Source organism: Molothrus aeneus, chromosome 6 (genome assembly GCF_037042795.1).
Source record: "Molothrus aeneus isolate 106 chromosome 6, BPBGC_Maene_1.0, whole genome shotgun sequence".
In the NCBI taxonomy this organism is placed as follows: domain Eukaryota; kingdom Metazoa; phylum Chordata; class Aves; order Passeriformes; family Icteridae; genus Molothrus; species Molothrus aeneus.
Window position 1 is genome coordinate 59,622,749 of NC_089651.1, and position 120,496 is coordinate 59,743,244.

Sequence of the window (120,496 nt, forward strand, 5' to 3'; positions counted from 1 at the left end):
CCCACCCACGTTATCCCCACGCAGGGATCCCCAGGGATCACCCACCCAGGCTCCTTCACACGGGGATCCCACCACCCCCAAGCTCCCCCATGCTGCAATCCCTCACCTGTTCCTGAGGATCGCCTACTGAGACTTCCACCAGGCAGGGATCCCCAGGGATCACCCACCCTGAGTTCCCCCAGACTGAGATGCCCAGGGATCTCCCCACCATACCCCACCCATGGACGGACCTGCCGGAGGCAGGGATCCTCCCATGCAGGTTTCCCACACGCCGGGAACACATCCACGCAAACCCCACCCGAGGTGGGAATCACCTCCCGCACTCAGGTCTCCCCAGGGATCTCCCCGCCCGTGTGCGGGGCCATTCTCCGCAGAGCTGCCCGATGCAGGGGCCCCACTGCCCGGGCTCACCGGGCACACGGATCGCCCGTCCAGCCCCCCAGTTCCAGCCAGTTCCCACCATTCCCTCTCCACCCCCTTTCCCGGAGCTCGCACAGGTGTGGGATCCCAGGGGCCCAAGGCAAGCAGACAGAGCACACCCCAAAGCCTCCTGGAGGACATGAAAGAGACCAGACACCTCCTCACGACCAGGAATAGGGCTTGTCCTTCAATTTCCCTTAAATGTCTTAAAAATGCCCGGCAGCCCTGCCTGCAGCACAGACATACCAGGGGCTTATTCAGTGACATCCCAGCAAGCTGTGGAGTCTGCAGGGAGGGAGATTAACTGGATTTTTTCAGCTCTGACTTCTTAGAGCCCCAAGTTCTTCTTCCTTTTGACGTGGATCCTTCCCAAAGTGCTCCCAGGGCAGATTGCTTTCTGCTGCCGGGGCTCAGCGGCTGACCACGGCTCTGTGGGTACCCACGGGGATGGAAACTGTTGTTCTCTCAGTTCCTTGGGGACAGCGAAACAGCCCAAGAAGCCACCGAGGGCACCCATCCAGCTCCATCGCTGGGGGACTGACATTAACCCTCAGCTTCCCGGAATCCCAAACACGTTGGGGAAAACACAAGAAAATGCAGAGGTTTTGGCTCAGCAGCACGGCTGAGCCAGCGGTGCCTGCGGGGAAGTTCTGGTGCTGCTCAGGTATCCCCAGGCTCGGGGTGCAGCCGGCAGAAGGGATGCTGGCATCACCCCAGGGCTTTGCACCCTCCCATCATTTCTTCTGACCTCTGGCAATGCCTGCTTTGACTTCCAGGCCGTTTGTTTATTTGGCCCACAGCACCTCTGAGCAATCACCCGCTATCAAAGAAGGATTCGCACGGAGCTGCGGGGAGAGCTCAGCGTTCCCCTCCTGGCCAGCCATGCGTGGCACTCAGCTGCAATCCCGCCGCATTCCCAAACTCTCCGGAGCAGACAAAGGCAGCGGCATGAGGTGGATGCTGACTGAGGGAAGCTGTGCCTTTGCCTGGGAGGTGGAGCGGGCCCGGAGGGGTGGCCACGGGGGTGTGGAGGCGGCCGGACACTTGGAATGTGTGACCGGCCATCAGCTGGCCAGGCTGCGTTTTGCTGCTTCATCCCGGAGCTTCCCTGGCTCAGCACATCCCGGCCGGTCACTCTGCTGCCGAGAGCAGCACACGATCCAGCCAAAGGCAGCATCCCCACCCTGAGCTTCCAAGGTGAAAATTTAAGGCCAAATCTTCCTAATATTAACCATTCCCGGAGCGGTGGCAGGGCTCGGCAGCAGCAGATTCTGCAGATGTTCAATTGCTTTTGTCCACAGTGGAGTTTTCCAGCTGGCATTAGAAGCAAACCATGGCCTCCCAGGAATGGGATTTGCTGCCTCATGGTGAGTAAGGGTCCTGCCAACAGATAAAGATTGGAGCCACGAGCCTGGGAAGGGCATTGGAGGGACAGAGCTGCAATGAAAGAGCAGAGAGTGCAAATCCAGCTGCTGCAGCTACAGAAGGGACAGGCAGCGATCTCTGCACTCTGTGACAGTGACAGGACCTGAGGGAACGGCTGGAGCTGTGCCAGGGGAGGTTTAGGTGGAAATCAGGAAAGGTCCTTGCCCCAGAGGGTGCTGGCTCTGCCCAGGCTCCCCAGGGAATGGGCACAGCCCTGAGGCTGCCAGAGCTCCAGGAGGGTTTGGACAGTGCTCCATGGGATGCACAGAGTGGGATTGTTGGGGTGTCTGTGCAGGGCCAGCAGCCGGACTCATGATCCTTGTGTGTCCCTTCTAACTCAGGATATTCTCTGATTCCATGATTCAGAACTTTCTCCTCTTCCTCCTTCCAGGATTCAGAGTTGATTTCCTTGCTGGGTGGTCACTACTTGCTCTGAAGGATTTCAGCTGAGAATATTCCACTTCCTACCAGCTCAGAAGTCTCTGGTCCTTCACATCTTACAGATTTGCCACAACACCACAGCATAAAGGACCTGAAAATGCTTTAAAATTCCATGTCAGATACCATTACCCAAAACATAAGGCAATAAACTATCTCAGTTGTGTGGATTGGGAAACCTGGTGGAAAACCTCACCAGAGAGCCACCCCTGTGCCAAGCAGCCAGGCAGGCAAATGCTGCTGAATGTCCTGACTGCAGGGAGGAAATAATGCAAATTTTTAAAAAGCCACTGAAATCCCACTCACATTAGGCAGCCACTCATGGGCAAAAAGAAAAGGTTTCAAAATTCTGCAGGAGCCTCAAGTCATTAGTTTTGTCAGGAATTTTGCTTTCTCAGATCACAGGGAAAAAGGCCTCAGATCTGTGGGTTCAGAGGAAGCCCAAGAGAAAGGCAAGCTATGCACTGAGCAGGGCTGTAAGTCATGGGGGCTGATTATTGTTAATTTAGCATTTTATATAAGAATGTGAGAGATCCTTATCAAAGCCTGAAACAAACGCCCTGCATGTTTCAACACCTCACTGGATCCAGCTAGGAAAAAAAAAAGACCAAATGCTGGATTTTTCTCTCTCTCTTTATTTGCATTAAATTTTTTTATACTATTTATAAGTATGAATCCCTGCAATTGACAGGAAGTGGAAATTAATAGATTATATGCACACGTGCCAAAAAACATTTCAATTGCTGCTAAAGAAAGTCACAAAAATGACTACAATTTTCTTCTCAGAGTAGTCAACTAGGAGTAACTCCATGGTGGAAACTTGAGCTATATGGAAAAAGATGTTTGATCCAATTCATCTGTAAGGGAATAAAAATAAATCTGTCCTAAGCAGCATCTGTCAGCAGAAATGACAGTGGAAATTCTTGCAAGAAGAGTAAAAGCTCATAATGAAAAAACAACAATCTAAACCGTGACATTGTATGTGAGCAGGATGAAAATCCATCAGGCTATTAGCAGCCTCCACATAATCCCCACACTACCACAATGTAGATATGCTGTTAATTAAATTGAGATGGTCACATTTTATACTGCTGGAAATCCAGCTAATTAAGTGAATTGTTCAAAACTGTTCAGAGTTCACTGGAAAAAAATATTTATTTATAAACTGCAGTCACCTTCCATTTCTGGATTTCATCATTGTAACAGAGCACTGAAAAGCCCAAAATTTGGTTTAAAACTGTACTGCTCAATTTTATCACATTCAAAATATGAGCAGCACAATTAGAGAGACACAGACAGCTGAGTGCCCATCTCAGTGACTGACATCTTCAGAGTGATCACACTGAAATCATGATTTCTGCCAGTTTCCCTTGAGGCTCTTCAGTCCCCACCTCCCAGCACAGGCCTGACACCAGCCCCTCCCAGTTTTTACATTTGCAAAATAAAGCAGAAATCTCAATGGGAAAATCCCTCTCCTGCTCTCCCCAGGCTGCTGTTCCTGCACCAGACACCCAAACCAGACCTGTCCCCCCTGGAATGCTGTGATTTACACCCAGCTGTGGTTTACACCCAGCTCAGCAGCAGGAATTGCTGCCTGATGCTGTCAGTGCTGCATCCCACCCAGCTGTCCCAACTGCAGAGCTCCTGGCTGTGCCACAGCCTCCCCAAAATCCCCCAGGACAGAGCCCTCCCAACCATCCTGTGTACTCACACATGCCAGCAGAACAAAACAAGCACCTAAATCTCTGCAAGATCAGGGCCTGCCATGACTGTCAATAATCCCTACTCAATTTCAAGTCAATTATTATTCCTACACCTGCATCATATGGCTTTAATTATCTTTTTCTTTTTCTTTTTCCCCAAAAAAAGTTCGATTTTGACCAAAAAGCAGCAGCTTTAACTGGAAGCACTCACTGTAAAGGAAAACCTATTTGCTGTGACTGCAGCAGGTCATCAGGTCTGGGCCACAGAGGTGGAATTTAATTTCTAATCTGGAGATCTCAAGCCTTTGGTATCAGATAGAGCTAAAGGGATCACAGGGAAGCTGGACAGAAAAGCAGCTTTCCAAGCAGCACAATAATAACCATGCTTTGAATTCCCATTAGAATGCCATTTCAAAGCAAGCTCCAAATTGTCTTCTTTCTTGGTGGCATCCTAGCAGCAGATCATTTTTAAGAGTGGACAATTAATGGTTATTGTTAAGTAAAGCAATGCAGAAATGTCACAGAAAACACCTTGTCTCCTGTAAAACACTCCCTGTGTGGTGGAGCAGTGACAGTCCAAATCCTTTTCTCCCATTCATCATTCACAGCACCTGCTCATTATTTATACTGTTCTACATTAATCTAGGGCAGGTTTTAAATTAATACTCTTCTTCATCAATACCTATGGAATGAAGATGTTTTCCTTTGCAACACCAACACAATGTGTCTCTCCTCAACACCTGAAATGTAGCAGGATGGACAGCAAACAGAATATGAAGTGAGAGATGGGGAGTGTGGTATTTTCAGGGTCCCCAAGATGAAGGAGGAATTGAGAATCTGACTCCATGTTCTTAGAAGGCTAATTTATTATTTTATGTACTTATATTAAAGAATGCTATACTAAAACTATACTAAAGAATAGAGAAAGGATATTTACAGAAGGCTTAACAAGACACTAATAAAAAACCTGTGACTCTCGCCAGAGTCCTGACACAGGTGGACTGTGATTGATCATTAAATAAAAACAATTCACATGTTGGATAAGCAATCTCCAACCACATTCCAAAGCAGCAAAACACAGGAGAGAAAAATGAGATAATATTGTTTTTCCTTTTTCCCTCTTCTCAGCTTCCCAGGAGAAGAAATCCTGGCGAAGGGATTTTTCAGAAAATATGACAGTGACAGGGGAGAAAAAAAAGAAATGCAGAGTCAGACAGAGCTCATGCTCTGAGGGCTCCTTCAGCCTGAGGATCAGGTGTCCCAGGGCTGGAGCAGCTTGCAAGGCTGGCTCAGCATGGTCTCCTCTGCAGCCAGGGAAGGACACGGCCGGAGCTCTGCGAGGCATCGCGGGAGCAGCGTGGGTCAGGTGTGACAAACCTCTGAGGAAACGTGCAGCAAACACCCTGCCAGCCTGGCTGGAGAAATCAGAGAGCACAGGAGCCATCCCAGCTGCTCTTGCCACCACAGAGTAGGTCAATATGGAGGGATTTTGTCTGAGGTTTCACAGGGGATGTGTCTGCCTGCTTGGAACAATGAGTGTCACACCAAGGTCCCCAGTTTGCCATCCCTGGTGGTCACACACACCTGTGTCCCAAGGGTGGCTAGAGACTTGGAAACGTTCACAAACCCATCCTGTTCACAATCACATCATGTTCTCTCTGGTGCCCCAGGAGATCCAGAAATTCCCAATGTTGCAAACTCACCCTGCATCCCTCTGCAAGTTCCTATTTTAGCTCATACCTAAAATGAGCAAATATTCTTTTCTTCACCTATATATCTAATTTTTTTACACAGTAATAAGCCTATCCCTAGTGAACCTACAGTTGCCCACATTGTGCCTAGACTTGTAAGGTATCTAAGGGTTTCTGTCATACTGTTCATAAGACCTGGGGGGCAGAAAGGGTTAAGAACCAGCTCAGATTCTCTAGGGAAAACAGAAAGGCACCAGAAAAGCCAATTCAACTGATTTTACCCAAAGGGACAAAAGAAGGTTTAGTAGGTCCTTTATAAAATGTCAGAGAGAAAAGCTTTATTTTCCCACAGGGAAAAACATACCCATTAACAAATTAGGTGAAAGCTGAGTGAGATGTAAAAGGTCTGAAATTCCTCAATGCCTTTAAACTGTCTGTCTTCACACACTTCATTTATTTTGGACAGCAGCACTGCCCATGCCAATTTGGGAGCAAAGGGAACTGTGAAAATACCTGTGGATGAATGTGTTCTTAATGTTAATAAGCAAATCTTAATTGATCTGAGCAACACTATTTGGGTTTTAGAGAACAACTAACTCCCAAACTTGAGCCCATCTGGGTTCCTCATTTTCCTCAGAGCATCACTGAGCAAACCTTCACAACTCTACCTGAGTGGAAACAGATTTCAGGGGAGCCACTCTTATATTTTTGAGTTGGGTAAATGCCCATTGAAGGGGGGCCAAAGCAATCACAGCATTTAATTATTCCTGACAAGTCACGGGGGAAAAAAAAAGAGGAAAAAAATAGCACCTCTGTAATGAAGGGCACTGTGACAAGTGAGCTTCCTCCACAGCCTGCAGATACCAAAAATATATAAAAATATTCCCTATAGTATCTTGGAAAGTATGGAGAAAATTAACTCCTATTCCACTTCCAGAGGCTGACCATAAAAGCCAAATGCTGTTGGAGGGAAACTGCAAAGACAGCAAGGAGGAGGGAGGAAGAGCCAAATGGAGTGATGAAGCTGTACAAAAGGGATCTCAGGCTGGGCTCCTGCTTGGCTGGGATGAGCACGGGAATGAGATGAAGTGCAGGAGCCCTGATGAGGCAGCAGAGCTGGGCACAGACTCCTCCATCACAGCTGAACTAACAGCATTCATCAGCAGAGCACGGGTGAGGGGCTGGAGTGACAGAAACAGGACGGTGTTAACAGTTAATTATGTGTGTTAAAAGTACAGAACCATCAAGGCAAGGGGATTGGAGCTTCTGCTGACATCTGGCAGCGTTTTGGGGAAGCTTTGTTTCTCCTGAGGTCCTCATTGATTCAGGAGCAGTGATTTGCTGACGTTAATTGGAGGAAGAGGTAATGAGAACTGACTAATCACCGAGCTGCGTGCCCTGCAGACTCATTCCAGTGTCAGTCATCCTATCTTGCTGATCACTCAGCCAAAACTCAGTTTTAGGGGGAATTCAGTGATTGGTCAGCACCCTTCTTTGACTCATTGTGTTTGCATTTGGTTGTACAATAAGCTGATAAGAGCTGTGGTGGTGTCACAGCTCAGCTGACACAGCAGTGAAGGCATCACAGCACATGCTCCAATTCCTGGAGAGCTTGCACTGAAGGTCTGGACATGTGAATGTCACTGCTGGTGTCTCCAATGTGACTGTGACCCCTGCAAAGTGAATTAGCAGAGCTCTGCCAGCGTCTGCTGCGTGCACACCTCTCCTTTTCTCTGCAAACACACAGGGCTGCTGTTACTATATTGTTTTTCCAGATAAGGCTTAAAGGATCAGTATTTAATTGCAGCAGTGAGTTCAAGGTATGAGACACAGTGTTTGCATTAGAGAGATTTGTCACAAAACTTGGAGGGAAACAGCTGCACTCAGATGATCCATCACACACTCACCTCATTTAAATGCAATTCAATTTAGCCAGACCCCTTGGCACAAAAGTGGGAAAGATGACTTTACAAAAAGCACAGCAGAATACTTCTGACCCCAGGTGTCAGCTGGATTTGTGTGTGACATTCACAGAGGAGCTGTCCAAGAAAGCCTGCAGCCATTCATTGCTAGGCTGCAATTAAGGTGGCAGCCAATGTTTAAAACCCTCCTCATCCTATTCTCCCCTTTTCTGGCCACATTTTAAATACAACACAGAATGAAAAATAAAAATAGACTGCTGTGCCCTGCCCCACATGAGGCTGGGCCAGGATGAGTGGATTTCTATGCAAACACACAGAATGCCTTCCTTTAATCAGTTTGTTGCCTGACACAGATAGGAAAATTAAATGAAGTTAACTGTACAGTTTTCAAGTCACCATTCAGCCTTTCAGTTGAGACAGATGACTTCTACTTACAGTGCTTCTTCCTCTGGCATTCAGTGGAAAATTTGGCAATCCTCTCTGGGTCTGGTTCTCAGCAATTCTCTGACATGGGGGCAGTTAGTGTCTCCATTGCACATAATAGAGCTGTAGAAGCCAGGGAAAAAATGGCTCTTTTCTAGCCAGTTTACCCCTTTCCCATCTGACAAAAGTGATTTTCTTCCCTGATCCAAAAGCCAAAACACCCTGGTCTCCACCAGAGAGTGTGGCAGGCACAGCACACAAATGCTGAGTCCCCTAATGTTTGCAAAAAGCATCAAATTCCCCCATTCCTGCCCTTCTCAGGGAGCAAGAGAGCCCCAGTGTGAGCAGGGCAAAGAGGCAGCCTTACCTTTGTGTGATTGGGGCTGCATCACTGATCCAGGGAGGGGCACACAGCACTGGGGGGTAAATGGGAATTTACAGCCCTTCCCATCAGCCAGCAAACCTGGGAAACGACCCTGGATTCTGGCTCAACTCCCAGCCATTGCAACCTCACTTCTGCCACAGGGTTACTCCTGACTTACACAGGTAAAGTTAGACCCAGATATCAACTCTAATGGACCTGATTCTGCTCATGTTTACACCAGCACAACCTGATGATGATGATAAATAATTCACAATTAAAAGCCAGATTACTCATTATTACTCAGTGAGTAGTCATGGCAACTTCTTTCCTTCCCCAGCAATAAATCCAGTATCTGCTGATAGTGCCAGGGATTGATCAGGTCTGGAATGAGAATTATGGGACAGATAGTATGAGGGTGATGGTCACACTTGTCAGAGCAAAGGCTCTCCAGCATCCCTCTCTGATGACTGCAGACATTTCTCAAGAGCTTTTCCATATCCATGCAGATCCTTTGCTCCCACTGACGTGACTGCAGCTCACCTGCTCCTCTCCCTGACCCTCTCCAAGTGCCCCCTCAGCACCTCACTCTATTTACATCCCTGCCACCATGGGAATCAAGGCACAGGGACCAAAACAAGGCTAAACCACACAAGAAGAAACAACTTCTACAAGACTTGGATCCTGCTGTTGACAGAAGAGTGCTGGCTCCTGGACTAATTACAAAGTGCTGAATTTGGAGACACCTTGTGCATAATATATTGATTTTTTTTTTTCCTTGGAACATGGTCCAGCTCTCAGTTGCTCTTCTACGTGCTCCAAAGGCAGAGCTTAAATGCTGCAGGCAGAGAGGGCACCAGGAGATGGAAGCTACACCTGAGGCAAGCTCCACTCTTCTGAGACAATTACAGCCATAAAAGTTTAGCATAAAGCTCAGGAGAGCAGCAAGCACAACACTGTCAGTCACAAGCTTTTAATTCTGAAACTGGCTCCTAAAAAAGATAAGATAAAGCCAAACCAGATTAACCAACTTCAAAGCAAGCAGCAAGGCATTCAGGGCATGCTAGAATAGAATGCAGCTGTGCAGAGCACCGATGAATTAAACAGGTAGAGGTTCCTTAATGACTTGTTCCTTGTCCCTTCCAGGCTTTTGGAAGTCTCCTGTGATTAGTCCCATCCCCTAACGAGATGCCAGCATCCAGGTGATGCAGCAGTGCCTGCTACAGAAATGCTGATCGAGGTGAGCTAGCAGGAGCTCTGTGGAACAGCCTCCCCCAGTTAGTTATCCAAGGGAGAGTGATATCCAATGACTCTTATAAAGGACACACAAAGCACTTATTGTTGAGCTAATCGTCAACTTTCTGAGTCAAATTAACCAATTTGCTAATTAAGGCTCATGACAATTCCTCATGACAGTCACTCTGCAGTGCAGTGATTCATCAGCCGGTCACCAAACCGGGGAGGGGCTCCTCCAGCGGCTCCTGCCCTCACTCAGCCGGATCGGGATGGCTGCTGCTTCCCAGAGGAGTTTAAAAGGTGGGGGGAAAACGAATGGGAGGAAAAGAAGAGAGGGAGAGGGGAAAAAAGGTGGAACCCCAGGCAGTTTGAGAGAGAAATATTTTTGGTTTTTAAATATGCATGGGAAAAGAGTTGCCTTTTCTAACATTATTTGAATTTGGATGATGTGAAATTAAGCATGTAGGTCTCATGAGTTCTAAGTGGTACATTTTGCATTAACATCTGTCCAGCCCATGGCAGGGGTCAGTCTGCTGCTGAAGAAGGAAGGAGCAGAGAGGGAATGGTGCCTCTGCTGACTGAGAAGGAGAGACACAGAAGCTGGGAGTAGTCCAGGGATTCAGCTCGCTGGAATGCTGCTCTCTGGACCTCCCACCCCCCGGGCCCTCGCTCCGTGGGGCTCCCAGCATTGCACACCCCTCATGGAGCCTCCCTGGAAGAGGACATGAGCACAGAGCCCTCCTGAGGCCCAGCCATACCTGCTCTCGTTTGGGCAATGGCCAGAAGACCCTTCCCTACAGCAAAGCAACCCTGAAAGCTTGAATGGCACACACAGTGTGACTCTTGGATCCTCAGAGGCTCTCTCAGCTTTCTAAACACCTTCCCTTCTTCAAATGGGTAAATAATCTTTCACTCATTTAACCTGAGACGCCAACCTCCATGACTCACCCAAAATCTCAGCACTTCCTTGTGCCCCTGCCATTTGTCCTTATTCAAGGCAAGAAAGGACACCAGTATCAAGAGATTTGTATTTTATGATCCTCTCTGATGTAGCCTCACTCACTTGAACACCATAATTTGACCTTCTGTATCTCAGGTTCACAAAATGCAGACAAATCAATTCCCAGGGGCTCCAGGATGAACACATCTCCTCTCCAGGGGGTTCTGCAATGAAGGATTAATTAGCTGAGGAAATTCACAGCACTGCAGCTGCAATGCCACAGGCAGGGCCACACCAGGGGAGCCCCAGGAGCACCTCCAGCTTCCCAACCTGAGCACAGCAATAGTGTCACACACTGGGGGAGCCCCAACCTCCTGGCCCCCTGAGATGTCACTGCAAGGACAACACTCAGCACAATCCCTGTGCTCAGTTTAATGATTTCTGAGGGCAGGACAGGCCCACAGGGCTCTCAGGGAGCAGGGCTGGCACTGCAGAGCCCCCCAGCACTCAGTGCCCCATCCTGTTGTGCCCACAAAGGCAGCTGAGACCATGGAGCTGTCTGCAAGCACCCCAATCACCTGCCAGCCCTAAATGGGACATTTCAGATTTAACCATCCTGAGCTGACCTGAGCTAGCTCCACCAGCCTCCCTAATTCAAAGTACAACCTCCCTGAGTGCTTTCCTTGCTTTGCTGCCTGATTTGCCTCCAGGACAGGCTGTGTGATGTAAACCAACCTGCTTGAGGCTGGATTTTTCTGGAGCTGGGAGGATTTGGCACCTTTTATTACTCACTTGTGAATCCCAGAAATACCACAAACAAGCCCAGCAGGCTGCCTGAGGAGGGAAGGATGCTCATCAGCCATGTGTGCTCTGTTCCTTGGATAAAGGGCATTAATCTAAGCCTCTGCACCACTGGGGCACTGAGAAGAGCCTGGCAGCACCTCCCAAGGACCTGCTGCATGGCTGAGTTTGACATCTTCTTCCAAAGGGTTTCTTCAGCTCAGCTTGCTGTTTGTAAGCAAATCTCACAGCAAAATCCTGTCTGGCAGAGCAACAGGTGCAGTGATCATGACATCAACCAGCCCTGGCAGGAACAGGGACGTGTTCCCAGCTGTGCCTCCACAGAAATCCATCCATCCATCCATCCATCCATCCATCCATCCATCCATCCATCCATCCATCCATCCATCCATCACCACACAGCAGCAGGACAGGACAGAAGGAACAAGTCAGACAGCAACTGCTGGCATCGACTCAAGTGGCACCCAAGCCAAACTGTGTCACCAGTGTGAGCCTCCCACAGCATCCAGCAGCCATGAGCTCCTTCCTGGGAATGTGCTGCCTCACACCAGGACATGGGAAAAGGGAATGGCCCCAAATCATCACTCACAGAGGGCAGAAGTACACTCCAGAGGGGAAATGCCTGCACGGGGAGGACAGTGAATGTAAAAAGTAAAGGCTTCTCCCTGCCCCCCCCCAAGCAGTGTTAACCCAACTGAGAATAAACCATTTCATCACAATGCCTTCAGTTTGAAGTTTACACTTTTGGCTGGGGGGGGGCTCCTCTCAAAGGACCAGATGTGCCTCATTGCACTCAATGAGACAGGTGGGAGAAATTAAGGGGCACAGGACACTTGCTAAAAAGCATCATCTGAGAAGGTCTAAACTGCATTTACTACTAACTACGAGGCCTAATTCCATTTTTCTTCAACCCTGCAGAGGAAAGCAGGCTCAGAGGCACGGGTTGTGTTTTTAGGCTCCTGTAAAGCACACAGGAAGAGCACCCTGATTTCTCTAATCCTGCAGGATGGGGCAAAGCCTCTCAGACAGCCGTGCAGGCAGACCAGAGGCTCCAAGGCTGCTTGATGAGGGTAAAGCTCCCAGCTGTGATGGGCTCTGCTCCCTGACAAGCCACAGGTGCTGTCCCTGGGGGTTAAAAGCAGGACAGGAGCAGGGCTGGGGGCTTTGTGTCAGTGGCTGTGCCCATGGAGGGCGAATCGCCGCTGGAGCGGTACCTGGAGAGCTGCAGCGGGCAGGTAAGGGAGGAAGGAAAAAGTCAAGCGAAGAGGGGAAAAAAAGAAAATAAAACTGAACAAAAATTCAACTGCGTTGGCCGGGAATCGAACCCGGGTCAACTGCTTGGAAGGCAGCTATGCTCACCACTATACCACCAACGCTGCGCTGAAACCAGTCTCGCAACTGTGCCAGAAGTCGGTTATTGCCGCATTCCTGCTGGGTGAGCCCGAAATTCCATAGTCCCGGGGGGATTCCTCCCTATCCCAGGGGATCCCCGCTGTCCCGGAGCTGCCGGGAGCATAGAGGAGCTCTCTGGAGCAGGAGGTCGCCTTCAGTCCTTGCTAAGAGGGATGATGCTGCCTGCGAGGGTCAGGTGCTGCTGTGGGTGGGCACTGAGAGGGCAGCAGGCTCCCGTCTCCTCGTTCTGGTGAGTAAATGTCTGCAGAAATTCATTATTTCGGTGTCTGGAATGGTCGTCCTCTACCCACTGTAAACAACGTGTCTCATCATTCCTTTTTCTGCTCCCCCAGCCAGCCCAGTTAGATGTGCTCTTCAGGGGGTTGAGGAAGGATTCCAAAGAAACGCTTGAATAAAAATGCTGTTTTGTTTAAGGAGCCTTGTGCAAATGCATAAATTCCTAATTTTCAACAGGAAAAGCTGTTGTAAAACAGTGTAATTCACAGCAAAAGCCAAGTGTTTAGTTGGTTTAGTTAGACTCGTCCTGATCTCAGGTGGTTGTAGGAACAACTGGGAGAGGGCTGGATTCCACAGCTGAGCATCCTCCTTACTCAGGGAACAAAGCTTCTTTACATCCTGTTGTAAACTACTTTTCAGCTCGGAAAACAGTCTTAGCGTGGGCTGTTTAAATCCAGAGACCATCCTGTGGCAGTGGGTAAAGCCCTCTGAATGTGCCTTCACAAAGTATATAATGTGGTAATGTATAATACAGCTTTTACAAGTGCTGGTGAGCTTTTTCTATTTCACATTTGCTGGTACCCTTGATAATAGCAGATGTGTGATATCACTGCAGGGAGGGGAAAAAAAAAATCTAAGCCTGTTGCTTAAGGCAGCTGGGTTTGATTTGTGTCTACCTGAGTTGCAGGATTTCTGCAGTGGAAGTGAAAAAGCCTTTTCCCCTCAAGCTGCCCCAAACTGAGGGATTTCAGGATCTGTCAGTGAAATCTCCTCCCTGGAGCTGCTGGGAGATGGCCAAAGCTATGCACTTGGTGGGGCCTTGGTGAAGTTAATTAACCCAGAGTCTATAGCAATAACTCTTGGCAGCCAGCCCAATGCAAACATGGTCTTGTGCCCCTTTTGCAGCCTCTGAGCATCTGTCTGACAAGAAGGAAATATTCCCCAGCACTTAACCCTGTCAGGGCTTTTCCTCAGGCCTCTTAGGTGCAAACCTGATCAGAAAGGAAGATTTGCTTTCTGTTTCTACCTGCTCTATGCAATTGACTCTACTTTTTGAAAACTTCACAGCTGTGTGATACTTGCAGCCTCATGTACCACTCATTTCTTCATCAGCTTCTTTAAGATATGTCACAAACTGGCTTTGGTTGTTTGTTTGTGGGTGGTTTTTTTACTGTTATGTTCATTCCTTGATGCCCATCAGTATAATGTGAGTAGTCTCACAGGGAGCTTTTTGTATAATTTTCTCTACATTGTGGTTCCTACAAAACTTTCCTAATGAGCTCCTGTACAGCTAATCCTTAGTCCACTGGAATTCTTGCTGAGATTGTGACTTCCTTCCTTTGCTGCTGACTTGAAAAATATCTATTTAAAATAGATGTATTTTTGTGATTCCTTAATATTTTATTTTACATATTTTACCCTTTTTTCTAAAGGGTAAAGGAGTACATACATTTATCCCTCCCCCACCAGATCTTCTGTGGGGCTCTGCATTTAGAAGTCAGTTTTAGAAGCGGTTTAATTGTGGGTGCTGGCAATGCTCTCCTGATTGCATCTGTATTCAGGCTAGTGAGGGTTCTCTGGGAGGATTTGTCACTTTGTCAGAGCTCTCCAAGTGTCTGCAGGCAGATATAATGCAAAGTAGGAGCAGAGCTGTCCCCATGTGCATGGCTGGGTTGCCAAGTGAGCTGCCTAGAAGAGAGCAGCACTAGCTCAGGGCTGGGAAGCATTGATCTGGAAATCCTGCTCCTGCTGGAGGTCAGGCACTTGCTGCCAACTCCAGGGCCTCAGCCTCATGCACCACTCCCTGTTCTGATTTGTGCTTGGACTTTTCAAGTCCTTCTGGCTCTTGAACCTAAAAATGCCTGATTAAACACAAAACCTCTTGTATGGATTCTTTAGTCCAAGCTGTCACCTGCTGTGGATGTTGGCAGAAATCACCTTCAGAAAGAGGGTTATGAACCAATGGAGAGGGAATGAATCCTGTCCTGAAACTCTTGCCTCGTTGACATGATGATGCTTTTCAAACAGCTTTTAATTATAAATAGTTGATAAAGAAGAACATCAGTATCAAAGAGCTTACTTGCAGGTGTGTTGTGTGCTTGGTTCTGCTGACTGTGGTGAGGCTTTTTTTAGTCCCATCTTCTCATCTATAGCTTCCCTCAGGCTGGTGGCCTCCAGGAGCTGAGGAATTAATTTGCTGCTGGTTCTGTGAGCTGCTGCCCTCTGTTGCACAAAGCAAAGCTGACACTGTCCCCTGCTAGCAGGGAGAGGAAATGGAATAATATACAGAATGGGAGATAAAGACAGCCAGAAAATGCTGTCTGTCTTCCTTGGAAAAACTCATGAGAGTGATAGTGTGGTTGTGTGCATGGCTGAGGTGTGACAGTGGCTGTGGAGGGTGAAGTGCCACTGTTGTACCTGCATTTTTCAATTTGTGCTCTCCCAGGAGTTCTCTAGAGTGATGAGACCATGAACCGTGGTGCAAATGCATTAGACAAGCTACCTGGATTTTTATACACTCACAGACAAGCAAAGGACACACTTTCAACCTTAAAAGTAGTCTTTTCAATAATTTTCCCCAATATATATTTTAGCAAATCCCTCATTGAAGATTAATCTTAATTTACTCTCCCTGTTACAGTAACTGTTTTAATACAAGACCCTTAATGGCACTTTTTCTTAATTCAAGGATGACTTCTCCACTAGTCCTCATCTGTTCACTCCTATGAGTCCTTATGATTTAGAACTTCCAATTCAAGCATCTTCCCAGTTAAGTCAGTCCAAGGAGCTCCACACAGACGTCTCCTCCGTGGACCTCAGCTTTCTCCCAGATGTCACCCAAGATAACAAAGAACAAAACCTCTCTGAGGATGGTCAGGAAACCCAAAAAGAGCTTGATGGGTCACTCTCAAGTAAGGAGGAGAGTGGTGTTTTCATGGATGAGAGCAGCTTGTCACATCCAGGTGCAGCTCAGCCACCTCCTGAAACTCCTGGCGTGTGTCCTCCCCTGACTCCGATGACTCCGATCACCCCAGCGACATCTGCTTCAGAAAGTTCTGGAATAGTCCCCCAGCTGCAGTAAGTTATGTGTTATTTATGTAGCACACACACCATAGTCAGAGTTTGGCTTAAACTGCAAGGTGCTGCTCTGACTTTTCACTTGGAGAATGTAGCAAGCGTGGCTTGGCCTTAAACAAGCCAAAAACTACAGGAGTGGATTTCTGTAGTAGTTGTTTTTTTCTCCTCTTGAAGGGGAGAGGTGGAGAAAATGAAATGACAATGTTGGATAAAAATATGAAGATACTTGAAAAAGATCTCCTCCAGGAAGGAGAATGTGAAGGATGACAGCAGACTCCAAGGGTTTAAAGATGTCACTCTGCTTTTTCAAAGGAGAAACAGAACTGAGCGTGAGAAGCTCTGGCCTCACTAAAAGATGCTGTCCTGTCTAGGATAGAGCAACTCTGGAATAATTTATACCTATAGAAAAAAACCCATCCCTGACCACCTTAGGTGCTGTAGTAACTCTAAATAGTCAGTAATGGTTCAATCCCAAGCTTCAGTGAAAGGCTTCAGTGATGCAATTTTTGACACACAAACTTATAATTCAGAGACTAATAACTTCACACTTTGTTCTATCTCAAAGTGCGGTTTTGGATTGAATTACTTGAGTTTTGCCAGAAGTAGCTTAATGCTTGAGTGGGGAAGAGAGAGGCAGGAAATCAGATGATGGCAATTACTAATTGGAATGTGACTGTACTGCTGGGGGGTGGCTCTGCAGTGGCTGGATTTTGCAATGAGAAAATTCCTCCTTCATTCCACAGGAATATTGTGTCAACTGTAAACTTGGCTTGTAAACTGGATCTGAAGAACATAGCTCTGCATGCCAGAAATGCAGAGTATAACCCAAAGGTAAATCTTGGACTCAAAGCTTTACCCTCACTTCCCTTTCCCAGTGGTCCTGTAACTGTGCTCTTAACTCTCCTGCTCCTAGGTGTGTGAGAAATAACTTCAGGATGGGAAAGAAACACTTTAAAAGCAAATATGTGTTGTGACAAGCTTAGAAAGTGATAATTTTTGTAAGACTGAACAGAAATAGAGCTTAATTCCTGTCAGGTTTTCCTTTGAATTTGTAGAGGTTTGCTGCTGTGATCATGAGAATCAGGGAACCACGAACAACAGCCCTCATCTTCAGTTCAGGAAAAATGGTCTGCACAGGAGCAAAAAGGTATTTTTCTGGTTTTTCCCTTCCCTGTAAAGGCCTGGGTCTTGCAGCTATGCACACATTCTGATGGAGAGTGTCTGAAAAGTCTTGCTTAAAAAATCTAGCAAGGGACTAATTGTAAGAAAACTGAAGCACTGATACTGAAAATCTTGCTTTCTTCATGATGGCACCTTATCAATTTCTGAACTGTGTCCTTCTGTCCCTGAATTTAGATTGAGCTGAGCAGACATCAGCAGAAAAGCTGCTGAAATTCCCAGAAATTGTTAAGGGACTATTTGCATTTTTCACTGATTTTTTAAAATGTTTAGGACATAACTTGTGTCTGTCAAGTCTCTCTTCAGTGTCTGTGTTCACCAGTCAACACATCTGCCTCTAGAGGAAATGGGAATTGGGGAAAGCAAAAGTTTATTTCTGTACTCTGAAGCTTTTTCCCCTGAAGTTCAGCAGAGACTGCCTTGGTTTTTATGTCCCAAACCAGTCAATTAGAATTAATTAACTCATGCTTAAGAGACCTCTTCTCCAGCCCCTACACCACCCCAGGTAGGTGAATTGTAGTGGTGCCTGCAGTCTAACTCCTGGATCAGCTCTGAGCTGTTTTGAGGAACTGAGAAACCTCTCAAAAGGGGAACTGCTGAGTGATGAAACATCTCCAGTGGGTTCAACCAGACCACAGGAAGGTGAATGAACAAGTGCCTTACTCCTTTTAGCTCCCTGCAGCAGTTCTGGGGATGGAGCCTTGCTATTTTGAGTCCAGGATCTCTTTCTCAGGAGTGCAGATTAGCACAGTGGTGGCTATAAACTGAATTCCACCTCAAGAGCAGAGGAAAGCACAAATAAAAGTTGTTTTTTTCCCCTTTGCTCTTCCTTCAGTGAAAAGCCCACCCCTGGAAGTGTTCCAGGCCAGGTTGGACAGGGTTTGGAGCACCCTGGAATAGTGAAGGTGTCCCTGCCCATGGCAGGGGGTAGAACAAGATGGGCTTTAGGGTCTCTTCCAGCCCCAGCCATTGTGGGATTCTGTGATTTGAGGGCTGTTTGGAGATTCCAATAAAGCTTTCTTCCCTCAGTGAAGAGCAGTCGAGGCTGGCAGCCAGGAAATACGCACGGGTGGTGCAGAAACTCGGCTTCCCTGCCAAGTTCTTGGAGTTCAAGATCCAGAATATGGTGGGGAGCTGTGATGTGAGGTTCCCCATCCGCCTGGAGAGCCTGGTTCTCACCCACCAGCAGTTCAGCAGGTAGGAGGAGATCAGGTACAGCCCTGTGCACCTGGCAGCAGGGCCTGAGGCCACTTCAGCCTGCTCTGTGCCTTTGCTCTGATGCCTTGGGAAGGCTCACCTAGAACAGAGACTGGACAGAGCTAAAGAATAAAGTTGGGATTTATTAGGAGGCCTCAATGGATCCACCTTGGGCAGCACAAGAGCCCAGCCAGGGCTACACCCAAGATGGTCATAAAATGGATGACCAGTCACAGGGTCTCACACTTTTATCAGTTCTGCTCCATTTGCATCTTGCAGTTCATTGTCCCATTCCAGCTTTAGCCCCTGCAGTCCCACCCTGCTTGTTTTTCTCTCTCCAGCCCACGGGGTTTGTGCTCTTGGGGCTGAGATTTGGATCATTTGTCCTTGGTGCCCAGCTGGAGCAGGAATTGTTTTGTCTCCCTGCTCTGTGCACAGAGCTCAGCATCCCCTGATGTGAAGCCCAGACCCACCCACTAAAGCAGCACAGAACCTGAAAAATAGAAAAGCTCAAGCCTGAGGCATCAGCTCCACTGTGGATTTTAATACTAAGGTGGCCTCTTAACTCCCAGCAAGGCAAATTCTTGTCTGCAGGGATAAGGTTTCCAACCTTCAGGCATGAAGCCAAACTGCAGTTGCAAAATACAGAATTGCAGGTATACTGTGTTTTTCTGGGATATTGTTTTGGTTCTGTTTGGATGTTCTTTAGCCAAGGATTGAAAGTAAACCTGTAGCTGAGTGAGGGCATGTTGTACCTGTGAGATCAGCTTGTTCAAAACTAGATATTGTCATCAGGAAAGGATGATTTCAGCACTGACAAAGCCAAAATTCAGTCATCTTTTATTAGCACTGCATCTAATAGTTTGCATTTCATTTAGGAACTAGATATATATTAAATATTTACATTGGCTGTTATCTTGTCTTAGTTGCACAGAATGCTCCCTGATAGGGGTTCTTTGCAGACTAGGAAGGATTTACTGTGAGGGTGGTGAGGCCCTGGCACAGGGCGCCCAGAGCAGCTGGGGCTGCCCCTGGATCCCTGGCAGTGCCCAAGGCCAGGCTGGACCAGGGCTTGGAGCAGCCTGGGACAGTGGAAAGTGCCCCTGCCCATGGCAGGGGGTGGAATGAGGTGATTCTTAAGCCAGGCCATTCCATGATTTGAGGACTGTATGAAGATTACAATAAAGGTTCCAAGGCTATGACAAATCAGAAGTGGCTCACAAGTGTTTGTCAGCAGGAAGATCCCCCACCAGCTCCAGCTGGGCTTAACAGGTTTCTCTTCAAGATGTCCAAAACCTGACCTGAACCTTTCTCAGGGCAGCTAGATAAAATCAGTGTGGTTACTTACCCTATTGCTGCTGTAATTAAAGAGCACTTTATTCATACACCACTGAAACAGCTTTTGCATTTTACTAATCTCACCTGCTTGCTTTGAACAGCTATGAACCTGAACTATTCCCTGGCCTGGTTTATAGGATGGTCAAACCAAGGATAGTGCTGCTTATCTTTGTGTCTGGGAAAGTTGTACTCACTGGTAAGTGCTGCCTCTCTGTGTCTCTACCCACTGCTTCACTTTCTGAGAGAGTATTTAAATTAAACATTAACTAAAAATCAGTATCTTCCTGCAGTAAAGCCACTCAGGGATCTTTCTAATGGCTGCTGCAACTTTATCTGTGTTTTCTGCAGATAACATCAGCATTGTTGCACTAGAATCTTGTATTGTTTCATATATAGAGTCTCAGATTTCCATGTTAAGTATTTTTTTATTCAAAGCCTGATGCCACATGCCAATGCAGATGATGCCAACAGGATGCTGCCATGCCAGCAACTACTCAGGCACTTAAATAGGAACCTCACAATAAGCAATTTAAAATTGCTTGGACAGGAAACAAACTTCTTAAAACACTTCACTGACAACATTTAGTAGGGATTATCAGAGGAAAGGGTGGAGATCTTAGAGCTTGTTCCAGACTGTTTGGCAAAAAAATTGTGAGACAAAAGCCTTGCTGAGTCAGTGTGCTCAGCAGATACCTGTACCTCAGATCCCAGGTGACTTTTTCAAAAAAGGTGAATTCCTGAGCTCCTGGCACATCCTTTTTGTGAAGCTCATGAAAATGCTTCTATTCAGATGTACTGAAAGGTGAATGGTGCTTGTTCCCAAAAGCTCTGAGTATGGTATTCATGTTCACAACACAGCTTTGGGAGTGGGGAAGGCAAGAACAGTGCCTCCCTTAGCCAGAGATTCTCACAACCATAAATCAGGAATGAGCTCAGCCAGCTGAAGGATGGGGCACTCAGGACAAAGCTCAAATGCTTCCCCCTCCAATGTCCACAATTTTCTTAGGTCTAGTGAAATTGTACTGATCAGTAAAATCATACTGGTCTGTTCCCTTCCACTGATGCTTGCATTTTTTGGGGTACACTAATTGTAAGGGCCTTGCTGCACACTCAGTCCTTTGCTGTGAGTCCTGGGCCCAGCTGTCATGACAAAACTGAAATTGCTGAGATGTGAAGAGGGTTTTTCTCCCTAATCAAGAAAGAAACTTTATTTTTGAAAGTAAAAGTTGTGGTAAGGCAGATGAATTATTTGTGTCCAAGTGAGGACATGAGTAAAGGTTTACACATCCAACCTAAGTAGGGCATAATTCCACTTTTAGTTCATTTCAATGCAGTTTTCTTCTGGCTGATGTTTGTTGGACCAGCATGAGTAGTGTTGCTGGCAGGCAATGTTCCTGCCTACTGCAATGCAGTTTGTGTGCAAAACTTGGTATTAAAGATTTGTTACCAGTACCACAGAAAAGGATTTGAAATCAAAGGTGTCTTAACACACCGCTTAAAATTAAAATTGCTTCTCAGAGCTGGAGAAGGAGAGTTCTCAAACTGTGGAACCAACTCCCAGTATGAAATAAATAGGAACTTGTTTCTACCTTTCCACTCACCTCATGAACAGGCAGAGCTGTTATTCTTACGCAGATAACACCATGGTGGTGCTCAGTTGCTTTTTTTTCCCTTCTTCAAAGCCAATATTTTGCACCTGTCAAGAGCAGAAAATTGCTGTTTTGGTTCCACAGATTAAACAAAACTAGTCTTAAAGCTAAGCAAGCTAGGAAATGCTCTTTGAGGTGGCAGATAGAAATTCTGTCCTTAACAGTAAGGTGCTTTCAATCTCCTGGGTTTCTTCATGGTTTGTAATCTTACTGGGTTTAAATTGCATTTAGTTTAAGTTCAGCTCTCTTAATTCATGGTCTTTTTTATCTTAAATGTCCATTTAGGAGCAAAAGACCGTTCTGAAATCTATGAGGCATTTGAGAACATCTACCCCATTCTAAGAGGTTTCAAGAAACCATCGTGACACGGCTCCCAAAGCAATCCAGAATAACACCTGGGCTTGTGTTGCTGTGCTTGGAGCAGAACCAAGGGCATTCCTGGACACATCTGTGGATTATTAAACAAATTATTCATTTCTGAATACCACATATGCTGATGCCTTTCTATGGCCTGTGCAATGTTCTTTTCTTTCAGATTATCTGTCTGTAATCTACCTGAGTTTTGACAACTTCTGTCAAGTTAAAACACTTGATAAATGAATGCACTTTTAATAGAATGTATGTTAAGGTGTCACTTAAAAATATTTTGTAATAGAAGCCATGTGTCTCTTTCCCTGTTGAGGAGGTGAATCCACACTGCACTTCAAATTGGTTTAATCAGAATCCTCAGCTCTAAGTGTCCTGAATTGCTCCTGTAGTGTTGTAGTTTCATGTTTAAGCTTAACATACATTATTGTCTGTGACATGGCTTACAAAATCTTGTATGAGTTGATTTTGGTGTTTAGAACACAAGTGCTGGAATCACTCTGATCCCACTGGCTTGGTAAACTCTTGTGTGTGAGGGTACAGGATTTTCTTTCACAGAGAAGATATTCCAGGTCCTGACTGCTGGGATATACCTAGAAAATCTGTGGGTGGAGGGGTGTAATTAATTAAATTTTCTAATTTGACATGGGACAAGTTAGATTTTTAACCAAATGGTACCCACTTGTATGACTCCCTCAGATGATGGGAGTTTGGTGCAGACAGAAGCATGTTGGTTTGGAACTTTGTTAAAAATGGATTTGAGGAAAATACAAAAAGTCTTGGATGCTCATGACTTACTTACCTGCGTTATTTAACTAGAATTCAGCCAGTGGCAGTAATTTGGTAATTTTGGAGCAAAACCAATGAGGTTTCCCGTACTTGGCTTGAAGTCAAGCCTTTCTTTACAGAAGGTGTCCTGCACAAAGTGGTGCAGGGAGCAGGAACAGTGCAAAGCCGTCCCATGGCTGCTCTGGAAAGCCCCTGGAAGCAAGCCAGAGCAGTTCTGCCGTGCCCTTCCCTCCTGGAGGTGTTGGTACCTGTCTGCAAACGCCACTAGAGGCTGCTCTTAGATGACTTAAGTGTAACCCAGAACAAAATCCTCCTTGCTGGAAATACTCGGCTCAACTCTCAACAGGGTCTTGCTGGGCTGAGTTTTGCTGCCACAAAAGTTTATTTCTGATTCGGTGAGGGCGTGGCTTCATCTTCTGTATCTGTTATGTGTCTCTCACAAGTGGTTTTCTATCTATCTCTCTGCAAACTTTGAAAAACGTTGTGCACTTCCTCATGATAAGCTGGTCTTAGCTGTTATCAGTTTCTCTGTCAAACTGTGGATTTCCACACTCAAATCTATTTTAAACACAGGCTTACTTTTCTGTTTGCTTTTTAACATTGGAGACTTTCCACAGCCATGGGCTGGACTTTTATTTGCACTCTAGCTGTAGAAGCAGCTGATGAGCTTCAGTGAGAATAATCTTTTGTAAGTGAAAACACCCTGGTTTTATTGAGGTGTTGGGGGGAAAAAAAGTTTACCTAAGATGAGCCCTCTTCAAGAAATCACATTTTTGCTTAAGAGCTTGCCACATGATTTCAGTGGTAAAATTAGTGTTCTCTAGAAGCACAGATAAAGCTGTAGAGATAAGAAATGGGCTCTGTGCCTTTTCACTGAGCTACTGATTAAGTTAATATTTGCTATGGTAACTCTTGTCTTAAAAACAACAGTCTTGGTATCTTGGTTCTACCTCCACAGTGCTGTTCCTGCTTAGTGTTTGATAACACTGGGAAGGGGGGAAATAAAGGCTGGGAATTGCTCTTAAAAGAAAAAAAAAAAAAAAAAAAGGTAATGTGTTGTTGAATGTGTTGTTGCAGTTGTGTTTCTTTTGGGAAGGGGCATATGGGGATATTGCTTCAGTTATTCTGGCTTCTGTGGACTCTGTCTCCTCTAATTGCCTACAGACAGAAGAGGAAATGACTTCAAACTGAGCGTAGGTTCATATTAGGAAATATTAGTTAGCAGGAAAAACTTCTTTACTCAGAAAAGAGGTGGTGAGGCCCTGGCACAGGGTGCCCAGAGGAGCTGTGGCTGCTCCTGGGTCCCCGAAGTGCCCAAGGCCAGGTTGGACAGGGCTTGCACACTCTGGGAAGGTGGAAGGTCCTTTCGAGGTCAGGAGCTTGGAACTGGATGATTTTTAAGGTCCTTCTCCTCAACCCTCCTTCATCCTCTGTCTTTACCTCCTCATCGTCGCTCCACCATGGAGGCTGGGTTGAGGCAACCTCCCTCAGTCGGATTTCAGGATGTGCATCGTTATTTGCAGCTTGGACAAAGCGATCTGGATATTACTGTAAATACACGGCCGTGCTTTCGCTGGGAGCCGCAGTCCCCACAGCACTGCCTGGTTATGCTACGGCTACCGGCGGTGAAGCCCCACGAACCGGAATACAACACCCCCATCGCTCTGGGACTATCCCAGCGGTGCTCCCTTTCCTCCTGCAGAAGGAAAAGGGCGCAGCTTCTATGAAAAATTAAGATTGTCCCGCGCCCTCCCCCGCCCCAGCCCGCCGCCTCAGCGCCCCTTCCCACAATGCCCTGCCCGGCAACAGCGTCCCACGTGACCCGCGGCCCCAACATGGCGGCTCCCAGCGGCCGCCGGCCGCAGCCCGCGGGGCCGGGCGGGGGCAGCGCCGCCGGGCCCGGGGCTCTGCGGGGCGCCGAGGAGGACGCCGAGGGTCTCTACGTGGCGGTGGAGCGGTGCCCGCTCTGCAACACCACGCGCCGCCGCCTCACCTGCGCCAAGTGCGTGCAGAGCGGCGACTTCGTCTTCTTCGACGGGCGCGACTCCGAGAGGTACCGGCGGCGCTGAGGGGAGCGGGGCGGGCTCTCCCTGCCCTGCTGCGGTCGCTGTGCCTCAGGGCCGGGCATGGGGACCGGGTTGTGCCCCTTCCCCGCTGTCCTGGGGCTCGGGGGGCTCGGGGTGTGGGTGGGGAACGCTCTGGGGGCCGCCGGGCCCACCCTGAGACTGGGGATGGACACAGCAGGACCCTCGGTACGAGCCTTGAAATCATAATAGTTTTAATAATAATAATAATAATAATTAAGGAGTGACCCCGAGTTTCACTCGGTCAGGTGCAGATGCGTCCGTGGCGATGTAGTCACAGAAGCTCCAGTTCAGGGCACAGATACCCGTGCAGTGTTGTTTCATACGATTTACCTCTTTTTGTCAACACTCCTTGAAACAGTAGTTTTCTAAATCGTTAAGCGAAGTTAGGAAGGGGTATAAGAAAGAAAAATAAATATTTTCTTGTGTGTATACCCATAAATGTGGACAAAAAAAGTATCCACTTCATGGTGTGCCACGCTGCTCCTTCTGGAGCGCTGGCTCTCCCTGCATGAGTGCTGTGCCCATAAACAAATTTCCTCATGGAATGACTCAGGTGGCTCCTCCAGCGCTGCCGTCCAGCCCAGATTCTTCAAAAGTCCCCAGGGCCATGTCTGGAAGGGCTCTGATTCTTGGCTGGCACCGTGTTCCTGGTCCCTCGTTAGCAGCTGTTGGGAGCGATTCCTGGGGCTATTTTGGGAAGTGTGTGGGGTGGCCGTGTCCTCGCTCCAAAGGCTCCTTGTGTCCCCAGGAACAAGGGGACAGTGGTGCCTTTCACCCACCAACATCCACGGGAGTGGGGAAATGCTGTCAGCCAGTGTGAGTCAGCTTGCAGAACTCAGACTTTAGTCTGTCACTAAAGTCTGTCTGTCTGTTCCCTTTTTTAATGTAAAAAAAGCTGTGTTGGAGAACCACAAACTAGATTTAGCCTGTCTAAAATAGGTGGAAAACGTGTAGTTGTGTGAGACTGCTTGGGGTTTTCTGCAGATTCTATTAAAAGGTTGGATATGGAGCTTGGAATATAAACCAAGTTTGGTTTTTTTCCTGTCTCTTTTGCAGCCTTAAGTTTTTGGCTAAACATCAGGTTTAATTATAGAAATTCAACTGTAGCCTTTGTTAGAGTTGAAGCCCTGTTGTTTTGTATTAACCAAGGCTTAAGAAGTCTCTGCCCATCAGGAAAATGAAGTCATAAAGAAGCAGCTTTAGCCAAAGTACCAGAAGCAGCAGTGTAAGAGAAAACCCTCTTTATCTTCTCACATGAGACAGGATCAGCTTTTCTGTCTGACAGTTGTCACTGCATCTTCCTGAGAAGCTTTCACTGCCCCACTTGTCTGTGGCTGGAAAGGCTCCTGTGTATTTACCTTGTGTTTTTTAACTGCAAGGATTAAATCTCTTCTTATTTTTTGTTTTTTTGGTCTTTTTTCCCCGCTTCTCTGCCTGGACATCACAGTTCCATCTCTAGGGTCACTGCTGCTGTATTAACCTGGGGCCTCCCTACACACTCCATTTCCCCAGGCTTTGTTTCTCCTGCTGCTCAGAACTTTTCCATCAATTAATTGCAGTAGTGCAATTCATTAAAAATGGCAAATTTATTTTAATGAATTAAAGGAGTAGCACATCTGTATGAATAACACAATTTCCCCAATGGCTGCAGGAACTCTGTGTAGGGACAAAAGCTTGAGTTTTGAGGATAATGGGATTATGTTTAAACCGTGCCTGAAACATTTTGTTTGCATCCTCTAATTAATATTTGGAATTACTGATTTAAGAGTGGGGAAGGGGTCAGTTTTCTTTGTTTGCTCTTTGTGGGTGTCTCTGAATTTCTTGTGATGTGAGCCCTGGGAGAGGGGGAGATGTTTGAAACGGTGAGCAGGGCAGAGCCATGCAGGGACAGGTGCAGTTCACTGGGTGCCTTTCAGCTGCTGTTTACAGCCAGCGTTGTTTATTTATTTATTTTATGCCTTCTAGTAGTGCCTGGGTTAATTTTAGATCAGCCACTGCTGGAGGAGTGTCATGGCAAGGGCTTTGCTGAGTGGCTTAGTGTGAGAAATTCAGAATGTGGAAGTGTTTAGGGGCACTTGGGCCTCCCATTTGTCTTTTTGAAGTGTTACAGATGGGGGAAAAGGATCATTATCTTCCTGGCTAAATAGAAGGAAACCAAGCATTACTCCTTGTATCCAACAGTGGTTTATTTTTAGAATATTCTTGTGAATTTTCCTTATATGAAGACAAACAATTTCATGTTCTAATTATTTCAGATTTCACGGGACTATTTTGTGAGCTAACTTTTAGAAGAGCTGCAGTAAAATTGGAAGTTTTTCTTCTGTCTGGCAAAAATCACACCCCATATCTGTGAGGGGGAGAGACTGAGGAGCTGTTAAGATTAATTACTTAAGGAGAGCTACAATTAAGGATGAGTAGTCCAGAAGTCCTCCAGTAGAACAGTCACTGCCATCCTTCCTTTCATGACTAATGTGTTGTGTGTTCAAAAGCCAAGCTGGCATCTCGATGTTGGTCTCAGCTCAGAGGTTCTTCTTCCTCCTGGGAGTGTCCTCCAGCCTGTGGTGTGCATAAATTCTCAGAGTGTGTTTCCCAGACTGCTGAATTGCTTTGCTTTGTGTATCTGCAGATGGCAAAAGCCAAAGACAATGTAATTGTGATGTCTGAGCCTGGCTAATTTCTCCAGGCTATGGGTTCTGGTTAGCAATAGTGATTTTTTTCAGCAGTTATAGTGAATATTTTGCCCTCAGCTCCTTCAGCATTAATCAACTCCTGTAGATTAATATGTAGATTCATGTAGGAAGCCCCTCTCTCTGGTTGCTTCTCTCTAATCATGAACATGTGGAAATAAGCCAGGCAACCACAGAAAATCTCACCTTAATGTGATAAGACTTGAGGAAAGAGAAACATTTCACGGGTAATTCAAGATGTTCTCTCCTCTCAGTTTACATTTGATGGGAGTTCCTATAATAATTCATCCCAAGTTTTGCTTTTTTGCCAAATGGAAAGGCTGAAGATACATAAAGAAGAAGGAGTTGCAGGATGCAGTGCAGTAGAACTCAGAGCTATATAAAGCAGTGGAAATGTTTGCTCAGGAGGAAGCTGCTGGAGGGTTTGCTAGGAGCTGTTTGACATCGCTGCGAAGCGCGTGGTGAGCTGCAATTTCTGCGGGCTTCCACAAACACTTCTGCCTTCCCTCCACAGCCAGAACTTCATTTATTCCTCTGTTCTGTGACAGATCATTCAGCTTTTTGCTGGTGTGATGGACAGGAACTGGGTGATTCTGTTCAGTCAGGGTCTGTGCCCACGAATCCAGCTCAGGAACCCAGAATTGCCAGGTGACCCCAGCCTGGGTGGCTGCTGGGTGAGCTCTGTGTTTCTGGGCCAGGGGATTTTTGGTGGCAGCCAAAGGTGGGGGTGCAGTAGGTGTGCTCTGCTCTGTGGTAAACAGGAGGCTCATGCAGGGCCTTTTGTCATTTCCAGGGTGACTCCTGAGGTGAGGACACACAGGAAGAGGGGATGAGCTGGGCTGAGCAGCTGGGCTCCAGTTGCACCACATTCCTCCAGCTCACGTGTGGCCTCTGGCTTTTGTGCCAAGCACCTGCATTTGGTTTTGGTTTGTTTTGGAAGGAAAACAGATTCTTTTGCTTGACTGCAAAAGCAGCAGCCAGTGGTTTTGTTGTTCTAATGCTAATGTCATCTGGGAGGGTGGTTACACAGGCTCTGAATCCAAAGGTAGTCACCAAGCTTTCAGCACTTGAAGGAAAAAAGTGAAGCATTTTGAAGTTTTACCTGAAATCAAATCCACAGAGAAACAGAGAAGGAAATCCAAGATGTCATCCTGTCAAGGCTTAGTGTACTGTTCTTTCTAAATAAAGCATAAATGTCCATGAAATGAAAGTAAAATCATAAAATCTCGCATGGTTTGGGTTGGAAGGGACCTTAAGGACCATCTAGTTCCAACCCCTGCCATGGGAACCTTCATGCTCCATCCTGCCTGGCCTTGAACACTTCCAGGGATGGAGCATCTACAAATACCATAGCTCTGTTAGGATGAAATCATCAATTCTCTGAGAAAAATAGAATGAACTGGGGAGCAATAAGGGGGGCAGAATGTGGCTTCTGTATACTCAAAGGGTGAAAACACAGGATGATGAATCCTGCAAAAATTTCTTTCTGATCAGTTCCCATATCCTAGAGTCCAGTGAAGCAGAGCTGAAGCAGACATTTGGGTCATGGGCTATGTGAAATAGTACTATTAATTTCTCCAGTGACTGAAGGTCTTTTAAAGTACTCCATGTTTTTTGTAACACACAAAACACTGCTCTTGCTAAGCTATAAATCTAGAAATAGCAGTAATTTGCTATTTGTTTGATAGTTCAACACTCTGATGTTTCTCCAGCTTACAGGCTCTGTTGCAATTCCAGTGAGACTCATGCTCTAGAATTCTGCAAGAGTTTTACACATTTAGCCATTAACTTCCCCAGATCAAGACAGATAGCTGAGGTTTGGAGAATCCCCAAGGTTCACTTTTATTATCTTTTTCAGACAACTTACAGTGCTGTAATTGTGCAAAATATCAATAAAAGAATTTAATCTCTTCCAGGTTTTCAGACAAGAAAGAAAGGCTGATGCATCTTAAAACCAAACAGAGAGAATTCCAAAAACAGTAAGTTGTACTTATTAAATTGATATAAAAGCTAAGAGATCTCATAAAAGGAAACAGTCTCTTTTAACACACTGTTGCTGCAGACAGATGAAGTCCAGATAGTCATAAAACTTTCAATCATGTTTTTTCCTCTAGTGTTTTGAAGGCCATGGAAGGGAAAGAAATAACTGATCAGCTGGTGAGTTGCTCCAAATGTCCCATGGTTTTTAAACTCTCTGAATTCCTAGATCTCATAGTTTAAAGTTACAGTGTACCTTGAGGGCATTGTGCTGCTTTCCCAAAGAGCCTGTTGTAAGCAAAACTGAAATGGGCTCTGCCAGCAGAGTGTTCCAAGCTGTCTGAATTTCTCATCTCTCACTAGATATTTGTTCAGTAACTTACTTTACCAATTGACTTTATAGCTAAGCCCTCGTTTTGTTTGTGGCATTCTTCTGTGCACAAAACACTGTATGAAATATTTAGTTGTTTGATCCATTCAAGAGCATCCTGCTACTTTTTGCACTAAAGCTGCTGGCTTTGCTGTTAATCATTAGTTCAGCATGTTTGAAGTCACTTGTGCCCTAGAGTTGCTGAATGTTCTTTTTCAGAGATGGAAAATAATGTCTTGCAAGATGAGGATTGAGCAGCTGAAACAGACCATTTGCAAAGAAAATGATGAAATGACAAGACGTGAGTAATGCCTGTGCTTTTGTGATGTGGAAAAACTCCCCGTGCCTTAGAGTGAAAAATCAATCGAGGTGAATTTGAACGTCAGGTTGTTTTTTTTTTAAATGGTGAATTTCCAAACAGTTGCTTCCTAAATCAACTTGAAGGCAAATCACTGAGTGGATTTTGGCCTTTTTATGCTTGGGTTTTAATTAGCAAACAGCAGACATTATTCAGCTGGATGGAGATGGTTTTGCAGCAGCTTTAAGAGCAAATGCTTAGCAGCCTGTGACTCTGGCTGTGTCCCTAGAGATGGCTGTATTCAGTGTAGTGTTTCTGATCACTTCCTCTTGATAAGGAGCAGCAAACAGCTCTGCAGCTGTCACAGATTTCCTGAAACTGCCGAATTTTAACCCACACCTGTCTGAAAATCCGAAAATCCTACTTGAGCAAGAGTCACTGAAATTAAGGTGTAGGCTCCATTCAGAAACTTCAGTTTTTGAAACCCATCAGATTGTTTTACACTAAATTTGCAGGGTCATTTTTCAGAAGAGAATATGCAGCTCTCCTTACAATCTACATGCAAGGGAAGTAGAGGAAGCATATTCAGAAGCATATTGATTGAATCTGGGATATTTTTATGGCTTGAAATTCAAGAGGAGCCATACAGAGAGTGGAAGCAGAGGCAGAGCCTGAGAAGAGTCATAAAGGATTAGCACGGGCTTGGGATGAAAAATCAAAAAGGCTGAGATGCAAAATTATTTTCAATTAAAAAGGAGGATGGATAGTAACAATAATAAATGGATGATAAAGAAAAGGTGAGGGAGCAGAAAAGTGTGTTAGTCAACAGGAAATAGCAATAACACTGCAGAGAAGTCTGAGGCATTCATTCAGTGCTGCCTTTGCTTCATCTTCCTGCAAAGAAAATGGGATCAGCTGCTTAGCCAGGTTAAATTTGACATCATGAGAGGACTCAGTTGCAGACTAAGGAAGGAAACAGATAACTACACATTAGTTTGTTTTATGGAAGCCAGGGAACAAGCTGAGGTGGTCTGTGGAGCACTTGGGAGCCTGAGTGAGGAAGCTGAGAGCAGTACCTGCCTTCAAAGGGTGCAGCAAGGCAGAACCCCAGAGCGATGGCACAGGAATCCTGTCACACACCTAGGGGGGCTCTGCTGGTAACTGCCAGGCAAGGTGGGTAAAAACAGCCATCACTTGGTTATGGTATTCCTGTCAAATCCATGTTCTGTTATTTATGTCATGATATTCATGCCCAATCAGCCCCTCATCTGGGGATCAGGTGCTGCAGTGGAGGATGAAGCAGAAGCTGCACGTAACTTGGATTTGGGCACTGCCTGAAACTGTCTTGTGAGCAAACAAAATTTGCTCTGGGTGTAACCCCTGCAAGGTCATCACAGAAGGTTGGAAAAGCTTCATTCAAAGAGTGGTGGCACTGGTCAAGCTGAGGAGGTGAGGCAGGTGGAGCTCAGCAGGAGCCGGTTCCTGGCCCAGTTCCTGGCAGTATTTCCCATAATAGCTCAGTAGAACAGAGGGTGGAATGGAGGAAGCCAGGCTGGATGGTGAGATGACTTCTGTGGAGACCAGGACCAAGTTGAAAATCATGCAGATAAATAGACAGCATCATCCTGAAAGAACAAAATCAAGGTACACATTGTTATAAAGAGAAACATAAACCCAGAATGGGGGATGGTGGTGAGATTTGGCAGGAAGGGATCTGGGGAATTGCAAATTAAATAAAAATTATCAATCTTGTGCTGCTCCAGAAAGGTTCAGGCCTCTTTCTGGGTTAACTAATATAAGTGCTGTATTTAAGATGGAAGCAGTTATCCTGCTGTGCCAGGTGTTGTTGTTGCTTCAGTGGAAACCTGGTGTCCAATTTAAACAATTTAAGAAAGATACAAATAATCAGAGGAAAGTCTGAGCATTGGAAATTGAATAGAACAGCTAAGAAAATTCATGTTTGGTTTAGAGAGGAGGAAGTTGAAGAAAAACAAGCTTTTCAGTGGGTAGAAGATTATTGTTATGGAGATTAGATTATGACTTTTTGTCTTTTGCCTGTGAAGAAAGGAGAAGAGGAAATCAATGTGACTTTAAGGAATTAGTCACCTCTTCTCAAAATGCTCTGCTCTGGAGGTGGCAGAGTTAGGACCAACCAGGGAGTGGAGTTCTCCATTTTCCCACTGTTCTGTGGAATTTATTATCTGCAGCTTTTGCAACTTCTCTTGACTCACAGTGAATTTGATTAGATGTAACCTAAAAACTGAGCTGACTATTGCCCAACTAACCTATTGTTAGCTCAGTTGCTTTTGGAGAGAGACCAGGAATGAATTCCAGCTGTGAGTAGCCAACAGATCAGGATCCAACTTGGTCACTTTTGGTCCACATTAAAAAGAGTGGAAAGGTTGTTTCTCTGCTCTTGGATGTGGCATAGTTTAATTTTCTGAAATAAAAACCATTTCTAGAACACTGGGTTCCTGCTTTTGGAGTTGACTCTCCTGGAGACCTCAATAATTGGTGGTGCTTAAAATAATGTTTTAAAATCTGTGTTTGCCTTCTTTCCATGCAGAACAGTTCAAGGAGACAGGCTTGCAAATCCCTGGCAGAGCTCTCTGGGCAGAGATCAGTGTGCCTGGGCTTGCATTTATCAGGCAGTGCAGGTGTGTGGGACACAGTGGTGTCCTGAAATACTCCTAGGGACAGATTTTTAATCACCTCATAAACTGGGTCATAAAGCAGAGGTGCTGTGCAGAGGGCAGGACAGTTGTCTGTGCACTGGGACTGCTGAAGAGGAAATTTCAGTGCAGTGTCTCCCTATTCCCAAATAATTGCTGTTGGACCTGCAGGGAAGGGAGTTCCCTCTGAAAAAGTAGCCTTTCAAGTCAAACATGAATGTGAAAATGGAACAGCTGGACCTTTTCCTCCTCAGCCTCTCTCCTGTTCTTTTTGCAAAGGGAGAGTTTGGGAATATGACTGCAAGTGTTAATTGATTTTCTGTTGATGTTACAGGGCTGCTTAAAGGAAGGGGAGTTATAGCTGACACATTAGGGATTCTGGCATTGCCCAGAATAAAGTGGATTTTTCTACTGCTCCTCTAACAGGGGTCACTTATTTATATTATATAAACCTGAGGATCATTAGTTCTTATCTTCATGGAGGAGCTTTTCTCACCTCCTTTAATTTGGGACTTTGCATCTCCCACATACCAGATCTTCCTTCCTACCAGACACACCATGGATTGCAGCAGATCAGATGACTGGAAATAATTCCTGATGTTCAGAGAGAGCAGCCTCTGTGTCTGCAGGGGCAGGCACACCTCAAACTAGGGCACAGGGAGAGTTTTAAACATGTACTTGGGGAGAGCACAAGAAATCTTGCCCTGTGTTTTTAAGAGACAGAGGTGGCTGACTCTCATTACTGCAGCTACTTATTTTATATCTGAATGAGCAGATTTTAGGATCATCAAGGTTGCAAAAGACCTTTAGGATCATCAGGCCCCACCTTGGATGCTTCAAGGTGCTCTTGCAGGGTATTTTTCCAAACCTCACACACGTGGAGTGAATCCAGGCAGTTGCAGCACTTCAGCCCATGAGCACAATTCCCATTTGTGAGTGGAAAGGGAGATAGCAAATGTTCCCTGTGGGAACAAGGAGCCTGCACTGTTGGGATCCAAGTGCTGTGAGAGCACATCCATGAGAGAATCCCAAATAACCCACACTAGCAGCAGCACAGGTGCCAGGACTGGTGAATGAAGATGCTATCTGCACTTGATTTTGGCTGCAAGCAGGGCAGGGCTTTTTTGGCCAGCACAATGCAAACGTGTACAGTCAGGCTATTTCTGTCAGGATGATTAGCTCAGGAGTTTAATTAAACTGGGAAATCTTGGCTTTTGTGCTCCAAATCCAGAAATAGCTGGGTAAAAGATAGGGAAAGAATAATCCCAGTTGCAGTCCCTTTGGAGATCTTCAGAGGAGATTAAAAAGTTGTACCACTGAGCAGCTGGAAGAAGTTAATAGTTTAGCAGGGTTTTCTGTTTGAAGCTGCCAGAGATCTTGTTTTCCATAAATATTAATAAAGCTTTTCTCAAGCTTTTCCTGCAAGCACTTCCCAGCTCCTTTTCCAAGGGATAACATCTGCTGCTGTTCTCACAGACACAGAGGGGCTGCTGAGGATTAAAGAGGAGAACCAGAAGCATTATCGCAGGGCTCAGAGGCACCAGGAGAAGAAGGAGAAAATCCAGAAGCACAACAGGAAACTGGGAGACCTGGTGGAGAAAAAAACCTACGACCTGAAAACGCAGTACGAGCACCTGGCCAACCTGCGGCGCGCGCACATCCTGGAGCTGACCTCGGTCATCTTCCCCATGGAGGAGGTGAAGACAAGCATGAGGTATGGCAGCCTTGTCCTTTTGGGATCCTTTTGCTTGGTTTTAGGCACCCAGAAGGGAGCTGTGTCAGTCTCAGGTAGGTAGTCTGGCTCCCTTGGGATCTGTGAGGAGGAGGAGTTGTGTTCTCACCCACAGATGGAGGTCTGGGATGGAAGAATCTGAATCTGGAGGTGCTTGCATTTCCCCAAAATTTATATTTTAAATTTCCCTAAAATATATACTCCCCATCCCTGGAAGTGTTCAGGGCCAGGCTGGACAGGGCTTGGAGCAGCCTGGTCTAGTCTAGTTGAAGGTATCCCTGCCCATGGCAAGGGTAGAATGAGATGAGGTGTCCCTTCCAACCCAAACCTTTCTAGGATTCTACAAAAACAGGTAATTAAAAATCCCAGAGCAAATGAAAGTAGTTTTGGGAATGAGGAGTTTTGCAGAAGTGGTTTACAAGGTCCTTTCCAATCCATACCATCCCCAGAACATCTGAATCTGGAGGTGCTTGCATCTCCCCACTGAGAGATATGAGCTGAATGTTCAGTGTTAAACTTCCTTAAAATATGGATTCCCCATCCATGGAAGTGTTCAGGGCCAGGCTGGACAGGGCTTGGAGCAGCCTGGGATAGTGGAAGGTGTCCCTGCCCATGGTAGGAGTGGAATGAGATGGTCTGTAAGGCCCCTTCCAACCCAAACCTTTCTAGGATTCTACAAAAACAGGTAATTAAAAATCCCAGAGCAAATGAAAGTAGTTTTGGGAATGAGGAGTTTTGCAGAAGTGGTCTGTAAGGTCCTTTCCAACCCAAACCATTCCTGGATTCTACAAAACCAGCCCATTAAAAACCCCACAGAGAACAAATGAAAGTAGTTTTGGGACTGAGGACTTTTACAGGAGCATTCCTCCAAGCACTTTGCCCTGGGTGAAACGCGGCTCAGTGCCTGCCAAGTGTGTGTTTGATTCCATTGCCACCCACTTCTCTCCAACCCCTGTGGGGCCTGCAGGGACCCAGCAGACGTGTCCTCAGAGAGTGACAATGCCATGACCTCCAGCACTGTGAGCAAGCTGGCAGAGGCACGGAGAACCACGTACCTGTCCGGGAGGTGGGTGTGTGACGACCACAACGGGGACACCAGCATCAGCATCACGGGGCCCTGGATCATCCTCCCCAACAACGGGGACTACTCTGCTTACTACAACTGGGTGGAGGAGAAGAAGACTACACAGGGACCTGGTAAGGGGCAAGGCGTGGTTTTAGGCAGCTGGGACACTTTGGGTGCCAGCAGAAGGCACTGAGGAGCATAAACTGGTCCGTTTGTTCTCAGCCTGAGCCAGAAATAAATGCCAGAATAGGGGTTTTAGGAGAAGATTCCCTGCCCAGTTGAAACTAGGTGGTCTTTAAGGTCCCTTCCAACTCAAAGCATTCTGTGATTTTATGACCAGTCTGCTGAAATCTTCTTTTGCATGAAATTCTCACTGGGATGCACAGCACAGTGAAATAGAGAAAGTTAATTATTCACAGTTTTGACACAGTTCACATGTCATCATCTTAACAGGAATTCCAAGAATTACTATTTTCTTCCAGCTTCTGACAGATTTCACTGGAAATGATTGCTAGATTCAGGCTGTTCTCCTTGCTTAGAAATGACATATTCCAGAGTAGACTCCAGGAACATATTAACCCACCCACCAAGACTTCATTTAAAACCAAGATTTCATGTTGTTTTTATTTCTTTCAGATATGGAACATAATAACCCTGCTCATACCATCAGTGCTGCATTGTGCTATGCAACTCAGCTCGTTAACACTTTGTCTCTCATACTTGATGTAAATCTTCCCAAGAAGCTCTGCAACAGGCAAGTAAAAATACAGCAGGGGAATCAGTGACCTCAGTTTGAGCAAAAAAAGTCATGAATTGGAGCAGCTTTTGACAACATGGGTGGCTTGTGGATTTTTGTGCTGTTTGAGGGGAGGGCTAGCAGGATTTTAGACCACAGTTAACAGTCCCTCCCTCCTTTTTTACTTCCTGAGAGGGAGACCAGGCATCAGAGTTGAAACTAACACCTCTCTAATTGACATGTTCAGCATCCTCAAATGAGAGATGAAATATGGCAGTGCACAAATGGCACTTTTCATTTCACTGGACCCCACTGTGCTTCACAAAATCCCAGCCCAGTCCAGCAGCTCTTGATCAGCTCTGCTGCCTCCTGTGCTGTGGGACAAGTGCTGTAACATGGCATGGCAGCAGTGTCATTCCCATGGGATAAAAAACCTAGGAGTAAACCCCATATAGGATGCAGAGCACTGGTAGAATTTTGGTGTCTGTGTGGAGCAGCTGGGATCTGCACAGAAGGAGCTGCAGACCTGCTCAGACTCCCAGGGGTTCCAGATGTGCTGCTGAGATTCTTTTAAGTGTTTTAAAACAGTGGTTGTCAAAGTGAGGACACAAAAGTTGTGCAGAGTTTCAGCTTTTTCCCACCCTGTGGCTGAGGGCTTGGAACCAGATGATCTGAAAGTCTCTTCCAACCCAAACCATTCTGTGATTCTCTGATTCTTGTTTGGGTGTTCAGCCCTCACAGAAGGAAAAGGTTGGGAACAGGAAATGATGCAAGACTTTAAAGGAGATCTGAAACAGTTTGGCTCAGGTGGATCTGGGTTCCCTACAGTTCACACCACCTGTCCTGTGGAAAATGGTGAGGCCAGGGCAAGCAGAGCTTGTTGACAAAATGCTCACAGTCCTGCTAGGTTTAAAATTAATCTCCTCAGCACTCTGGAGCTGGCTGCAGACTTTGAACAAGTGCTCGCTGCGAGGATTTCTGCTCCAGGATTTGTTAGGAAGCCAGGGCATGGAATGCTGATGTCTCCAGTAAATGTATTTTCACAGCATTTTGTTTTTCTGTGTGGTTTTGTGTGTGTGGTGTTTTAACAGTGAATTCTGTGGAGAGAATCTCAGCAGACACAGGTTCACACGGGCAGTGAAGAAGCTGAATGCTAATATCCTCCACCTCTGCTTCTCTCAGGTAGGGGGGTGCACATTTCATATCTTTAAATAGCTTTTCAAATATCACCTGTGCCTGCTGGTTTCCTTCAGGACCTGATCATGTTTTATTTTTTTCCCTTCCCCATGTCAGCATGTAAATTTAGATCTGTTGCACCCCCTGCATACCCTCAGGAACCTCATGTACCTGGTCAGCCCAGACACCGAGAACTTGGGCAGGTAAGAAAAGCAAAATGTGAACTCTCCTCTGGCTGAATCCCTTTGGAATTGATGCCTTTGCCTTGTTACTTGTGAGGGAAATTCTCTTCTGCTGTGCCTATAGATCAGTCCTCAGCACAGAAATCAGGGTAGGTCCAGGAGGAGGAAAGACTGGACAGAAAAAGAGGCTCCTGAGTAGGGAATTAAATTTACAGCTGTGTGTTTGCTCCTGCCTATGGCAGGCTCAGCTGGAGGCTTTGCAACTGATGATGGACTCATTTCCCCTCCAGCCAGGAGCAGGAACTCCTTCCCTCCAGGGAACAGCAGCACAAATGCCAGGCAGCTTTGCCATGCTCCAAGCGTGACCCTGCCCACGCCTTGCCAACATGCAAATACCTGAGAGCATCCAGAAACACAAACCCTGAACAGAATCCCAGGCAAACCTTTCCCAGAATACTTCCAGTCAATGAACTGCCTAGACCAAAGCTGACCCTTTAAACAATACTCATTTATATGTAAATTAAGATTAAAGACAACTGTTCCCTTAGCTTAGAACGTGATGAAAAGAACATCAGTTCTGGCATGCACACCCCAGGTTTAATAATTTATTTCTTTTTTTTTACAAGTTAAATATAAGAAAGCAAACAACACCGATTTCCCCATTGGGATAACCCAGACACAAGTCACTTGTGCCCAAGACAGTCTGCAAATATTTGTTTGATGTGCCTGATGTTTTATTCCCCCCTTAAACACAGTGAGTGATGTTCTGAAATCTGCTTTTCTGCTTTGTTCTCTTGTACGGATCTGGTTTTATTCAAAAACCTGCAGTGCCACTAAGAGGAGCTGCCTGTTCCCACTTCCTTGTGTTCTCTGCATCTATCCCTACTGAGCCAGCCCACAGACATGGGGAGCCACATCTTTGTGGAAGATTTTGGACAAAAAAAATCTGTGCTTGCTGCCTGAAATAGAGTGCTGGAAATAGCCAGAGGATGGAGAGCTGTGTCCTCAAAGGAAAGCAGCTGCTCTGAAGGGTGCAGGGCTGCAGTGGGCACCTGTGCAGGTGTCCCAGAGCTCCCCATGCATCAGCTGGGTGCAGAGAGTAAAAGAAAGGGTTACAGGAGAGCTGGGTAAGATACCCACCAGGCTGCTGAGTGGCTTTACAGACACCACTGGGAGCAGAGAGTCTGAGCTGGTTGAAATGAGGCACATGCACTTAGCAGAGACATTAATTACCCACAGTAATGAAGGTGGGGGTTCTGTTTCCTTCTGTCATCCTCTCAAGGCTGGATGAGGTTCTGGGATGGATGCTGTCATCAGGCAGGAGTTGCTGGGCTCAGGACAGGGAGAAGGGTGGGACTCAGTGGCCTTTGTTAGAGAGAGGAGGTCACTTGAGATGATCTAATGGTCCCTTCTGGCCTCAGCCCTGATGACTCCTTCTTGTGTTGCCTTGTTAAGCAGAAGGCTTTGCCAGGAGGCAGAGCTCCCATTGCTTTCCAGATTATGAAGGAGGAGTGTTTGCCTTTCATTTCTCAGCTGGCTGCAAAGTTTGCAACAACCAGCTCTCTTTGTTTTCCTTTAGATACCTAAGCCTGTGGTTGCCTGACAATCTCCTTTATATGCTGCTGCTTTCATATGCTTATAATTTTACCAAGCTTTAATTATCTGGATTAATATTTCCCATGACAAATCACTGCTTAAGGCTCCTTCTCCCACTAAGGCTGGATAAACTCTTGCCTGTGTTAAATGGTCACTGTGTTTAATGGTGGGACTCAGTGATCTTGGGGGTCTTTTCCAACCTAAATGATTCCATGATTCCATCAAATTCCTGCTCGTGTTCACAGGGCAGTTTTATGGCTTGGAGTCAGCTCTGTCAGGGACTCTGCTTGCTGTGGGGAATCTTCCTTTTTCCATGGAATCCAGGCAGCCCAAAGCAGTGGGATGGGCAGGATGCAATCGCCTCTCCCACCAGGCAGTGGCAGCAGGGAACTCTGAGTCACAGCACAGCTGGGACCCTGCAGGAGTGGGGATCCAACCCATGGCCCTGCTCAGGAGAGGCTGAGGGAGCTGGGGCTGAAACGCTTCAGAGGGGACCCGATCCTTGTCTGTCCCTGCCTGCAGGGAGGGCTCAGAGACAAACCAGGCTCTGCTCCAGGGGCCCAGCAATGGCACCAGAGCAACGAGCAGGAGCTGAGGCCCACGAGTTCCACCTGAACGTGAGGAAGAACTTCTCTGTGCAGTGACTGAGCCCTGAGCAGAGACCAGAGAGGGTGTGGAGCCTCCCTCACTGGGGATATTTCAGAGCCATCTGGGCACAATCCTGTGCCCTGTGCTCTGGGATGATGAGATTGGACCAGATGAGCCACTGTGGTGACTTCCAGCCTGAGCTACTCTGTGATTCTGTGTTTGGAGTGCCTCCAGGGGAGACCCCTCAGCCTCTCTGGGCAGCCTGTTCCAGTGTCTGGCCAACCTCAGAGTGAGAAAGAGCTTGAGGTGTTCTTGGGGCAGAGTGGGAAGTCTCCACTGATGAGACTCTGAAGTCTCTCTGGTTGTGCCAGACCTGGAGTTGCAGGTTCAGCCTGACAGAGCTGAGCTCTCTTGGTGTTGGAAATTAAAGCTGCTCCTCATCAAGGCAGGATTCCCCCAGTGGAGCCCTGAGTTATCACCAGTAGCTTTCTCTGCTCTGTGTTCCTCTGTCCCTGCCAGAGCAGAACTGCTCTCCCTCCCACCGTTCCCTGGCCCTTCCTGGGCCAGGCGTTTGTGTTACATCCAAGGGGGTGACACCAAGCTCCCTCTGCCAGCTGATAGCGACAGGGCACTTCATTTCTGCTGTGCCTGGCAGAGCAGGCTGCTGTGGGTGGGAGAACAGAGGCACTGATGGGGTCCCCCCCACAGGTCCGGCCCCTTTGAAATCAGCGCCGACCTGGAGGACTCCATGGAGTTTGTGGAGCCGAGCGCGGCGGGCGAGACGGACGAGAGCGGCGACGAGCGCGTGAGCGACGAGGAGACGGACCTGGGCACGGACTGGGAGAACCTGCCCAGCCCCAGGTTCTGTGACATCCCCTCTCAGCAGGTGGAGATGCTGCAGAGCCAGAGCACCCAGGTGTCCCAGCCCATCGCCAGCAGCAGCGCGGGCGGGATGATCTCGTCGGCCGCCGCCTCGGTCACCTCGTGGCTCAAGGCCTACACCGGGCACCGCTAGCGGGCTGTGCCAGGAACCCCTCCCTGACTGGGCTGTGATCAACCTTTACCTATTCTGTTAAGTAGTGCCTGGAACAAAGGAAAGGTCAGACTTCGTTTTGTAAACCGGAGAAAACCTTTTTATTTCCCCAAGACGACTGCGAGAGCCCCGTTTTGTAAATGAGCTCCGTGCTCCCGACGGATCCTGCCAGGGCACTTCGTGTCTCGGTTCTGTCTGCATCGAGGATTGGCAAAGGACCCAGCCACCTCCAGCTCTACTTTCTGAAGAAGAAACAGATTTTGGAGTGTTTGGATCAGGAAGGCTGCTCAGGGTGCGGTCTGGACAGTGGTGCAAATGCAGTTCCCACTTTCTTAACTCCTTACAGGGTTTTCCTTTGTGTGTGTGTGTGTTTTAAATCTGTCTTGCATAATGCAAAAATGCGCATTTCTAAATTTTTTTCATTCAGGACATGAAAATTATGCATTTTTAACATATTTTCTAATCTCTGTTGCCATATTTTTAATACAAATGATCAGCATGGACGGGGAATTCACACAGCAAATTGCTCTTGGTTTAGATTTGGTTGTGAATCTTTACCCAGTTTTGCCATAGAAAACTGGCTTGTTTCATGCTGTTTCCACTGGTAGGTGTAGAAGTTTTGTGTTGTGCTGAGGCACACAAGCTCTGTACTCTTAATACCATGCACCAAAGAAACACTGGACATTCTCTTGCTAGACCCACATTGGATGCTGATACAGAATTGCATTGTTGCAATAATATCCATCGGTTACCACACCATGTTGCCACTTTTTAGCATTAGAAAAACCCCATTTCAAGCCAGTTTGGTGAAGTCACGTGCTCTCCACACTACATGTGTTTTTAACCCTATTTTATTGTATGTTCGTGGTGGGGTTTGTTGTTTACTGACTGCCAAGAAGTTGGTTTGGTTCCCCTGGCACAGCTGGCTCGTGGAACCCCAGGAGGTGAGTGCTGAAAGGTGACTTGGTCAGCAAGGGCTCCTCCTCTTCCTCTGCCCTGCAGGAGGGGACACCCACGGGTGGTTTGCTCAGCAGAGCTTCCAACGTTTACATTTAGAGCTGGGACAGTTCCTCCACAGGGCCAGCCAAGGAAGAGCCTCCTGCCCTCCCTCCACGAGGGAGGATTTCTGCCACTGCCCCTCAGCTCCTGGGGACACAGCTCCTGACGAGGACGTGGTGACAGAGGCCACATCCCTGCCTGCTCCCAGCTCCAGGGCTGGCTTTCCCAGCCACCTCACAGGGTGTTTTGTGGTGCATTTCTGTCTCCCTCTCCAGGCTGGCCAGTGCTGCCTCTGTCCCCACGCAGGAGGGGTGGGAAGCCAGGTGTGGCAGTGACACCCACGTGCCACCCACCCCTCCATGGCAGCTGCTTCTCTTTAGCCCTGAGCTGGGCATCTGTTGTCAGTAGTTTCTCCTCATTTTTCCTTTTCTCTTATTTTTTTTTTTTAAACCAAAGACCCTTAACTCCGCACGTTGTCAGACAACGCCAGCCTCGCTCCTGCCGCTGCTCTGCTCCAAGAGTTGGGTTTGTTTCAGGAGAACAGCCCAGGCCCCTGGGCTGCTGCAGCTGATGGGGGCCATGGCCCCTGCCCCGCTGCCAGGCTGGGCTCTGGGCTCTCTTGGCTCACAGCACTTTAGCACGCACAGCTCTGAGCAACCAGCACACGCCAGTATTGGAAACTGGGCTCACAGCCCAGCCCCTTCTGCTTCCCTGTGTATTTTGCACTGGACCCCACCATCTAAATCCCTTTTTTGTTGTTGTTTTTTAATAGGCATTTCAGTCCCTTTTTCATTGCTGCCTTTGTGCTTTGAGCCCCAGAAGGTCAGGCCATGACTCAGCTTCGTGCACTGTCACTGAACTTAGGGAAAGAAAATCCAACACAATAACTTTTCTAAGCCATATTCTTCCTATCCATGTTTTCCAAAATAATTTATTTGCAACCGTGTCATATTCTGAGAGTGCACAAGGGCACCGTGGGGGTGTTCAAATGTGTTGGGGTGGGGCTTTTCATGGAACCTTTTTTTGTAACAGAACACAAGGTTGTGGTGGTTTTTTTAAAAGTGTTTTGCACATGTGTAGCTGAGGAAGAATTGTGTGTGTCCAAACCTTGAGTGCAATCACCAGGATTCGTTTCCCAGGTTATTTGGGGGGGTGAGGGAGGGAGGGAGGGAGGGCAGGAATATCCATAATTATAAATATTTGAAGGCAGCCAGCTGAGAGTTTACAAAACTTTTTGTGTAGCATGAACATGGGAATTTCAGTTCTGGCCAGGACTTCTGGTGGTGAGCAGTGACCTGGGGTGGCCAATTTGGGCTGCCAAGGAAGAGCCTGATTGCAGGGCCCAGCCCTGTGCTGAAAATCAGGTGCCTGTGCAGGGTCTCAGGTGGAACACCCAGGGTGGCTTTTTCACCTGGGGAAACTCACGGCCCCCCTCTCACAACTTCCAGACTTAAGATGTAACTAAACACAAATGGTTTGGGTTTTTTGGGGTTTTTTTTGGTTTTGTTTTTTTTTTTTTTTCTTCTAAATTTTATTGTATTATTGCAATAAATCTTTAACAGTAATTTTTTTAAAGTTGTATATTTATGACTGTTACTTCTGTGTGGTTTGTTTTTCACCGTGCTGGGCAAAGTACACAAGAATTTCCAGCCTTGGAAGCATCACAGGGACCAGACCTGTTACAGTGCAATCAGTCATACAGAGGTGGAATAAGCAATACCCATTCTAAAAAAATACTCTTACATAAAATAACTGCATCTCCATGGGAGCAGGGGGTGGAGTCCTGCACAGCACACACACACACCCACACCCCTCTATGTACATGTAAACCTCTTGGGTGAGCCTGGCTGGGGCAGCTCCTGTGCTGGGGATGTTTCTGCAGGTGGTGGATTCTTCCTGCAAGCAAAGCTCCTCGTTACAGGCTCATTTCAGGATGCAGGAAGGTGCCCATCCATCTTTTGAGGGATGGAGTTGTTCAAGTGAAGCAGTGTCAGAGTGCCAGGGATGGGAAAGGGCCCAGGGATGCCCACGGGCTCTGGTGGTTCACAGGCTGCTGTGGACAGACAGTGGAGGTCAAACAACCCCTCCCACTGCATTTCTTGGGATTATGGGATGGGGAGGACCCATGGCCCTGTGATTGCTGGCTGCTGGGCAGGTCATGGCCTTGCTCACAGCACAGGCAGCTCATGGCCAGGGCAAAGCCAGGTCTGGCCCTGAGCTCAGCTCCTGCAGACAATGCTCAAACCAATTCTGCTTAGGCAGCACCAGCAGCTTTTGTCCTCTGCCCACTCTGGTTTGTGGCAGGAGAGCAGCTGAAAATGGCCTCACCTGTCCCTACACCAGCACTGCCTGGACCAGCCAAAGGCAGGTGGGAAGGGGAAACAGCCCCAGGTGAGGCTTCAGCACCATTTCCACCGTGCAAGAGTGGGAGTTCAGCCTCAGGTTGGATCTGTCAGTGCAGTTTTGTGCAGCTGTGAAATCACAGAATGGTTTGGGTTGGAAGGGACCTTAAAGATCCCCCAAGAAGGGACCTTGTTCCACCCCCTGCCATGGCAGGGACACCTCCCACTGTCCCAGGCTGCTCCAAGCCCTGTCCAGCCTGGCCTTGGGCACTGCCAGGGATCCAGGGGCAGCCACAGCTGCTCTGGGCACCCTGTGCCAGGGCCTCAGCACCTTGACAAGAAAGAATTTTTTTCCCAATCTCCCATCCATCCCTGCCCTCTGGCACTGGGAGCCATTCCCTGTGTCCTGTCCCTCCATGCCTTGTCCCCAGTCCCTCTCCAGCTCTCCTGGAGCCCCTTCAGGCCCTGCCAGGGGCTCTGAGCTCTCCCTGGAGCCTTCTCCTCTCCAGGGGAACACCCCCAGCTCTCCCAGCCTGGCTCAGAGCAGAGGAGCTCCAGCCCTGGAGCTTTTCCATGGCCTTCCCAACAGCTCCAGGGGCTGCACGGGGCAGAGGCTGCAGGACCTGGGTCCAACCCAAGGAACTGAGCTCTGCTGCAGCACCCCAGGGTTTCTCCACAGGGAACAGGGCCCAGCAAAGGGAAAAGCTGCTTCAGAAACAGCCAGGATGGAGCAAGAGCCCAACCACAAGGCTCAGCCACAGGCAGCTTTCACAGTGCTGTCCATGCCAGGAGAGCCCCAGAGCTTGGTGAAAACTGGAAGCTTATGGACAATGGAAATGTTATTACAACTTCTTTGCAGGCCTATCTGGAAATTCAGTCCAGACACTCCAAATGCTCCCAGGCAGGGAAGTCAAGCACATGGTGCAGTCCTTCATCCTCAGTTCTAAACACTGAACTTTGTAAATCCAACACTGGATTTTATTTTTTTTTAATTGCTTCCAATTAACCCCAAACCCTAACATTCATCAGACCTTGGCTTCTCTCTGAACCATCCCTTAAGGAAACAGAAATCTGCATTTTACAATGTTACAGGAGAAAAAAAAAAAAAGCCTGCAGGCAGCTCAGCATGGCAACACTCAGAACCAACTCATTTCTGGATGTAAAAGCTTGCTCTGTGAAACAATTTTTAACAGCAATGCTGTGCAGGAGGGACAGTTCCAGCAGACAATGATATAAATGATGCATAAACCAGCCCATGCTCCCCAGCCAGCCTGGGGGCAGGGCAGGGATGGGGTAGGGGAGGCAGCAAGTTGTCCTCTGGCTTTACCTGCTCCAAGAACAAAATAGCCTCATGATATTATTTTATCCTCAGTTTTCCCCTTGTTCAACAAAGGTGACCAAAATCTCACACCCTGCTCCAAATAAAATGACCTCACTGGCCCCTTATCTAATTACAAAATATTTTCCTCTGCCACTCCATTCCAGCCTTGCAGGGACTTTCCTTGTTGCTGTCAGCCTCGAGTTTTCCAGAGTCTTGGGTGGGGGAGCAGGAAAGCAGCTTCTTTCCCTTTTCCCCTCATCAGAATTGAGCTGAAGGCTTTTGATGCCGATGGCTTTGGCAAAACAACAGCCTGGGGGTTGCTTGTGCTGCTGGTCCAGGTGCAGCTGAGGGAGCAGAGGGGAGTTTGGGTGAAGCCTGAGCCCCGTTAGGAGATGAAGTCAGGGGTTAAGGAGGGATCCTGCTCTTCCTCTCCCTCCTCCCAGCCGGTTACAAGGTGGCCACACCCTTCTTTTAGATTCCTAATTTCATTCCTCCCTGTTGTCATCATGTCTGCAGTGCAGGGAGGCTGCAGAGCAGCTCGGGGAGGGGTGGATGACACCCGGTGGGTGGCAGGAGCAGGTGAAGGCAAAATATAAACCCAGCACATCCTTTAAACTTCCCTGAAAAGCCTCAGCTCACCAAACCCACATTTCAGGCTGTCAGGGCTTGATTTTCCTTCTCCCACTGTTAAAGGAAAGAACAAAAGCCTTCAAAGCCTTTTGTCCTCCTCATGCTCCAAACCAGGTGAGTCACTCCCTGTGAGCCCAGGGCAGGTGGAGGTGGCTGGCTCAGCCTGGCCCCACAGCCAGCAGCTTTCCACAGCAAAGGACAGAGAACAGGATGAGCCAGGGGCAGGGCCACCCCATCCCTGCCCTTTCCAGCAGCTCCTTGGGGGTTGCAGAGCAGAGGTGACCCCATGGGATGGTGGCACCGGCTCTTCTTGCACCAGGTCAGAGATTTGGAATGGTGAGAGCCAGGAGTCCACCTGTGCCCTGAGAAGGGGCAGAGGAACAGCAGCAGCACCAAGAGGGGCACAGGAGGGATGTGGCCAGGGCAAAGGCAGGGCTGCCACGCTCTGCTGGGCTCCTGGAGCGCGGCCGCTGCTCCCCTGGCTGAGCTGCTCCCCTGGCCAGGGTCCATTCCCAGGCTTCCAAACCATCCACCCTGCGAGGGCTGCAGCAGGAGGCTGAGGTCTGGCTCACAGCACTGCAGGACAGGAAAGGATCCAGGGGAACTCTGCCATGGATGCCACACACTGTGCTCCCGTTCTCAGCGGGAGGAATCGCCGCTCATCCGACACAGAGCTCTGCAGCTCCCCTGGAAAGCACCAACCCACGGCAGAGGGAGAGGCCAGGGCTGCAGCAGGGCAGGCAAAGCACTGCAAGGAGTCTTCTTGCAAGGAGAAAATTCCATCCAGAGCTGATAGGAAAGCTTCCAGCACATCACAGAGCCAAGGCAACTCCACACTCATCCTGCTGGACCCACACTCCATCCTCGAGCATCCAGGGAACAGGAAAGGTGCCCACACAAGAGCCAAGGAGCAGGAGGACCAGAGAGTGCACCTAGCACCAGAATTCCCAAGGAAAGAAGCCTCTGCTGCAGGCAGAAGGAAAAGCTGGAATCTCTGATTGTTACAGCAGGGAGTTCTCCAAGTACTAGAGATTTGGGGGGGTTTTGTTCCTTTGTTAGTAGGAGGAGAGGTTTCCTAGAGAAAGCACATTGCACGTCTGAACTACAGCACAGCACCAAGTTTCTGCCACGTGTTTTACAGCATTTTTTATTTTGGGGCAAAAGTCTTACAAGAGAAAGTCTGGTAAGGCAGATCTAGAATGCACATTTTATTCATGTAAAAAAAAAAACCCAACCAGACAACATGGGTAAGGTAGACAAGAACTTTTTTTATATTCTGACTATACAATAATATTCCTCTCTTTTCTTTTTTTAATCCACTGCCACGCTACTATAATGGATCTGTTCTATCGTCTAAGTTTCAGGTTGTCCAGTTAAGTTGTCTGCAGCTTCTTTAAACAAGTTGACCTTTACCTATTTAGAGTTTCTTCTCAGAAACATTCATATATTATACAGGATATACAGATTTTGAAACAAGACACTTAAAAACACACACACCTATAGCCGCAACACTGGGATAGCTGCATTGTAGGGGTTACCTTGTTCAGCCAGCTGTAGACTCTGTATGTACAATTAGTTTTTATAGTGTTATTTACAGAGATGGACTAAAAGCTCTCTTTTAATCTAAAAGGTAAAGGCTCTTGTGTTTGAGTATGTGCAGTTTCATAGCCCTGTGGAGAAAAACAAAAAAATCACGACAATTATATACACTGTAAACAGCACAAGGCATGAGAATCTCCTCCTCCTCCTCTCCCAAACAATCTCAATCTTGCAGGAAAGTGTTTGTGCACTAATATTCCTCTTCCACCTCTGCTCCAGCCCCTCGGGTTTTCTTGTGGATGGCGCGGTTAAAGCTGTGGCAGGCAGGGACCCAGTGATTGTCATGGAGACCCAGCTTACAGCCAGGGATGCCCTTCTGGGAGCGGTGACAGCACATCCAGTAGCCAGGCCCGTAGGGCAGAGCCTGGCAGTAGGGCTTGGGGTGCCACCTGCACAGGGACACGTCCCCCTTGACGTATTTCTTCTTGCACTGCTTGCAGGGGTCCTCCCGGTAGCGAGGGTCGCGCACCCAGCGCGAGTCGGCCGGCCTGATGTTGTAGTACTCAATGATGAACTTGAAGTAGTAGCAAGTGCATTTTAGGGCAACCAGGCTCCTGGTGGGAAGCAAGCCAAAGATCTTCACGATGATGTGGTGAGGCAAGAAGGCCATGTACTGCTGAGGCTCCAAAAGCTGCTGGATTTTAAACCTGGTCTCCAGAAAGTCATGTGAAACCTGCCGCTTTAGGCAGGAGGCATCAAGTACTTGCAAAGCCCCTTCTGTGGCAGGGACAGAAGGGGCCGATGGCTCTGTAGGGACACTGCTTCTGACACACGATCTACCAGATGCCAGAGCATCCTCATCCTCGTTTTGGGCTACTTCCCCCGGCTTCTCCTGCGGACTCTCCCGCCGTGGCTGTTGCTCGTGAGCAGCAGGCTGCTCACCCTGGAGGAAAAACAGCCTCCCTGGCAGTGAATCCTCACCAGAACCGGAGAGCTTCTCCTTCCTGCACCCTTCCTCTGTCTTGGTGACCGATATACTGATGCACAAGGGCTCCTTCCTAGCAGGATGCTTTGGGAAAATTACAGGCTCTTTCGCCGTACAATCAACAGTCGCGTTCTTGCTCTGCAGGGGATCCGGCGGCAGCCTGGCAGCAGCGGCGGGACACGGGGCCAGCAGAGCCCCGGGGGGCTCAATCCGTGTTTCAGCGTCACTCCTGCCAGCTGTCATGGCCAACACCGCCCGGGCAAGTCCCGCATTCACATTCCCCACGCGGGTATCCAGCCCCGAAGGAAACGGCTGCTGGGCAGAGGCAGCGCCATCCCACAGCTCGGTGTCACCCAGAGGGCCGCAGCGACCTCCGTACCCGGCCTCTGCCACCCCTGCCTGCCCCGTGCCGTCCCCCCGGGGCGGGACCCCCTTCCCCACGTCCCCCACGTCCCCCTCGGCCTGGGTGCCGCTGGCCAGGAGCACCCTGCCCACGTTCCTGCGGAAGCTGTTGTTGCGGGAGAGGCTCCCGGCCTCGCTCTGCCGCCTCAGGCACTCGGACTCCAGCCTGGCCACCATGTCCAGCACGCGCACGGGCTCGCCCTGCGGCTCCGCCTCGCCCGCCCCGCCCGGGGACAAGGGCTCGGGGCTGGGCAGGGTGGCCCTGGGCTGGGAGCTCAGCCTGGTGGCCGTGCAGGTCTTGGCACAGTCCACCAGCAGGGCGCTGGCCCGCTGCTCCAGGAAAGCCACCATCTCTATGACAGACAGCGAGCGGCCCGGGAAGGCGCCCTCGGTGCCGTCGCCGCCCGAGTGCACCGAGCAGTGCTCGATGCCGCAGGCAAACGGCTCCGGCTGGGAGCACCTGGAGTTGGCCTCCCTCATTCTTTCCAGTTGGATTTTGGCTTTTTTAAGATCCACCGATTTTTTCCTGCGTTTGGCCGTTCTCCCATCGATGTCCCACGTGCTCTTGATTTTCATGGAGCCCGTGCGGGTGCCGCTGCTGCTGCTGCACTGCTGGGCTGCGAAGAAGGCGATTTTCTCCTTGGTGTTGCCAGGTTTCACCACAGCCCACACATCCAGAGGTCCTTCCCCTTCTTCTCCCTGGTGGATGGTGGCAGACAGGGAGTTCTTCTTGTCCCTTGCACTCGGAGCGTCCGCCGGGCCTTTCCCGTTCATATTGCACATAGTATTTGGATAAATAAACCCCAGAAGCTTTTGAGATGGAGCCACCAGGGAGGGTTTTGGGAAAACGCTCAGTTTGGTGCAGTTGGTGAATTTTTCTCCTTGTGCTGGTCCCTGGTGGCCTCGAAGGGAATCCTGGCTTATTTCTGGGGATCGCTCTTTCTTCTGTAACTTGAGATATGGCTTTAAGTGCATACCAGAAACCCTGGAAAAACAGAGAGGGAAGAAGTTATAGTTGCAAAATATGCCTGTCTGGAATTAGAGAAGGTGGCCCAGAGCAGGCACCAGCCCACACCTCAAGAGGAACCACATGAGAAAGGAAAGGAGCCACCAAGGCTGCAATATCCACCCTTGAAGAACTTCCTGCAGTAGGAGAGAACTTCCCATTAGAGAAATCTGTTTCCAGGCAGTTGCAAGGAGAAACCCTACAGTTTAAGTTGTATCAGTTGTGAAAACATAGCTAGTGGTTCATTCTTGAGCTAGAGCCATCCTTCTGCCTTGTTCATTCCTTGATCCAAGGCAAGGCACACACGGGTCACAGGCTTTATCTGGACATCAGCTACCACACACGCTCTTTTCCGTAGATAAAATGTGGTTAAAGCTCAAAAGAGAAATTAGCAAGAGTAATTATATTAATCAGAGATCCCAAGGGATATCTAATCTCCTCCTATCACCCAAAATCACACAGTGGTTTGGGCTGGAAAAGACCTTAAAGCTCATTTTGTTCTACTTCCTTCCATGGGCAGGACACCTTTCACTGTCTCAGGTTGCTCCAAGTCCCATCCAACCCATCCAGGGATGAAGCAGCCACAGCTTCTCTGGGCAATGAAACCTTTCTTTCAGCATATTGATAATGGCAAATTTGGTGACTTTGCCATAAGGGTCCTTATGTTATACATCAATGCCCCCCCAAAGTGACAGCAGCATGACATCCAGCTGAGGACACCCCCTCTCAAGGATGGGATTTTACACTCAGGAATTCCAGAGCTGTGAAGAACCCCCTGGATGCTGCTGACAGCATCCAAGACTCCTCCGTCCTGTCACACCTCCACAGTCACCTTCCCTTCAAACTCAGGAACAGCAGAGCCAGGGGAACTGCACACAGGATGCAACCACCAGGAGACTCCAGGCTCTTCTCCCGGGAGCATCTCACAAGCACGTTACAGAACCAACTACAGGTTATGTTTCCATGGTAATCTTTGAGGTGTTGCACTCCAAGGCCTCCACTTCAGGGATGATCTGTGCTCAGAAGTCAAGAGCAGCAGGTTCAAAGCCAGGTTCATCATGAGCTGGCACAGACACAGGCACTGAACATGTTCCCCTTGAGAGCCAACACCAAGAGAGTTGTTTAAGTGTGGCAACTTTGTAGGTTTCTAGCCTAAAACCAACTTTTAACTAAAAACCTCAATTTGTTGGTCTATAAAGTCCAACAAATGTATAAGTGATGTTGCCCAAGCAGGGGAAGCCTCCAGGACTAGAAGCAGCTGAAGACTGCTTTCTCTGGTTCCTCCTTCTGGCTCCAGTGACAACAAGGGAGGGCAGGCACAGAGATTTTGGGCAGGTACACCAAGAGGAAGGGCTCAGTTCACCTTTCTACACCTCTTTGGTCCAAGCAGGGCTTTGAAGGCCAGGAAGCAGCTGCTGGAAAGGCAGATGTAGGTTCCTTCTCTCTGGATGTTTTAGGGAGATCATCACCTGGCTCTTGCAACCAGACAATGCCAAAACCACCTGCATTTCACCCAGAGACTGTGGGGTAAGAGCTCCCAGTGCTGCAGACACACCCACCCACCCCTGGGTTAATTCTCTGCCTGTGTGCCAATTCCAGCTCCTTGGAACTGGGTCACCTCCCAGTTTAGTCTCCTCTGCAAAATGCAACTGAGCTACTTTGTTTGCCTCCTCAGTCGGATGCTAAAAACTAAAATAATCTCATAAAAATAGAACTTCAGGGCGTTGAAATAGATGCATGGAGAGAAAAATGGGAAAATGAGGCTGCTGGAGTTTGCTTTGGCCTCATTTTTCACAGGGGCTGCCTCACTCTGGTTGTACTTCACAGTGAAGCAGGGTCAGGCCACTGAGGTGACCTGGCCAAAGCCCAGCCCAGAAGAGCAGCAGGTGAAGCACTGCAGCAAAGTGCTGCAGAGAGCAGTGCCTGCAGCCTTCCCCTCCCTTCCCTTCCAGAAGGACATTTCCCAGACTAGGGAGGGAAAGGCTCCAGTGGCTGCTCGCCACCGTACCCTGGGGAGAAGAGGTGAATACAATTAAAACACGACTTTGCATGCTGAAATCTCCTGAGCCAGGAGCAGAAGATCAAATTTCATTCACGAGTTTTGTGCCAAGGTGTTTGAAAGATGAGCTGAGCTTGTTTTTAAAAGGCTTTCTTCAAGCAGTTTTCAGGAATCCAGCAGGACAATCAGCTCAACACCCTTCATTAAGAGAAGCTGCAAATGGAGGTGAGAGCAGGAATTATGTGAATAAAACCAGAACCAAACTGGTTACCCCAACAGGCTCAGGGGACATGTTCAGCCAGCAGAGTTGGTTCAGCTGCTCCCAGCTATTTCTGCTCCATGGAGAAAGACAAAGAGTAAAGTTCTGCCTCACCTACTACAGATTTCTTGTTTAAGGTTATATTTCCTATGTTTCAGTTAGTCCCTGGCTAAGCCAACAATACCATTTAAGGTTGAAAAGTTATAATTTACATAACAAAATTATGCCTTAGTCAGAAGTTTTACTGCCAGAATAATTGCCTCATTTGAATTCAGCATTCAGTTCATTGCACATGTTTTAATGGATCTGGATTTAAAGAAAACCTTCATCTAATAACTTCAGACAGCTATAAAGAGCTCTGCAAACTCCATGAGACCAGCTGCCACCTGCCTCAGAGTTTTCCAGCAGCAGGGAAGAGAACTTTCATTTCAAAAGCCATTTTAGCAATGAGCCTTACCTGAAAGTGTCACTTGGAAAAAACGAGCCCCCACCTCACATGCCCTTTGCTGTGGACATTGAGAATGAACTTTCAGGCAATCACAGCCTCTTCCCTGCACATCAGCAGCACATTTCATCTCTAGCTCCTACAATTAGAACAAGGCTTCCCAGCAGAAATTGCTTTGAAGATGAACCAGAGCCCAGTCCCCACCCACAGACTCCCCCGTTTCTCAGTGCTGGCAAGCACAGAGCTGTGGCAGCTGCAGGTAAGCTTTTAAATATTTAAAACCACCAAAAATAGTTGTTAAAAGGTGAAGTCACATATTCCCTATGACACTTCATTCCAGAATAATTCTGTTTGCTTTCCTCCACCCTTTAAGTTATCAAGCTCTCTAATTTTATCTTTAGAGACAACGACTCTTCAGAAGTCCACGGGAGCAAACATAAAAGGTTTTCAATCCCAAATGTGTGGTTTTAAATTGCTGATAAGAGAGAATTCTGCCAGGAATGATCAGCACTGAAACAACGAGCAGTGCTGCCTTTACACTGTTATTCCATCCTTAAGCTGATGAAATAAAGGGGCCAGTTTTTCTATTTCTAATCAGCCATGTCTGAAAAACAGGATACTTGCACTGCTGGAATGAGACTGCTGTTTTTGTAAGTCCTAACTACAGCTTGTTTCCACTGCAGTTTTATCAAGCTGGTTACTACACATTGTTGATACAGAAATCTATTCCTTTATATGAGCTCAGATACTCACACACCCCTCCTCTCCTCACCCGAGGGAAGACCCACAGCCCACTGGTGGTTCCCCATCCCTGGAAGTGTCCAAATCCAGGCTGGATGAGGCTTGGAGCAACCTGGTCTAGTGGGAAATGTCCCTGCCCATGGCAATGGGTTGGAATGAGATGGGGTTTAAGGTCTTTTCCAATCCAAATCATTCCATGATTCTATTTGCCAAGCTGGCCAGACCCTTCCAGCATCCTTTTGTGTTTATGTATGTTCTAAATCACAGCAGCCTAAAACAATAATACATTTGCTTTAGTGGAAACTCCAGAGTTGGAGGCAAAACTGTTAGAAAAGACTCAGTTTTCACAACTCCTTTCTAAGGCCCACAGAGAACCTTAATTCCCCTTGCAGCTCCCAGCTCAGGGGCTCTGATGATGCCCTGTGAAGCCAAAAGATTTCCTCTGGCCAGCAAGAACAGCCAGGACAAAAAAGCCTGATCTTTACAAACAGCATATTCACACTGCAAGTTTTCTGGGCAAAGCACTGGAAGGTTTTATTAGGGGGAAAATTTCCATCAAAACCCCCAAGTTTCCTATGGATTTCTCCTTGTAAACACCAACTCCAGTTGAAAAAAGCTCCTCACGTTGCTGACTGCACACTCAGTGCCAACTACAACTCTGAAAAACCCCTCAGGACATACTAACACAAGGCAGAAGCCAAAAAAAAAATAAAAGGAAAAAAATCAACAACAATAAAAACCCCACACCTCTGGCAAAGCATTCCTCTTCCCTGGCATCCCAGCTCTCTGTCCATGGAGTTTTCCTCCTCCATAAAGGACACTGACAATTAGCAAGGACTGAGCACTGAGTGGGAGTTAACCACAGTCAACCACTTGTTATTTCTGGAAGGGCCTGGTGGGTCCTTTGGGCTCCATCTCCAGTACCATTTCCATCCCCTTTGCACTGCCAGGGCAAGGCAAAGCAGACAGAGAGCTGCTTCAAAGGCATTCCAGGGATTCTGCTGGGGAAAGTCCCACCATGGAAGGCTCTCTGCACTCATGGAGTTTGTTCTGGAGCATGGCAAGGGTCCAAGCTCACAGAAAGGAGGGCTGGGAAGCTCCAGAGCAGGGGTGGGTTTGACTCTGGCAGCTGTGGAAGCATCTGATTTCCTGAAAACCCACTCCCCTTGGAGCAGCAACTGCTCCTGACCCAGCTCCCAACACCTCCAAAATGCCTCTTGCAGCAAAGGGAGAGCCAGCAAGGATTAGAGAGGGATTTGAAGGCAAACAGAAGGCATGTGGCTGCTGAAGGAGAGCTCTCTGCTCCAGTGGCCAGCCTGGGGCAAGTGGGAGAATGCCAGAACCATGGGGCAGAGCTGGCCCAGCAGAGCTGAGGAGCCAAATGCACTGTAAGAACCCAACTCCTAAAGCTGGGTCCCTGCCCAGCTGCTTCACCTGCATCAGGTGCTCAGATAAGCTGATTTTGGGGGAGACAACACCCAAACACAGCTGCAGCCAGCACAGCCAGCAAATCCACCCCACAAAGCCCAGCATCTGCAGCACACAGAGGTTCTGGGTGACAGAATGCACCCCCAAGCCCAACACAGACCACTCCACTTTGAGGGCTCCCACCCATCAATGTTTTGAACTTGTTTTACACTAAACACACACCCACCCTTCAGTAAAGCACAGTGGCCTTGGCTACTTCCTACATTTTGTACAGGAAGAAGTGCCACAGCTTTGCCAGGCCTTTGAATAAAAGCACTCACCATGAAGGGAGAGACGCAGCAGCCATTCTGTGCTGAGCCTCAGGAAGCTCAAAGCCCTGCTTCCCAACCACACCAGACATGGCAAAGCAAAAGGGAATAAAATAAACTGAAAGATTTGGAATTCGAGGTTATCAGCTGCTCCAGAAATGTGCAGCTCAGATCTGATGGGATGGCACAGGTGGCTGTGGTGGGACAGGATGAGGGGAAATCAGAGGGACAGCAAAACAAAAACTGCTGCTTTTATAGGGCTTCTGCTGAAAGGTAAGTGCCAGGTGTCCTTCTGGAAGTGTTTTACATTTATTAATTTGTTTCCTGATTTATAGAGTGCAAGAGGACCTTTCTTCATATCACAGAGCAAGAAATTCCTTGTGTTAACCAAGCACCACAGAGTGATGCTATTTATAGCCTTCATTGTTGTGCATATGCAATGAGAACACATCAAAGGTTGCAGAAATTAACCTTGGACCACACGATCGTAACAGACTCAGCATTCAAAATAAAAACAAGCAAAAGTAGAGTTGAAGGCAGGTTGCCCTTTTGAAACTCAAGACTGAAAGAAAGTGGTTGATGAATTCAGCTGTGCTGGGGAGGATTTCACTGCACACTGCATTCTCCAGGAGTCAGGAGGTGTTTTCGTTATTAAGAACACATCCCAAACTAAAGATTCAAAGCAACTCCAACTGGATGTGATCCTTTTTTGTGAAAGATAGCACAAGCAGACACAGGTTTCAGGTCACATCACTTGGAAACTTCTGTCTTAGAGACCAAAAAGTCCAGGAATAAACATGAGAACTGGTGCAGTGTTAAGTCACTGCAGAGATATTTAACAACAAAGAAATATGAAAGGTTTTTTTTCAGTTTGTGAGAGAAAAGAGAAACAGGGTTGCAAGCAAGGGCAGGGCAGAGATCAAGAGTACAAGACAAAATCCCAAATTTGACTTTGCACCATTTTTAAAGAGGAGAGGTAAGGGTGATGATGAGGGCAAAAGCCCAGGCGTTAATCTGAACGAGAGCATTGGCAGGAGGAGGATTAGAGAGCTTCATAAAAATTGTGAGGATTGGCTCATCCCAGTGTTAGAATCCAAACCAGATAGGCTCATGCACTGCAGGCCAAGAAACAGGATTTATAAACCTCTTGAAAGGCAACAATGGGAGATAATAAACATGTGGCACATTGGAGGGGGCACTGCAGGGGAGAAAGAGAAGGAGAATGATCACAGCCTCTCCAGGGCTCCTATTCTGACTCCAATATAAAGGTGCTTTGCAAGCAAAGAGGATTAATGTGACACAGAGAAAAAGGGGGAAGAGGGAATAGTTGGATATGCCAGACTAACCTCAAGGTTCTCAAAAAAAAGCCATCTTTTTAGAGCAATCTACTATATCTCCCTCACATGGACTTCAGAGAGCACAAAGAGATTTACTGGTTAAGAGAGATTGGCAGAGGAATGGGAAAACAGACAAAGGAGCTGGCTTAGCAGGAGACAGCCCCAGGTGATGCTGAATAAGAAAATACCAGCCTGGAAACCAAAGACATGCCTCAAGAATCAGCCCTGGGAACATCTGACTTTGTCAAAAATGACCTCAGCACTAATTCTGCACCCACAGAAACAGAGGCAGTTCCAAAACAGCAGAGACACAAAGCTCCAAGTAACAGAAACTGAGGAGGGTTTTGAAATGCAGGCAGTGATGCATCAGCAGGAGGAACACTAACAAGTGTTGTTAGTAACTGAGGTGAACTGGCCACCACAGAGACATCCATGAAGGTGATGAAGAAGCCCTCCAGGCAGAGCAGCCCCAGAGCACAGCACACACTTTTAGCCAGGACTGAGAATATTCTGTGAGGGGCATCACACTGAGAACAGCAGCAACTGCTACTCAGGAAGCTACTAAAGAACACTTGGGTCACTTAGCAAAACCACAGGTGAGGGTTACAACCCCCTCTTACAGAATGCAGAAGAAGAGTTAAACCACTGAAAATGAGCAGCAGTCCTTAGGCAGAAGGCAAATAAAGGAACAGAAACTCAAATGAGTCTATAAACTGTCATGAATGTTCAGCCTGGGAATGAAAAGAAGGTTCCTAATTGCACAGCAAGATCTGTCATCTTCAGTAATGGCTTGATCTACAGGAGGAGAGAAGAAAAGATGCAAGAAAAGATGTAAATGTTTTTAGGCTGGACTAAGTTCACAAAAGGGATTATGAGATCCTGCTTGGGAAAGCAAGGAGCTGGGTGACCCAGGAAGTCTTTTCCAGCACTAAATTACCATGAGACTAACATAGCAAGTATATGCTGTCTACACAACCACAAAGAACAAAGGTTAAAAGTTTGCTTTAAACCCACACAGCCTTTGGAAACCAAAAAACTGGCGCTCTTCCTCCAGACTGAGGAAGTTTAAGAGCCTTGGTTTCAGAAAAAGAATTACAAAAAAAAAACCACATTTATTTTGAAGTAGTTTGAACTCCAACAAACTGGCATGTCCTTGCATTTGCATGAGGACAAGTTGTTCTGCATGGTGTTCCTATAAGGAGACACAGTGAGAGGCGTTCACTTAATTGTCACATAAGCACAAGTGCTTGAAATCAATCGTGCATTTCTCCTTAATAAGAGACACAGGAGAGTGAGCAATGCAAAATGTGAGCTTAAACTAATCTAATTACTTAGTCCATAGTAAGACAAACCACAACAATGACTGCCAGCATTTCCACTTGCTTTAAGCTGCCTGCATGTTTTAAAGCCTACTCTGATGAGCCTTTCACCAATTAAGTTTTACTTCAAAGTCATGTTTCCCAAACTAATTTACAGCTGTTGCTAGAAAACCCAAGGATTTCTGCAAGTACACTACCAGCTGCAGTGAATCTGTAGTTGTCATGATCAAATAAAAACGTCAAACAACATTTCTGCCCTTAAGCCATTACAACTTAAACACCACCTGAAAGTCAGAATTCTGAGCAAACATTTGAGTGACAGCACAAGACAATGGGAGAGGACAAGGACAAGGCTAAAAGCGGTGCTGAAGCCTGAGCTGCAGGCAGAGCAGGCGGTGTGTTCGTACCGTTTGACCTGGTGGAAGGTGGAGGATGTGGAAGTCAGCGGTTCCCTGTGGAGGCCAGCTCTGCAGGAACTCTTCATGGTAACGACCTCTGCAGCTAAGGCACGTCCTCGTCACAGCCAGTCCATCCTGGGCTACACCCCAGGCTCCCCCATCAGCTCTGCCTGCCCCACACTCAGCTTCACCGTGTCTCTGCCACCTAAAAACTGAACAACAGAGAGCTACATGAGGAGATGAGGAGAGCAGATGATCAGATTTTCCCATGAGAGAGAATAGATATAAATATAAATATATACAAACACAAACATGCTATGCATGCATAGATAGAAAAGATACATATTCAGATTTAAAACAACTTAACATCATCATGCCAAGTGTTGCAGCTGGAGTTCCTGAACACCACCAAACACAAATGAACACTCCCCACCACAGCCTGTCTGCACACACAGCAGTTTTTTCACCTTTTATCCAACTGCAGCTCTACCTTGGCACCTCCCACGGAACACGCTGTCTTCCCAGCTCCATGTAAACAGGACGCACAAGATCTCTCTGCTTGTTAGCACCACATCAGGCTTTGGAGGGAAGTAGCTGCTAGCAGTGAGATTTGAGGCTGCCAGGAGTTACGTTAGCGCTCTAATCAAAATAACGTGGTGGATTTTATAAAAGGACAGAAAACATGTCACCAGGCAGCCTCCAAGTCTTGTGAAAACTGCCCTGTCTTTGCATCACATGCAGATAAGGCAGATTACACCAGAACAAAGCTGTTCTGCAGTATCTCTTGTTCTCCCTGGGCTGCTGCCTTCTCCACCTTGTCCTTGGAGCAGACACCCTTACCGGGCGCTTTAACGCACTTTGATGGAGAAAGAACAACAACCTTCAAGCTGGAACATTAAAGGGAAGAGTGACACAGCAAAAGAGCCCTGGAAAACCTCAAATACTCCAGCCTGAGCTGCCAGCAGATTGTTTTAGAGACCGTTTGCTTCCTCTCTAGAGGACTGTGCACAATGATGCCGTAATAAAGGAATGCCATTTGAGGATGCTAACTATGGAGCTGTGTCCCCAGGGGAGCTGTGATTTAGTGCAGCAGGTTGTTCTCTCCTTTTCAGCAGCTCTGCCCAGCGTTCCTACTGCTGTCCTAGCCCTGCTTTTGCAGAGATTGAGCCTCTCACATCACCCCCTTCCCAATGCCTCCCACACAGAAGAGCCCCCACTACGCCCCGCCCAGCACTGCTTCACCGGTGTGGTTCACAATCAATGCTCCCACTAAACACTCCTGGCCTGGAAAACCTGCTCTTGGTAGCCACACTTGCCAGGAAAATGATGAAGGATGAACCTTCCAGGCAGGAAAAACAGAAGCTGGTTTAGATCCACCTGACTTGATGTCTGCTACAGCAATTCCACGCTTCGTTTAATGATGGCGAATAAGAGGTTAAGAGTTTGCCTACATTTGAGTAGCAGGAGCCTAAAATAATATATAAAATATTATATAAACACATTCCAGTCTTCACGAAGAAATCTCTGCTGAGCTCTACACAAGGCTAAGAAAGGTGTGGGGTGGAGGAGATGGAGGCAGAGCAGGAGGAGGAGAACATGTCCCCTGGTCTCCCTGAATCCCTGGAGCAGGAATGAGGCTGCCACAATCAGCAACAGCAGAAATTGAAGCTTTATAGTTAAACACCATTTTCATCAGACTACCCAGAGTCTCTGACAAGGACCTACCTCTATGAGTGAAACCTAGGCACAAAACCAGGTGTTTCTGATGTTCTCATGCTGTAAAGATATACATTCACAAGCAGTAATTCACAGAGAAGTAAAAAGCAATGCCCGGTGCTTTAGGAAACTCAAACACAAAATCGTTACTTTCCCATGAACCATCACTAAAAGGCACTGAAATTCTGACTTTTCTCCAAGCTTTTGTCTGGCTCTCCTTCTGGCTTTACTGACACTAGCATTTCAAACTCAGCAGGAACTGTATCACAGAAGCATGATTATATCCACACCCAAATAAACGCAACCACACCATTTCAAGAATGCCACTCACTTTTCCAACAGCTTACACCCTCTCCATGGATCCCTGGTCAAGAATACCACATGTTTTGTCCTAGTCCTACTCCTCTGGAGATCAATTGAGAAGTAAAAGATAAAAAGCCAGACAAAGAATTGAAACTCAAAGATAGCTTTTTGCAGTAAAGAGCTCGAGAAGCAAAACCATCAAGAGAATTGGTTCAGGTCAGGAGTAGCCAGAACCCTGATCCAAGCACAGGCATTGTATGGTGGGATTTCATGAGTTTAGGGAGGGACCAGCAACTACTAGAGGGAAGCAAAAGCTGACAAAATAGACACAGCCAAGTTCAGATGGGCACTGCAGCACAGACCCAACCACAGCTCCATACAAAGCATGCTTTTTCCCCCCTCTGTAGCTGCTGGGCTATAGAAAAGAGCTGAAATAGACTATTAATGCCAGCAAGCTCCTGACAAATTCCTACTGTGTGAAGAGTAAAAAGCTGTGCTTGTGAATTAAAAAAAAAAAGGAAAAGAGAAAAAAACCCCAGCATTTAATCTAGCAGATATACTTACTGCCTTTTAACTACCACTGTTTCTGTACCAAGGCTGATCCTTAGCAGAAGGAGCTGCAGCCGATTTAAGTTTTGCACAGAGTCAGGTACAGCCCAAAAAACTGCAATACAGATGCACAGAGAAACAGAACAGAAGAGGAAGTTAAAAGCCTAATCGTGTTCTTCTCCCTCTCTGAAACCACCCCCAAACATATGCCTTTCTGCACAAGATGTGGGAAGGACTCTGCTTTTGGCAGCAGAAAGCAACACATCCTCTCAGCCGCGGACCGAGCTCAGGGAACGGGCCCACAAAATTCCCTCTCTTATCACCAGGTTTGAGCACTGCTGCAGCCTAGAAAAACAAATGTATCAACCCAACCAGGCTGCAGTCAAGGTCTCCCCATCTGTGTAGCAATTCACCACAGCTTTTGATATTTTGATTAGTGCAAGTGTGATTTAGCTGTAGCAACAGTAACTGATCAACAAACCAGTTCAAAGGGTGGGCATGTCCTCTCAGAAAATTTACTTTCTTGAAAGGAGGCCGTGGCCTCGGGGCTGGATCTGAGCAACAATTGCCCTGTGGGTAAAAACACGTGTAAAAACACATTTGACCACCCCACTTCCATGCAGGGCAAGCTTTGGGATGTTACTCTGGATCAGCTGGGCAAAGAGCATCAGCACACTCAGGATGCAGAAGGAAGCAGCAGCAAGTGATTCAGAGCAGAACCCAGAGGAGTTAATAACAAAAACAGTCATTAGGGTGGGAAAAGTCAGTGCTGAGGCTTTATAATAAGATAAGGGTATTTGTTTTCTTGCAAGAACCAGGTTCCATGTCCATTCTCCCACCATGGAGCTCAATTTTAGGTTATTATTGTATGATCCTTGTCTCCAAAAGAGACAAGGATCACCGGACATGCAATTCTGCCATCCCCCAGCCAAGTCATCCTTCCTCAAGCATCCCTCAGGACACCTCTAACAGCACCAGATTCTCCTAAGTAACAGGCTTTGGCACAAAGTCTTTCCCCATCCCAACACTCCCACTGGGAAGGATCCACATCAGCTCCCAGGCCAGGTCAGACAGGAGGAGATTGACACACCAGGTCCTCAGCCTCTCACACCCCTAACCAATTCTTTTAACCATTCTTCAGGTAATATCTACATATTTAAAACACCTAAAGAACTGCCTTTTAACCCCAAAGGAGCCATCACAGGCATCATGTGCCTTGTGAAGCCTTGTGTGCTCGGCTTCCCCTCTGTTTGATGGTCCATCAGATCTGGTATTATTTTATCTAAAGAAATGAAACTGCCACAGGGGCTCCAGCTGGAATTAAGGTGGGGGAGTTTCCTGTGTCTTCTCCCACACCAAAACCAGCTGATGGCACTTCTGCCAAGCACCAGGAACCAGAGCTGGCAAAGCAGCAGGACCTGGTTACCATTGCCCTGTGCTCATTTCCCCACCAAATTCACTCCAGCCTTTCCTTCCCAAAGCTCCTCCAAGCTCCCATCCTTGGATCCCACCAGACAGAGCAGCAATTTAAATGAAAACTGAAGATTCCCATGTAAGCAGAATGAGCAGAGGCCAGGAAGACAATGAGGGCTCTGGAGCACCTCTCTTGAGAGGAGAGACTCCAGGAGCTGGGCCTGTTCAGTCTTTCACACCTTCCCTTGTCTGATTTCTCACCTGAAGCCTCCCAAGGAGGTGGACCAGGACAGAATTAACCCAAATTGCTCCCTGAACTCACCTACCCCAGACCTGGCAGGAACTCACAAAGCCCAGCAGGACAAGGTTCTCAGAAACTCAGATTGCACTCAGCCTTCTCCAATCCACACCTGGAATCATGCTGGAAAATGTGTCTGCTACAAGGTGGGTTTTAGGTCCTTTCAGTGGAAAGGAACTCTTCTGAATGCACAGTGGGCAAAGTGCAGAGTGTTTCAGAAGCAGGGAAATGAGCATGCAGGGCTCCAAGGCAACATTTGACTCCTCACTGCTGTCAAACAGCTCTACTTACTGTACTGATAAGCATGTGAAATGCTTATTCCAGTGAAGCACTACAGGGAGAACCTGTTTTACTTCCAGGATCACGTCAAGAAAGAATGAAAGGCTCCACACTTGTGGCTCACACGCTTTCTCACTAGGTGGGGTAAGAGTTGGAAGGACTAAGTTGTCCCCTCAAAAGGAAAATCTCAGAAGGGAAAAAGAAAATAAAGACAAGCTCTGCTGCACCCTCTTAGCTCTGCATGAGTATTGGGAAAAATAATATTACAAATGTTTCCCTTGTTTGACTATTCCTGAAAGGCTTCAGCTGCCTTGCACAATTTGGGTAAGGACATCACTCACTGCTCAGCTGGGAAGAAGTTAAGAACTGGCTCATTAGATTTGTTCTGCTTGATCCAAGAGGAAAACAAAACCAGTAAATCCCTCACTGGGCAGTGCTGCTGCAGCTCTGGTGACAAACACACGGGGCTCACACATCATTCTGCTTTCTAGAAAGCTGCCTTGGCACCCCTTGGCACTGTCACGTGCCCTGAATGACAAAGTGGGGGTGGCAGAGTCCCTGTGAGCGTGGCTGTGGCTGCTGCACCCTCAGCTCATGGGGCACGGGCAAAAATCCTCCCTCAACACCCCCACATGACCCACAAGCCACATGTGAATTATTCAGCCTCTAAAAGTCCATCTGTTTTGCCATGCAGATCGTGAATTCATGAAAGCTCAGCTGAAAGGCCACTTTCTTGGGGCAAGAGCAAGGAGAAAGCTTCCAGAAGCCTTCCTATTATAGAAGCAATAGAGCTGGTTCCAAATATAGTAGAGCAGCACTCCCAGAGCCCTGGAGACGTGGTGCCCTGGTTTTGTGAGGCTGAGGGCTCGCTGGATTGCTCCTGCACATGCAAAGATGGCTAGAAAGGGCTGCAAGATGCAGAACTGACGTGAAAAGGGAGTTTCAGGACAAACACCAGAGGCAGAAACCCAGACTGCCTCTATGAAAGATCAGCCTGAACACCAGGACAGAGCCAACCTGTCCCACTTTAGAGAAAGCCAGTCAAAACCAGCAAGAAGAATCCCATCTTTTTCAAGAACATAATATAAGCTTGCTTAAAAAATCATTATTATTATTATTATTATTGTTATTGTTATTATAACCCCAACAATCATTTCATCACCCTGTTTTGCCTGTGGTAGCAGGGATCCAGGCTGGAGAGGTGCACTTGACTCACTTTGGCATGCAGAGGGTGGATTTGTTTTTGTTGTGACAGCTCATAAAGTGACCATCACATGCCCTGCCCGACAGAAATTCCTCACCAGTTCACCAGGAACAGTTTGTTAGTGACCCATTTTAATTCTTCAAGTTTCCTTCTCCTGTTTTAGGGCAGATTTTGTAACACAACAGAAATAAACTCAGTTGCAAAAGTGTATCTTTGTGTATCTCTGCATCTGTATACTCCAGCATAGGACTGGACTTTTGATTGGTGAATGGTAACAAAGTAAAATGTCACCAGGACAGCAAAAATCTCCTCCAGGACACTACACAGGGAAGAAGGCCCCCTGCACCATGGCACAAAAGGCACAGGAATAATTGATCCTGCACATCTCTCCATGGGGTATGAAATGGTTTCTAAAACATCAGAAAAAACCTAAAGCTGCCTTCTAAATATCCATCAGATAAATACAGTTCCTTCTTTAGAACTCTGCTAACAAGGAAAACCCCACACAGGTGACTCAATGTTAAGCACTAATTTCATCAGCTTTAAAACTCAATTCACTGAACAAAATATGGCTTTACCAGGTTTCAGTGGCTCTCACTTGGTTTGAACCAGCCCTTGGGTTGCCAATTCTCCTTTCTGAGACCACCCCATATTCCCTGATCACAGGTCCAGACCTACACAGTGTAGCAGAACACGGGGTAATTCATTTTTATTTATTTATGTGGAATTTTACCCTTTAACCAAAAGATTATTATGTGCATTTCTCTGTCCTATACCACTGTGGATGCTTTTTCAGCAGAGACAGAGGCACAAAAGACGCCCCCAAAAAACCCCAAGCAAACCAAACCAACACAGACACACAAAAGACTCAAAGCAGAACAATGCAGTTTCCTCCATATGGATTCATTCCAGTCCACTGCAGGGCTGAGAGGTTCCAAAATCCATTAGGCATCTCTAAAGTGTCCAGGTTTTTCCTAAGGGTCTCCAAATCCAAATTCAGCAAACCTTACTCAGCAGCACAAACACTAGGTTAAATATAATAGTACCCAAAAAAGGAGCTTTAAAAGTAACTGTGCCATTACTTGCAAATATTTGGATAGGCTGGATAAGGCCTTAAGCAACCTGGTCTAGTGGGAGAAGTTCCTGCACATGGCAGGAGGTTGGCAGGAGATGATCTTTAAGGTCCCTTCCAACCCTTTAACAGTCTATGATTCCATGATTTCTGTCACTCAAAATGCCCAAGTTTTTCCTATCATATTCCTGAATCCACTCTTATTCTCACATAAAAGCATTTTCCGCTATTTTTAGTATCAATGTCTCATGAATTGTCACAAAACCTTCAATCTTTTCAAGCTTTTGTCTAAAGTAGGCCACTGCTGGTGCCCCAATGTCACACTTTCACACAGAACCATCTTCCACCTTGCAAGGACAGTGCAAAAATGCTGAGCTCAGAAATCCCCAATGTATAGGTCAGCAGTTTACAAAAAAGTCTGCTCTGCACGTAGGGAAAGAGCTATCCAAGTATCCCCAACTTCAGGACAGATTTCATGCAGAAACAAGTTCAAACTATTTTTCACATTTTGGAACAAAAAGTGCCTCACTGCATCTGCAAACTTCCACCAGAACAGATTCCTTAGGAACTAAAAACAACCCACCCACCCACAAGCAAACAGGACACACCACTGCCCACACCCTCTGAATAAGTCTGGGATTCACTGGGCTTTCCAGCTGTGTCTTAAAAACAAAGCATAAAAGTTCCTAAAGAACACATTACAATCTAAGACAAAAAAAAAAATTAAAAAAAAAGAAAATTTAAAAAAATAAATTAAAACCACTAATTAATGTCAGGTTCTAAAAGAGCTTCTACTGCAGGAGGTCAGGGCTACCCAAGGCTCTTTCCAGCCTGCTCCTCATGTCCCACCACAGGTACCACTGAGGAAACACTTCAGAAAGGGTGAAAAACACCTGACAGAGATAAAATGAGGAAAAACCCCACCAAGGCCAGGGAAGGATAAGGGATGTTCCATGGCAGAGCAGGTCATGCCCCACAGTGAAACTGGGGAGAGAAGGTGTTGGTTTTATGCTTGTTTCTTACTATTATTTTACTATTCTAGCCATCAATAAATGTTATTTTTCTGTTTTGTCCACAACAGTAATCAGTAATCTCATGAACTTTATCTTGGCCTTTAAGCTCTCTTGGCAATGCTTCTGTGACATCTCCAACTCCAGTCCCTGGCAGGCAACAACCTCCTGTGGCCAAGCTGTCTGTCAGGTGGATGTGTCTGTCCCTGCAGCAGGAGCCACCCACTACAATCACTCACAGCTTGTTATTAATGTCAGGTCTCAGGAGGGACAGGAATATTCCTCCCTGTATGGAGAGTGGCCACTTCCCAGTGTCCCTCTTTTATTCACTTCTGACTTCTTGTGAGAGGTGCTGCAGACCCCACTGGGATCCCTGGAATTCAGATTTCTGAGTCTCTGAGCTCTCTAAAACATCCCATTTACCAGAACTCTTGACAGGTTCAGGTTGGAAGGGACCTCAAATCCACCCAGTTTCAACTCTGGTCAAGGGCAGGGACACCTTCCACTATCCCAGGTTGCTCCAAGCCCATCCAACCTGGCCTTGGACATTTCCAAGGATGGGCAGGCACAGCTGCTCTGGGCACCCTGGGGGGGAGAATCACATCCCTTGACTGCTGCCCACTCCTGTTTTGAAGCAGCCCTGACTCAGCTGTCCCTCTGGGCTGTGAGCACACACAGCTCCCAGCCCTCTCTTCATCCACCACAACTCCCAAGTCCTCCTCTGCAGGGCTGTCCTCAGTGACTTCTCTCAGTCTGTACTCACACCTGGCACTGCCCTGACCCAGGAGCAGCACCTTGCACCTGGACTTGAACTTGATGAGGTTCCTCATTCCCATGAAGGCCACCCAACCTTCTCACATTCTCATACAACTCCTGGACATGGTGACACAGCTCCTCAGTGAATGAGGACACAGCTTCTGGAGAGGTGTGAGGGCTTCTCCTGGACATGGTGACACAGCTCCTCAGTGAATGAGGACACACCTTCTGGAGACCCTCAGCCCCAGTTTCCTGCACAGGGAGCAGCCACTCTTTACACAACCAGAGGTCTCCAGAGCTCCACTGCCACCAGGCCTCTTTGGGAGGGACCCTCTGACATCCTTGGGGCTGCCAGGAATGAGCACCCCTCCTGCAGTGTGAAGTCATGCAAGGAAAAGGAAAGAAACAGGACACCAGGGTGTGACAGGCAGCAACACAAAGCTGGAACCCTCAGCAGTGACAGGAGGACAGCACAGCAAGGCAGAGGAGACCCACAACAGCACTTGGCACAACATCACAACTCAAGTGGACCCCCTTGGACATCCACCAGCCAGAACCAGGTACCTGCAGAGCTCATCCAACACAGACACAGCAGCAGGAGCAGAACAGGGAGGGACCAGGGCGTGGGTGAGCAGAGCTGGGCTCACACAAATGCAGGTGAATGATCCCAAAGCAGTATCAGGGTATTTCCCACCCTAAACTGCTTTGCAGCTTGTAAAAAAGCCCAGAACCCCTTTAAAGGGAGCAGAAAGGACTTTGAGCAGCCAAAGCACAGACATGTGCCACGTCATGGCCAAAGGGCTCAAGAGGAAGACAGAAGGCAGCCAAGGGGACACACTACAAATCCTTCCCAGACAAAGCATCACCTGGGCTTACAGAAATTCTCAAGAGAATGTTGTACACAAAACATCTGCTGAACCAACGCTGCTTCACAAAACTCAGAGGTTTTGACTGGTAAACTGCAGTACAGACCAATATCTTGTTGCATTATGATTATTTCAAAGGACTGTTTGAAATTTAAGCTAATCTGGAAACCTACCAATTCCACAGATCTTTAATCTTTTATTAGCTCTATTTTTAAAGATTTTTTTTTCACTAATAACTCAAGAATTATTGAAGTAAAAAATAGTTTGATATTTTCAGAGCTTTGTAGTCAATACACCTAGCAACTGACACAATTGAAGTTTCAGAAATCCTAAGCATAGCACGAATTCCACTGTAATTCATTCTTAAGGAAAAAGAAGGGCCCCAAAATAGCATTGAAATTTCAGTAAAAGACAACTTATGCACGTTTATGAACTGTGACAACTTCTGCTTTCTGCCTCTGCCTTTCCCTTTTCACATTTCCTCTCCAAAATTCAGTGGCACAGACCTATAAGAGGACACTAGAAATAATTCTGGTGCAATCCTTTCCATGTTAATAACCACTGTGGAAGTATGAACTTTTCTAAAGTCCACTGGAAACGTCAGATTCAGGTTTGTTTTACAAGACTTGAATTTTTTTTAATGAAAAAACACAGGAAACATAAAATCCTGGAATGGTTTGGGTTGGAAGGGACCTTCATGATCACCTTGTTCTAATACCCTGCCATGGGCAGGAACACCTCCCACTATCCCAAGCTGCTTCAAGCCCTGTCCAACCAGACCTTGGACACTTCCAGGGATCCATGGGCAGCCACACCTTTGCTGGGCACCCTGTGCCAGGGCCTCATCATCCTCACAGAGAAGAATTTCTTCCCAATATCTAATTTAAATCTCTCCTCTTTTATTTTAAAACTGTTCCACTTTGTCCCACCCCTATCTGCTCACATAAAGAGTCACATTCCCTCTTTTTCCCAAGTCCCCTTAGGCACTGGAAGGGGCTCCAAGGTCTCCCCAGAGCCTTCTCTTCTCCAGGTGAACACTCCCAGCCCTGCCAGCCCAGCTCCAGAGCAGAGGTGCTTCAGTCCTCAGAGCATCTTTGTGGTCTCTGCTCTAACAGGTCCAAAAAACAACTTTATAATAAAGACAGAAAAAGGAAAAAATACCTACATTGCTCCCTAACCCAATATTCCCATTGCTCCCTCCAGCACAAACAGTATTTTCTTGTCAGAGTTTCCCCTCTTGGACAAAATGGAGAAAATATGAATAAACCCCACCAAATCACTAAGAAGTGAAGCAGAAAATAAGGAGCCCACAGCTGTGGTTTAGAAGGGATGGTTTAAGTGAGCCAGATTTGGAGCTTTGGGGATTGTGACCCTGCTGTGGAAATCCTCAGCACTTTACAAACCAAATGTGCCACTCCAGAGCTCCCCCTCATCCCCCTGGCTTTCAACAACCAATTCTCTCCCAAAAGCCAGCTGCAGCCCAAACACTGAATTACCAAAGCAATCACCAATGTTGAGCCCTCACCCTTTGACATCTCTCACCAATTCTCTATGAGCTTGCAGGAAATCATTTCAAACAGCTCCCTCAAGAAAAGAAGTTTCAAGCTTTAGTTTTTTCCATCCCAAGCCATCCCTGCACTATTTCATAGCTCTGATAATTATACCACTGACTAAATCTCCAACTGGGAATAGCTGTTTTTATCATCACTATTAAAAACAGTCCCTCACACTGTTAGGAATCTGGAAATTCACTGGAGCTGCATCCCACCCTTCGGCCTCTCAAAACACTACAGAGCAATGAAAGTATGTGCTGAAACCAGAGGATCCCTGTGCTGAGCAACTCCTGTAATTTCTGGGGAACTGGAACTGCTTCCTAAGTGAACCATGGAGGCTTGGTTATTGATTTTAGCAGGGCAAGTGGCATCAGAGCTCTGAAAGTCAAAGTTTTCCATATTGGACTGGGAAAGTTTAGTTACTTTTAGAATGCAGCAGTGACATGCATGCTAAAAGGCTCCTCACATTCACCTAGTTTTGTAGTTTTTATGCTTTTTTAAAAAAATTAAAGTAAAAATATCATCTGCAGTTTTCCTTTCCTAAAAGCACATTATCTTGGTTTTTACACCTTGGCCAGAAGAGTGACTGTCAGCTCTCAGAGAAGCAGCGAGATGCAGAAAAACAAGAGTTGAAAGAAAAGCGGATTTAAAAAACAGCTTTTAATTATCTGAAGGTACGGTTGCCAAGTAGACAGCAAAGAGGCTGTGCATCATTTACAGATGGGAAAATTCCCCCAGGTTGATTTCACAGCCAATTACAGTGGATTAACCTATTAGGAAGAATGAAATAGATATATATTTTTTGGTGGATGCAAGTTTCAACAGCTTAAAAAATCATTGCCGCTGGTACTTTGATACATAGGATCAGCAATCTGTTTTATCACACTTCAAGTCATCACCATCCATAAACACACCCTAGAAAAAAACCTCACCCTCTTTTTTAATGCATCTCCTGTCATTATTTCCTTCTCAGAGAACAGCATCTCTCTTGGCTCCCCACTTTGGGTATCACTTCATACATCAATACTTCTTTTATTGCTGTTAAAGAGAAACATCTAACACCTTCAAGCTGTTTTACACACACCTTTGCACACACATCTCTTATTATATCTGCCAGATGCCACTGCATAAGGTATTTGTCAAACAGAAAAGCACCAAAGCACTGATTTTCAGCTTTCCAGGATCCCTCTGCTAAATCCTGGGTGTGCCTACTTTTGTTTGGTATCAAGTTCCTCCTGCTGGCTCCGCTGCAAGAGCAAGCTACAGGGATAGTTAAGTTTTTCCCCACCACCAAAAACATCTGTTCCTTTTCTGAGTTCTCCAGACTTCCTTCCCCTTGACTGTATCATAAAAGCTCTCTTTTCAGCAAGGCTGCCTTCCTGATAGTCCATCACCATTATCTTCTTGTTCTCTACAGAGCAGCTTGAATCACTGGGTCCTGCAGAGCTCCCAGTCCTTTCAGCTCAAGGCCAGGATCTGAATTCAAGCATCATGATTTACAGAGAGGGTTGTTAAACTCCTTCCCTGATTCTTTTTTACCACTTCACAGTTTCCTGTCCTGGGAGGCAACCAAACTGCTACAAGAAATGCCAGTTTCTGTTAAATGTCCTCAATTCCTGTGACACTGAGCATTTAAAACAATCACATTACTTGCAAATCTTGTACTATAACAGCTTTTACCCACAAAGTGCAGAGATGAGCAGAAATTGCTTTAGCACCAAGGAGTGTGAGTTGGTTATTTGCTGCATCTCACAGCATTTCTAGTTAACATTCAGCCTTGGCACGACCCACCATCCGCTCGGGCACACAGCACAATGTCACCCCTCAAAACCCCACTGTTCAACCTAAAGGCACTTTTTTCTTTTTTTTTAAATCCTTTTTTTTTTTTACTTTAAGGGTGCATCAGCTGCTCACTGAAAGTGGGAATGCTTCATTTAGCACACACACACACACACACTTGTTAAACTGCTCACAGCATGCAAATAAAACACTGCATTGTGCAAAAGTCATTCAGTCTCCCCATCCGTAGATATGAGCAATGGAACTGAGGCCAGGAAAGAGAAACTTGGAACAACGTGCAAATATTTCAGTCCCTTATTCCCAGTATTCACATCCCAGGCTAAAGCCCACAGCCCTGTCATGCTGAGGGGTGACCATGTTTAAGGATCTGCCCTGTGCAGTGGGTGGGAAAACGACCATTATCTGTCCTGCCCCTGGACTGCACCCTTTTATTTGTAGTTATTACTGCAAACTGCCTTTTTTTCCAGACAATGGTTGTGTTATTATAGGTACCTTCATGCCGTGCCAAAGCACATACACACAGCAATTCAGAACAATCAGCCTTGTTTTCATGGGAGCAAAGGTTGCAGCCAAATGAAATGGGTGGAGATCACATTAAACAATCTTGGAATCTGCTAATAGGATATAGGAAAATGTGACCATAATGCAGATGCGGAGTTCCCCTTTCACCTTCCAATGTTATGGATAAAATAAAAGCTTTGGAAAACCAATTAAACTGTTTGAACAACATTAAGCAAGTCAAAGTATTCTCAGGGTGCTTACAAGACCACTGAGAGGTTCTTTAAAATTAAAAGAAAGCACTGCCCTTTCAAAGCTCTGGAACCAGAGAGCATTTCCCCACCCCAGAAACAATGATCTCTGCCACCACCTGTTATAAAGATACAGGAAACCTGCAAGTCCTCTGCTTCTCCATGGTGAAGAGAAGCTCATCAAGACAATTGTTCCTGCCTTAGAGACAGAATCAGCCCCTCCTCTAAGTGGGGAATTTGCACACTGAGGCACCTTGGTTGGTCAGCTGTAACCTGCATTCCCCTTGTTTGCTTTTGAGATGTGCATTAGTCAGCTTTCTCCTCCACAAATCTGATTGTGCCTCTGCATGATCGTGCACTGAAGTAATGTCCTTGAGAGTGTGACATCAGTCTGTTGCCATGGCAATGCACAGGGCAGTCCAAAATTCAGTATTATGGCATCACTGCAGGATCAGACAGCAGAACAAGCCAACGCCTGAGAGCTGGTTAATGCAGCACGAACAGCAGAGACATTTCAATCTAAATGTTAAAGTGTAACTGCACTTCATCACAATATTCTTTATAAATATGCCTGGAAGCCTCAAGAAAGACAATCCAGAAGGTCACTGAATTGAAGAAACGGGCAAACCATCATGCATCACTAAAAAGAAGGGCAATATGTTTCCAAGGATGGCCACCAAGTATGAAGAAAGCTCAGTTCAGCTCTCTGAATAGAAACCACCATCTGTTCCTAAGGCAACACCAGATCTTCCTAAAGACATCAGCATCCACAGAGAAACAGGGATGGTCCCTCAGCACCCCAAACCAAGTGTTAGCTTGCACCCAGTTTTTCTGGAAATCAGAGACTGGAGGATCACAGCACTGTCAGCCCTTTTAAAGGGACAGCATTACATAAGACACAGTTCTTCAATTTCAAGCTTTGAAGCAAAGATCAGCACATCATTAACCCAGCCTGTAACAAAGCTATAGAGTTTAAAAATGGTGGTACCTTCCAAGAGTTGTTATTCCATGTAGGGTTAGACATTACAGTTCTGTAGGTTCCTTACACACTCAGGAGAATGGCATTTCTGAAGAGCAAAAGGGAAGGAAAAAGGAAATTAGTGACACAGTAAAGGTATTAACAACCACTAGCCAGCTCCTAAAACCCAATAGATCCAGTTTGCCCAGAGCAAAGGGCACATGGGAACAACAATCCATGCACTGCTGACGTGGAGAACCACCAATTCAAGATCTTCAGTGCTGACTGATCGAGTACACCCCAAAACCAGCCCAGTGGCTGGGCAGAAGCCAATTTGGCACCATGAGAGCCCAGGGAGCACAGATAGCAGAGAGGAGGGACTGCCAAGCCCCCCAGAAACCACACTGGACCCTTTCTTTACCTGCTCCTCTGTTCCCATCAAGCACACACGTTTTGGGGTCGGGGTGTGGATTCCCAGTGGCTGCTGTGACACCCAAATTCCCCAAGCCCCTGGAGTGCCAGGGCTGTTGCACGTCAGCTTCCGAGTAACGCAGCCCCTCCCCGCACACTTGGCTGGTTTCATTTCGCCTCCTTCCGCTTTCCCTTATTAATCCACACCTCTCCAACAGCTCACACAACACTTCCTTCTGCAGAGCTGACCTCCAGCCTTCCCATAACCCCAGGTGCACACACAGTTTCTTCACACTGCCATTAATGAGGCACATTTCATGTCCTCCACACGGTTGCAGCCCTCACCCACTTTGAACCCCTCCACCCATGTCCCTGGCTGTAATTACCCCATCCCTCCTTATCTAACACCCAGCACAAGCCTCAGGGCTGGGAACCTCTGTTTGTTTGGCTCTGCAGTGTCACACACCCCAGTGGTGTTGTATAAATAAATTCCACAACCTGTTTGAGCCTGAGCTTGATGGAGACTCGAATTATCCCCATTTCCAAGTGACTGCTGCAAATACCTTCGCTCGCTTACGCAATCGGCCACCAAGGCAGCTCCAGGGCCAAACACCACAACAGCCAACTGCTCCCACGGGCCACAACTGCACAGAAAACAACTTAAATCCCTCTGCTTTTAAACACAAACTGCAGATTAGAAAGGGATGAGACAGGCAGAAGCAGACAGCTCTTGGAAATGTGCCTCTGCCTGTCACCTGAAGGACAGGTTCCATGTGCCGGTGTCACCTCTCAGCCACCACAGCACCCAGGCTTTGCCACAACCTTTAACACTCAGCAGGTTACCCAGTCACAAGTCTGAAGTACCAGGGAGGATAAGATTCTGGAAGCAATTTTGAGCCAAATGGATTTCAGAGCAAAATAAAGCCAGCAGGCTTCATCTCCATGGAGCTACTGCAACACAACATAGGGTGAACAAGTCACTCAGGGCAGAGGTCTTTCTTATTAAGAACCTAGTAAATTCAGATTAAAGTCAGACAACTTTTCCCCCTCCCTCATATAAAAATCAGATGCTATCCAGCCTGAGGAATCAATCCAGCTTCTGCAATAAGGAAAACCTGCTCACAGCCACATGACACCACACACAATCCATAGGATTGTGGCCCTTCAGGTACTCATTAAAAACTTTTTCCCTAGAAAAGTCTCCAGTAACAATTTGCCTTCCATTCATTTTCTGCAGTGAAGATGGATGGTGACTAAGTACTGGATATGGAAGCACATGAGGAGTCCCAGTGCAGCCAGGCCAGGCCATAAACACACCAGTGTAATCTCATGGACATTGCCCAAGTACCCACCTGCTCCCATGTGCTGATTCCAACAGCACAGGGGCCATCAAACCCCTGAGTCAAACACCAGGAAGACAAGAAGGAAGCACTGAGGCACTCCATGACCATTAAAAGGCAAACAGAAGCCAGAGAAGAGCCAAGGCTGGGTGTATGTGATGGTGTCTACAGGTGGAGGAATTTTGCTCTCTCTTAGGAAGGAGCTGTGCTTTGCTGATGCTTCCTGACTACCCAGCTGAACCTCCCGTCCATGGGTGAGTCCCTTTCCACCTGGATTACCCTTGGAGCAGCTTGGCCAGCATGAAACATATCACAGCCCATTTTTTGGCTTCTTTTCCCTACAAGGCAAGGCACTCAACCTCTTAAAAAGGCAGCGTGGCACCTGTGCTCCCACATGAGACACATCCTAAAACCTTCTCCTAAACAAACCATGAGCAAAGAGCACTGTGGGGTCAACATCCCCAGCAGGTGGGGGTCAGGCAGCCCTGCCAGGTAACACTCCAGGCCTGAACCTCATTTTTATTTAGGCAATACCCAATCCAACCTGCCAGCCTCCTGGCCCTGCAAAATCAGTGGCTAGAAAGGGATGCAGGAGTCTGATCAGCTACAGACTCTCAGCAAAAATGTATTTTTCGCCAATACAAATAACTAAATACCTCTTAAAAAAAAAAAAAAAACCAAAAAAAAACCATGATGCAGTTTATCTCATTAAATAAGTCACACTGCTCCTATCAAAGCACAGATCCACTACAGTACACAATGCACAGGTTGGTTTGCAAAGCATGTTTGGGCTTTTCCCTTTGAAAGTCACCCTAAAAATGTAAGATTCAATTAAGGAGGCCTTGTATTCTTTGTTCCTTTAAAATTCACCCCCACTTCACCTTATTCATTCCCAGAGCTTAATGCTGCAGTTGGATCTACACCATCAACCCTATCAGCCAAGTTACCACCAACACAACCAAACCTCAACTTACAAAACTATTAACTTTCACAAAGAGCATCACATTTTCTTTCCCAAAACATTTAACCTGCTCACAAATACCTGCCTTAGTGCATGACCATCCTCCCATTGTCCTGGAGTGAGTTAGCAGGCTTGCAGCAAAACACAGGGAGAGCCAAGCACGCTCTGGCCCTGGCCAAGCAGAGCCTGCAAGAACAGACCCCCTTTGGGGCAGCGACAGTTGAGGTCAATTTAATGGGAAAACAAACTACTTTTCCATTCAAGTCCAAAGCAGAGACAAAGAATTTTATGTGGCTCACATTGCACAGTCAGCTGTCTTTTTAGGAAAGGATCAGATTTAATGGTTCTGTGGCAGTCCAGAAAAAATGAGCCTGAAGAGAGTTGAAGGTTTGGCCGGTGCTGCACTGTGCAAAGTCCAGGCACTTGTCTGGGGTGATCTTGTGGTCTTAAATAGGTACCTTAAAGTCATCATCATCAACAGCAGCTCCAGGTATTTTATGAGGCCCTGGCACAGGGTGCCCAGAGAAGCTGTGGCTGCCCCTGGATCCCTGGAAGTGTCCAAGGTCAGGTTGGATGGGGTTGGAACAACCTGGAATAGAGGAAAGTGTCCCTGGCCATGGGAGGCGGTTGGAACAAGATGGACTTGAAGGTCCCTCCCAACCTAAACATTCTGGGATTTTATGATTTCCCAGGGTTCAGCCTGGAGTACAAATTCACTTTTGCCCCATTTCAAAGAAAGGCAAAATCTCTCTCCCAAGCTCTGCCTGACACTTCTCTTTTGCATCACATGGGCTGCATTTCACACCATTTCCACACCAGAGAACCAAAATGAGGCAGTGCTTCGACGTGACCACCCTCACCACAGGGACTCATATTCTGAAGCAGCAGAGATGTGCTCAGGCTCTTTCACTTGACTGTTTCAGGGCCTAATGCAGACAGAGCAGCTAATTAACATGTATTGCTATGGAAAGGAATATAATCCAAACCTTCACTGGTTTATATCTAAACCCTCTGAGACATCTAACGTCAAAGCTAAACAGATCTTCACCTGGCAAACATTTGGAGAGCCTTCAACTGAAGCTTCCAGGTATGGGAATGCAGTATTTTAGGATATTTTTGCTACATACACTGGGGACATACCTCTAACACAAAGCCCAGAGAATCATCATGACAGCTGCAAAAACAACTTTGTCCTGGCTGACATTCACATAACGAAATTACAGTTTCACTCCAGGGAAAAAGGAAAAAGCACTTAAGTTTTGTTTAGATTGAAGTGCTGCGAGCCACGCCACTTATCTGCTATCAGAGCAGATTGCAGGGCTGCTCCAATGACTATTCTGTAATGAAGTAACTGGAATTGGAAGGTATGCAATTAGTCCTATCTCCTCCTCCTCTGCCACCTCCCTATCGAGAAGAAAACCAGCACAGACGTTATCACCTCTCCCTGGAGCTCTGCTACCCTCATCACTTAAAATACCCACAAAGCAAAGTAGGGCTGTCACTTACAAGCTGCTAACAAGCCTGGCTTGGCCCTGACTGGCAGCAAAGGTGATATTCTCAGCATCTCCCCAGGAGAAAGCTACAGGGTTACCTAATGGGATGCTTTCTCAGGTACCCACACACACATCCATATTAAGCCTAACATGCCTGCATTTAGCTATTTTAGTAAAAGCAAACCACTTTTGAGAGGGGAGAATAAAAAAAGCACTGCTGTTCCAAGTAGCTTTAGGTTAAAGCATCTCTCACTAATCCTCCTGAGTATGACCACTGGGAAGGAATAGATTAAACTCAGGACACAGGTATCACTTGCTGGCACTCTGGGTAGTTTTACTGACTGCAGCCTGGCTCATTTTACCCGGGTTATTTACCCTTCCTTCCCCTAAAGAGCTCTGCTTTATGTCTGTAGAATGGTATATGGAACTTTCCCATAACTGCAGCTAAGAGATGGAAGATGCAAAAAGGCCCCAGACAGCCCACAGCCAAATGGAAACTGAGTGAATCCCTGATTCCAAACTGCAAGTCTGATAAAATACAACCTGACATTTATTCAGGCTCAAAAGCTCACTCATCTCTTCCCCTCCACCCCAGTGATACCCACTGGTCTAATTAAAGACAAGGCTTCTCTCAGCAGCCTCTGCCTTACCTATATCCCAGTCAAGTTTCTCTATCTGTGACCCAAGGAGCACAGGGGAGAGCTAGGGGATAGGGGGCATTCCCCAAATCCTTAAAATAAAATAAAAATATTAAAATAACCTTAAAATCACCAGTAAAGCAACATCAACAAACTTGCTCTGTATAGGTCCACTAGAGATGCAGCAATTTTCACTCAGTGAATTCACTCCATTGAGTGAATTTCTCTCAGGAAAATGTTGAGGAATAAGTGAAAACCAAGTTTTTCCCAATTTCTTAAAAACATTTTCCCAAAGACAATGGGCCATCCCTGCAGGATGCACTGGCGCCTTCACTTGGTAGGATTCAGTCAGGTCAGGGATGGCATTGTGTTAACCTCACAAAATCCACACACAACCCTTTCCTTGCTCCATGCATCTACTGATCCAAACGAGGAAAAAGGGCTTAAAAAAAACCCTTTTAAGGCAAGAAGAGCATGCAGAATGGCAGCAGAGACATTTGCTACAAAGGTATGTAAACTACTGCTCTTTATCCTACAATTTACCCCATGGCCTCCAGCTGACACATCAGCTGACACCATCTGAACAACCCCATAAGTAGCTAAAGCTGAACAAAGCAATCATTAGGAAAACTGGTTTAGTCCACTGCTGGTGGCATCCCCTAAATGTCCTCTCCATGGAGGAAGCATGACTCAGACTGCTCTGGGCTCCCATCCACAGCACAGGCTGCAAAGCTGCATTGAAAAGAGAATTCCCAGTAACTTCTACCAAAGTCACGTCTCCAACTCCTTCTGCTGAGAGACCAATTCGAAGTGAGATGTTTTATATTTTAATATGACTACATCTGCAGTCCTACTGCATCTAAAAAAATCCATAAGCACTTTAAGAGAAATACAGGAACTTTTTTTTTCCTTAACACATGGAAGATGGATTCATTGCTATCAGTAATCCTCCCACAGCCCCAGTTTCAGAAGGAGCTGCAGATTCACAGAGATTTCACCCACAAAAACAAGCACTCTTTGCATCACCTCATTCATCTGTTTATTAAGATAAAGTTACCTCATTAAAAACAAAACCAATGGTAGAGTGTTATCCTTCTTTTAGAGAGGAAATAAAGTGAAAAAATGCAAGGAACTAAGTCTGTCCCACACCTGCTGGCAAGCTCTGGTGCCCTGATGGTCAAACTGAGGTGTAGAAATCCACTTTCAGGCAACAAGATTTCCTTAAGGGTGAGGTTTCTTCTAGAATTCCCTTCCCACTTGTGTCCAGGTACCTTGCCTTGCATGTCCTCAGTGCTCAGCAGTGGATCCTCCTCTCCCCAGCACCAGGACACGTGCAGGAAGCCAGAAAGGGAATAGAAATTAATAGGATGAATAGAAAAATGAATAGAATAGAAAATGAACGAAAAAATGAATAGAAAAAATCACAATAAACATCATGGCAAAGCCAGAGCCTCCTTTCAAGCAGGAGAAGAAGGGGCAGTTCTGCATGTACATTTCCAGGGAGCTTGTCTCAGCCTCAGCAGTCAGGGTGGGAGGAAGCACAGAAGCTCTGAAGACATAAAAACATTAAAAGACCCAACACAAGAGCAAAGGCTTCATGATGGGAAGGATTTTTAGACTTTGCAATAAAGGTGAAGCTCAGAACAAAGACCTCAATTAAGAGTTTCATAAATGAAAAGAGAACTGGGGTGCTCTGGAAGCACATGAACATAATTAATCCACAATGCAACACTGGCCACTATCACTGATGCACAAGTCCTGCTTGAACCCAGGGTCCAAACTCTTTATTTTAAAATACAGCCTGCAGTATGCCACATCTCAGAAAGCCAGACCACAGGCACAAACCAGGAGCCTGTCTTTGAAGTTCAGATACACCAGAAAATGACTTCACCTCCCTAGATGCAGAGGGGATAGTGCTGCCTTTGATGCTACAAGAAATTTTGGTCTTAAACTGCCCAAGGACTTCAAATTGGGTGTTGCAGCATGGCAGCACTCAAGCCTACACATACACACGAATGTAATTATGCCTGGTCTAGACTTGGGGGGAGGGAAAAAAAAAGAAAAAGTATTTTCAGTGATGTTAGCACGCAAAGAAAATAATAGCACATACAAAGAAACCTCTAGGGTGACTTATGAAGATTTTATGCTTGGCTTTCTGCCAATTAGAGAGGAATTAAAGAGTCTGGCAATATAACCCCGTTCATCCCAAGGAAGAAAATGCATTTTTAAGTGGTCAACAGAGCAAGAGGGATGAGAAAAGAGGAACAAAGACTCGGGAGTGCAACTGCACTGAGCAACATGGGAAGTTTCTGATGTTACTGAGACAGAAAGTGGGCACAAATAATTCAAATTTTAAAATTAATCCAGTCTATTGCCTCCAAAAGAAAATCAGCATGTAACAGCTGACTCCAAATGACAGCATTCCAATAAAGCAGACAGTATTTTTTGCTATAAAATTCCAACTGCTTCAATATTTTACAGATTATCCACCTCCACTGACTGCCAACCAGCAAAATCAGTGAAAGGTGGAGGTCACAAAAACAAAAGCAAACCAAGTGGAAAAGGCATGGCTAGACAGCTTGGGAAGCTGAAAACGTGTCAAAATAAAGTCTTTGAGAAAGAAAGAAAATTTAGTAGCTATCTGCAATGATGAATTTATATCCAAACTCTTTGGAGCTTAAAAATTCATATCATAAGACCAGCTTTTACCAGAATTAGGACCAGACTTGACATGCCCCAGTTTCCCCAAGGTTACTTTTGGAAATGCATATACTCTTAAAATATTTCAAGTGCTCTTCTCACACTGCAGAAGAGCAACCAAAACCTACCTTCTAATTTTACTTTTTTTGAATTATTTTTTTAACAAGAACTTAACTTCAACGCTTTTTTTATCTGAATGACAGAAGGAATTTTGTGTCACATTGCAGGTTGAAAGTTACTGGAAATGGCAGCAAGCTGCTGTTGCTTATATAAAGTCATTGCAAGGAAAAGACAAAAGAAGCTACTGAAGCTTTCAAAATCAAACCCTCTAAAACAGCAAAACCACAAAATGAACCAGAAGCAGCTTAGGAGTTGCTAGGGATGTTTAAAGTTAATAAAAATTCTAAATTAAATGGCTGCCGCTTAGGTTTGCCAAAAAATTATGCAAATTTCCAAAGTTCATAGATAGTAATTAGCACAGCAAAAAGCAGGTCCCAAATAAGTGATGAAGTTAGCCTCACTCTTATTCCTCCAGCAGATGGAATTAGCTATGTGTGAAGCTATTTTTTTTGCAATTGAAGATTAAACATATTATCCTGAATATCAATTCTGGAAGTACAGCACTTTGGATATATGCATTCATGGAATATGCAAAAGTCAGCCTGAATCCTCCTTTGCCATCATTCTGAGCAGGACACTGAAGAGGCTGGGGGAAGCTTTACATATTTAAGACTTCATTTTTCAAACTGATTGCTGACAACTTGGTTGAGACAAGTTCTCTCAAAGTACATTTAGAGTTAATAGTCCAAACAGGTTTTTCCAAAGAAAAATGTCTTCCTTGACTGAAAATACATCCTCTTGATGTGCTAATTGACAGATCACAAAAAGTCACCCAAACTGCAAGTCCAAACAACGTGTGTCAGCAAAGACTCCTGGGTTTGCCCCTTCCTTCTCCAAAACCTGGTTCACAGGCATGCCCATCACACACCGTGTGATACAAATTCACCTTTTCCATCCCTGGGGTGGATTTGCCCCTTGCTTCACATTGGAAAAGACACAACCTTCCCCTCAGCCCTGGGCTGAACCTTGTGTGTGCCCTTGACCAAAGTACTCCACCTGTGTTCCATATTCTCAATTTAATTTCTCCAGCTCTGGAGCCCAAGGCTCTCCCACCACAGCAAGTTCCTCTCAAAGAGGCTGAAAGACCCAGCAATTTTAATTTTAGGCTGCATTTTATCTTTCTTAGAACTGCACAGGCCATGAAGGCTCATATCAACACATCCATTCAGTTTAGGGGGCACCACCCAGCAGCAGCAGGAGAGTCTTGAGAAGGGGCAGGGAGAGCAACCAAAACCAAGTTACTGCACTGATCACAAAGAAAGTGGATAAGCTTCTTCCTAAAGACCAGCTTCCAAGCAGAAAACTGGTAAAAGAAATAAAAAACAACTACAAGTCTCTTTCTTCCTACATGAATATTACTTTCTGGGAGCCTAGAAAAGATTTCTAGAATCTGTGTGTGTTACAAAAAGAACCCAAAACTTACATAATTAAAGGAACATAGGGAGGGGAAAGTAAAATTTAATGCTAATTTCAAAGTCAAGTAAGTGACACCCTGGATTGAATACTATTAACCAAAATTGTGCAAGTTAAAAGTGGATGTACTGAAAGCAGCAGAAACCCTGCCCGCAACAAAATGAGAATTCTCTTACAAAAATACTTCTGTGGCCAAATGAAACACTGAGTTTAAGTAAGAAAGCAAGCACTTACACCTATCATGCTCTCCCCCTCTTCCTTCTCATCTAGGGAGTCTCATTTATCTCAAAGCAATCTAAAGAAAACACTTTGATTTTTAAAGTCAGAAAAGCTGCAGAAATTACAGCCCTGTCTGGCATGAACAAATAGTATTTCTGAAATCAAAAGAAGATTCTCCAAGTTAGGGGAAGGGCAAAAACAGTCCTGAATAACTTACTCTGCACAGCCCAATTCCTGCCAAAACAGTTCTGTAAATCCCATGGTAGTTCAGATAATTTCCATTCTCAGAGCAAAAAAAAAAAAGCTAGATCGAACATTAGCAACATTAATTGTGTGATATGACCTGAATGATACAAGAACAAGCAGTTAAGTGAACCACAGCATCTGCTGAATTTTTAATCACTAGTTGTTTTGCTGCAAGGCAGAAGAACACTGCATATCAGCTCCCAAGCACTGCATGGAATGGCACATTAGGACAGCAAGATTTTAACTGGCAGCAATTCTGCCTCCCTGCCACCCAAATGCCATCACTGTGCTGTGAACTGCAGACAGAGCAGCTTCTAAAGCAGGATTATTTTTTAATCACACAGGAGAAAAAAAAAATAAAGAACCAGCACTATTTTCTGCTCCCCAAGATACCAGTCAGCCATTTCTAATTTTTTTTGTTTTAAAGCTGACACTTTATTAACAGCCATTTATGTGTCCCTCTGTAGTTTATTTCTACTCTCCAAACAGCTTGAAGCAGTCATGAGGCTGCCCAGCAGCAACTTGCTACTAAAGAGGTGGTTGAAGCTGGGATGTGTAGGAAGGTGATCTATGTAAACATTCCTATTAGCCCTGTACTGCAACAGGAGGAGCAGCTGCAACATGTTGGGACACACCTGAGCTATATTTAATCCATCTCTCCCTGACACCCAAATTTGGACAGCCAGGTCATGGTACCACTGATGCTCATCCTGTACCTCCACCAGACTGTCCTGCTGTGATTTCTCTGTGTTTGATACCCAAAATAGTTAAATAAACCAACCACCATGCCTACAGTGGTAAATACAGCTCCAGTTATGCTCTAGGCATAAAACTGCAACAGCAGGATTAGCAAGTGATACAGCAGATATTCCCCTTCCACAATAAAGACAAAAAAAAAGTTATTTGGGAATAAACACTAAATCCACAACTACAGTGTGAATTCCAAACACAAATCCCACAATTTCAGGCAAAATCTGAACTATGGACAATTAGTTGGTTTTATATTTTAGGGGTGAAAAAAGGACATTTGAAAAAACAGGACAACACTCCTACACTAAAGAAAGACTGTCACACTGACTTTAATAGACTCTAAGTTTAATAAGTTAATAGAATCAAAATAGCTTAGAAAGCAAGCCAGTAAAATATGGTACAAATAAAAATGGAGCAGCCACACATACCAAAGCAGCATTCCTGTGCCCTCCTTCCTGCAGAGCTTACAGAAGAGGATCTCTAACCCACAACTTTCACTGAACCAGAATTTCCTTCAAAAGCTCAAATCTATGGATTGGAACATCCAGTGATAAATCCAGTAACCAAATAATCCACAAGAGAAAAAAAATCTCAGCAGACAAGGGCGAGAGAGATGCTTCCCAGGCTATGTTATCTTTCATGATAGGTTTGGGATCAGTCCTGTGTTTTTCTTATAGGTTCAACCATCAGATCCAAGAAAAGCTGCTCTCTTCTCTGAAACCTGGTATCAAACCTGCAACAGGAATATTGAAATGTGCCCTAGCTGCTGGGAGTACAACAACCTCTGTGTGTGTGAGGATTATAGCAAAATGCCGCTTGGGTTATGCTACAGGGGCAGCCAGAAATGAAAATAACACATGGTGAAGAAGGTGTTGACACCTGGAACCTCAGGGAGTGTCATTACCCAGGCAGGGTCGTGCATCCACTGCACAGCTCTCACCTTCACATCACCCAAACCTAACCCGGCCCCTCCACACCCTAAAACCACAGTCCTTCCTGGAGCTGCAGAGCAGCCTGTGATAAACACCCACAGCACAAGCTTCGAGATGAGCTTCCAAATTTAAGAGACACAGAAAGATGTTTTATAACCTCTAAGTCACTCAGCTGCAGCTCAGCACTTAACAAGCCACTCACAATTCTTCTCCAAATGGGGAAAAGATTTTAAAGAGCATTTAGTGCAAGTGAAACATCCCCAGCTTTCTCCTCAGCCTCTGGTCGCTCTCCAATTAAATATGAAAGCGACAACTTAGTCCCACTGAGCACGCAGGATGATTTTAAAACAGTGGTATTAAATCAAACCCCACAACTTTTCACACCTATTAAATTGTTATTCTGTCATTAGGAGGGGAGATTTTGATAAGCACGATGCAATTAACAGACAGTGCCTTTGTTACCAGGCTGCTCGTGATGAAGCCCAGGCTCCTTGACATTCCATTTCTTCCCCTCAAAGGCTCTGTGCTACAGCAAATTTATGGGTTTTAGCATGTAAGAGGAGAATTGGGCAGGTTACCTTCAAAATCAGTCAATAAGGCCCTTTCACTCAGGCTGGGGGAAGGCGGGTGGCTGCTGGAAATCAACACAAGGCGCTCCCTTCCCCCTCCCCTCAGGACCCAAAAATGCTGCGTTCAAAACACTCCCATCCCCTGCAGCAAGGGCTTAGCCATTTATTAAAAAGGAATCAAAACACTGTAAAAGGCTTCCAGTTAAGATTTCAAGAGGAAAAAAAAAAAAAACAAAAACATTAACACCGGTAGAACCAGAGTCACATTAGGAATTCTTCTGAGCGCCGAAGAACAAGCAGCTCAAACGCAAGCAGGATGTCATTTGTCCCAATGATGCTGATCAAATGGCTCAAAAGGAGGACAGAATTAGATAAATTCTTTTTTTTTTTACTCAGTCATTTTGCTGTCTCCACACCCAGAAGTAACAGCATTCACAACCTACAGGCATTTAGACTTTGGACTTTTAAGACAACTACCTACCTCCACGCTTGTCTTTTAGGGGGGTTTTTTTGGCTCTTCTCTAGGGGTGACAGACAATTATAATGGCCAATTATGTAAAACCTTTCATCCGAGAAAACACGAAGCACTACGCAAACACTCATTAAGACTCTCGGCTGGAGCCTGCGCCGCACGTTCGCCTGTTCCACAGCTCCCCTGGATATCTCCAGCCACCAAACCTGGATGCCGAGCGCTGTGGCACGGCCAGGACAGCGCCAGCAGGGCAGGGCCAGCCCTGGAGTACTTACACGGCCTCGCAGGCGGCTTTTACAGCCCGCAACACGCTCCGGGCTGCTGGGGATGAGCTTTACAGCCCCATCCAAGCCGGTTATTTAAAAACAGAGCAGAGACGCACGCGGCTGCTGGGCGTTGTACGAAAGCACCTCGCAGGACGAGCCTTAGACCCACTTGTCCGGCTGACCCAAGCAGATTTTTCCAACTGGGAGCCGCATGGCACAAGTCAATAATCTCGGTTTACTGAAGAAATTAAAAGCTAAGCTTATTGTTTTCGAGTAAGGCCTCGGAGGAAGTAATTCCGAGAAGAAATCAATTCCACTGTAATTGTACTTTTAACCTTTCCTTAGGTTCTTACGCCATCCCCACGCGAAGGCGTCATTCAAGAATTATCACAATATCTAATAACCATTACAGCTCTTTTCGGATCACTGTTTATAATTAGCGAGTTCACAACCCCTCCCTTCTGAAGGGCGGCTGATCGATGGATGAACCACGGGGGAAGCCGTACAGAAAAAACACCACCGGGAAAGTGACCGCAACTCAGGAGATCAAAATTTGGGGGGAAAACACGCGGTTTTAGAGGGGGGTTGCTTTTAAAAGAAGATCCGCGAAAAGACTGACCCGCAGAAAACAGGGGGGGCTCGGTCCACCCGGCCACGCGTGGGACGGGCGCGTTACGCAACCGCGGGGAGCGGGGATGCTCCGCGCCCCGCACGGTGAGCGGGGCTGCGGGGGACACGGCACCGCTCCCGGGCTGCCGCTGCCCGAGCCGCCGGGCCGGGAGAGCTGGGGAAGGAGCACCACAAAACCGCCGGGGAGGCCGGGAGCGGGGCGCTGGGGGAGCACCGTGGACAGAATAAAGCGAGCGGGTAAAATAAAGCCGGGCAGAGCGCGGTGCCCTCGGCGCGGCCCCGTCCTGCGGGCGGCAGCGGCCCCTCGGCGGCCCCGCAGCCGCCATGGCCGGCGGAGCGCGGGCGCTGCGGGCGGGCCCCGCTCGCCGCTCGCCACCCACCTGCCCGCACCGCGCCGAACCCAGCGCCCACCCACCCGTGCCGCGCCCGCGGGAGCCTACCGGGAGCGGGGCCGGAGGACGGGCCGTGGCGGAGCCGCCAGGCTCGGCTCGGCTCGGCTCGGCCGGATCCCCCCTGCGCCCGGCGGCGGCGGGAGGAGCCGGGCGGCCGCGCCAATCCGGGGCGGAGCGGGGCGGGACGCGGAGCCGCCCCCGCGCCGCGCCAGGCACCGGCCGCCCCGCCGCGCCAGGCACCGGGGGCTCGGCTCGGGGCGCTTCCCGGCTCCTCGCTCCTCGCCAGTGCCTGTTCGAGGCCAGCGGGTTCCAAGGCAGCCCCCGGCGCTGGCGACCCCGTGGTTCCCCGCTCTCCCCGATGTGCCGGGCTTCAGCTCACCGAGAGGTTTAGCGACCAACGTGGCACTGGAAGCCACGGAGGTGCCAGTTCCCAGCCCGCTGCGGGGACACCGGCAACTTAGCAGTGAATTTAGTCTGGGCTAAAAATCTGTAAGGCCCTGTATAGGAGGCCAAAAAGTCGCTCGAAAAAGCTCCTGGCTTTGAAACCTACTGAACTCCCGACTGCAGGGCCAGAAGTATCACAGAATCAATTAGGTTGGAAATGACCTCTGAGATCATCGAGTCCAACCCATGACAGAACACCACTCTGTCAACCAGATCATGGCACTGAGTGCCACGTCTAGTTTTTCCTCAAACACCTCCAGGGATGGTGACTCCACCATCTCCCTGGGCAGAAGAGCTGCAGGGAGGTCACTGGGAGTGTCCCTCCCTGCTGGAACCCCACCAGCGTGGTGCCAGCCTTGCCAGCTTGTTTTGCCACCGTTTCCTCCCCGGCACAATCACTAAATACCCTTTGCTGTCATCTGTCCTTGGCAGAGGCAAACAAGAGCTGTTGTTCCTGCTGTAGATGTATCCACAGCAGTGGTTTGTCATGCAAGTGTCACCCCAGCCATCTTCCCTGTGCAGTGCTCTAGAAGTCTCAGCCTGCAGAGAGAAAGAGAAGGACACTGGAGAAATCCTCTGAAACAAAAGGTATTGACAAGAAGAGAGAAACACAAAGAGAAGGCATTGAGAAAAGGGGAATTAAGCGGTGGCATCAGATGGTAGTTTGAACCTGAAAGGGTTTCTACAAGGAGCTTCCCCTCTCCTTAAAAGACTTAGGCAAATCATTTCTAGTTAGATGATGGAAGCAGGCAGCAAACTGAAAAGGCCTGGCTTCTTTCCACCCCAGGGAACAGCAGGAAGCTGTTCAGAGGACGTTTTGTTTGGATATCAGTAAAAGGTTCTTCCCCCAGAGGGTGGTGGGGCACTGCCCAGGCTCCCCAGGGAATGGCCACAGCTCCAAGGCTGCCAGAGCTCCAGGAGTGTTTGGAACACACTCTCAGGCCCAGGGTGGGATTGTTGGGGTGTCTGTGCAGGGCCAGGAGTTCCACTGGATGAACCTTGTGGGTGCTTTTCCACTCAGGAAATTCTCTGACTCTGCCTTGATGCTGGAGGGCAGCACTAGTTACTCTCTGGTTGCACTACTGAGAGGAGATCCTTGAGACTGTTTTCAAGCTAAAAAGCAGTGTAAGTGTGTCAGCACAGCACTGTGCCATGACAGCCCTGACCAGGGACAGAGCTAATTAGCCAAGGCCCAGGATCACATTTCCATGGTGCCTCGGGTGGCTGAGATGAACCTCCCAAAGTCTCTGCAGCCCCTGTTGACTGTGAAATACAAATCGAGGGTGGGAGGGAAGACAGAGGTGAGATGAGTTACTGAAGGTCAAACATTAGATGAGGACAGGACAGAAAACAGACCCTACTGTTCTCACCCGTCCAATACTTTCTCCTCTCAAGTGTAACAAACCACAGAACAACAACGGGATTTAGCTGCTGCTGACACAGTAGTTTCCTGTGTTCCAGGGGAAAATTCTGTATTTTGGTATAGGACCAAGTGCATATGGAAAAAAAACCTTTTTACTAGCATGGCCCCACGGTTGGGTGACATGCAGAGATGCAAGATATCCCCAGGTGACTTAAAGGGGAATGAAATATGTGCCCTGTCATATTAGGAAAGGCCTCACAAAGATATGGCCCCAATCTTTTGTTGTAAATTGATAAAGACAGTGAACTGCCATTTGCTGCTAAGTGACTTCTAATGATTAAACAACCTTTCTCCTCCCACCCCCTCGGGGCACTTAGTGATAATATAAGAAAGATTTTGCACATTGTTTAGCTTAAATGGCCATCTGGCCCTCCTGCATTTCAGTAGCCTTGAACATTAAAAAAAAAATAGATAAAGAAAACAAGTCCTATCTTATCAGAGACCTGGAGAAGTTTAACTCTGTCAGAGCAAAGAGGATTAACCAAGTCCTTACAGCTCTTTTATTGTTTCCATCTTGATGAGCAGTCATATTCCTCACAGCTTGTGTTGTACTCCCTAAACCAAGAGAAGAAACTGTCCCTTACTGGCTGTATTCATTTTAAATATGAAGCACAACTCCAGCAGCTCCAGCAGCTTCCACTGGAGGTGTTCTGCCCCTGGGCAATGGAGACACAAAGGAGGCACATGCCAAAAAAAGATACAGGTTTTCTGCCAAAATTAAAAAAAAAAAAAAAAAAAAAAAAAAAAAAAACAAAACCACAAAAACAAAAAAACCCCCACTGGAATTATTGTGCAAGTAGGGAAAAGGATGCTCTTTTCAGAGGAAAATGTAATGGTCTTGGCCTAACTCAGAAACCTACTTCCTACTGCTGAGACTTCATCTAATCCCACCCCACTAAGTGTTTATTCATCTGCTTTTGCTCAAGGAGATTAAAAAAACCACAATTTCCCCAAAGCAACCCACTCAAAGTCTCTGGAAACAAAAAAAAATTTGGTCTCAGCTTATGGTTGGCTTATGGTCGAATCCAGCATTTCTTCTGGGGTTAATTCCCACTCCCCTCTTTGCCTCTAGAAGAAAACTAAGAAGGGTTAAGTCTGTTTGCAAAGAAGTGTGATATCCTTAAGAACATGGCCTTGGGCTTTGAGGAAAGAAGCCAGCTGAGGATGCTTTCACCTGCAGTGCTGGAGCAGGTTTGTGAGTGACATCTGTAGCAGCAGGGAACATTTGGTGTAAACACCCCGTAAATAACAGAGGATGTACAGATATGCTGAGATAAAACCACTCAGGCTGTGTTCCCAAGTGCACTTTGCATGCTGACATTGCTAGTTTGCATTTTTGTGAAAGCTGGGAGCTTATAAATGTGCTACAACATCCAGCTTTTGGGTATCAGCTGCCAGAGTGCAATAGAATCTCCAGAGTCAGGTACCTTGTCCTTCTATTTATAGTCTAGAGAGAGACACTTCCCAAGGGCAAGTGGAAACTCCCACCTGGGAGCAGGGAGAAGGAAACAGCAAATGAGGGCTGTATTAGATCACTTTGTGTCATTGTTATAATTTCTGAAAAATCCCTTCACCGGGATTTTCTCCTGGGAAGCCTAGAAGCCTCAGCTTCTCCTGTGTTTGCTACTCCAAAATGTAGTCTGGGGATTGTTTATCCAAACATATGAACTGTTTTAACTTAATGACCAATCACCATCAGCTGTGTGTCACACTCTGAAGAGTCAGGCATGAATTTTTATTATTCATTCTTGTTAAGCCTTCTGTCTATATCCTTCTCTATTTAGTATAGATGTAATATAATAATATAATATAATATAATATAATATAATATAATATAATATAATATAATATAATATAATATAATATAATATAATATAATATAATATAATATAATATATCAGTCTTCTAAGAACATAGAGTCAAATTCTCATCTCTCACCTCGTCCTGGGAACCCCAGCAAACTCGACACCTTTGCAGAGCCAGTGGAGGTGTTTCCATCAGCTCAGGATCCCAGGCCCACGTTGGGGTTTAGGAGTCTGGCAGAGCTCTTTGAAGGACTGGAGCAATAACAATTTCTGTTGAACACCATGGGTGTCAAGGTTGTATTTGATGTTATATTTGTTGTATGTGCTGATCTGGGTGGTGGAGAAATAGCCAGGAAAGGGAAGACACTCTCCAGGCTCATCCAGGTGAGAGTCCAAACATCTCTCTCTACCTGTTTGGACCATGACCTCCTCCCAGGAGGTGACAGGCTGAGGCACTGGGGGTGGCTTCCTCCCATCCCTGGTAAAAATGGGCTGCAGAGCAAACTAAACCACACAGAACAGAGCAAGAGGCTGAACTGTGTTCCCTAGCTGCTCAAAACCAGGAATTTCACTTCTATTTTCAGCTCCCACAATTTGTTCTGGTTTTTAACCAGCAACCACTTCAGGTGAAAAGCCTGAGCAGAAGTGGGAAGAGCAGCCAATGCATGAAAATGAATTTGCTGTTCAATCCCTGATTGAGAGGTTATCAATTGAATTTGGCAACCTGTGCCCTCTGCAGTGTCTTACTTTGCCTACAGAGGATTTTCTTTGTCTGCAGGCAAGTGGCTGTGGGGTACAGCTTTATAACTCCATTTACCTGTACTCTCACCAAAAACATGATCAGAAAATGTAATTATTTCAGGGCTAAATTTGAAGATAAATTTTTCCCTACACACTCCATATTGCACTTGACTTGTGCCAGGGTGGGGAGAATCACCTTCACAAAGAACAATATTCCATGTGAAGGAATGAAGAGCAGAAAGAGCAAGTTAGCAGATTGCCACAGAATGATCTCCTCAGTACCAAGTGTATGGGATAATGACAGTTATATTGCCAAGAAATAAAGAAATTCAAATTGGTTCTCAAAGCTCTATGGCTAAAGTGGGATATTATCATAAAATCATCAGGTCTGTATGAGAACAAGGAGTTTAACCTTTCAGGCATGGCTTGTTTATTTATCCCTTGTTTATTTCTATGAAATGGTAATATGTTTATTTCTCTTAGCACAATAAAATCAGTAGCAGTCAGGAATTTGGCTGGAAAAGACCTGATTTGAGTGTTTTATCTTAAGTGATATTGCAACACTTTAAAATCTTGGCACTATTCAAACACACTGAGGCCCTTGTGGTGACCTAAATACTGTCAGTGGAAGGTGTCTGTGCAGCACTTTAAGGAAACCCATTCTGGCTGTAACCTACCTGGCTCAGGTGACACCTGCAGAGGTGCACAGCAAGCCCAGGGCAGGTACTCAGGTTCCTCAAGGGCCCACGGCTGTGTTATCACTCCTGGTGTTACTTGAGCTCCTGAGATTAAGCCCAGGCTGTAGCAAAGTTTCCCAAATCCTGTATGGACACCCATGAGAGTGGAAATGAGCAAAGGTGCCAGTCCAGATGCTTCAAGGAACAAATAAGTCCTGTTTCAGCATATTCAGGTATGCAGTAAGAAAAAAACCCCAATTTTTGGTTGAAATGACACTCCTAAGCTCACTTTCTCCCTAAAACTTGTGTTTCAGCATGGCTCACATCACTGGACTATATCCTGATATAAGGTGGAATTGCTGATGTCCTCAAATTCCATAGGAGAAAAAGTGGAGTAAAAAAAAAAATCAGCAAATGCCGAGGACTGCATTGGATTGGACTCTGTACACCCCACAGATCTGAGCTCCTGTGGTTCTGTTTAATTGGATCTTTTCCAAACCATCACTTTGGCAGCACTCAATAACCTCCATGCTGGTCTTTTATTATCTCTAGCAAATAAATGACTGTAGGATTAGGCTGGATGGTCAATATTTGTGGCCTTTGCTGTAACCTTTGTCAGTCTGTGCAGAAATGGGGGGACTTTTCCCCGACTGCTGCAATCTGGGATGCTCAGAGCCACTCATTCTGATCCTTGCCGTGGGGAACAGCTCTGTGCTCTTATTGTGGTGCTTAATCCATTTATTGCTGTCTTAAAATAGCCTTTATATACAAAATTACTGATATATTTGTGTAATGCCAGAGGGGATCCCGCATTTTCAGGCTGCTCCCGCTGACCACGCTCCTGCTATTCAGCAGTTTCCCGTTTCCAAACACTTTTTTTTCTCTTTCCCCAAGCGTCGTCCCCATTTTTGCAGTGCCACCAAGCGGATGGTTTCCCCGTCAGCATTTGAATTTCCCAAGTTACCGCTTAGAAGCAAACACAGAACTCTCCAGTAGCTGAGAATTGTGTTAAACGCAATTCACCCCGGCAAACAGCGGGGTTGGTGCGATGCGGGCATGGCAGGGAATAAAGGGTTGTTAATAAAAACCACTTTAATTATGTGTTTATGGTCCTTTCAGACGTGTGAAGACCCGGGCTCGGCTCCTCAGGAGGTGGCACAATGCGGGTGTTCAGGTGTGGACACAAACCTTGGGGGCTCCTCGGTTCAGGAGAGACGTGGAGCTCCTGCAGTGGATGCAGGGGAGGACGACAGCGGGACTGGAGCCCAGGAAAGGCTGAGGGAGCTGGGGCTGAACCCCTTCAGAGGGGACCCGATCCTTGTCTGTCCCTGCCTGCAGGGAGGGCTCAGAGACAAACCAGGCTCTGCTCCAGGGGCCCAGCAATGGCACCAGAGCAACGAGCAGGAGGTGATGCCCACGAGTTCCACCTGAACGTGAGGAAGAACTTCTCTGTGCAGTGACTGAGCCCTGAGCAGAGACCAGAGAGGGTGTGGAGCCTCCCTCACTGGGGATATTTCAGAGCCATCTGGGCACAATCCTGTGCTCTGGGACGTCCTTGCTGCAGCAGGAAGATTGGACCAGATGAGCCACTGCCGTCCCTTCCAGCTCTGTCCGTTCTGGGATTCTGCGCGTGGTGGGAGGGCTCATCACTGTCCCTGAGTCGCGGTGGCAGTGAGGGCTTTGCAGACCCAAACCGAAGCCAGGTAACCCGCGGACACAGGCGCCCCTCAGGCACAGGCGACCCCCGCCGCCATCTTGGCGCCCCCACGGGACGCCAAGGGCAAGCCGCGCCCTCAGCGGCTTCACCTCCCTCACTCCGCCAGCCAATGAGCGGCAAGTGCGGGCAGGGAATTTCCCCGAGCAGCCAATGGAAATTAAGAATGGCCATGGGGCCACCAATAAGCGGCCCGCTCTGGGGTTCCGGCGCTGTCAATCACCGTCCGCACTGAAGCCAATGGGAGCGGGCGGTCGGCGCTGGCCAATGAGCGTTGGCGGGTGAGATTTGAAAGCCAGGCGGGGCGGTGCGCGGAGGGGGCTGCGCGGCGCGCGGGCCCGGGGCAGGTAATGGCGGGCCCGGGGGTCCCGCGGCGGGGTTTGGGAGCCTGGAGGGGCTTTGAGGGGTCAGAGGCACCGTGACTCCCCGGCAGTGTGCTCCGTAAGGGTCCCGGCCTGGGGGTCTCGCCTGGCGGTGGGCTGGCAGCGGTGCTTCTTCGCTGAGTTGCAGTTGGAGCAACCGGAGGCGCTGGCGGGGACGGTCCTGGGCTGGCCCCGCACGGCCGGGTCTGGGCTGGGCCCCACAGCCCGCCCCGGGGCCCGGCTTGGAACCGTTGAGTTCAGGTTTTAGTCAGTCTCTACCCGCTTGTATTTGTTTTGGTTCAGAGCAAATTTGGGAGAGGATTTTTAAAGGGGTTTTTGTAGGAAAACAGGTTCAATCGGCCCCTCCTCTTAACCGGTCCGTGAGAAACTACTTTTTTGGAGAAAAGTGGAAAAAAACCTGTTTATTAAACAATATACCTTAAACAATAAAACTCTTTGCTGCTCTAAAAGGGATGACAGACTGAGAAAGCTCCCCGGGTTGCAGCTGAGCTCACTCAGTCTCTGCTCAGTCTGTTCAGTGCTGGAAATGTCTCGGGCCAGGCCCGGCCCGGCGGGTTAGAGGTGCAGCTGCCGGTGCTCCGCTGGGTGTTCAGGCCAGAGCCGGTTTCAAGAGGTCTAAAGAAAAAGGGAAACAACTACAGTCTAGGGAGCTTTTTTGCTTCAGCTAGCTAAACTAACTAAAAGCAAAAGAGAGCTCTGTCCTGCTGTCTGTCCATCCGCAGACAACACAGTCAGGAGCATGGATGCGGAGGAGTGGGTGCAGTGTGTGAAAACAAACTGCGCGCTTCTTCTGTCCCTCCCTTCACTCTCTGGGACATGTCTTAAAGGTGCAAAAGTGATTATTTAGCATAAAACAGAACGAGACGATTGGGGATAAAAGCATCATATAGTCAACCCAGGACATTGCTTTAAAAGTAGTGATACTTGCTCTTCCTACTCCGCTTTCTCGCTGGTCAGCCTATAATGTTTTCATGTTCGTGTTGCTCTTTGGTTCTTGTTGTTAGTCAAAAGTGTCTCCTTTTCTTTGTTGTTATGTATCAAAATAAATGGTCAGCTTTAATTTTTGATACTGTACGTTAGCCAGTCACACATCCTTTGTCACAAGGAGTCACAAGCCCTCTGTTCCTTTCTTGCTAATGGTCGTGTCCTGCTCTATTTTCTCACTATTCAGCCTAAAAGAGCACCTACATGTTTTCATACTCACATTGCCCTTTGGTTCTTGTTGTTGGTGAAAAGTGTCTCTTTTCCTTTGCTGCTATTTATCAAAATTAACAATCAGCTTTAATTTTTGGTACTATATGTTAGCCAGTCACACATCCTTTGTGTAAGCCCTCTGTCCCTTTCTTGCTAATAGTTTTTACTTGAGTTTATGTCAATTTAAATACCAATTAATCTTCTAGGCTCCTGTTTGGACAAGATACTCCACGGGAACAGTAACCTGGGAAGAAGAGGAGACAGGTATTTTTCTTTTGAACACATCTTTGGGATATTGAGCATGATTTTTAATGAGCTCACAGATATCACTGGTAACCTTACTGTACTTAAAGAACACAGTTAAGAGTAAATTTAGGAACTTTGTCCTAAAAAGCATGAGTGTAGAGACTAAACTTCAGCTTTGAGGAATATTTAGCATCCATTGGGCTCAAAAGCCTGCTGCTTCTAGGACACAGATAGTAGAGATGTATTCCCACTGTTTTCTTTATGGCTTTCTGTAATGCCATGTAGTTAGTAACAATTCTGTAATGACTAATTCTGTAATTACTAGCAGGATCAGTTCAAATATGATTATTGGAGATGCTCATTAATTAACCTCCCTTAATCACTTAAATGTAAAGCAGGGCAAATATGACCTATGAACTGCAGTGGAGTTCTTTGCACTCATCATTAACTGGCATTTTTAATCAGTTTCTGAAAGCTGGAATGCAAGAAATGCAAGATGCAGGGTGAAGCCCAAGATATTCACAATTCAGGTGGTGCTGGTGTGGAGCAGCTCTTCCAGGACTGTGTGGAGGAGATCCAGCCCCTGATTGGAGTTTTGAGTTTTTTATTCCCCTTTGCTCTTTAACTTCCACTGAATGTTTTTCTCTCCTGAAAAAAGGAGCACAATGCACTGATTTTGGTTTCTGTCCAAGCAATTTTTGGTTTCTGTTCTAAGCAATTCCAGGAGGTTGTGCAGGTGCTGTTGGTGCTGTGCAAGTTCCCCCCTCCATGAACACTTCCATGGAGTGGAGCACAGGGAGCTGCCACTGATGGTATCTGAACAGGCTTGGGCTGTATTCCTTCTTCCAACAGCTCAGCTTCTTTCCTTGACTGCTTTTCCCATAAATAAATCCACTTTATTTCTGCATTATTTCTATTTTGCTGCTTTTTTTCTTGTAACTTTTGGGTTTTCCAGCTAGGCTGCTGGTTGAGTTTTTGGCTTGTGGTGACACAGAGGTGGGAAGGGGATGGACTTTAAGAAATCCTGTTTAACCATTGTCAGGGCTCTTCAGTTCACTTCACTGATGGTTCCTTCAGTTTGACCAGAGCATGCTGTCCTGAAATGAAGAAGCCTCAGTAAATGACTCAATTACCAATGAATTAATAACTGTTGGGTGTTTAGTTTTGTTGCAGACATGTTTTATGAAAAATCCTTTCCTTAGGATTTTTCCTCCTGAGAAGCTGAGAGGCCTCAGGAGCAAAATGTAACCAATGGTTATCTGCTGCTGTGGAATGCAACAGGTGGATCTGGGACTGGTCTCATGTGGTTGTTTCTAATTAATGGCCAATCACAGTCAGCTGGCTTGGACTCTGTCTGAGACGGAAGCCTTTGTTATGATTCTTTCATTTTCTATTCTTAGCTAGCCTTCTGATGAAACCTTTTCTTCTATTCTTTTTTTATTCTATTCTATTCTTTTAGTTTTAATGTAATATATACCACAAAATAATAAATCAGCCTTCTGAAACATGGAGTCAGATCCTCGTCTCTTCCCTCATCTTAAGACCCCTGTGAACACAGTCACATAGTTTAGCTCTGTCACCCTGCTTACTGTAAAGCTGTTTTCTGTAGGTGGTGGGAGATGTGTCATGGCTGAGGTGGAAAACCTTTGACAAACCAGGTTTCAGTGGGTATGCAGGGGATAACAGAATCCCAGAAAGGTTTGAGTAGGAAGGGACCTTAAAGCCCATCTTGTTCCCATCCCCTGCCAGGGGCAGGGACACCTCCCACTGTCCCAGAGTGCTCCAAACCCCATCCAGCCTGCCCTTAAACACTTCCAGGGATCCAGGGGCAGCCACAGCTTCTCTGGGCAGCCTGTGCCAGGGTCTCACCACCCTCACAGAGAAGAATTTCTTCCCAATATCCCATCTTACCCTGCCCTTTGTCTGTTTACTTCCATTCCCCTTGTTCTGTCATTCCAGACCCTCTGCACCTCTCCTGGAGCCCCTTTAGGTACTGTTAGCACAGCAAGTGCAAACCAGCTGACAGTTGGCTTAAGGCTTCCTCAAGTTAAAAAAGATGGGAAAAATTCTGCTTGAAATAACCACTCTTTATTGCAGTTGCATCCTGGAAACATCCTGGTTCTGATGGCAAAAGTCCTTGCTATCAGCTAGGTCTAATCTAAATGGAATGTTGCTTCCAAGTATTGTCCTACAGCCCTGTCATTTACTTGCTCATCTCCTTAATGTGGAAAACAGCTGTGGAGAAAGCAGCCCAGCCAATCCCAGACATGGGGGCAGTGTCCCCTCCTAATTCTGTGCCAGACTTGGTGACACTCAACACCCAAACTGGTCCCTGGAATGAATAAAAATAATGAGAAATTGCTGAAAGGTCGTTACTGAAATTGTCATTTGAGTTTTCTCTGGTCATGTACAGAAATAAAGAATTCAGGGCTTTGCTCATAACATTAACAAACTTTACCAAAAATAGAAAACAAATCATGACAGTGTTTTCCTAATCCCTGTACTTGTTGTCTAAGGTCATCAGGATGGCTGCTACTTCCCAGTTTGCCAGTAGATACAAGAAGGATTTGAGCACAGAAGCCCTCAGGACCAAGATTGCCCGCAGGAAATCCATCCTTCAGAAGGAGAACAGGCACAAGCTCTTCGAAAAGGGCCGGCAGCTGGGGCTAGCAGATGTCAATGTTCAGCTCTCCAAGGACAGGGGAATTTCTGAGCTCAAGGAAACCAGGGACTTGTGCTCTCAAGAGAACTCCAATGTGAAACAGAGTAAGTAAAGAATTGCTATAGACCTTTTTTTTTTAAGTGTTAAAAATTGTAAGTAGGTTTAGTAGCATTATCACAGATAGTCAACATTTTAATTTGACAAAATAGTTGAAGATTTAAAACCCTATCAGCTTTTCCAAGTGTTAAAATCAAGACAATAAAATCTTAATACAGCTGTACCTTCCTCACTGCTCCAGTGGTGTGAATGAAGCTTTACTCTGATTTGTCTGCAGCAGCTAAAGGAAGAATGCATTTTGTTATTAATATTCAATAGAAGTGCCTTTGTCCTTTAAGGTGTGAAAAACTCCAGTCTAAAATACCATCTGATACACATGCCTGTCATGTACCTAAGTGTGCTTAGCAATGGGCAATTTTATAGATAAAATTATTAATGGATAAATGCATTATATGGTTGTATTTTGAAAATAGCTAGTTTTTGACAACTTATTTTCCTCTCAGAAAATAGAGCTTACATATATGCTGAATTCTGCCCCCTGGCTCTCCTGGATGCCTATGGTCTAAGAAATTAAGTTAATATTTAAAAATGTTAACAAGTTTTTAGAAATACTTTCACCTTTAGTATTTTGATAGCAGAAGATTATTGGAAGATAGTAATTTTTTGAAGACTGTTGGTGTATAATCTTAATTCCAACTGATTATTGGAGTGAAGATTATTGTATGTAATAGTATCAAATACAAAATCTAATAAATTTGTCTTGATTATCTTTAATAAATTTCAACTTTAAGTGGATATTAATGTTTCAGGTAGGCATAATTCAAGTTAACCAACATCTTAAGGTTTTATTCTTTCATATAACTTCTGCCTCATTTATTCTCAGCCTGAGTCAGACTTTGGTATCTAAAGCTGAGTTTTCAATGACATTGCAAGTGTTTGAATAGAGAAACTGGTACAAATAAACCAAATAAGAAGAACCAGTGACCTTGCAAGCCTGTGAAATGGGAGTGAGTTTCTAGTAATCCTGAGGTGGATATTTGGGGAATTCTATTTGTAAGCTGAAATTTACCATTGAATTCCCTTTTAGTGGGAAGGGTTAAAACAACTTAGAGATTCCAGTCAGTTCCTCTTCCAGCTTGGCAGAGTTTATTGGAAATTTCTGACTTCTTGTTGGCTCCAAAACCATCTTTATGATTTTCTAAGCCATCTTTGTTGCATGTTTGCTGCAGAGGCAGCCCCAAGTGCGGGCACCAAGAGGATGAATGAGCGCAGGGAGATGCTGCAGCGCTACAAGGAGGAGAAGGAGCTTCGCAAACTGCAGGAGCAGAGGGAGAGAGCCAGGAAAGGGGTGTTCAAGGTTGGGCTCTACAGACCAGCTGCACCTGGGTTCCTTGCTGCTGAGGAAACTGCAGTAGCAAAGCCAAGAGAGAAGGTAACAATGAGAATATTTCATATCTAAGTTAATTGCATCTGTGTACGCTGTTTAAATTGATATTTTTGTACAAGATGTGTGTGTTATTTCAAATAAAGTGCTTATTTTGCAAATGCTTTATTAATGTTATGATAAGGGAGTAATTTGGCTCATTCTCTTTTCTAAACAAAGCTGGAAATAGTACTAATGATACTATATGTGGATTCTTGTATTTGTGACTATGTTCAATTCAAAAATTGGAATGATTCATCCACAAATGAAAGAGCTGTGTTATTTTAGAACCAGTAACTTGTTCATATTTAGTCAACTCAGCTTTGAAAGCTTTCACACTTGACCCATTTTGCACAGACATGTTGTTTTTCACATTTATGCTCCTTGCTCATTCTCTCAGTGACAAAGGGAAGACGGAGTTTATTAACTCTCATTTCCTTGGGGATGTTTCCAGGCAGCTCCTGCTTTCTCTGGAAGGATTACTCGGTCAAAAGCCAAGATCCAAGAAGGAAGAACCATGATACCAACTGCACCTAAATCCTCTACGGTTTGTTTTTTATATATATCTATAACTTCAGTGAATAAATTTAGAGAAAGGGATGAAATTTCAGACTCAGGGTAGTATCTTTACAAGTTTGATTAGATCAATGCAAGCAGAAAAGAGCCCAGGTTTTCTGGATTGGTTTGTCAATCAAGTTTTTCAAGATATTTAAACTGTTGCTTAAATATTTTTCTTCACTCTTTTACTGACAATTTATTAACTAGTTGGATAATGCACAATAACATATCCCTAAACCAATCTATTTTAAGTTATCCTTAATGTCTCTCTACTTTTTAATACCCCCTGTGCCAAATTATTTGACTTTTTTCTTTACTGTAATCTAGAATAGATAGATGAGGAAAGAAATTGGGCTGCTGATTTTCTGGAAATCTGATACTTCACAAAAAACCTGGGTTTTTTTTCTCCTAGGTCAGTGCCCATGGGCAGAGTGTACCCTCTACACAGGCAGGACATAAACAGATGAGTACAGCCAAAGTGGCTGAAAAAGAGAAAGGTATGGAAATACAGCTGAACCTGAACGTTGGGTGTTTTTGGGGAGAAGATCCACAGCACATTTTTGGGTGTAGGGAGGAAGGAGGAGATTTTAAGATGGCCATTCCTACCAAGGGCAGCAGCTGGCAGATTATCAAGTGTGTGGCTCCAGGGCTCACATGAGCTTCTTGCCTCCATAGGCTGGGGGAGATGGAATGCAGGGTCCTGACAGTCCTGGTTACTGATTATTCCCCCTGGGAGAGGGAAAAGAAACAGGTCAGTAGGCAAATTGCACAACTGCCAGATGCCTCAGCTCCTGGAGCTGACAGAGGTTCCTGTTTGCCTCAGGAAGAATATCACAGGTAGTGACTGCTGTTAGAAAAGAGCAAGTGCCTTCTGTATCTGTCACTCTGTGCCACAATTACAGGTATTTCTTAAGAAAATAGAGATTAAAAATAAACAACCTGTGCCACCTTTAAGGGATTTGAGTGCCTTGGATCAGAAACTCTTCTTCATAGCTCAGTGAGATCCTTAAGTGGATACAACCAAGTCATGTGGAATGTTGATGTTAATGCAAGATATTCAGTAATTCAGAGTGAAATGACTTTCACATCATTAATCTAATCAAATCAGCAAGCTGCAGACCTTTATTTAATTTCAGTAGTGCCCTTGGTGAATACTGAAAAGATGTGTTATTAGTGTTTGATATAACAATTAGAATGTTTAATTCTTGCAAAATGGTCATCCACTGATTATTTCTTTCTAAAATTGATTATTTCCTTTGTACTGAATCAAGGATATACATTATATGTACTTAAACTTCCCTACCCAGGGCAGGGAGGTTGGAATGAGGTGATCCTTAAGGTCCCTTCCAACCCAAACCATTCTGTGATTCTTTGAAACACCCATATAAAAATGTTTGGGAAGTGAATGTTTGATGAATCCAATGTTGTAGTTATTTACCCAGTGATTTTTTTCCCCAACTTTTCATTTTAGCTTGTACAGAATCACAGCTTGACAATGAAGACAGGAATAGCATTAACAGTAACCAAGTGGGGATTTCAGACAGGCAGGAAATGGAATAAAGAGCTCCCATGAAATTTGTGCAGGAAAGTGCTGTCATTTTAAAAACCTGTTAGAAACAGTGCTAAAATACAGAGATGAAAATGATGATGATGATGGGTGATACAGTGCATGAACTTGTCATGTTTTATAAAATATTTCAGAGCAAATTAGTCTTAAGATACTTTGTTAGATTGCATTAAATTCTGACCTTGGAAATCTTTCATATAATGGCCAGGGCATCACTTTGTTACACCAATGGTTTGCTTTAGCTTCCAGCTGTGCAAATAACCATGGCAAAGATATTAATCTAAAAAACTTCATCTGTAAAATAGGGAGGGCCTTGACTCTGCTTGCAGGGAGCAGTGGGGAGCATTCCTTATTAATGTTATGATAAAGGAGTAATTCTTAATGTTATGAAAAGGGAGTTTGTGCATGGCATCAAACACACAGATGGGCCTGTGCAGTAGAACCACCTCCAGCCAGGATCCCTCAGTGCATTGCCTGCATCCCAGGGCCAAGCTGTGCCCTGAACTGACCCAACCCTGTTCATTCTGGCAAAGCCATGCAACTGATAACTGCTGGTGCATTTCTCTGATTTCTACAAAATGGAAACTTTCAGTTATTACTTGAGTGCAGCTCCTTGTTAAACTTGGAATCTCTGGGATTAATCTCTCTTGCAGTGTTGCAGACTGCAGCCCAGCCAGCCCCAAGTGTGAGAGTCACCAGAGCAGCTGCCTCTGCAGCCAGGCAGGTGCTGAAACCAACTGCTGCTGGTAAGTGAGGCAGAGCTGTGTAGCTCAGCTGTACCTTAGACTGCATTTAAATCATGCCAAATTATCATCTAAGAAAAGGCCTAAATGCTGCATCACCCAGACTCTTGTCTGGAGCTCTACATCAACATGTTGAAACCAGCACTTCCCACAAAATCCATCAGTGGGGAGCATCCATGTCCTCATGGTAGTTACAAACTCAAAGAACAAAGCCAGCACTGGTAGAGATTGGCACTTTGGCTGTTTATGGCCATATAATTATTAAATATGTGAGCAGGAACATATCTGGAAAAGATGATTTCTCTTTGTGTTTGCCTGTTTACTGGAATTCAGTCCACCAACAGAATTCCTATGCCATATAGAAATAAAAAATCTAAACTCAAATTGGCTTGACACTCTCTCTCTAACCTTTTAGGAAATAAGGTGACTTTTATTTTTACTATGTGGCAAGATCTAAAGATTGATGGCTTCATGAATCTGTTTTCTTGCTGATACATCTGTTACTAGTCTGTTAAATCCTAGGCCAGGCTTTCTTTTGAATGAGCTTTTGCAATGCTAATTCTTCCCTGTAGCCACCTCCCACCCAAGAAATAAAACAGTCTGACCCTATCTTTAGCAACTGGATTTTTCTGGCAGTGTTCTGGTGAAAGATTACATGAATCAGATGCCTTTTTGACCTCTGGAAGTGTCTCTTTTTGTAGGTAACCAGCCACAGAGAAAGGCAGCAAACACAGTAGGAAAGCAGAAGAAAGCAGTCAAACCTGAACCCATAAAGGTAGGTCATGTAATAGTTGAAATAGAAAAGCAGTAAAACTCATTTGAGATCCAATAACTGTGTCATTGTAGCTGAAGTGCTCAAACATAAAAGCAGTAATTTCAGTAATAAGCTAGAATTTGGGAAGGAGCTGTATGTATTTATACTGCCATATTCTAAAAATTAAGATCAAATTTAGTGCTCCTGTAGAATCTCAGAATACTGTGACTTGGAGGAGACCACAAGGATCATCCCAGTCCAACTCCTGGCCCTTCACAGGACAACCCCAAGAACCCCACCATGGATATGGACATGGCTGATGAATGATGTGATTGCTAGTCAGGATCTGGACAGTGATTTAAAGTAGACAAGAAGTTCTTGCATGACATGTCTGATGTTTTAACTAGTCAAAAAAAAAATGCTTTGCTGGTTTAATCAAGCAGCTGTACATTTTTGAAGTGTATTCTGAATGGATCCTTTTCCTGCTCAGGTAACAATATGAGACTCTAGAAGCTAAGAAATAAACACATTTTAACATCTAGGGTTTTAATAAAAACCTAAATTTTAGGTTTTGAACCACCAAAAAATAAAGCTGGAAATGCTGTTCTCTGCAAAGTAGAACATTATTCTCTGCATGATTACAGCTGAAAGCACTCATTGTGGTTCTTGGTATCATCACTTCCAGAATTTTTTATGCATTTCTGTGCAAGAGCTCTCCATGATTTTTTCCTTCTTTTGCTCCACTCTTCCCTCTCACACCTCCCATCTCCACCTTGTTCCTGTAACTGAGCTGTGCTTTAGAGTGTTTGAGATTGTGCAATCACAGCCAAACAGGAGGTGAGAGCACTTTTCTGTTCCTTGGACAAGCACCTCTTCACAGGCAGGAGTCCCTGCCAGCTGGTAACCACAGGCAGCTCATTTGGAAAGGTTGCCTAAAAGCAAAATTCAAGGTTTACATTCCTAGCAGAGGTGACTGAAGTATAACAAGACTTTCAGTGGGTTGAAGATGCATGTTTTCTTGAAAACCACCCAAAGTTTTTCTGGCTGGCTTGGGCTAACAATCTCAATTAGGTATCTCAGAACTGTGTTCTGTGTGACCATCTGGTCACTCATCTCATAAGAATATGAATTATTGTTTATTTTTTTTCTCCTCTTTTAATGGCATTCTGTGGTGCTAACTGCACTTGGGTTGCATTCCTCAGCTATCAGCCTATTGCAGCTTGTTTTTCAGTCTTTGGATTGGAGTATGTGCATAAACTATGGTTATTCAACAGTCCTAGTTGGATTTGGAACCAGTAATTCTGCTCTTGAGGATTTTATCACCTTAAAGCTTTTATTTCTAGCAGTGGGAGCAAGCATTTGTCAATTTTAATTATTGTTTTGGTTGGTAAGGTGTTCTGCTTTAGCCCCTGGAGTGGATTGTTGCATTCTTTGTAGTGAAGTGTTAACTTCTGGCTCTGGAATGATTTGCAGGTGTCAAAAATGGTTGGGCTTGTTGGTAACTCATCACTTCTGTCCAGGTGTGCTGGTTTAGGAGCTGATTTACCTCAAACTGTTCCCTTCCTGGTGGCTGTCAGACACTCATGTTATAATTCAGCCCATGCCTATTGCAAACACGTGATTGATTTGATTTCTCTGTCTATGCTGTTACAGATAATTTCTTCTAAACATGAAGTGGAGACAAATGCTGGAGTGGAACCAGAGCTGAAAAATTCTGCAGCTGATTCCAAGCACTCAATGCCAGTAGAACTTCAGCAAGAACAAACCTCAGTGGAAAACAACAATTTTTCTCCAAGGAGACCCAGAACACGCTCCTTTGCACCTCAAAACTTTGTGTTTCAGCCTCTGAGTGGATTGGCAACCTACACTGTGACACCCATGTCTCCTTCAAGGGCAAATGCTTTTTTGACACCCAGTGCTGTCTGGAATTTTTCAAAATCTCCAGTGTAAGAGTCTTCCTTCTAATGGGACCTGAAATGCAAGTGAACCTCTGTGGGGTTGCAAAAAATCATTTTTCTATAGAAAGATTCACTCTTTAACAAACTGTTGTGGTGTTGTAACACCTGATCCCTCATGATTTCTGTCTTTGCTTAAATGTGGACTCAACACAACAGCAGAAATGGATATAATCCATTATTCTGCCCATGCTTGAGGAGCAGCTGTCAAAGACTCTGCCCTGTGTCTATCTGCACTGATTTATTTATTTGAGTTCTCTAGTGTTGTGTGGGGGTTTGCCTTCTAAACTGTGCATTTCTGTGAAATTGGCCATATTTGATGTCACTTTCTCAATGTGTCTTAACTAAATGTACTTTTGTTTGTTTCCAGCAAAATACTTGAAAAATCCAGTGAAACTAAAAAGCCTAATTTAAAAAGTCAGCCTTCACCTTCTGTTAAAGGCATTCAAGAACAGCAAATGACAACAAGTTTGAAAGGAGGAGGTAGGAAATTCACATTTACTTTATGCTGATGCTTTTAATTATCACCAGATTCTGAACAAATTCCTTTCATGCTTTTCAGCAGGTGAATCAGATGAGAGAACTTCCATTCAGAGATCAAACAAAACAACTCCTGCCTCAACAGCACTTGCAGTGAAGTCAGGTGATACAAGAGAGCAGGAGCATGATGTGCCCTATTTCAGGTTTGGCTTCACTTGTTTCACTTCCCTGATGTCCATTTGAAGATTGCTAATAAGAAAAACAAGACTTCTTCTAAAGATCAGCTTAATTTAATGGTGTCAGCTGTGACTTGAGCAGGCAGACATTCCTGCTTTCTTTTTTATACCTTAAGGTACAAAAGGTACCTTTTGTACCTGTTTTCCTTGCACCTAAGTGCAAGGAAAGTAAAATTCTGGAGACCAACACCTTGTCCTAAGGATTATAAGGATCAAAGCAGAAAAGAAATTGCACTTCAGCCACTCAGCAAAATAAAACAATCTAATCTCCAGCTCAGAGGCTGTGGATTCTCTGAGAGCAAGAGGATAGTAACCATTAACAGGCACCACAAGTCAGGAAATGCTCCAAATCCTTATTTTTTCTCTCTCTTTGTATTTTCAGAAACGTTCTTCGGGCTGAGACAGAGAGGCTGCTGTCTCAGTGCCTGCAGTGGGAAGGAAACCTTGAGCTGGACATTGCAGAGGATGGTAAGAGTGAGCTGCAATAGGCACCAGAAGGGCTCTGGGAGTTGAATGGGACAGAGAGAAGGATATGTATGTGTTGTTTGCAAAATAGCAAAAAAAATCTGCAAAGATGTACTAAAGAAAGTTTAGAGTTGGATCTGCCCCAAGATACAAAGTCTCCTGGTCCTAAAATTTGTGTAGCATTTGCAGTGATGGTGATTGATAAAGTGAACAAAGTGCTCATCAAAATAGTTGTTCTATTGCTAGTCAGTATTTAAATGTAGGAACTTTACCCAAGCTGATTTTTAAAAATAAGATTAGTTTTTAATGTGGAATAAGTGCCCTTATCTGGGAAAATACAGATGACTCCAGCAATGCTTATCTTTAAGAATTGAAAGAGAGAATTTTCTTTGAAAGAAGCAACTTCAGAGCATTTCAGTGGACAGATAAGCTCCATCTGAATTGAATTGCAGGTTTGCAATAGGTGGGACAACAAATTCCAGACTCCTCAAACACTTATTTATCTAAGATATCCTGTATTTTTCTTCTTCTTGCTACCAGCTAAAGACCTGATTCGCACCACAGTTGGTCAGACAAGGCTGCTCATAGGAGAAAGGTTCAAACAGTTTGAAGGACTGGTTGATAATTGTGAATTTAAACGAGGTGAAAAAGAAACAACATGTACAGACCTGGATGGATTTTGGGATATGGTTAATTTTCAGGTATGTACTTGCTTGTTAACTTAGTAGGATAAAACTGATGGAGTTATTTATGAACCAAGTATTGAAATTTTTTTGGTTATATTTTTTATCTTTAGTGTAAAAAAATGCAGGTTCTTGTTTTAACACATTGTGACAGTGAATTGTTGCAGTTGGGATACCATGAGTTATAATTCATGGACCAGTTCTTCTGTTGTGTGTTGTTTTTGGGCTGTGTGCCTTGTCTGTTCTGTCTCTGGAATAATTATGTTTGGCCAAATTTTATTGTCTTTTGGAGTGAGGATACAGTCACAATGTCTACCTCCCAGTTTTTGGAAAATTCCTGAAGCTCACCTGAAAAGTAGGGGTTCCATGCTTCAGTATGAGAATAATGCAGAAATGACAATAACTCTGTTTAGGGCTGAGCTTAGGTGGTAGAAAACTGTGACCGTGTTCACAGGGGTCTTAGGATGAGGGAAGAGACAAAGATCTGACTCCATGTTTCAGAAGGCTTGATTTATTATTTTATGATATATATTACATTAAAACTGTACTAAAAGAATAGAAGAAAAGGTTTCATCAGAAGGCTGGCTAAGAACAGAAAGGCAAGAAAGAATAATAACAAAGGTTTGTGGCTCAGTCTCTGTGTCTGAGCCAGCTGACTGTGATTGGCCATTAATTAGAAACAACCCCATGAGCCCAATCCCAGATGCCCCTGTTGCATTCCACAGCAGCAGATAACCATTGGTTACATTTTGTTCCTGAGGCCTCTCAGCTTCTCAGGAGGAAAAAATCCTAAAGAAAGGATTTTTCATGAAAAGATGTCTGTGACAGAAAACCTTCATCTCTTTTCCTCTGTTGATGCTTTCTTTAGTTTCAGAATGAAATATAATCTGAATTATCAAAAGAGCTCTCAACAGTATTTGTAAATCAGCACTCAACAAAGGAGTTTGTAAGTAATTAAATTAAATGCAGAGTTGGATTTGTTACGGTCCTAGTCACAGGTTTTGACTTCTTTGCAGAAAGTATAAAAGTTTGATCTCCTCCTTCAGAAGTATTTGAGAGATGTTTCCTGCAGGATGGAAGACTGTACTTGTTTGAATAAAGGTTATTTTACAATGTCTTCTTTTGCTTTCCTTAAATGTGACCAACAGATTGAAGATGTGAATAAAAAGTTTGATAATCTGGTGAAGCTTCAAGACAATGAGTGGCAGCCACTTGATGTCCCAAGCAAGGCAGTTGTCAAGGTATGAATAGCCCCTAAAGCACATCTTGCATGGCTTCATTAGATATATTGAATATTAAGTGAAATTCCTCTCAGGGTGCACCCTTCTCCCCCACCTCTCTTGTATTATTTGGTGGGTTCAGTCCTATTTGCCTCTTTTGGCTGCTAAGATTAGAACTAAGAATTAACAATGTAAATTTTGGAGTCATTGGATTCTATGCTAGTAAGAAAAATCTCTTAAATTTAGGATATTAACTTGCTCTTCAGATGTAAAACAATTTATCTGGGCCACTGACATAACTGGGAAGCAAACCACCCAGGAATTTGGGAGTGACTGCCAGTTTTGAGCAGGGAGTGCTCCATTGTAATGGTGTCCCATGAAGCCAACACCATGGGTGGCTTTAAACTGCTGCTTCTCTAAGCACAAATGGATCTGACACTCTCCAAAATAAGTTAGTGCTTATTGCAAAATAAGCTGTAATGTGAGTTGGTTTATCTATTCTTTGGTTTGAAATATATAATTGCTTCTGAATATCAAGTTGTATTTGCATTGCCTAAACTCCAAGTTCCTTGAGACTGCTTAACTAATCATAAAATTGAGATGAAGGTGGATAAGAAACTCCAAGCATGGGAAAACAGAGGGAATGTGGTCTGTGGGAACTGCCCATAAAAGCCAGAACTCTTCAGGTGGTACAAAACAAAACTTCCCTTGGAAAACTGAATGCCATGAGAGGCTTCACTGACTGCCTGGAGTCTGTTCTGTGGTTACACTGTGTCCTTGCCACTAGGAGTCCCTGCATCCCAGTGCTTCCAAAATCTTACTGAATTTATTGGGAAAAAAAGTTATACTGAGGATTTTTGAACTGCAGATTCATTTGAAAAAAAATTATTGATGTTGTCATCACAGACTTACCTTAACAGCTGGATGGCAGTTCAAGAAATGCTGGGGATGGGCAGAGGCCTTGATGCATAAAATTGTAGAATTGTTGAGGTTGGAAAAGTCCCCAAATTTAACCCTTTCTCCAGCACTGTCAATGCTGCCACCACCACCTGTCCCCAAGGGCCACATCTCATGGCTTTTCAATCCCTCCAGGGATGGGGACTCCACCCTTCCCTGGGCAGCTGTGCCAGGGCTGGACAACCCTTTCAGTGAAAATATTTTTCCTGATAACCAATCCAAACCTCCTCTGGTACAAATTTTTCCAGCTCCATTGCTCCTGGGAGCAGAGCCTGAATCCCCCCTGGCTGTCCCCTCGTGGCAGGAGCTGTGCAGAGCCACAAGGTCCCCCCTGAGCCTCCTTTTGCTCCTTGCTGTGTCTGTGGCAGCAGCAGCTGTGCAGAGGTTCATGTGCAATTGCTCCTGTGCAGAATTTCCAGGTGTGACCCAGGTTCCTTTCATTCCAGAAAAAGGCAGTGCCAGGTGGAATGCCCAAGGCCAAGCTGGAAGCTGCTGCCAGAGCTGCTGCCCGGAGCCGTCTGGCTTCTGTCAAAGCAGCCATGAGGGACAGAATGAAGCAGGGGGGAGATGCTGAGGGTACCCAGCAGGAGAGGCTGCCAGAGACAGAAAAAGTGGTTTTTGAAGCAGGATTTTTCAGGATTGAAAGCCCTGTGAAAAACTTTTCAGGTAGGTGAAGGTTAATTGTGATTTCTGTGATCTGAAAGTACCAAAGAGGGTTTAATCCATTTCACTGAGGAGAGGAATTGTGCTGTTTGTTCTGGCTGCAGCTCCAGGACTGGACACACTGTTTCACCTAGTGACTGATTACATCAGGGCTCCAAAGTAAACTGGGTACATGAATGTGCTGATTTGAGTGGTTATGGCAGCATGAAATCCCTGCTTAGGCAGAGGTGAACTAGCTGGTTCATGTTTTTCCAGCATAAATTTAATAATGAAATTCTAATCTGAGCATGCCCAGATTCAGCTGATGAGCCCTTTCATCAAAGTCAATGCCAGCTCACATCCTCTAATTGCAAGACAGGAATTGGGATTTCTGTTTTTTAATTAAACCTCTTGCAGTGCTGTCTTCAAAGCTGCAAATAAAGTCCACTCATAATCTGTGCTCATGGTTAACAAGATTGTAACATAATCCAGTTTGCTATAAAAGCTGTTTAATAGTTCAGGTTTTTTAACAGGTGCTCAAAATATAACTTCATCTCCAGCATTTTATCTTATTGACATCTACATGCAGCCAGTATTTCCAGTACTTCTGCTTCTCTCACATTTCTAGTTCATAATTTGATTTTAAATTCTCTTTTTTGGGTGCAGATCTCTCTTATGGCAAAACTAAAAATTTTTTTCATGTGCCACTTGTAAGTAGGGGGGAACTTCTGAAAAGCTTTGAGCACCACTGGGTTTAAGCCAACTCCAGCAGAGAATCTGTTCTGAGCATCAGTTCTGAATCTGTGTCTTTTAAACTCTATTAAAGTGGCCTAATTTGAAAGATGGAAGTTAATAATTTCAATTTCTCTTTGCAAGTGTATGTAAGATTTCTATCTAATATTTGTATGAGATGATTCAGCAAGCAGATCACAATTGTGTCTCTGGTTAGAATCATAATGTGATCAGTTCATTTCAGCTTCTGGAAACTGCTGTAGGAATGGAATATGAAACACATTTTCCAGGTTTGCTTCCAAGGACCCCTGGAAAACTGGCAAATCAAAGATCATCCATTAGATCTCTGCTTTCTTCTCCTCTCTGTAACCCTGAGGATGCATCTGCAAAACAAACCCCATCAGCCCTCAAAGGCTCCCACCCAGTCCAGAGTCTGAAAATGGACCAACTTCCCACTGAACAATCTCCCCCACGGGATAAACTCCCTGAAAGTCTTGAACAGAGGTAGGCATGTTAAAGCAGCTTTTAATTAACCTTGTACAAATCATTTTAGAGTTGGAACTGAAAGACATGATGTTAAAACCCATTAAATGTTACCTTTCCATTTGGCAGTGATAAAGTTTGCCAAGTGCTTGTGACTTTTCCTTCCCTTAAGCAAATATTAAGAGCTTTGCTCAAATTTAATTTTGCTGCTGGGGTAGAAGTTTGTTTGCCCAGGAAGTTTGAATTTGATGTAGCTCAGCAGTGCCAACCAAGGCAGCAAAACTGCAGAACAAATTGTAACATTAGTTGGACAAGTCAGAAGGTGATTGATGAAGGTGATTGAGAAGACTGAAAATGTTTTGGTTTCCCTTCCAGCATTTCTGTTGTTGCAGAAGAAATGTGTCAGGCTGCTGGCACAGCAGAGGGAAATAAGGTAAGTCATGCATTGTTCATGGATGTGCTTTAAATACTCTGGTTTTACTAGCAAAGGAAAAATTCTTTTGATTACCCCAGCCCCCTGGATTTCTGATCAAATCCTCACTTAGAAATCTTGTGTATTCCTCAGGGCAATGCTTTTTACCTCTGGGTGGACAAAGGTGGAGACTGCTGCAGTTTGGGGACCTTGTCTTGCTCTTTAGATCTGTATTTTGGAGGTCCTGGCTGCTCCAGGCTGCTTGTCACTTGGAGAAGCAATGTTCACCACCTCCTGTTTTCTGGTGGGGATTTTTAAAATGCATTTAAAGTATAATAATGCATTATGTGATATATGTAATACAATAATAATGTAATATAATAATGCATTATGTGCATAATTATGCATTAAATGCATTTATGGACCCTGACTAAAAGCAACAGCACTCAGTCCTCAGAGCATCCTCCACAGAAGAGCATTGGGCTCTTAATCTCCTTAATTAGTTAAAAGAACTAATCCAAGAGTCAGAAATCCATGTCCTGAAATGTCTGAAGACTTGGTGACATTGCCTGTGTTTGAGTGGCCTTCAAAAAGCAGGAATGTGGCCTCTAATTCAGATGATGCTGTGCTACCAGTGAAAGTTGGTGCTTTGGAGTCAATCATCCCTTAGTAACTTTCATTGGAAATGGAGTCTATAAATTTTATTTGTTGCTGCTTGGATCTGTGCATGACTGCAGCAGTCATTTCCCCTCCCATCCCCCTACATATATATTTTTTTTTTTTTTTAATCCTGGTTACTAATTTTTTCTTATGGCTTTTACTACATCCTTTCTCTATTAAAAGGAGTGTTGGTGATTTTACTCTCTGGGGAAACCTTTCAGTGTTGCTGATGGGTTTTTCTGGAGGAAAAGTCACCAGATAACACTTGAAGTTCAAAACCTTCTTTCCTGCGGAGTAACTTCCCTTATACTGTCAGAGGGATTTTCAGGCTTTGGAGGGCATTTGGGATGTGAGTCACAGCCTTAACCCTGAGCCTTGGCCTGCCTGTGCCTTGCTCAGTGCCTGCAGTTAAATAAATCTCTCCTGAATTGTCCATAAGATCTGTAGGTGAGATGTGTGGGCTTGGTCTGACATAACAAGGACGTGGCTGGGCACAGAGAAAATCCCTGTTTTTCAGGTCCTGGGAGATTCTAGCAGTGACTCAAGAGCAGTGGATGGCATGGAAGAGATGGAACAGTCTGCTGCAGAGCAGGGACAAGACATCATCATGTGCAGCCCAGAGAAGGAGACAAACTCTGCTCAGTCTGGAGAGCCACAAATCCATCAGCCAGGTGCTTCTCTCAGAGCTGCAGGGGTGGCATTGCTGGGGCCTTCTGTTATCCTAAACATCTTTAATAATCTGAATATTACTCTTTAAAATCAGATTGATTTCTTGGTGCTGTTAGAAAAGCCTCCCTTAGCTGGTGTGACTTAAACACAAGTTGCACATGAGCAAACAGTGCCCTTGGATTTCTCTGAACAGTTTCTGAGGGATATGTGAAAGAGAAAGCTAATATAAAGAAATAAATACACTTTAGAGTTTGGATTTCTTCTTTTAATAAATACAGGGAACAATACTGTTTTTTCAGCTTTGGCAACATCAGACTAACTTTTTTTTTAATTATATTCTTGTTTTTCAGATGTTTCATGCAGTGATTTGACACTCATTGACAGAAATCCTTTTGATATGGTAAGTTGACCTTCAAGTTGATTTGACTAAGGCAAGCTGCATGTTGCAGGACTGTTCACCTTTGCTGCAGACTCAGTTACTGCACAAAGGAAATTAAACTCTTAAAGATGTTATCAAGCCAATTGGTGTAGCTTTAAACACAAACCACATTCCAGCTGTCTCCTTGCTGGGCTCACACTGGTGTTCCTTATTGCACATGATGAGTGTAGGATGAATCAAGACATTTGTAGCAGGACAATGTCTGATTCTTGTCAGATTGAACCTTTAAGTTGTATTTCTTACAAATTTCCTTGTAGATATTCACTAACAGCCTTTTTTTTTCTTCCTGGAATTTAAGTCTACCCCAAATCTCTTTTAATCACCTCAGCATTTAGAGCTGGAAGTAACATTCAGCAGGGAAAAGAAGGTGTGCAAAAGCTTTCACATTTAATAGAATTAATAGAATTTGGGGTAGGTTTTCTTGTGAAAAATCCTCTTTAAAATATGGATTACTGACTTGAGTAAGGAGTGTCTGTCTTCAGCACGGACCACATGTAATCACTTTTTATTTTATGCCTGGGAAATAAGCTTGTAAAACTACTTTTGGGGAACACAGAGTCCTTTGGTGCTCTGTGGTTTAAGTGTTCCTCCAGCCCTGACTCCACTCTCTGGCTCCTCCCACAGCCAGTGCTGGATGCTGAGCTCCCCTTCACTCCAGTCAAGACTAAAGCCCAGAAGTTTGCAGCAGCTGAAGTATTCAGTGACCTCATCGTGTTTTCTCCCGTTGGTCCCTCTGGGGATCAATGAAAAGTGACTTTAAATGCAAAAGATGTAAATTCTATGAACAGGAAGCCCACAGAGGGTGTCTGGAACACAATCTGCTACCCTGGAATGCGTTGAGAGAGGAAGAGTACCCATGGTAGTGGATCTGATAATGGGTTTGTGTCATTTGATGGTGCAGCTGTGATGCACCAAGCTCTGCTGTGCATCAGTAGTGGGCTGTGTTCTGCTGTATCCTCTGGCTGTAAATTCTCACTGCAACCTGAAGCATTTTTATGTTGCTATCATTTAATGTATTTCCTGTCTCCTCCAGGTTGTAAAACTGTTACCTTTGAGCTTTTCTACCCTGGTCTGACCTCATTGCTTCTTGTTGTTACAAGGTGCCCACCCCACCAGCTGTGCCCGTGCCCTGTATCTGCTGGGAGGGCACCTTCTGGGGTGACACCCAGCCTGTTCCCTCCCCAGAACACTCTGCCCTGCTCTGGGGGTACCTGTGCACCCTCAGGCTGCTGTGTTAACACCTGCCTCAGCACCAGCTCTGGCAGGGTTGGATGCATGCAATTCTTTCCTGGGAAAGTTTTCCTGGTGTGTAAGAACCCCTGGATTTGTAATATCAGAAACTAGCTCAGAACAAGGATTTCTAAGTCAGATAATATCTTTTCTTTGTGATGTATTGAAATAGGCATTGATATTATTTCCTTTAAGGATGCAGTTTTCTATTCAGTATCTTAATAGACCTATGTTTTCTACTTGTTTTTGACATGTTTATGCTCAGTCTCTTCTCTCATCTTGTTCCTTGTGCATTCCCCATCCAGACTGTAACATATTTGTGCATAAGGAACATGCCAATTCTATAGACTGTGGATTTGAAGAGAAGCATTACAGTACCACCACTTGTTATATTTTTAACAAATACTTCACTGGGCTTCTTCTTGTACCAGTGACCTGAGTGTAACACACACATCCTTCCACCAGCCTTGATCCCAAACCAAGCAGAGATTTCAGTCCCTCAGCAGAAAGTGTTGCTGCCACTTGCCAGGGGTTAAGTTTTAACCTGGAAGCTCTGTACTGATTACACTGAATAAAGAGGAAGCTGATGTGTGCTGGAATCCATTTTCTTCATTTCTAACTCCAGGTTGCTCCAAGCCCCATCCAACCTGGTCTGGAACACTTCCAGGGCTGGGGCAGCCACAGCTTCTCCATGCTGGTTTGTAGCAGTGTGCTGCCCTAGACTGCTGCATCTGCTGGATATTTTAAGGACTCTGCTTGTAACTTGGCACTCAAAGTATGAAAGGAGTCACTGTTATAAAACAGCATGAGCCACGTCAGAGAAAGCTTTGGAAACTTCAGTGGTGGCTGTTGCACTGTTGTTTTCCAGACAAGACTGCAGTGACTCACAGCAAAGAGAACATACTTCTGTTTTCTTTTTTTACCAGCCTGACTCACAGGATGAACTTGCCAATAAAGCTCCCCACCCTTGAAACTGCTCTTGACTCACACGGGGGTGATGAGTGGGAAGCAGCACAGGCCTCGTGACCCGTTCATGGAGTACCCAACCCTCGTAGGGATGGGATCTCCCTGGGGTGGGAAATGTTCCTGGGACACGCTGGAAGGACAGGGATGGCTTCTCCACCCATGGTCTAGCAGGGAGATTTTGCTTCCTCCAGCTCTGAGCCCTCTCCTAAAATGCCTCATCCTGGTCAGGCTCAGAGTCTGTCGGGTTTTCTCTGTGCTTCCTAGAGGATTGCTGCCCCTGTCCACAGGACCAGGGCAGAATGCCACAGGCTGCTTTCCCAAGTTCCTCTCCACAGAAATCAAACTCCTTGTTGCTGCCTCTACAGCAGGAGCTCAGCTCCTTCCACATCAGAGCTCAGCTCGCCTGGAGCCTGCCGTGTCTTTCGAGATATGATTAAACCAAATTGTCCAGGTTAAATGTTTTATTACCTCACAGTGATCTGGTGAGAAGGCACTTGTGTTGCACCCTACAAGAGCAGAGTTTGCCCAGAGTCCCCCCAGTTAGATCATGGTGGGCACCACGCTGGTGAGGGCGATGTCCCCCCCGATGCAGAGCTTGGTGACCTCGTTCAGCCGCTTCTCGCGGAAGTTGTACTGCAGCAAGTGCGCGTCGTTCACCGCCACCTTGAAGTGATCCGTCTCACAAAGCACCTGGAGCTGCAAGGAAAACCCCACATCAGCCCCAAAACCACCTGGATTTGTTCTGTTTTAAGCCACACACCTGAGCAGGCTGGCACTGGCTGGAGGCTGCTGGAGGCGTGCGGAGGAGTTGCAACACCAGCAACCTTTGCCTTCCCAAAACTCTCCTGTGCTCTCCCTCCTCTGTGTTCCAGCCCAGTTTCTGCCTCCTCATCCCTGTGCCAGTCCCTCAAAGCAAGACTCCACATTGTGAACCTCCTTTGCAGGGAAAAACACCTCGTGAGAGGAGCTGCCAGCAGGGAAAACACATTACAGAAACCTGTCCAACCACTGTGCAGAACAACAGTGTAAATAAAGAGGGTTTCATAACCCATGGGGATACCAGAGCAGGGGAGAAGTTATGCCCTGGGCAGCTGGAGCTGCAGCAGGGGGTCAGAAGAGCTGGAAGGTGCTATAGGGTCAGCACATGGGGTGGCTGCCCCAGAAACAGCCCTGGGAGCTGATTCCTGTGCAAAAGCATCATTGTCCTTACACAGGCCTTGCTGCCCAAACCCTCTCAGTGCTTTTGGTTACTGAGACTGAGCTGAGATGGGTTTTTCTGGTACCTTGAAGGGTTTTCCAGCTTCAAATGGAAACCTGGGAGCTGTCCTCTCCTCCTTCCCCCAGGTATTCTGGAACATGGAATTGCAGACAATGACTTTCCTGTTGTCTTCGTTGAAGCGGGGGTTGAAGTGGAAGGCAACATCATTCCCTCTCTTGAAATCTAGTGAAAACCTGCAAAAACAATAATGGAGTTGCTGCTTTTGCCATAAAAGCCCTGAACTCTGTTACAGGGCTTCCCAAAAATAGCAGAGAGAAAACCCCACAGACCCCACAGGGCAACAACAAGGCATTTACACATTTGCTTGGTGTAACATTTGATGTTACACCAGGCAGGGGTTATTCAGGAATGGAAAGCAAAATCCAGCCCCCCTGCTCTACCCTGCAGTCCCCCCACCCTCAGAGCTGGACCCCCCAGTACCTGTTTGGGTTGGGGTTCACAGTCCCAGTGATGGTGATGAGCAGCCGAGGGACGAGTCCTGCCTGCAGGGGCAGCTCAAAGGGCACTTTCTGGGAGACAACAGGCATTTGGTGTCAGCAAAACATCATCTCAAAGGCCCAATGCCACCCCTGGGGACAGCCAGCCCCAGGGCCCTCCTGTGGCCAAGCAAAATCAGCCCCTGAAGACACAAACCCTCATCATGATGGAGCCATTACCATTGGAGGGGTTGGTCCTCCCTGAGGAGCTGTTGGTCCTCCCTGTGGAGCAGAAGGCCCAAATCCAGGGCCACTGGGTGGTTGTCCTGGGGCAGGAAACGGCCCTGTTGCTGGTGGAGCTCCAGGGAATGCTCCAGGTGCTCCTGGATACGCTCCTGGTCCTGCTGGGCCTCCAGGATAAGCTCCAGGTGCTCCAGGGTATGCAGGGTATGCTCCAGGTCCTCCAGGACAGGTTCCTGGTGCTCCAGGATAGGTTCCAGGTGCTCCAGGATAGGCTCCTGGTGCTCCAGGATACCCTGGGAAGGCTCCAGGAGCTGCTGGTTGGTTGCCCCAGGAGGGCCAGCCCTGGGCTGGGGGGGCACAGGGGGCTGGGTTGTTGCTGTTGGCCAAGGCATCAGATAACTGGGGACAGAGGAGAGGACAAGGTCAGCTGGGGGAGATTCCTGCTGGCATCACACTGAGCTCTCCAAAGTCCATCTTTGGGAGCCTGCAGGTGGCCAAGGGCAAGAGCTCAGCTCTCAGCTGCTCCCTGGGCTTTTCCAGAAAAGTGCTGACAGAACTGGGCAGGGTTTGGGGATTGAGCAGCTTAGCAAGGACAAAGATGTGTTCCCTCCCATCCCAGCCAAAGGTCTCTGCTTCAAGGCCACAGCCACAGCCCCCACGGGTTTTTAGGGAAATCCATACTTACAGAGAAACCGTCTGACATTTTTCCTGAAAAACAACAAAAAAGGAAGTGTCAGTCATTCTTACCCTGCCCCATCCAAAAACCAGAATTTTTGAGGGGAGTTGCAGTTTAGAGCAGTGATCTATGGGAATTGCTGAGCTGCCATCACATACCTGCCCAGCAGAGCTGACAGCTCCAAAGAACAAATCCTGGTCCAGCACCCGGGGGATAAACGGGACGCACTGCTGGGAGCAGCCCGAATACCTGGGGGTGAACCCTCGGCATGGAATCCAGCACAGCTCACAACACTCCCGGTGTTATTCGCTCCCCCAGCCCTGAGGCACCATCCAGGATTTCCATTTCCATAAAAAAAAAACCCCAAACGGGATCCCCGGGGGGACGCAGGGGCAGCTTTAGCCCGGGGGGTGCAAACCCAGCCCAGCACATCGGGGACACCCTGTGACACACGGGATGGCCCGGGATGGGCAGAGCAGGGTGGCAGCCACCCACACAGGCCCCCTTTCTCCTCCCTTTCGTCCACAACTGTCCCTTTCCAGCCGGAGGGCGCCGTGGGAGGGCCAGCGGATAAAAGCTGCTTTGCAAGTTCTGTGAGTCCACAAACACACGGAGAACACGCACCTGCCTGTGTGCACAGGAATAGCCCGAGCTGGGCTCCTCCCGTCAAAGGGAGCGTTCAGAAGAGCAGGAAAAAGGGAGAGCCAGAAACGGGGGAAGAAAAGGAAAATGCCAAATTTAGAGCAGAGAAGGCGAATTCTCTTTGAAAGAAACGTTCAGATGCACAAAGCTCGCAGGAGGCGCGGCTGCCCTGCCTCGGGAATAACAAACCCCCGGTTTCACAGCCAGCAAATCACCTCCTCTCCCTGCAAAACGCTGGGGGTTTTTAAGGCAGAAACGCAGTGACCCAGGGTGTTTGAGCAGTCCAAAGCTTTATTTGCCTTCTGGTCTCTTCCTAAAGCCCAGGGGTTTGCCGTAGTTTGGCAGGAGAAGCTGGGGGTGCACACGCAGCCAGGTCAGGCGTGCTCCGCAGTGCCTTGGGCTGCTGCAGTGGGGGTCCTGCATGATGCCACTGGAACAGCTCAAGGAGCAGCAGCTCTGTTCCCTCCGGCCCCCAGGGACAGGCTGGCACAGCCTTGTGTCCCCAGACACATCGGGGCAGTTTGGAGGCTGTACCCAAAGTCCCCCAAACCCACTAAACCTCTGACACCCCCAATCCCCTGCAGGCACTTGGAGCCCAGTGCCACCTCCTCTCTGCCACTCAGTGCTGGAGCTCCTGGAGCTCTCTGGAAATGCCCTCTGGGTTATCTGCCAGCTGCCATGGGAAGGGGTTTATCCCTTGCAGGGAATCACAGCACCAGTGGGGCTGGAAAAGCCCTCTAAGCACATCCAGTGCACCCAGCACTGTGTGCCCAAGGGCCACATCCACAGAGCTTTTAAATCCCTCCAGGGATGGGGACTCCACCACTGCCCTGAGCAGCTGTGCCAGGGCTGGGCAACCTTTTCCATGAAGGAATTTTCCCCAATATGCAGTTAAACCTCCTCTAGTGCAACGTGGGGCTGTTTTCTCTCATCCTGTCCCTGTTCCCGGGGAGCAGAGCCTGAATCCCTCCCGGATCCACCCTCCTGTCAGGAGCTGTGCAGAGCCACAGGGTCCCCCCTGAGCCTCCTTTTCTCCAGGCTGAGCCCCTGCCCAGCTCCCTCAGCTGCTCCTCGAGTACCTGAGCTCTGGTTTCCAGCAGCATTTGGGCAGCTGAGCTCGAGCTCACCTGAGCTCTCCGTGCCCCAGCAGAGGATCAGCTGCAGGGAACGTCCCAGAGCTGACCCCAAACATTCCCTGTGCTCACAGCAAGTGGGAAAAACCTTCTATTTGGGAAAGAAACACCAGTTCTCTCCCCTTTTAATTCTGCTATTTTATTTGAATTCTGCTATTCCTGCAGAATTCAAATCAACCTATTCATTCCTAAACATAACTGGCAGGATAGAAAAATAAAACTGGCTCCTATTAAGAAGCATTTCTTGCAAAGTCCAGTCAGCATCTTCTGTCTTCCAATATCAACTTATTATAATATAATATATATTATATATATAATATTATATTATAATATTATATTATAATTTAATAATTGTAATATATTATATTATAATATTATATAATAATATTATACTATAATTTAATAATTATAATAATGTAAATAATAAATATAAATAATATAATATAATATATTATAATAGAATTATAATTATAATTCTTCACCCTGCAGGGATTTTGGGACAGGGCTGTCCAGCCCCTCAGGAGTTGCAAACACCTTTGGGGCTGCCCCACAGTCTCCATCCCTCCACCATCCCCAAATCCAGGGAGGGTTTCCGGGCTGTCCAGCCCCCCAGGGGTTACAAACACCTTTGGGGCTCCCCCTCAGTCCCCATCCCTCCATCACCCCTGAACCACCCGGGGCTCTCCGTGCGCCCCAAACCGCAGAGCCCGGGGCAGCTCCCGCCTGTCCCTCGCTCTCCAAACGCACCCCAAACCTTCCCTTTCCGAGGATTTTGGTGCCTTACCCCCCTGTTCCCCCCGGGATCCCTCATCCCTCACCTGCGTGCGGCGGCTCCGCGGTCGCTCTGGGCTCCGCACCGGGACCCGCCCGGGGGCGGGGCCGGGGCCGGGGCGGGGCCGAGCCGGGGACACCCGGGACAGCCCAGACACCCGGGACAGCCCCCACAAACACCCGGGAGAGCCCCCAGCAAACACCCGGGACAGCCCCCACAAACACCTGGGACAGCCCCCACAAACACCTGGCACAGTCCCCACAAACACCCGGGACAGCCCCCACAAACACCCGGGACAGCCCCAAACACCTGGGACAGCCCCAAACAAACACCCGGGACAGCCCAGACACCCGGGACAGCCCCCACAAACACCCGGGACAGCCCCAAACACCTG

General features: G+C 46.3%; 5 protein-coding genes and 1 non-coding gene across 13 annotated transcripts; 3 read left to right on the plus strand and 3 right to left on the minus strand.

Annotated features, from left to right (window-relative positions):
- Window positions 1-12,544: 12,544 nt before the first annotated feature.
- On the plus strand, window positions 12,545-21,795 carry TBPL2 (TATA-box binding protein like 2). Its single transcript, XM_066552468.1, has 7 exons — window positions 12,545-12,595; window positions 15,679-16,067; window positions 16,811-16,898; window positions 17,123-17,214; window positions 18,276-18,443; window positions 19,883-19,977; window positions 21,716-21,795. The coding sequence occupies exons 1-7, from the start codon at window positions 12,545-12,547 to the stop codon at window positions 21,793-21,795; spliced, it is 963 nt and encodes a 320-aa protein (XP_066408565.1).
- On the minus strand, window positions 12,665-12,736 carry TRNAG-UCC (transfer RNA glycine (anticodon UCC)). The gene has a single exon. It is a non-coding gene; the product is annotated as a tRNA-Gly (tRNA).
- A 2,625-nt stretch (window positions 21,796-24,420) lies between the features above and the next one.
- Window positions 24,421-43,284, plus strand: ATG14 (autophagy related 14). Its single transcript, XM_066552595.1, has 10 exons — window positions 24,421-24,638; window positions 29,276-29,338; window positions 29,474-29,516; window positions 29,926-30,007; window positions 34,153-34,390; window positions 35,376-35,605; window positions 36,111-36,228; window positions 37,302-37,392; window positions 37,504-37,589; window positions 40,461-43,284. Exons 1-10 carry the CDS (start codon window positions 24,421-24,423, stop codon window positions 40,765-40,767), a joined length of 1,476 nt encoding a protein of 491 aa, XP_066408692.1. The 3' UTR covers window positions 40,768-43,284.
- Window positions 43,285-47,207: 3,923 nt separating this feature from the next.
- FBXO34 (F-box protein 34) lies at window positions 47,208-86,470 on the minus strand. Of its 6 annotated transcripts, none has more exons than XM_066552589.1 (6): window positions 86,370-86,470; window positions 72,800-72,878; window positions 60,827-60,926; window positions 58,711-58,882; window positions 58,253-58,455; window positions 47,208-49,988 (listed from the first exon to the last, which is right to left on the minus strand). In XM_066552589.1, exons 5-6 carry the CDS (start codon window positions 58,327-58,329, stop codon window positions 47,867-47,869), a joined length of 2,199 nt encoding a protein of 732 aa, XP_066408686.1. In that variant the 5' UTR covers window positions 58,330-58,455; window positions 58,711-58,882; window positions 60,827-60,926; window positions 72,800-72,878; window positions 86,370-86,470; the 3' UTR covers window positions 47,208-47,866. The 6 variants fall into 6 exon arrangements, with proteins under 6 accessions (XP_066408686.1, XP_066408689.1, XP_066408685.1 ...); XM_066552592.1 differs by having other exon boundaries at window positions 58,253-58,448; window positions 58,711-60,019; XM_066552588.1 differs by having other exon boundaries at window positions 58,711-60,019.
- Window positions 86,471-93,003: 6,533 nt separating this feature from the next.
- Window positions 93,004-114,574, plus strand: DLGAP5 (DLG associated protein 5). The gene is made up of 20 exons (XM_066552093.1): window positions 93,004-93,114; window positions 94,909-94,966; window positions 97,465-97,714; window positions 98,897-99,099; window positions 99,545-99,637; window positions 100,061-100,145; window positions 101,869-101,961; window positions 102,660-102,733; window positions 104,366-104,658; window positions 105,038-105,150; window positions 105,230-105,350; window positions 105,766-105,851; window positions 106,389-106,549; window positions 107,680-107,772; window positions 109,155-109,374; window positions 110,373-110,586; window positions 110,941-110,998; window positions 112,155-112,308; window positions 112,657-112,706; window positions 113,370-114,574. Exons 3-20 carry the CDS (start codon window positions 97,474-97,476, stop codon window positions 113,490-113,492), a joined length of 2,475 nt encoding a protein of 824 aa, XP_066408190.1. The 5' UTR covers window positions 93,004-93,114; window positions 94,909-94,966; window positions 97,465-97,473; the 3' UTR covers window positions 113,493-114,574.
- An 810-nt stretch (window positions 114,575-115,384) lies between these two features.
- Window positions 115,385-120,187, minus strand: LGALS3 (galectin 3). Of its 3 annotated transcripts, XM_066552345.1 has the most exons (7): window positions 120,146-120,187; window positions 117,714-117,758; window positions 117,565-117,587; window positions 116,877-117,278; window positions 116,641-116,729; window positions 116,225-116,393; window positions 115,385-115,637 (listed from the first exon to the last, which is right to left on the minus strand). In XM_066552345.1, exons 3-7 carry the CDS (start codon window positions 117,580-117,582, stop codon window positions 115,482-115,484), a joined length of 834 nt encoding a protein of 277 aa, XP_066408442.1. In that variant the 5' UTR covers window positions 117,583-117,587; window positions 117,714-117,758; window positions 120,146-120,187; the 3' UTR covers window positions 115,385-115,481. The 3 variants fall into 3 exon arrangements, with proteins under 3 accessions (XP_066408442.1, XP_066408444.1, XP_066408443.1); XM_066552347.1 differs by lacking the exon at window positions 117,714-117,758 and having other exon boundaries at window positions 120,149-120,173; XM_066552346.1 differs by lacking the exon at window positions 120,146-120,187 and having other exon boundaries at window positions 117,714-117,784.
- Window positions 120,188-120,496: the final 309 nt, after the last annotated feature.

Coding starts and splice junctions, on each gene's coding strand:
- TBPL2 (XM_066552468.1), top strand. CDS start 12,545: ATGGAGGGCGAATCGCCGCTGGAGCGGTACCTGGAGAGCTGCAGCGGG. Junction 16,068..16,810: donor GGAATAGTCCCCCAGCTGCA/GTAAGTTATGTG, acceptor TTCATTCCACAG/GAATATTGTGTCAACTGTAA. Junction 19,978..21,715: donor TGGGAAAGTTGTACTCACTG/GTAAGTGCTGCC, acceptor ATGTCCATTTAG/GAGCAAAAGACCGTTCTGAA.
- ATG14 (XM_066552595.1), top strand. CDS start 24,421: ATGGCGGCTCCCAGCGGCCGCCGGCCGCAGCCCGCGGGGCCGGGCGGG. Junction 34,391..35,375: donor GAGGTGAAGACAAGCATGAG/GTATGGCAGCCT, acceptor TGGGGCCTGCAG/GGACCCAGCAGACGTGTCCT. Junction 37,393..37,503: donor TCCACCTCTGCTTCTCTCAG/GTAGGGGGGTGC, acceptor TCCCCATGTCAG/CATGTAAATTTAGATCTGTT.
- FBXO34 (XM_066552593.1), bottom strand. CDS start 58,329: ATGAAGAGTTCCTGCAGAGCTGGCCTCCACAGGGAACCGCTGACTTCC. Junction 49,989..58,252: donor ACCTTCCACCAGGTCAAACG/GTACGAACACAC, acceptor CTGTTTTTCCAG/GGTTTCTGGTATGCACTTAA.
- DLGAP5 (XM_066552093.1), top strand. CDS start 97,474: ATGGCTGCTACTTCCCAGTTTGCCAGTAGATACAAGAAGGATTTGAGC. Junction 106,550..107,679: donor GGGATATGGTTAATTTTCAG/GTATGTACTTGC, acceptor TGTGACCAACAG/ATTGAAGATGTGAATAAAAA. Junction 110,999..112,154: donor GCACAGCAGAGGGAAATAAG/GTAAGTCATGCA, acceptor CCTGTTTTTCAG/GTCCTGGGAGATTCTAGCAG.
- LGALS3 (XM_066552345.1), bottom strand. Junction 116,730..116,876: donor GAGGACCAACCCCTCCAATG/GTAATGGCTCCA, acceptor GTTGTCTCCCAG/AAAGTGCCCTTTGAGCTGCC. Junction 116,394..116,640: donor GTGAACCCCAACCCAAACAG/GTACTGGGGGGT, acceptor TTGTTTTTGCAG/GTTTTCACTAGATTTCAAGA.